The sequence below is a fragment of the Mesoplodon densirostris genome, chromosome 6 (assembly GCF_025265405.1).
Source record: "Mesoplodon densirostris isolate mMesDen1 chromosome 6, mMesDen1 primary haplotype, whole genome shotgun sequence".
NCBI lineage: Eukaryota > Metazoa > Chordata > Mammalia > Artiodactyla > Ziphiidae > Mesoplodon > Mesoplodon densirostris.
The window spans coordinates 121,906,100-122,033,596 of record NC_082666.1 but is presented as its reverse complement, the minus strand read 5'-3'; the positions used below and the strand labels follow the sequence as shown (position 1 = coordinate 122,033,596).

At 42.4% G+C, this 127,497-nt stretch overlaps 1 pseudogene; it reads right to left on the bottom strand.

Annotated features, from left to right (window-relative positions):
* Positions 1-22,047: 22,047 nt before the first annotated feature.
* LOC132491706 (mediator of RNA polymerase II transcription subunit 25-like) lies at positions 22,048-79,777 on the bottom strand (annotated as a pseudogene).
* Between the last annotated feature and the right edge of the window lie 47,720 nt (positions 79,778-127,497).

Genomic DNA, 127,497 nt, shown 5'->3' with positions numbered 1-127,497 from the left:
AAAAAAAAGCGCCTGGCTTTCTCCTGATTACCAGGTTTGTTTTGCCAAATCTGGCTGACTTAATTGCTTCTCTCAAAGAAGCTATGGATTCTGTTAAAATCTTTTTTTTTTCTAGACAGAGGAGGCTCATTCTTTGATCCTACATATGAGTGAGTGTAGTTACTAGAACTATAAAAAAAGGGGGGGCATATATTTGATTCGAAACACCACTTTGCAATCTTCTAAGGGCAAACGCTTTGGGACGGGGTAAGCCAGGGATGGGGTGATGCATTGTAATTTGGGACCCATGAGCTAAACTGGACAAAGGAACAGGTCTCTACAGCCCCAGAAACCCCTTTTTCATATTCAGACTCACATCACTGTCTACTCTCTGTTCCCAAATGCTCTGGTGAGCGTCTCTGGGTCTGTCCTTGGCTCTGCTCTGTGGCTTTGGAGGTCCAGTTTCTCTGATGAATGGGGAGATGATGGTCAGGGTCTAAAGCTATTCACATCCTCACCCCCATCACTGTGAGCCTGATGCCTGGTGAGCACTTTCGTAGCAGAAAGCTTTTAGCTTTGTTTCTAGAATGCTCTTTGCTGCAAATATCTAAATGTGCTCCAAGCCCCCCTTTGGGAGAAGCTGATGACATAGCAATTTGAAGTCATTAGTTTAATGAAAACTGGGTTGATCAATAGGGAAGAAAAAATGAAAACTACTTGACTTAAAAAAAAAAACTATATTCATACATATCTTGAAAAACATATATATATATATGTTGAAAAATTATCTCCATAAAACTGTTTAAGAGACGATGAAAACTAAGAAGCAAAATGGAAAAATTAAGATGTAAGCTTAAGTAAAAATAATTCAACTGTATATACCATAATATGATTGTAACTACATAAAATTATATATTACATGGAAAATGACTGTAGAGAAAAATGGGGGGAAAAAAGAACATTTTATTCAACCTTCTTCAGAACAAAATAAACAAAAGAAAACAACTTGGTTGCTGAGATTCCCTGGACTATGTATTATAGAAAAGCAGGAAGTTAAATGCCTAAATTTGACTTTTATTTGGGACAGGAGAGAAGTTTCATTCTGCAGCCCCTTTGTAAGAGGGACACTATTCTTATATTGTTTAGGTGACTCTCATATTCAGCAGATTTTTCTTTGAGGTCAGTTAAGAAGCAAATGTTTGATCCAGAATTTTTATTTAGTACCAAACAGATTTTCCACGGTCACCAGCTGTAGTGTAACAACAGTAATTAACATGTATGACCTGTGCCTGGTACTATTCTAGTTCAACTTGTTTAATCCCCACACAACCTAATGAGGTAAATAGAACTGTTGTCATCCCCACCTTACAAATGTGAAAATTGTGGCTCACGACACATTAGGGTATTGCCTACATAGTTAGTGGCAGAACTACATTCAAACCCCAGGCAGACTGGCTCCAGGGTCCATGGTCTAAACCAAGGGTCAGTGAACTTTTATTGTAAAGGACCCATACATGTACTTTAGACTTTGCAGGCCTTACGGTTTCTATTGCGAGCACTCCACTCTGCAATTGTAGCAGAAAAGCGGCTATAGACAATACATAAAAAAATTAGTGTGGGGCTTCCCTGGTGGTGCAGTGGTTGAGAGTCCGCCTCCCGATGCAGGGGACACGGGTTCGTGCCCCAGTCCGGGAAGATCCCACATGCCACGGAGCGGCTGGGCTTGTGGGCCATGGCCGCTGAGCCTGCGCGTCCGGAGCCTGTGCTCCTCAGTGAGAGAGGCCACAACAGTGAGAGGCCCACATACCGCAAAAAAAAAAAAAAAAAAAAAAAAAAAAAAGTGTGGCTGTGTGTCAATAAAATTTGTAGACTTGGCATTTGAATTTCATGTAATTTTCATATGATATGAAATATTATGCCTCTCTTGATTTTTTCCAATTATTTAACAATGTAAGAAACATTCTTGTAGGCTGTACAAAAACAGGTGGTCGGGCCTCCCTGGTGGCGCAGTGGTTGAGAGTCCGCCTGCCGATGCAGGGGATACGGGTTCGTGCCCCGGTCTGGGAGGATCCCATATGCCGCGGAGCGGCTGGGCCCCGTGAGCCATGGCCGCTGAGCCTGCGCATCCGGAGCCTGTGCTCCACAACGGGAGAGGCCACAACAGTGAGAGGCCCGCGTACGGCAAAAAAAAAAAAAAAAAAAAAAAAAAAAAAAAAAATGGTGGTCGTCAGCTGGATTTGGCTTGAGAGCCAGAGTTTGCCAACCCCTGCTCTACACTATGACTGCCACCCTTCGAAGTCCATGGGAAGGTGGGAGGGTGGGGTGTGGTGGGGGGAGAGGTGTCGGGGAGGGGGCCTCTATGAGAAGGAGCCGGGAATGAAGGAGGCATCGATGTGGGACTTACCCACCAGAAGTCTGTTACATGAAGATTTGAGAGAAGCTTCTGGAAGAGAAGTCATTGGGAGAGAAGAACTCCAAGTAGCAACGGTTGCCTTAGAAATCAGAGGATGGGGCACTTCTGAGAACAGTTGAGTATCCGTTTTGGGGAATTGTCTACTGGCCTAGCCCCTCTGAACTCTATTCTAAATGATGGAGACTATGAATACAAAATAAAAAAAACGAAATCTCTGTAAGACAGTAGCACATAAACAACTGCTTTGGTACCCATTGAGCAAGCAGACTTCTTAAGAGGGGAGGGAGGCAGGTTCATTGCAGCATATTCACAGTAGCCAAGATGTGAAAATGACCTAAGTGTCCATCGAGGGATGAATGGATAAAGATGTGGTATATACATACAATGGAGTATTATTCATCCATGAGAAAGGAGGAAATCCTGCCATTTGCAAAAACATTGAGGACCTTGAGGGCACCATGCTAAGTAAAATAAGTCAGCCAGAAAGATAAATACTGTATGGTCTACGAACTCATAGAAACAGAGAGTAGAATGGTGGTTGCCAGGAGCTGGTGGGATGGGGGGTAAATGAGAGGTGGGTGGGGGAATGAGGAGATGTTAGTCATAGGTTACAAATTTGCAGCTAGAAAATGAGTAAGTTCTGAAGATCTCAGGTACCGGCATGATGACTGTAGTTAACAATGCTATATTATATACTTGAAAGTCGCTAAGAGAGTAGATCTTAAATGTTTTCACCTATCCTAGGTAGAAAAGCGTATGGTAATTAATTATGTGATGCGATGAAGGTGTTAGCTATAGCTGTGGTGGTAATCATTTCGCAGTATGTAAGTATTGAATCAACATGTTGTATACCTTAAGCTTATACGATGTTATGTGTTAATTATATCTCAATTAAGCTGGAGGGGGGAAAGAGTGGAGGGAGGCGTTCTCATAGCTGTCCTACTGGAAATGACAGTGCCGCATGGCTGAAGTCATGGTGCTAGAAAGACATGTGAAAACGTGTGAAAAGATTTGCAAGGCCTTGTAGATACTGGTGACACCACCTGGCAAAGGTTAGAGGAGAAAATAAAAGAAAACTGGCCAGAGTATTGTAAGGACTGAGATACATTCTGGGGTTTTCCAGAAATACTTGAAGGGGGTCTTGTCAGGGAAGTGAGAGTGTTGAAACTATAGAACCAGCACGAGATAGGTAATCTTTTTTTTCAGCTTACTGAGATATAATTCACATGTAATTGTACATATAAGGTGTAAAATGTGATGATTCGACGCACATATACATTGTGAAATGAGTCCCACAATAAGATTAACACCTCCAGCACTTCACGAGATTACCATTTGTGTGTGTGTGTGTGTGTGTGTGTGGTAAAAACATTTAAGGTTTACTCTCAGCAACTTTCAAGTATATAACACATATAACACAGTATTGTTACCTGTAGTCACTATGTTGTACATTAGATCTCCAGAACTTATTCATCTTATAACTGGAAGCTTGTGCCCTTTGACCAACTTCTCCCCATTTCCCACATCCCCCAACTCCTGGCAACCACTGTTCTACTCTCTGTTTCTGTGAGTTCATTTTTTTTTTTTTTTTACGATTCCACATATGAGTGAGATCATATAGTGTCTGTCCTTCTCTGTCTGACATATTTCACTTAGCATAATGCCCTCAAGGCCCATCCATGTAGTCAGAAACGGCAGGATTTCCTTCTTTCTCATGGCTGAATAATATTCCATTGTCTACATATACCACATTTTCTTTATCTATCCATCTGTTGATGGACACTTAGGTAATTTCCACACTTTGGCTATGGTGTATCAATCAGTATGTGGAGTGCACATATCTCTTCGCTATCCAGTTTTCATTTCCTGCAGATATACACATGGGTAGTATTTTTAACTGCTTTTATGTTCATTAGCTCATTGAGATTGGGAGAGCTATTTGCTGTCTTCTACTGGTCCTTGGCCTCAGAATTCATGTTTTGGAATGTCAAATCTTTTTATCCTCTTGGGAGAATCTGCATTTTGCATAGAGTTGTTACTGCCACAATGAACGTGACTCAAGGTTTTAGGGATTGTTCGTTTGGATGGTAAGATTTTAAATTTGGATATTTTCAAAGTTATTCTTTGAATCAAGCAAATCCGTGCTTGCAAAGCCCATGAATGATAGCTTAACAGCAAACCTTTAATGTTAACTTGTAGGCAACATCATGGAAGTAGTTTTTCTTGTAGAGCCTTCAATCACAGGGTATGGCTTCATCTCAGGATTCTTTTGCATATTTGGGCAATATTCCTGAAATCACTTCTTTCACAATAACAAGTTATCTTTAAATACTTTGCAGCAATCACCTGGCCCAGCTGGATCAGGAGGACAGCGCCCTGGGGTTCCTTACTTACACAGTTTCTTAGTCATGTTACTGTGGCATACTGTTCTTATTTAAACAAGCCCTTCCCTCCATAAAATGATGCCTCAGGGTTTGTTTCTCAGAACGACTCAGACCACATACGCAAAAAGTCTCTGAGGAGGAGAAATAAATTCACTTATGTTCTTTCTGGAGGCAAACTCCATTTAGAAATGATCTGACTGTTAAAGTCTGTCCTTATTAACTTTGGGCTTGGCCCACACTTCAAGTGCCAAGAGAGAGCCTGGCCCTGGGAATTGTGTTTTTTTTTTTTTTAATAAATTTATTTATTTTATTTATTTTATTTTTGGCTGCGTTGGGTCTTCGTTGCTGCACGCGGGCTTTCTCTAGTTGTGGTGAGCGGGGGCTACGCTTCGTTGCAGTGCGCGGGCTTCTCATTGCAGTGGCTTCTCTCGTTGCAGAGCACGGGCTCTAGGCACACGGGCTTCAGTAGTTGTGGCACGTGGGTTCAGTAGTTGTGGCTCAGTAGTTGTGGCGCATGGGTTTAGTTGCTCCACGGCATGTGGGATCTTCCGGACCAGGGATCGAACCCGTGTCCCCTGCATTGGCAGGCAGATTCTTAACCACTGCACCTCCAGGGAAGTCCGGAATTGTGTTTTGATTTCTCCTGTAATTTGCCAAAAAGACCTCACTTGACTTCCTATTTTTAAAATTGTCGTTGTAATTCATGGTCTGGGTACAAATGTTAGAATTCTTCGGAATGGTGTATTATTTGAAGATAGGAAAGTCTTGTTTACCTAGAATGTGAACAACAGGAAAAGTTAAATGGCCATATATCTTACTTAATGTTGTGTAAGCCATTTGAAGTAGAAGTATACTGATAAAATGAATAGATCTGGAGTGAATCTAGTCAAGAGTAAAAGAAAAATGTAAATACTGTACACACAGTTAGGAATACAAAAGGATACAGGACCACAGATGTAGAAAAGCACATTTATAAGAGACTATGCTGTATAGTTCTTAATTAACAAACTGTAAGAGTCACAATGAAAGACAGAATTCACTAGGAAAATGTAGGTGAACGAAATTGAGCCAAGAAGTAGAAAATCTGAGCTGACCAAACAGCATAGAAGGCATGGAAAATATGGTCCAAATATTACATCTAAAAAAATGTGCCAGCTCCAGATATAAAGGCATATACTTCTGTATATTAAAAGAAAAGATCAGTTGAATGTAATATTAACTATTCCATAGAAAAAGATGTAATGCTTCCTAATTTCTTTTATGAAAAGACACAACCCTGGAAGAAAAACTCGTTAAAATGTAAAAGAAAAAATATAAATGCAAACTTATATTTGTACAAAAACAGCTATAAATAGAGATGCAAAATAAAATATTAGTGAATCTTATTATGCGCTCAATGAAAAGAACAATGCAGAATGACTTAAGTTTTATTCTAAAAGTGGAAGCATGGTTCAGTAGTGGGAAATTTAGCAACAGAATTTATGTCATCAAAAGGTCTCATGGTGGGGAGGGATAAATTGTGAGATTGGAATTGACATATACACAGTACTGTATATTGAATAGATAACTAATAAGGACCTACTGTATAGCACAGGGAACTCTACTCAATACTCTGTAATGGCCTATATGGGAAAAGAACCTATTTATTTATTTATTTTCTTCTATTTATTTATTTATTTTTTGAGGCATGCGAGCTTATGGTTGTGCTGCGTGGGCTTCTCTCTAGCTGTGGCGTGCAGGTTTTCTCTCTCTAGTTTGGCACACGGGCTCCAGGGCGTGTGGGCTCTCTCCTGGAGGCATGTGAGCTCAGTAGTTGTGGCACGTGGGCTTAGTTGCCCCACGGCATGTGGGATCTTAGTTCCCCGACCGGGAATTGAACCCGCGTCCCCTGCATTAGAAGGCAGATTCTTTACCACTGGACCACCAGGGAAGTCCCCGAAGGAATCTGAAAAAGAACAGATATATGTACATATAAAACCAATTCACTTTGCTGTACACCTGAAACTAACACAACAGTGTAAATCAACTATACTCCAATAAGAATTAAAAAAAGGTCTCAGCCGGGCGCGGTGGCGCGCGCCTGTAGTCCCAGCTACTCGGGAGGCTGAGGCAGGAGGATCGCTTGAGCCCAGGAGTTCTGGGCTGTAGTGCGCTATGCCGATCGGGTGTCCGCACTAAGTTCGGCATCAATATGGTGACCTCCCGGGAGCAGGGGACCACCAGGTTGCCTAAGGAGGGGTGAACCGGCCCAGGTCGGAAACGGAGCAGGTCAAAACTCCCGTGCTGATCAGTAGTGGGATCGCGCCTGTGAATAGCCACTGCACTCCAGCCTGGGCAACATAGCGAGACCCTGTCTCTAAAAAAAAAAAAAAAAGAAGAAAAAAAAAAAAGGTCTCAGAGAAAAACCAAATGATCATCTGGATAGATGTGCAAAAGTATTTGATACAATTAACATTCATTCTTGATCCAAACTCTTAGTCAACTAAGAATAGGATATACATCCTTAATTTGATAAAGAATATATATTGGAAACCAGCAGCTTGCAACACACTGAAGCACAAATTGTCACGTAGTCCCATTCACCAGAAATAAGAAATGAAGTCGTCTAACACTAGATCAGTTATTCAGGACTGCTCTGTCCAACGCAGGGAAATGTGAGACAGAAACTGAGGACGCCAAATTGTCCTTATCTGCTAGTAGCGTAACTGGCTAACAGAATCAACAATGAATATTTTCAAATAAACCTGAATTTTATCATAACTCTTCTCTCTTGTTTTGATGTCCATGGGAGGGGACCTCATGGGCAAAAAAAAAAAAAAAAAAAAATGAGGGCCATTTCATGAAATTTACTACTTGACTATATAACACACGTGACATTTCAGTTTCTACAAAGTTTAGTTTTCTCCTTAAACTTATCTGTCTTTAAACACCGAAGAGAGTTTAGGTTTAAAGTGATTTCACTTGTTACAGAGAAGCTTAAATAGGTCAACCCGATTGCTGTTATTTTGTCACTAGTGTATGCTCTTGGAGGGAATGAGCCTTTCAGTGGGCTGCAGGACGTCACTGTGAATTCCTCCCCCAAAGCTGGTGTCACTGTTCCCCTAAAAGGCATTAGCAGGACCCTCAGAGCTCACCTCCCAGCCCGGTGTGAGATGACAGCTCCGCCCTTGTGGTCCATCTTTCTTAATACCACCATTTGTGCTCTGACCACAGAATTATGGTTGCAAAGGAGACTCCGGGGTGTGGTTGCACGAATCTGTTTTGCACAGAGCCTGTGTTTGCCTTCAGTTGGCTCTGAGAGAGCATCTTGCTGTGAGGGACTGAGTTAGCTCTTAGAGGGTCTCTAAACTCTGTAATGCAAGGGAGCCCGGGGCCATGTCACAGTTCAAGCCTGATGCAACCAAATAAAGTCAGACCTGTGGCTTCCTAGCTGGGCTAGAGAATGACCTGCCGTTAGTTGCAATGGCATCAGCATAGGAAATTACATACACCAAGATATTGTGACAGCAATGCAAACTGAATTGGAAAATATAATGATCATTGCTGCTGAATGACCCATGAGCGTATCCATCAAGCAATTTAAAAATGATTTCAGAATCGTTGGTACGTTTCCTTTTGCCACGCTCAAAGTCTTTTCTTCAAACATTTTTTTTTTTTTTTTTTTTTTTACTGTACGCGGGCCTCTCACTGCTGTGGCCTCTCCCGTTGCGGAGCACAGGCTCCGGACACACAGGCCCCGCGGCCATGGCTCGCGGGCCCAGCCGCTCCGCGGCATGTGGGATCCTCTGGGATCGGGGCACGAACCCGTGTCCCCTGCATCGGCAGGCGGACTCTCAACCACTGCGCCACCAGGGAGGCCCAACATTTCTTCTAATAAATGCATATCCTATGGTATTCTGGAAAAGGGGGCTTGAACTTTTCTTAGGATTAAAGGAGACCACAGATGTAAAATATTCTTATTTCAATGCCCATAGGAAACAATAGTCAAACTTAGAGAGCGAATTAGAAAGAGGGCAAAACTTCAAAATAAATTTTTAAAATTTCATGAAATCAGCCCATGGCAATTTGTGTCTGCATTAAAAATACTAGGGCTTCCCTGGTGGCACAGTGCTTAAGAATCCGCTTGCCAGTGCAGGGGACATAGGTTTCAGCCCTGGTCTGGGAAGACCCCACATGCTGCAGAGCAACTAAGCCTGTGCGCCACGACTACTGAGCCCGTGCACGTAGAGCCTGTGCTCCGCAACAAGAGAAGCCACCGCAGTAAGAGAAGCCTGTGCACTGCCGTGAAGACCCAACGCAGCCAAAAAAAAAATGCACAAAACAAAACCCAAAAAAAACTAAACAGAGAAATAATTTACTTTGCTATGCTACTGAATAGCCTACAAACCATAGAGGGATAACAAAAATTAAAAGATCAAGGGGGAAATGCTCCTATTTCTGGAAAAGAAAGCTGAAAATGAATGCTTAAAAAAAAAAAAAAACCAGGGGGACATGTAGTCCCAGATAAATATGGTACTAGTGCCACCTGCTGTTTTAAGTATAAATTGCAGCTACCCAATAGCTTATCTGTTCTGAATATTTAGAATTTTTTAAAAACCTCCTCTCTCATGGCAGGAACAGGGGTTTTATGTTGCTTTCAATATTACCAGTTACCCAAATCTTACTAAGCTCTAAGAATAACTGTGATAAGAGATTTACATAGACCCTCTCATTTACTTGCTGTAGTTAACTCTACCAGGTAAGTAGTATTTTTATCCCCATTTATATAGGTGAACAAAATAGAGCTTGAGAGTCAGTAAGTAACTTATCCAAGGTCAGGTACCTGGTGAGTGGCAGAGCCAAAGTTAGAACTTAGACTATCTGATCAGAAGCTAACCTTAAGGTCGTTATTCTGCCTTTTTATCCTACGTTGCTTTGTATCGGGAGCTCCCTTTTGGGAGATCTTTCAGAATATGTTTCCATCACTTCAGCCTTGGTTTACCAACTTCAAAAGGGTTCATAGAGAGAAATGAATTATTATAAAACATGATAAGAGCCAAGAAGAGGGTCTTTTCCACTTTCATAAAAAATGCTATCAAGTTTCAGACCTCTTTATGCCTTTGTGCAAATTTGCTGTCTGACACTAATAACTTGTACATTTTCAGAGTACCACAGTTTAGCTATAGGAAGATGGGTCAGATTTTCCCTGAAAGGAGCCCCTTAGACTGAGGATTCCACCACCATTGTACTTCTATCAGGAGGACAAGCAGGGCTTTTGGTCCTTATTCTGTATATAGGGCTTATTATTATCAAACCTTCTTTGGTTATTGTATGCAGATGCTAAGAACACTTAGCACTATCTCCTAACAAATCCCAGAGTTTGTGGCTAAATATAATGTATTTTGTGTCCAAGTTTTAAAAACATAAAGCAGAGAGGGATGAAGCAAATGGAAAAGTATAGCAGTAGGTGGAGTCCAGTAAGCAGAGGGGAAAAGTGGAGGGAGACACCAGCAAGGAAGCAAATTCAGGGAGAGGAAAGAAGCAAAATCAGAAGACTGTACCCAGGAGCCAGTAACTGGAAGAGTGGAAGCTGGAGATCCAGTCCTAGCACATACCCACAAGCAGCACAGACAGCTGGAGTGATGCAGAGTCCAGGCTGATTAAAGGCAAGCGCTGGGGACTCCGTGACAGTGTGTGTTGTTTCTTAGGAGAACATCTCTGAAGCCAGATACTATTACGGTTCTCCTTAAAAAAAAAAAAAAAAAAAAAAAAAAAAAAAAACTCCCCTATAATTCTCAATATATAAACTTTTCAAAACAGAGAAAATAGTAAAACATCTATTTCTAATATTTATTACATTTTTTCTTTTCCGTTAGAGTTTATGACAAGATACTGAATATAGTGCCCTGTGCTGTACAGTAGGACCTTGTTGTTTATCTAATTTATCCCTTCCCCTCTCCTTTCCCATTAGGTAATCATAAGTTTGTTTTCTATGTCTGTGAGTCTGTTTCTGTTTTGTAAGTAACTTCATTAGTATTTATTGCATTTTAACTCACACATTTAAAATCACATTATCTAAAAATATATTAACTAGAAATATTGCTTTTATCCATTTCCACTTTACCTGAAACAATATTCAAACTCTAAATCAGTGTCTCTGGTACTACTAGAGCCACTTTGGAATACAATTTGTCACAAAATTCAGCTGTAAAGAATTGAATAAAGATTTATCCACTGTCTTTGTGTGAGAAGGACTGAGCTAGCTATGTACTGTGAGTAACCAAGGATCTGCCTCAACCCACCTCCTCTCCTCTGAAGATTTGGCACTGGCAGCCTTTAATTCAATCCACCCATAGAGAGTGGAAAACCTCAGTAGCTCAGTTCCAATCTGATCAAGCGTGGTGTACCCAAAAGCTATGGCTTAGTTACCTAGTTACAGTTTAGATTGGCATCTCAAAGCTGTGTAACTGATTCCTGGGCCAGCATCTTACTTTTCACCTGGAGAATTTTGCTTCTTACGTGTGTGTGTGTGTGTGTGTGTGTGTGTGTGTAAAAACACATAAAATGTACAGACCCACAGATATAGAGGACAAACTAGTGGTTACCAGCAGGGAGAGGAAAGCAGGGGGAGGGGCAAGATGGGGGTAAGCGATTAAGACCTACAAACTACTCTGTATGAAAGAAATAAGCTACAAGGATGTATTGTGCAGCACAGAGAATACAGCCAATATTTTATAATAACTTTAAATGGAGTATAATCTAAAAAATTTTGAATCACTATGTTGTACAACTGAAACTATTATAACATTGAACATCAACTGTATCTCAGTTAAAAAAACACACACACATGAAATTTACCATCTTAATCATTTAAAAAGTCCAGTTCAGTCTCATGAAGTTTATTTAGGCTGTTGTGCAACAGATCTCTTGAACTTTCTCTTCTTGCAAAACTGAAACTGTATACCCATTAAAACAAATTACTCCTCCCTCCTCCCTCCAGCCCTTGGTAACCACCTTTCTACTTTCTGTTTCTGTGGTTTTGACTACTTTACATATGTCCTAAGAGTGGAATCACACAGTGTTTGTCTTTCTGTGTCCCAGCAGTCTAGGGAGTGTTGATGGAAACCGAGGCAGAAGGATGGTCAGAAGCTAAATGTCTCAGGAAACAGAGCACGTGGGAGAATTCTACGCTTCCATGCTTCACTGCCTGTAAATCTCACTCAGAAAAAATACTGTTACCTTTCATCATGCCCTCTTTGGTTTACAGAAAGGCAATCTTGTAACAAAGGGCTAGGTCTTTTCTTCAATGATCCAACTATGTTACGTAGCTCAGATCTCCAGTGTCCTTGTATATATATCTCTCAGAGATTTTTGTGAGTCATCACCATCTACTTCCAGCCTGGAGACATATGTGCTTTGTCAAATTCCACGAAAGGAGGCATGCTGGAGGGGAAGAAAGAGCATAGATTCTGAGGTCTAGACCTTAAGGACACTAATTTTAGTCCATTGCTTTTAAACTTGGGTAAATCATTTAAATTCTTTAAATTTCAGCTCTCTTGTCAAATGAGGATGGTAATACAAACTACAATTTTTTGGTGAGGATTTAATGAGCGCGATTGTAACAATGTCAAAAAGTGTTATATAAACATTGACTACGTTTGTTTTAATATCAGTATAATAGCATTTCTTGCCAATTTCTGTTTCAACCTGTTGTCTATTGGCTGCTTATTTTCTCTTTCTAACTCCGAGGAGAGCAAGTTTCTTTATCAGATCCACTTCAGAGTTCTGGAAAGTAAATTCTCTTTTCTCCATAATGGAAAAAAATGCCTGCGTCCTTCTTGGGGTTTACGGTTACTTTGAATACAGAAATAGTTACTCAAGATTTATCAGCGGGGCTTCCCTGGTGGCGCAGTGGTTGAGAGTCCGCCTGCCGATGCAGGGGACACGGGTTCGTGCCCCGGTCTGGGAAGATCCCACATGCCGCGGAGCGGCTGGGCCCGTGAGCCATGGCTGCTGAGCCTGCACGTCCGGAGTCTGTGCTCTGCAACGGGAGAGGCCACAACAGTGAGAGGCCCGCGTACCGCAAAAAAAAAAAAAAAAAAAGATTTATCAACGAGTGAAAACGTCTGTGGGTGTGGCAGAGATTGCTACTTTCCCCTGGGTATTCATTCTCCTAATCCTTTAATAATAGAACTTCCAATTTTTAGCTGGACACGTAGCAGCCTAGAATAAAGATGAATATTTCTCAGCCTCCATTGTGGCTAGCTATGGTTAGGTGTTGAGTTCTGGCTAATTGAAATTGTATCAACCTACACATTTTTTTGTTTGTTTGTTTTGTTTTTTTATGGTACGCGGGCCTCTCACTGCTGTGGCCTCTCCCGTTGCGGAGCACAGGCTCCAGACGCGCAGGCTCAGCGGCCATGGCTCACGGGCCCAGCCGCTCCGCGGCATGTGGGATCCTCCCGGACCGGGGCACGAACCCGTGTCCCCTGCATCGAGCAGGCAGACTCTCAACCACTGCGCCACCAGGGAAGCCCCTATCAACCTACACATTTTTTAAGCAAACAAGTTAATACAGGCAATTAACCTTTCTCAAAGCAACTGGGGGAGGGGATTGCAGGAGACAGCCATTTGAACTGCCGAGTTCCAAAACACTTTGTCATTGCTTCCGTCCATCTGGTAGCATGAAGGAGAAGCCAAGCAATGATCCTGGGGTCCTGATGATTATGGAGATATCAAATCGGACCCTTTGAGGCATGGTTTATGGACAAGTGAAGTAAAGTTCTTTCTTGTTTACGTCACTGTTGCTTTGGATTTTCTGTCACTCAGAGTGGAACCAGCTCCCAACTGATTCAGGCTGATCGTGATCATAATTATTACTCACTTAGTATTTTTGCACATAGTACTACTTTAAAAAATCCACATCGGGGCCTCCCTGGTGGCGCAAGTGGTTGAGAGTCCGCCTGCCGATGCAGGGGATACGGGTTCGTGCCCCGGTCTGGGAGGATCCCATATGCCGCGGAGCGGCTGGGCCCGTGAGCCATGGCCGCTGGGCCTGCGCGTCCGGAGCCTGTGCTCCGCAACGGGGGAGGCCACAACAGTGAGAGGCCCGCATACCGCAAAAAAAAAAAAAAAAAAAAAAAAAAAAAAAAAAAAAAAAAAAAAAAAAAAATCCACATCGGGCTTCCCTGGTGGCGCAGTGGTTGAGAGTCCGCCTGCCGATGCAGGGGACACGGGTTCGTGCCCCGGTCCGGGAAGATCCCACATGCCGCGGAGCGGCTGGGCCCGTGAGCCATAGCCGCTGAGCCTGCGCATCCGGAGCCTGTGCTCCGCAACGGGAGAGGCCACAGCAGTGAGAGGCCCGCGTACTGCAAAAAAAAAAAAAAAATCCACACCACACATGGTGATCTGTGCCTAGCACATCCTAAAGCATAGAAAGGGTTCATATGTTAATGTGGTAGAGACAGCTGGCTCAACTAAGAAGCAGAAATCACTTGAATATTGAAACAGAGCTGCCAATCCCAGGTACTGGTTACACAGGGAACGGAAGAGCCCAACAGAGGAAGGACAATGAGCTAAACTAGAGATTATCAACAGCTGCTACCGCTGCTGGGTTAAAGGGACTGAGGAAGGTAGTGGTACAGACTGTATTATTGTTTCCGTTTTTATTCACTGCTCTCCCAGGAAGAGGGTCATCCATCCACCCTGCCTCGTTGATATGTGATTTGCTTTGGCTAATAAACGTGAGCAGAAGTGACATAGACTGCTTCCAGGATGAATCACATGATACACGAGTAAGACGACAGGCGCGCACAAGGTTTCTAACAGGTAGGCAGCTTGGTAAAGGAGGTGGTAAAGGAGGAAGCACTGGGCTTGGAGTCAGGACATCTGCTTTCAGTTCCTGGCTCTGCTACTTACTGTCTAATAGGCCTTGGGCCAGTCACTGAGCTTTACTCAATGTCAATTTCTTCACTGGAGGAATGGGCTCAATCATGGATTTATAATGATCTCTCAGCATCCTTTCATCTTGCTGTCATATACCCTGGATCAACCATACATTAACAATTCCTTAAAGGAGAACTTCTCGTCCCTAGATCGAGTACTTTTCTTTCCTGTACGTGTCACTTCGACTAAACGTTATTCTTGTCCCGGTACTTACTTACCAAGTGGGATTTTGTTTACTCCTAAGAATGAATATTTCTTCCATGAACTAAAGCAGTGCAAAGTCTACTCATTCCAGTTTTTAATAGAACAATTCCATTAGCTGGAAACAAGAGTGTCGGTTTCAGGAGTGACTAAGCAGGTGCAGGAAAAGCATCAACACTTAAGGGCCTTGGAGAAATGTAGATCCTTTCAAGTGGTGTTAAGTGTTTTGATGGAGAAATTTTCAAAATGCAGCTGTAATGCACACTTTAAGTCCCTGGCCCCCACTCCAACCACATTTCAAAGTTGCCAGTTGGGCTTGTCACCTGCCCTGTCACCACCTTCTTTTCCTGTTCTTCAGGGGGAGAAAGATCTTATTTCACTTGAGTTCTGCCAACAGGATTTCCTGAACTAGGATGACCAAGGCCATCTCTGGGAGTTTTAAATCTTACACACCATTGTGACAAAAGCTGGGGTTGGTGGGACTTCCCTGATGCTCCAGTGTTTAGGACTCTGCAATTTCCCTGCCAAGGGCCTGGGTTCAATCCCTGGTCGGGGAACTAAGATCCCATAAGCCATGCGGCAAGGCCACCAAAAAAAAAAAAAAAAATGTGCAAAAAAAATGGGGGTTGGGAGTGAGAAGTGCCTTTCTGAATGAGCAGCCGTAAGACCAAGAATTGTGGTGCTTTCCAAATCACCGTATCAGTGTAAGTTAGAGATGTGCTTCGAAGTCATCCTGTTAGGTACTTCTTCTAAAGGGTGAAGTCCTGGCATTGGGTGTGGGGGGAAGACCACCCAGAGGAATGGTAGAGTGGAGTGGAACCCTAGTAAAAGAAGGGAGGCCTCCTACCTGCCTGGTTGAAACAGCCTATGCCCCATCTCTCCTAGGCACTGTCCTGTGATCTCGTACCAAACCTTCTGACCGGTGGCCACACTGACTTCCAAACAAATGGCCATGAGCAGGGCAGGTGGGGGCATCCCTCCATCACCCTCTAACAAGGCCTAGCTTTGTCCTTATGCATGGCCCTAGGCTTGTTCTCCGTGCTAGCCTTCTGGTTCAGCTGCAGATGGGTAGGATGGCAGAAAGCTTCTTCCAGGTTGAGTGTTTCGGGGCACAACAGTGTCTGATAATCCAGTACTTGGGCTTCCATGAAAATGGATCTTCCACAGTTTTCCTGGCCTAGCTAAACTTCCCAAACTAATACATACAAAATGAGAACATGGCCTTCCCTACCTTGCCCAAAGGGAAAAAGGGTGGGGTTTGATTCCATTTCTCACATTTTCTCCACTGACAGCCTTATATGTGACTGTTTCCATTTCTTTTAATTTTTAAAAGTAGTACAGTAAGGGGCTTCCCTGGTGGCGCAGTGGTTGAGAGTCCGCCTGCCGATGCAGGGGACACGGGTTCATGCCCCAGTCCAGGAAGATCCCACATGCCGCGGAGCAGCTGGCCCATAAGCCATGGCCACTGAGCCTGTGCGTCCGGAGCCTGTGCTCCGCAACGGGAGAGGCCACAGCAGTGAGAGGCCCGCGTACCAGAAAAAAAAAAAAAAAAAAAAAAAAAGTAGTACAGTAAGTCCCCTACATACAAACGAGTTCCATTCTGAGAGCACGTTTGTAAGTCCAGTTTGTTTGTAAGTCCAACAAAGTTAGCCTAGGTACCCAACTAACACAATCAGCTATATAGTACCATACTGTAATTGGTTTATAATACTCTTCACACAAATAATACATAGAAAAGCACACAGAAAAAATAAAGAAAACATATTTAATCTTACAGTGCAGTACCTTGGAAAGTACAGTAGTACAGAACAACAGCTGGCATCCAGGGGCTGGCATGGAGGGAACAGGAGAGAAGAGTTACTGACTGGAGGAAGGAGAGGAGGTGGGAGATGGTAGAGCTGAAGGATGGTCAGCAACAGGAGATGGAGGGCAGGCTGCAATGTCACTCACGCTTGACGTGGATGGAACAGCCTCTGGCTCCTTGCTGGATTCAATTCTACCTACCCTCTTGAAAGAACGATCTAGTGATGTCTGGGTAGTAGCTCTTTTCTTCTCATCATAGATGACACGGTAGCACTGGAGTGCATTCTGCACGGCTGCTGCGACCTCTGCGGACCGTTCTGTTTGTGGTACACATTCTAAGTCCTGTGCCTTAAAAACCAGCAGCGCCTCCTCAAATAAAGAAAATCCCCTTGCTGTTTCCTGTGTTGGGAATCTCTTCAGTTCCTCGGTTACTTCTTCTTCCTCTTGTCTCTCTTTGTCCTTTCTCTGGGCCTCCAATTCCATCAGGTCTTCATTAGTAAGCTCCTCATGTTACACAGCAAGGAGTTCAGTGAAGTCGTCCTCTTGCAGATCTAGCTTGAAATAAAGATACTGTACTACTGTACTCTATACAGTACAGTACAGAAAAGTACACAAAGGCACAACCAGTCGTAGAGGATGCACACACGTGACAATGTACGCCACACACGTAAACTAACTCACGTGACTGGACATGTGAATGCAAGTTCGCAACTTGAAGGTTCGTGTGTAGGGGACTTACTGTACAAGTAATACACGCATCGTGTATTCATTTCCTGTCGATGCCACAACAAATTACCACAAATTTTAGTGGCTTAAGACAACACATCTCTGTTATCTTCCAGTTCTGCAGGTCAGAAGTTCAAAATGAGTCTTAAGGGTTAAATCAAGGTATTGGGAAAACTGTGTTCCTTCTGGAGCTGTAGGGGAGAATCCTTTTCGCTGCATTTCCCAGATGCTAGAAGCCACCTGCATTCCTTGGCTCCTGGCCCCTTCCTCCATCTTCAAAGTGTATCACTTCAACCTGTGCTTCCATCGTCGTATCTCCTCTCTGCCTCTTAACCTCTGCCTCCCTCTTATAAGGACCCTTGTGATTACATTGTGCTTTTCCTGATTAAGGAGGATAATCGCCCCATCTCAACAGCCTTAACTTAATCATATCTGCAAAGTCACTTTTGCCATTAAGGTCACCACTCAACAGGTTCCAAGGATTAGGAAATGAACATTTTGAGGATCATTGTTCTACATAAGACACATAATAAAAAAAAATAGTAAAAATAAAAAGTAAAATAACCCCCCAGATCATTTTAACTGTTCCTATTATTATTTCATCTGCTTGTTTGCTACTGAACTCTAAATAACATGCTTATATATTTCTGTTTTTTGATTTATCAACTTTAAAAAGGTCTATTGACTCCCTGAATTTAACACTCTCACCTCCCTTCTCTTGCCTCTCAACACTCCCTCACCCCTCCAATTTAGTTATATATTAATTGACTTTGACTTTTATTTATTTTTAAAATTTATTTATTTTTGGTTGCATTGGGTCTTCGTTGTTGCACGGCGTGTGGGCTTCTCACTGCGGTGGCTTCTCTTGTTGCGGAGCAATGGCTCTAGGTGCTTGGCCTTAAGTAGCTGTGGCACACAGGCTTACTTGCTCCGCGGCATGTGGGATCTTCCCGGACCAGGGCTCGAACCCGTGTCCCCTGCATTGGCAGGCGGATTCTTAACCACTGCGCCACCAGGGAAGCCCCTGACTTTGACTTTTAACACTGTTTACTTATTGCCCGTATAGAAGATGCAAAAGTGGCTGTACCTATGTTTTCCTCCATTTTCCCTCCTACTCCTTTATGCTGGGTTTGTCAGTGATATCATTAGTTTTCGTTGTCAAGGATTATTTTTCTGAAATTATAATTAAGTCTTCCTTATGCTTTGTCTGTAGATTAATTCTAACATTGAACATTAATAGCAATTCCAATATAATGATTATGAAGGTATTAATCACTGAAGAATGAAATAGGGTGATTGGACCTATAGGAAAGGAAAGGCAGTCCTACATCCTTGAACCTGGACCTCTTGAAGGAAAGGATTCCAAGCAACAAGGTTAAGGGAATCTTTTTTTCCCCAATGAATACTCAAAATTGGTGCATGTTTTAATTTGCCTCCCATCCTTGCCTACATCTGTCCTATTCCCCTCCCAGGATAAAAACTCATATTATTTTCTTATGTATTCTTCTACAGATTCTCTATCAATACTAATAACGTATTTTTATCTCCTTTTCTTACACAAAAGGCAGCATACAAATACTATTCTGCACTATTACAGGGTGAATTGTGTCCCCTCAAAAGATATGTTGAAGCCCTAACCTCCAGTACCTATGAATGGGAACTTATTTGGACATAGGGTGTTGGAAGATGTAATCAAGTTAAGATGAGGTCATTAGGGTGGACCCTAATCCAATATGACTGGTATCCTTATAGAAAGAGGGAAATTTGAACACAGACACATAGAGAGAAGGTCATGTGATAACAGAGGCAGAGACTGAAATGAAGCAGCTGCAAGCCAAGGAATGCCAAGGATGCTGGCCACCAACAGAAGTTAGAAGAGGCAAGGAAGGATCCTCCCCTTGGGGCTTTAGAAGGAGCATGGTTCTGCCATCTTGATTTTGGACTTCTAGCCTCCAAAACTTTCAGACAATAAATTTCTGTTGTTATAAGCTACCTAGATTGTGGTACTTTGGCATGGTAACCCCAGTGAACTAATACATGCACCTTGCTTTTTTTTTTCACTTGACATATCAGAGATTTTCTGAAGCAGTACATAGCAACTTTTGTGAAAAATGCCACACAATATTCCATTAGAAGTTACCATAAGTTATTTACCATACTCTACTGATGGACACTTGAGTTATTTTCAGTCTTTTGCTATTACAGACAATCTTGCAATGAATAATTTTGTACGTATGTAATTTCATAAGAGTGTAGGGAGTTCCCTGGCAGTCCAGTGGTTAGGATTTGGAGCTTTCACTCCGGGCGGGGTTTGATCCCTGGGCAGGAAACTAAGATCCCACAAGCCACGCAGCTGAAAAAAAAAAAAAAAGAATGTAGTTATATCTGTAGGGTAAATTTCCAGAAGTGGAAGTGCTGAGGCAAAGGGTGAATACATTTATAATTGTGATATTTCTGATTGGTGATCATGAGAGTTGAATCTGTTTGCATTTCCACCAGCAATTTGTGAACATACTGGTTTCCCACATTCTTGCCAAAAGAATGTGCTGTCAAACATGGATTTTTGTTAGTCATAGGTTGAACATGGCATTCAGTATAGTTTAAATTCATATTTCCTTTATTATAAGTGAGATTAAACATATTTTTATGGGTTAAGAGCCACTCATATCTCTATAAACTATCTAATTATGTCCATTTTTCTATTGGGCTATTAGCTTTTACTTACTGAATTCTATGTTCTTTTACCTTCTTTTCCTGTGGAAAAAGTTTCTATTTTTTCCCCCAAATGCCCATTTTTCTTTTGACTTTGATTTTTATATTTTTAATTGAAGAGTTTAAAATATTTATGTAGGGCTTCCCTGGTGGCACAGTGGTTGAGAGTCCGCCTACCGATGCAGGGGACATGGGTTTGTGCCCCAGTCTGGGAGGATCCCACATGCCGTGGAGCGGCTAGGCCCGTGAGCCACAGCCGCTGAGCCTGCGCGTCTGGAGCCTGTGCTCCGCAACAGGAGGCCATAACAGTGAGAGGCCCGCATACCGCAAAAAAACATGAAAAAATAAAATATTTATGTAGTCAATTTATCAATCTTTTCTTTTATGGCTTCTGTATTTTGAGTTTTCCTTAGGAAAAAAATCTTCCCTGCTCTAAAGTTTTAAATGAATTTACCCGTGTTTTCTTTTATATTTTTATTTTTTTACATGTAAATATTTGATCCATTTGGAATTTAATCTGGTGTACAGTGTGAGCTTTTTGTACAACTTTTCCCTTTCCAAATCTCTTCTTAGTTGTCTGAATACCATTTACTGATATGAGATTTACCTTTATCACATACTAAATTCCCATATATATTTTGGTTAATCTCTGGACTTTCTATTCTGTTCTGTTTATTCATTCATGTCTCAATACCAAAATATGTTAATTTTTGTGATTTCAATAATATGTTGCAATATTTAGTAGGACAATTCAATGTTCTTTTTTTTTAAATTTCAAAAATATCCTGGCTCTTGCTTTTTTTTTTTTGGCCGCACCAAGCAGCTTGCAGGATGTGGGAACTTAATTCCCCTGGCTCTTGCTTTCTTATTTACATATATACAGTTGAGAATCTGCTTCTCCCAGAGGTCTAATATACATAAGCAGATGTTTTCATTTTTACTCACTACATTCTCTTTCTTTAGGACTTAGACATTTTAATGTACTCCTTCCCTTTGATGATAAGGTTTCATCACAGACCCAAACTTACACACCTCTCTTTTTTCCTTATGATGAGTGTATCCTAAGAGACTCTTTGGACTCTGACATGACACACTTCTTCCAGGGACCCTGCATCCTCCAGTCCAAATTCTATGACTGTCTCAGTTCAGGCTTGAGATGGACCTTGATGACATATTCATTCACGCTTTCAGTATTTGTTAGCACCTTCTCAAATATCCAGGGATAATATGAATTAAATAAGAAATGAATAGCCCTATAAGAAGAAGATTATGAAACTTTTCAGAAGGAAATATTCCAGTAATTAAAACTATGTGATGCTAGTGAAGACTAATGGAATAAAATATGAGACCTAGAAAAAGACCAACTATATATGAGAACTTGGTTTATGATAAGATGACATTTCAAATCAGATGAGGAAATATAAAGTATTCAAAAACGGTAGTATTGGGATACAGGCTGAGCCATTTCAACAAAAGCCCCAGAAATAGAGTTGCTACTCCATGTGTGGTCCACACACTGTGGTCCATGATGAGGTAGGTTCTGAAACTGTGCAAGCTTTTAGAAACTTTCGTAGAAATTTGACCTTGCTGTCACCTGCAAGTGCATGATGGTCTCACTCAACAGAGTATACTGCAGTATGGATGTTGAGAACACAGGTGTGCTGAAGGTCATGTGACATCTTCGGCGTACTAGTCATGGGCAGTAGGACCGTTACAGCGTGTGATATTTTAATTTCAGTCTGAGAAAATGTCATGATTTAAAAACTTTTCAAAACATTAGTAATTATTGGTAGTTATAATACTATTTAAATAATTCATATTTTATTTCTTAACCAAGCCTGTGTGTGTGTGTGTGTGTGTGTGTGTGTGTGTGTGTTAAAAGGAACTTTCTTGGGTGTCGGGGGTTCAGATGAGGTCCATGAGGATGTCATCCTCCATGACGCTGGGCTGCAGGCCTGGCTGGGGGACCGGGCCCCAGGGAACCCTGCTGAGCAGCCTCTGACCTGACAGTGGAGCCCTGGGGGGAAGCTGCACAGGCCAGGACTGGATAGGCCCCTGGTGCGGTGGGGACAGCAGTGCAGGGGCCCCTAGTGGCTGGAGGTGGTGGAGAGAGGCCTGAGGCTGGGGGACCCCAGTCTAGGGCGGTGGCGGGTTGAAGAGGAGGCTCTGCAGTTGGGGGTCGGCCCCGGGGTTCTGGGGCCGATGGGTGGGTCCGGGAGGGGGCGGGCCAGGGCCGCTGCAGGAGGGCCTTGTGGGGCGCCTGGGCAGCACCCCTGGGCTGGGGCTGCCCCGTGGCTGCAGAGGCTCCCACGGTCCCCTGAGGCTGGGGCTGCGGCGGCCGGAGCTGCTGCTCAAGCTTCTGCTGCTGGAGTCGCTTGTGGTTGGTGATGACCTGCCGGATGCCACTCACAAAATGTCTCTGGTCTTAGGGGATAAGGCCCATGAAGACCTTTTTGAATGAATACGGGAGCATGAGCACACGCACCTTGCAGACGGCCGCGTGGGGAAGTGCACACAGCCAGCGAAGCCATTGCCCAGGATGTGGTAGAGACCTCGGAGGGAGTCCAGGTCCTTGTTGGTGAAGTGGAAATGGACCATCCCTGAGCTCCAGAACAAAGGGTGCAGGGTGCTCAGCAGCTGCTGGGGCATGAGCTGCGTGATCAGCACCGTCCTCTTTTCAGGTTCTTGCCGTGATTCAGGTAGACCTGAGAAGGCAGTGACCAACTCAGCTTGGCGTTGGCACCACAGAGGCAGGTTTGGGCTTCTCCTGCCACTCGAGGACCCCGCTCCAGGCCAGTGGTTTGTTGGAGACTGACTGCTGCCCGCTGAGGGCCAGGGCCCCGAGCTGGGCCAGAGAACAGTGCCCACCCTGAACAGTGCCCTGGGCCAGGGGCCACAGTGGAGACCAGGCTGGACTGGAAAGGGGGGAGGCGGCTTATGGGGCACCGGGGGGCCCGGGCCTGGCTGTAGGGGGGGACCCACTCCTGGAGCGGCTTGCTGAAGAGGGTTGATGGGCGCAGCCAGGGCCCAGCCCAGCCTTCTGGTCCTTGGTGGCCTCCACGGCGCTCTGGGCAGCCACCTGAGCTGCACTCAGGGGACCTGGTACTGCAGGAGGACAGAGGGCAGAGGCTGCTGGGGGGCTGCCAAGAGCGGGGCGCCCGAGGGAGGATCTAGAGGCAGGGGCACGGGCGGCTTTGGCTGGAGGGGGCCTGGGGCCGAGCCATCCCCGACGGGCAGCACAAGCCCCCGCACCAGCACCCTGTGCCTCGGGTCCTGGCTCATGTCTCTTGGTGGCTGCAGTGGCTCCAGCCTGGCGGGAGGAGCCGCCTTCTCGAACAGAAGCTGCAGGGCAGGCAGCTTCCAGGGCAACACGATGGAGAAGTAGACTCCTCACGCCCCAGCCTTCTGCACGAGGGTCTCCGTCGTGCACCCGGAGTATGTGGTGCTCTCGACAGCAGGCAGCAGGTCGGGGGGCGAGTTACAGATGAGGAGGCAGAGTCGGTGTGTCTGGCCAGTCTGCTCTGGCTTCTTCTTGAAGTCGTCGAACAGCTGCAGGGCCCTGCTGACGCCTTCAGCGACGAGGCTGCAGCTCTGGCCCCGCCCCCCCCCCATGAACTTCATGCCATCGAGCCAGATGACAAACCCATAGGTGCTGCTGGTGGGAGCGTGATATTGTACGTAGGACTCGGGAGCGCAGTCCACTGTGTTGAACACCACGAGGCTGTGCTGGGTCCCCCCACAGTCTCCCCCGAAGTCCGTCTCGGCAGCAGGACCACCATTAAAATACTTGATGGCCAGGAGCAGGTAGTGCTCGTGGAGGCCCTCGAAGTAGGGCCCCAGGTTGGCTGTGCCCTAAATCACAAACACCACGTCAGCTATGAGGCCCCAGGCCCAGCTGCCAAGCCTGTTTTAAATTCATAGTTTAACATTATTAGCCCAATGAAATACAGTTTTTTTTTGTTTTTTGGTTTTTTTTGCGGTACGCGGGCCTCTCACTGCTGTGGCCTCTCCCGCTGCGGAGCACAGGCTCCGGACGCGCAGGCTCAGCGGCCATGGCTCACGGGCCCAGCCGCTCCGCGGCATGTGGGATACTCCCGGACCGGGGCACGAACCCATGTCCCCTGCATCGGCAGGCGGACTCTCAGACACTGCGCCACCAGGGAAGCCCCAACTTCACTCTTTTTAAAAATGACTTTTGCTGTTCTAGGTCCATAGGAATTTCCATTACAAATTTTACAATTAGCTTGTCAATTTCACCCAAAGTGCCTGCAGGAATTTTGATCAGAATTGCATTGAATCTATAAATCAACATGGGGAGAATTAATAATACTGGGTTTTCCAATCCAAAAACATATTATATTGCATCATTTATTTAGGTCTTCTTTAATTTCTTAGAGCAATATTCTATTCTTTTCAGTGAAGAAGTGTTGCATGTCTTTTGTTATGTTTAATGTGCCTAGTTTTATAACATGTCTGTGTTGTTTATTATTACATTTTTTGAAATATAATTTTGTTATCAATATTATGGAGTCAAATAGTAAAACATTTGGAAATTGTCTCCGTTTTTTATTCATTTCATGTTTTCTAGAGAGTTAATTTTATAGTATATTTCAAAAGTATTCTTCCATGAGAGATTGTCCTCCACCACAGATAGAGAAGCACTTGTCTACAGATACAGAGTCTAGGTCTGGTCAGTGTCTGAAGTTCTTATCATCATCCAAGCATTCTTGGGAAGGGGGCAAGAACAGCCATGGAAGTGCATACCTAACTCTTCTGAAGAATGATCTGGAAGTGGCACGTATCAATCCTGCTCACATCTCATGGACCCCCTTTGCTGCAAGGGAGGCTGAGAAGTGTAGCTTTTGGTGGCTGACATGAGTCCAGTAATGGCTGTCATTATGGAAGAAGGGAGGCATGGATGTAAATAAAAACAAAAATAAAGAAATGGGACCTAATTAAACTTAAAAGCTTTTGCACAGCAAAGGAAACCATAAACAAAACGAAAAGACAACCTACAGAATGGGAGAAAATATTTGCAAACGAAGTGACTGACAAGGGATTAATCTCCAAAATAGATAAACAGCTCATGCAGTTCAATATCAAAAAAACAAACAACCCAATCAAAAAATGGGCAGAAGATCTAAATAGACATTTCTCCAAAGAAGACATACAGATGGTCAATAGGCACATGAAAAGATGTACAACATCCCTAATTATCAGAGAAATGAAAATCAAAACTATAATGAGGTATCACCTCAAACCAGTCAGAATGGCCATGATCAAAAAATCTACAAACAATAAATGCTGGAGAAGGTGTGGAGAAAAGGGAACCCTCTTGCACTGTTGATGGGAATGTAAATTGGTACAGCCACTATGGAAAACATCATGGAGGTTCCTTAGAAAACTAAAAATAGAGTTACCATATGATCCAGCAGTCCCACTCCTGGGCATATATCTGGAGAAAACCATAATTCAAGAAGATACATGCACCCCAATATTCATTGCAGCACTATTTACAATAGCCAGGACATGGAAACAACCTAAATGTCCATTGACAGAGGAATGGATAAAGAAGATATGGTATATATATACACACACACACACACACACACACACACACACACACACACACAATGGAATATTACTCAGCCATAAAAAGAACAAAATAATGCCATTTGCAGCAACATGGATGGACCTAGAGATTGTCATACTGAGTGAAGTACATCAGACAAAGACAAATATAATATGATATCACTTATATGTGGAATCTAAAAAAATGGTACACATGAACTTGTTTACAAAGCAGAAACAGAGTCACAGATGTAGAAAACAAACTTATGTAGAAGGGGAGGGCAGGGATAAATTGGGAGTTTGGGGTTGACATATACACACTACTGTATATAAAACAGATAACTAATAAGGACCTACTGTATAGCACAGGGAACTCTACTCAATACTTTGTAATGACCTATATGAGAACAGAATCTGAAAAAGAGCGGATATATGTCTAGGTATAACTGATTCACTTTGCTATACTCCTGAAACTAACACAACATTATATATCAACTATACTCCGATAAAAATTAAAATAAGGGCCTCCCTGGTGGCGCAGTGGTTGAGAGTCCGCCTGCCGATGCAGGGGATACGGGTTCGTGCCCCGGTCTGGGAGGATCCCATATGCCGCGGAGCGGCTGGGCCCGTGAGCCATGGCCGCTGGGCCTGCGCATCCGGAGCCTGTGCTCCGCAACGGGAGAGGCCACAACAGTGAGAGGCCCGCATACCGCAAAAAAATAAAAAATAAAAAATAAAAAATAAATAAAAATTAAAATTAAAATAAGAAGGGGGGCATGGATATGGCTATGGTTAGATCTCTGGCACTGCTGGTCCTTCTGGATCCCTAAACGTTAATGCTCTCCTCTCTTCCAATGCGGAGAACGTACTCACACCGCCTCAAGTGAGAGGCCTCATCCAGTTTAATAGCTAGGATATCAAGTTGTTATGCATCCTCCTCCATCAAGTTTAGATATAGCTTCTCATGATCTGATGACTGACTGTGGAGCGGAGTACCATGCACCAGTTACCAATCCCAGGGGAGGACTCCAACTGAAGCAAGCATAGCAAAGGTCACCACTATGCCAACCAGCAGGAATAGAAGTCCAAACGTCTTCCCATTGCATCTTGTATCAAAGCGGCCAAGGAAGACAGCACTGGATGAAAGAAAGCTTTACTTACACAGAAAGGAGACAGAGTAGGATGAGCTTCAACTGTGTGCCTTAGTGTTCCCTGGCCAGCGGCTTGTTCCTGGCAGTGACGCAGGGCAGTTGGCCTATACGTACTCTTTTGGTGCTGCAGTGGAAGGAATCTTGTCCTTTCCCTGCAGAGGACAGACATAGCTGTGGGGTTGGCCAGCTGCCATTTGACACACACGCTTTAAGCGGAGACAAAAGAGTACTCATTGAGCATAGAACAAGGAAAGATATTCCCACACGGGGCGATAAGCCCGGCACAGGCTGTGTGGGCCCTTTATCTCTTGGTAGGAAGCGTTTCAGGCCCAAGGCCCATTCTCAGGCAGCAGAGTTGGGGCCCAAAGACTGCGTGCACGAGACAGCCTTTCCCAACACGTACAAAACAAAACCCACATTGTCTGTGGTCCCTCCCAGAGACGCAGTACGAAATGGCAGACTAGGACAAGGACAGCTGCTATAAAAATCCTTATTTGGAAAAGAGAAAAGAATTGGAAACCCAGCACCCAGTGGTCCATAGCGTTTATCAGTTTCTGCAGGACAAGATGTGAAGGCTCCCTGCCCTGGCAATGGAGTAACGTTTAGGCCAGACCCTGGTTCTGGTCTCTGAGAATAGCTCTCTTGTCGCTGTTCTCTCTGAAACCTAGTTTTGTAGTGAAATTGACACCAGAGAGTCTGGCCACTTGAAGTCTGCATCACGTTTACAACCTGCTTCCTGCTGGTGCAGGGCACACTCAGCTCCTCCTCGAGGGAGGCAGCCCGATGTCTAAACAAGTCATTGCATCTGTGTCAAAACCCAGGACCTGGCGTCAATGCAGTCTTTTCCATGGTGTGCTGGGGGTGTAATCATCTAGACCAGGAGGTAGTGCTCACTATCTCTCTCCAGTCTTATTGGCTAGAACTTTTCACGTGTCCACACCTGGCTGCAAGAGAACAGGAAATGCAGACTTCAACTGGGTATATATATATATATATATATACCTGGGTATATCCATATCCTCAGCTAGAACTCAGAAGTCCTGTTTGGAAAGATGTCTTGAATAGATGAAGGATGCTTGTGAACAACTAGTCTGTCTCGGCCACACTCAGGCACGAAGTCTCCCTCCTACACCACTCACAAACGTGGAACTGAGCACGTTTCCATGACTAATACACACACACATGAACGCATGCACACTTACACAAAGCTTTTGTTGGTGGTAATAGACTGCTTGCTTTTGGAAGATGGGTGGCGTTTATGTAACAAAAATAAAATGATAATAGTAGACCTTCTGGTTCTCTAAAGACCCTCAGCCATTTCATTGCATTTCTCAACCTCCCTTCTGCTTTTCTCTTTACCTGGCTCTGTCTGCACTTCAGCATTTCTATTCATTCCTATTCCCAAGTGGTTTAGCTTTTCTTGTGCCCCCTTGCCTATTATTAATGCCCTGACAGTCTCACTTTCCACCCAAGTGATATTATTAAAGAATTCCGCTAAAGGAAGACAGGTCTCCTTTAAAAGGAATTCAAGGGATGTACTAGGACTGTAATGTAGAACATGAGAAATATAATGAACTCTGCTGTATGTTGTATAGGAAAGGTATAAAGAGAGCAAATCTTAAGAGTTCTCATCACAAGAAAAAATTTTTTTCTATTTCTTTAATTTTGCATCTATATGATATGATGTTCACTAAATTTATTGCCATAATCATTTCATGATGTATGTAAGTCAAATTGTTATACTGTATACCTTAAACTTCTACAGTGCTGTATGTCAATTATATCGCAATAAAACTGGAAGAAAAAAGATAAGTTAGGGCTTCCCTGGTGGCACAGTGGTTGAGAGTCCGCCTGCCGATGCAGGGGACACGGGTTCGTGCCCCGGTTCGGGAAGATCCCACATGCCGCAGAGCGGCTGGGCCCGTGAGCCGTGGCCGCTGAGCCTGCGCGTCCGGAACCTGTGCTCCGCAACGGGAGAGGCCACAACAGTGAGAGGCCCGTGTACCACAAAAAAAAAAAAAAAAAAAAAAAAAAAGGTAAGTTAAAACATGACAACTAAAAAAAATGAATTCAAGGGCTATTAAAATTATGATTTTCTTTCATCCTGCTCAGAGTTTGTGTATTGCACAGAAGAGACTGAAAGGGACTAGAAGGGGACTACACTATTATAATAACCTTATAAGGTAGGTCTTATTTTTAATATTTCCATTTTCTAGATAAGGAAACTAAAGCACAGAGAGGGTAAGTTACTTGTGCAAAGCTCACACAGCTAATGATAATAATAATAACAAACAGAGTGCTTACTGTAATCACGGTTCTGAGTGTTTTATATGTAACAATACCATTTAATTCCCATCTGTGTGATAGGTGATGACATGTTTCCCATTTACAGATGAATAAACTGAGGCCTGGAACAGTTCAATAAGTTGCTCAAGGTTACACAGGTAGTAAGTGGCAAGGATGGGATTTGAATCTGGGTCTAGGTCCATCCATGCCTGTAAAAATTACATTCTTTTATTTCTTTTTAAAAATTATTTTTCTTTTTTTTTTTGTTTGTTTGTTTAAGAAATATTTTTTTTTGTTTTGAAACTTTACATTTTTAAACATTAATGTTCACAGCCCCAAGCTTACATGGTAAATTTAAGGAGTTGATCCTCTCAAACAAAGGGGTCCTGGCAGAGATTACCTTTAAGAGTACCAATATCAGGGATAAGGCCTGGTGAAGGTTCTCTGACTGTGGGGTCATGATGTGTGTTAGGTCGGTGGATTTGAGTTCCACTACAGAATCTAGCTGGGTGCATCCATTCGCAGCAGGGTGGAAAGACTCCTAGGAGGTCAGGGTTTGAATTACAGCAACCTGAAAGCTAAGTGAGGTCCCTGCCTGGAAAGTAAACATCGGAATGCTTATTCAAAAAGCAATGCCTGGATTTGCTGGGCTCTCTCGAGAGATGCCATCGTTATTGAAGGCCTTATACCATCTGGATCCCTGTGCACAGCAAAGCCTAATGATGCTGACAGGTCACGAAAGTTCGCACTAATGGGCTCGTGTTTTATTTATTCAGGTGCTGATTTGACATTTCCCAGCCCCGATGAATCTATGGATTTGGAAGTAACTGGGTCCTCTCTTTCTATACCGTGATGTTATCTCCCAAAATGAAGGAAATGAGAAACAGGAAAGGCCTAGATTCCCTGCAGATAGCTCTCACAGTTTACGGTAAGAAATCAAATGGTATGAAAAGCATTAGCCAAAATTTAAAACACAAATCATTGGTGTTTAATATGATATATTGCAAAGAAATTTCTGGCACTGAAAGGCTGTCTTTAAGCAACACTTCCGCACAGCGCCAAGTAAACAATGTAATAGCATCTGGACTCCTTCTAAATCAAGTATGAAATTATGTATTTCTCCCATGACACAGATGACTCTAAAAGGCAACATTTCCTAAAATAAAAAATGAAGGGTAAATTAAGCAGTGTCTAAGGAAGGGTTTCTCGTGATTCTTTTCATTTTAGTTTTTAAAATATCTTTTAAAAAATATCTACTTAAGTAAAATATACATACAGAAGAGTGAAGAAATCGTGTATGTTTATTTTGACACATTTTTACACAAACCCAAATAACCACCACTTAGACCCATAACGAGAATGTCACCATGTCCTCAAAACTTTCATGCCCTCTTTAAACCCTCCTCTCCAAAATTAATCACTATCCTGACTTCTTTTTTAAATTTTTATTTTAAAATATAGCACAGATACATAAACCACATCAAACAAAATTGTCCACAATACAGAATTATTATAAGGCAAATTCTTGTAACTACCACCCAAGTCAAGGGATAAACCTTGACCAACCGCCCAGAACCCACCACATGCCCCATCCTTCCGGAGGGAAGACAGAGGCTTACCTGTATCCAGGTAACATAAAAATCATTTCCATGCTTTGCTTTACAGTTTTGCCACCCAATTGTGTATCCCTAAACAATAAAGTTTAGTGTTGCTGTTTCTAAAAAATGTCACTTAAGCCACTTTTAATGGAAAGATTTCGCCTCTATCATTATAACTACTTGTGCATTGTATTTGTTGAAGGAACTGGGCCTTGGTCTACGTAGAGTTTCCTATTATGAAGTAATCTGACTCAAAATTTCAAACCTGAATACGATCAAGCCTGTAGTTCACAGTGCCAGTTTATAAGAAATGCAAAGGACAGAGGGATTTGTAAAAATACTCATGGAGATGCACGCAGGAAAAATATCCAGTACAACTTCTATAAGAAAGTAATGAGAAACGCCTAATTCTTTTTGTTTTGCTTTGTTTTGTTTTTCAGAAAAACCAGTGTTAAAAATCTGGAATTGACACCCTACCATCCTTCAAAGGTAGCCAAATTCTTAAAGAATCATTATGAACTCACGTATTTAAACTGCAGTTTAGATTAGGGTGAAAATAATTATGTTAGAATTCAGAAAACAGGCTGACATATTGAAGAATATATAAAATGTTTTTCAAAGTCTTTCCTAAATTAGTGTATTTTTTTCAGAGAGATAAACTTTCTTATTTATGGATCATTAAAAATATTTTAGTCTTTTTATCCTGATGATCATCGCATCCACTTTCTTCAAGTTGCTCCTGTGTCCTTTTTTTTTTTAATTTATTTGGCTGTGTTGGGTCTTATTTAGGAAAGCTAAGGAAAGACTTTTATAGAGAAAAGGCAGAAGAAAGGCAAGGAAATTAGTTGACTGGCTATAGCTTCAGTGTTTGCCTTATTTGGAAAAGCATGGCTGGCTGTTTGTGATTTGGTTGCCCTTAGGTTTCAATTTCTTAATCTTGAGGCATATACAAACTTAGATTTTGGTTTGCTTATTCAGGCTCCTAAGGTATTAGATACCTCAGTTTAACAGTCTCCTTGTTTAACTGGTTGTTTCTGAAGTAATAGTCAAAAACTTCTCAATAAAGAAAAGCCCAGGACATAATGATTTCACTGGAGAAGTATTCTACCAAATACGTAGAGAATTAATACCAATTCTTCTCAAACTCTTCCAAAGAATTAAAGAGGGGGAACATTTCCAAACTCATTTTATGAAGCCAGTTACTATTCTGATACCAAAGCCAGACAAAGATACTACAAGAAAAGAAAACTAGAGGCTAATATCTATAATAAATATAGATGGAAAAATTCTCAACAAAACATTAGCAAACTGAATTCAACAGTGCATTAAAAAGATCACACACCATGATCAAGTAGGATTTACACCTGAAATTCAAGGATGGTTCAACACACAAAAATCAATCAATGTAACTGATTGATAAAACAGAATGAAAGACAAAAACCACACGATCATCTCAATTGCTGCAGAAAGAGAATCTGACAAAATTTAACACGATAAAAATGCTCATCAAACTACGAATGGAAGGAAACTACCTCAACATAATACAAAGCCCACAGATAACATGATACTCAACAGTGAAAGACTAAAAGCTTTCCGCTAATATCAAGAACAAGGCAAAAATTCTCACTCACCACTACCATTAAACACAGTACTGAAAGCTCTAGCAAGAGTAATTAGACAAGAACAAGTAATAGAAAGCATTCAAATTGGAAAAGAAGCAAAATTATTTCTGTTTGCAGGTGACATGATCATATGTGTAGAAAACTCTGAAAATTCCACAAAAAACCTGTTACAATTAATAAACATTTTCTACAAAGTTTCAGGATAAAAAAATCAACACACAAAGTCAGTTGCATTTCTGTAAACTAACAAGACCAACCTAAAAAGGAAATTTAAAAAACCAATGCCATTTACTATAGCATCAAAAAAGGCAAAATATTGGAATAAACTTAACAAAGGATGTAAAAGACTTGTGCACTGAAAACTAAGAAACATTGCTAAAATTTGTTAAATTTTTTTTTTTTTTTTTTGCGGTACACGGGCCTCTCACTGTTGTGGCCTCTCCTGTTGTGGAGCACAGGCTCCGGACGCACAGGCTCAGCGGCCATGGCTCATGGGCCCAGCCGCTCCGCGGCATGTGGGATCTTCCCAGACCGAGGCACAAACCCATATCCCCTGCATCGGCAGGCAGACTCTCAACCACTGCACCACCAGGGAAGCCCAAATGTGTTAAATTTTGAAAACTAAATTCAGAATAGGTACATGAAAGGAAATACTATAAATTAGAATGGAAATAAATGAAATAGAGAATAGAAAAGCAATAAAGTCAATGAAACAAAAGTTGTTTTTTAAAAAAGAACAACAAAGTTGACGATCTTTTAGCTGTCCTGAGCAAGAAAAAAAGAGAAAAGACTCAAATTACTAATTGCAGAAATAAAAGAAGTGTTGTTCCTTACAGGAATAAAAAAGAATATAAAGGAATTCTGTGAACAAAAGTATCATGACAAATTAACCTAAATGAAAGGAAAATTCCCAGAAAGACACAAACTACTGAAACTAACCCAAGAGGAAATAGAAAATCTGAATAGACCTATAACAAGTAGAGATAGATTTAGTAAAAGCCAGGTCTATGGATGTCAAATTGACACAGCACCATCTATTAGAAACACCATCTTTCCCCCACTGCTCTGAAATGCCATCTCTGTCATAAACCAAGGATCCATGTATATGTTGGTCTGTTTCTGGGTTCTCTCTTCTGTTCCATCAGTCTATATGCCTTTCTTTTACCAATACCACAGGCTTATTTTATGTGGCTTTATAATAAGTCCAACAGTATGTTATCAAATGTTGTTGTTCTTCAAGAATTCTTGGATTTTCTTAATTGTTTAGAGTTAAATTCTATTTTAGAATCAGCTTTTCAGCTTTCCCAAAAGTTGGAATTGCATTAAGCTCATGGATCAATTTTGGGGAGGATTAACATGCTTTTATATAGAGTGTTGGCAGGTTGGTTTCTTCTGAGACCTCTCTCCTTGAGTTGCAGATTGTCCTCCTTTTACTGTGTCTTCACATAGCCTTTTGTCTGTATACACACCACCCCCTCTGGTGCCTCTGTGTGTACAAATTCCTATTCTTACAAGGACACCAGTCAGATTGGATCAGGACCCACTCTATCGGCCTTATTGTAACTTAGTCACCTCTTTAAAGGCCCTGTCTCCAAATACCGTCACACCCTTAGGTACTGGGAGTTAGAGTGCCAACATATGAATTTTGAGAGAGATACAATTCACCCTGTAACCTTCTGCCCTCTGGCCCCCCAAATGTATGTCCTTCTCACATGTGAAATACATTCCCTCCTATACTGACATCCCAAAAGTCTCAACTCATTCCAGCATCAACTCTTTAGTCACAATTCTCATGCAAATATCATCTAAATCAGTGTCAGGGAGATTCAACATAAGATTCACACTGAAACAAAATTCCACCTATGAATCTGTGAAACCAGACGAGTTATCTGCTTCTGGAAAGCAATAGTGGGACAGGCATAGGATAAACATTCCCATTCCCAAAGGGAAAAATCAGCAAGGAAAAGGGAGCCACATGTCCCAAGGAAGTCCAAAACCTAGCAGAGCAAATTCTGTAAGACTTTATAAAGCTCAAAGAATAATACTCTTTGGCTTCATGCTCTGCCCTCTTGGTTCCACATTCCCAGCTCACTGGGCGTGGCAACATTGCCCCAGTGGCTTTGGGCAACAGTCCCACGCACAGGGCCACAGGCAGGGACAGCCTGGCCTGCTGAAATAGAGGAAGTGATCTGCTCTCTGGAACTGAGGCAGAGATAACCTTGCCTTAGGGAGTGTTCTTCCCTTCTCTTGTAGGATAACGCATGCTGGCAGCTGCATAGCTCTATTATCTCTCCTTTTTTTTTTTTTTTTCCTGTGAAAGAAGAGCTTGTTCACATTTTTTTTTTTTTTTTTTTTTTTTGCAGTACACGGGCCTCTCACTGCTGTGGCCTCTCCCGTTGCGGAGCACAGGCTCCGGACACGCAGGCTCAGCGGCCATGGCTCACGGGCCCAGCTGCTCCGCGGCATGTGGGATCTTCCCGGACCGGGGCATGAACCCGTGTCCCCTGCATCAGCAGGCGGACTCTCAACCATTGCGCCACCAGGGAAGCCCCTTGTTCACATATTTTTAAATGGATGCTGGTGGGCATCAAATATTTAGGGTATTTGGAGCCCACCAGATACATTTAAGAATGATGTAATGGTTTTAGTTTAAAATGTCAAAATTTACAGTAAGTCAGAAATCATAACCTCTACAAGTATTTAAATTTATGATGGAAAATTTAGATATCAACTTAGAAATGAACAAGGGGGTACATAGTTCTTTAAAATTCTTTCATGGAGTCCATTTAAAAAATTTCTGAAGACCACTAGCCTAAATGGTATATTGTGGGGATGGGGCTCAAAGGCAGAGCAGAACCTTCTAGAAATGAACTTCAATCCTCCACCCCCGTTCTCCTGAATACCTGAAATTACCCACCATCAGAATCTTAATACTTCAAATTCAGACACTGTTTCCCCAGAGTTTTTGTTGTGTAATATCTCCCAGACATTGCCAAGTATCCCTCAGAGGGCTAGATCACCCCCAGATGAAAATCACTGCAGTTGAGGTTTATCACTTTTATTGACCTTCACGAAATACCATTTTACGGCTCCATTGATTTAGATCTTTTTTTTTTTTTAATTTATTTTTGCTGTGTTGGGTCTTCGTTTCTGTGTGAGGGCTTTCTCTAGTTGTGGCAAGTGGGGGCGACTCTTCATCGCATGCGCGGGCCTCTCACTGTCGCGGCCTCTCTTGTTGCGGAGCACAGGCTCAGTAGTTGTGGCTCACGGGCCCAACCGCTCCGTGGCATGTGGGATCCTCCCAGACCAGGGCTCGAACCCATGTCCCCTGCATTAGCAGGCAGATTCTCAACCACTGCGCCACCAGGGAAGCCCGATTTAGATCTTTTTTATTGTCTTCTGCGTCTCTACTTAACGTGTGCATTCTTTCCTCTAATTTTTTGAACATATGGAAAACTATTATAATGGCTGTTCTCCTGTCCTTGTCTGCTAATTCTAACATTTGTATCAATTCTGTGTGGGTTTAGTTGATTGATTCTCCTCCTCAACATGGGTCATATTTTCCTGTTTCTTTGCCTCCTTAGTAAATTTTGATAGGAAAGCAAACATTGTGATTTTACCTCATTTCATGCTGGATATATTTGTATTCCTATAAAAATTCTTGAGCTTTGTTCTGGTACACAGTTAAGTTACAAGGACACAGCTTGATTCTTTGGTTCTTGCTTTTAAGATTTATTAGGCAGGACCAGAGCGGTGTTTAATCTGGAGCTAGTTATCTTCCACTGTGGAAGCAAGATTTTTCCAAGTGTTCTACTTAGAGCCCCATGAATTATGAGGTTTTCCTGACTGGATCTTAGGAACAAGCGCTATCTTGAGCCTCAAGTGAGCTCTGTGTACTGTTCCCTTTAATCCATTGAGGCCATTCTGTCCTCAGCCTTGGGTAGTTTTCTCACATGTTTATGTGAGTTTATGCTGATTTTTACTCTGCTGGGGTTCCCCTGTGACTGTCCCCTCCTCTCTGGTACTCTGCCCATGAACTCTAGCCACCTTGGACTCTGGCTCCTACCTTCTAACTTCTGGGAGTATTCCAAGGTCTGTCCGGGATTCCCCACCCTGTGCTGCAGCCTGGAAATTCTTCCAAGGGCATAAACTAGTCAGTTACAGTGCTCATCTTCTTTGTCTCTCGTCTCTCAGGGGTCACTGTTCTTTGTTGCCTGATGTCCAAATGTGTTCAAAACCTTGTTTTATATATTTTCCCAACAGTTGTTTCAGTCTGGAGGTAAATCTAGTCCCTTTTACTCCATCTTAGAAATGTAAGGCTATGTAAATATATTTTAAAACTGAAAAAATGTACATTCTTAGAACAATATGACTTACCAAATTCAACGAAGCGACTGGGAAACATAAGGAGATTATATAGCTACTAAATAAATTGAACATAAGTCTGTGTATAAAGTAATATCAGGATCAGGTAGTTTTATAGGCAATATTTATAAATTACTCATGGAGCAGATAATTCTAGTCTTATAAAAAATGTTCTGGAGAATAAAAACTGAAGGAATGTTCTCTTCTTTATTTTATTACACTAATACAACTTTGACACCAAAACCTGTCAAGGAGAAAAGGAGAAAAGAAAGTTTTAGGCCAATCTTGCTATGAACTCAGATGTACAAATTCTAAATCTATCAAGGTATATATTTTAAAAATTAAATCAGGGCTTCCCTGGTGGCGCAGTGGTTGGGAGTCCGCCTGCCAATGCACGGGACGCGGGTTCGTGCCCCGGTCCGGGAGGATCCCACGTGCCGCGGAGCGGCTGGGCCCGTGAGCCATGGCTGCTAAGCCTGCGCGTCCGGAGCCTGTGCTCCGCAACGGGAGAGGCCACAACAGTGAGAGGCCCACGTACCGCAAAAAAAAAAAAAAAAAAAATCAAACTACATCATTCTTCTGCTTCATATTCTTCAATAGTTTTTCATCATATTCAGAATAAAATCTAAATTCCTTACCATGGCTCACAAGGCTCCACATGCTTTGTTCCCTACCCCTCTTCTCCACACTTCCTTCTCTTTAATTATAGTGTCCTTCTTATACATCTAGTTCTTTTACGATTCAGGGATTTTACACTTACTCTTCCCCCATCCCAACCAGCTTCACTGCCTAGATCTAGGTAAGGTATGCTCCTAACACCATTTTGATTTAAGCTCAAGTATCGCTTTACAAATTTCTTTCCCGTCCACCTTATCTCAACTATCCTCCATTTCTGCTGTCCTTCAGTCCCTCTATCTTCTTTCCTTACTTTACCTTCTTCAAGGTACTTATTACTATGTGATTTGTATTTTCATGTATTTGTCTCTCTCAGTCTTACTAATACATAGACTCCAAGAGAAAAGGGACTTGTTCATCACTACATTCCTAGCATCTAGAACTATAATTGATTAATAGTAAGGTTCCAATAAAATTTAGATTGAATTAATGGATATCATACTTTCCAAATATATATTTTAAGGTTAAATATTATAACGCTATATTTTTTCCTCTACTTAAATGAATTAATATTTTGGGATATTGCAGCATAAGTTGGTTAAGTGGAAGATTTAATTGTAACTTACAGTAAACTCTCATTCCTTAGAATTAATTAGGGTAAACCATTCTCTTTAATGATTTTATGAAATTTTCAAACACATGCAAAATGCAGAGAATAATAAGCCACATACATCCATTATGTATATGAAATAATTATTGTGATTTTGTCCCATTGGCTTAATCTATTTTCCTCTTCTCTTGAAGTATTCTCCTCTAATCTGTTTCACCCACTGATGATGTTTGACTGAATCAAATATTTCACTAGGGGTTGCAAAATGATGATTTAAAAAATTATTATATTTCCTCATACATTAGCTTGGTGGGTTTTTGAAAAGAAAGATGTTTCCTTATCAACTAAAGGAATTTGGTTATCCTGAAATTAGGATAAGTGATGAATCCATGTATTTTATTTGCTGATCTTTGCAATAAGAAGTCTATGCCCTAGTTTTCCTACTTGTGTCTCAAGGGTCAGGTTTTTGTTTTTGATGTTACCCTGTTTAACTTTCTCTTTTTCTCCTTTTTATCATTAAGAACTATGAGTATTTAAAAAATAAGTTCAATGTGTTTAAATCAATTGCTTTCAGTAACTTTTTTGATGAACAAATTATCCCATTCTTAACCAAAAGGAGTCACTCATGCTGGTCTGGGGGCCCCTTGACCATGACCCTTTTGTCTTATCATTGTTCTCTTTAAAAGCTTCCTTGGTTTTTGTCATGAAAAACCTTTCTGAACTTGAGAAATGTTTGAATTATAGATTTTTCATGAAGTCTCTTCCTTCCAAGTACACATGGAAGTTTGGACTAACTGCAAACAAAATGTTGCCAAGAAGATGTCCTTCTGGATTTCTTGTAGTGACTCATTTGCACATCTGCAATAAATGTATTAATATTTTCAATTTTTTTCTTCTGTGTGTTCAGTGTTGTATTATACTTATTGAAGGCTTAATATTCTATGCACTATTCTACTTGCTGAATAAACAACAATAACCAATCAAGTCACTGCTCCTGTTGACGTGAAATTTACATTCTAGTAGGAGAGATAGGAAACAAACAATATAAATAAATGAGTATATTATGTTTTATAGTGACAAATGCTAAGAAAAAAAGCAGAGAGGAGAGACAGAAAGTCTGTGTATGTGTATGACGGATGGTGAAGGGGTGTTGAAATTTTCGATAGTGTGGCCAGGGCAGGCTTCACTGGGAAAGTGATGTTTGGGTAAAGATCTGAAGGAAGTGAAGAAGCAAACCACATGTAAACTCAGGAGACGAGCATTTAGGCACAGTAACATGTGCACAAGTTCTCCAGCAGAAACATGCCCAGTGTCTCCAAGGATTGGCAAGGCCAGTGTGGCTGGAGCATATGATGCAAAGGGAAGGAGGCTAAGGAGTCAAGAGGCAATGGTGGTGGCAGATCATGCAAAGCCTTTGTGGTGGTCATGATAGTATGTCTTGCTGACCTCCGACTATAGAGTGTAATCGATGAAGGGCCTCAGTGGCTGCATGCTGAAACCCACTGACACTTCCTAGGGCTGCTTCCTTAGATAGCCAATACCCCGTATGCTGATGACACTAAAGCATGCCCGTTTCTGGGAGAAAATGAGGACTCCTGTGATGGTGGATATTGGCTGCGGGACTTGTCAAAACCTCTTTAAACTGAACCGAGGTCTAGGATGCTTTCATTCAATCTTCCTTCCCTTTCTCCTTTCCTTAGAGTCAGACTTGCTTCCTGGTCTGATGGATCCTCAAATCCCTCTAGTTCCCTCCCCATTCTCTCTCACAGAAGTTTCCCCTAACAAAATTTTTGCAATTGTTCCAAGATTAGTTTTTATTGTGGACAAATAAACAAATCATAAAATTTAACATTTTAGTTGTTTTTAAGTATTCAATTCAGTGGCATCAAGTATATTCACATAATTATGCAATCATCACCACTATCCACCTCCAGAACTTTTATCATCTTCCCAAACTGAAATTACACACACGATAAATAATGCCCGGGCTTCCCTGGTGGCGCAGTGGTTGAGAGTCCGCCTGCCAATGCAGGGGACACGGGTTCGTGCCCTGGTCCGGGAGGATCCCACATGCCGCGGAGCGGCTGGGCCCGTGAGCCGCGGCCGCTGGGCCTGCGCGTCCGGAGCCTGTCTGTGCTCCGCAACAGGAGAGGCCGCGGCGGTGAGAGGCCCGTGTACCGCAAAAAAAAAAAAATAGTAATAATGCCCTATTCTCCGCTTCCCCCAGGCACTGGCAATCACTATTTTACTTTCTGTCTCTATGAATTTGACAACTCTAGGTACCTCACATAAGAGTAATTATAAAGTATTTGTCCTTTTGTGAGAGGCTTATTTCACTTAACATAATGTCTTCAAGGTTCATTCATGTTGTAGCATGTGTAAGAATTTCATTATTTTCTAAGGGTTGAATAATATTCCATTGTGTATACACACCACATTTTATTTACCTGTTTACCCACTGAACGGTACTTGGGTTTCTTCCACCTTTTGGCTATTATGAAAAATGCTGCTATGAACATGGATGTACAATCTGTTCAAGTTCAAGTCCCTGCTTTGAATTCTTTTCAGTGTATAGCTAGGAATGAAATTTCTGGATTACATGGTAAATCTATACTTATGTCTTGAGGAACAACCAAACTGTTTTCCATAAGGATTGTACCATTTTACACTTTTACCAGGAGCACATGTGTTCCAATTCTTGACATCCTCATCAACATCTGTTATTTTCTGTTCTATTTTTTTGATAATAGTTATCTTTATGGGTACAAATTAATATCTCATTGTGATTTTTATTTCTATTTCCCTGTGATTAGAGATGTTGAGAATGTTTTCAGGATCTTATTGGCAATCTGTATATCTTCTTTGGAGAAATTCTCATTCAACTCTTTTGCCCATTTTTTTTTTAACATCTTTATTGGAGTATAATTGCTTTACAGTGGTGTGTTAGTTTCTGCTTTATAACAAAGTGAATCAGTTATACATATATATATGTTCCCATATCTCTTCCCTCTTGCATCTCCCTCCCTCCCATCCTCCCTATCCCACCCCTCTAGGTGGTCACAAACCACCTAGCTGATCTCCCTTTGGCCCTTTATTTATTTATTTATTTATTTATTTATTTATTTTGGTACGCGGGCCTCTCACTGTTGTGGCCTCTCCCGTTGCGGAGCACAGGCTCCGGACGCGCAGGCTCAGCGGCCATGGCTCACGGGCCTAGCCGCTCCGCAGCATGTGGGATCTTCCCGGACTGGGGCATGAACCCGGGTCCCCTGCATTGGCAGGCGGACTCTCAACCATTGCACCACCAGGGAAGCCCCCAAAGGTTTTAATTTTGATGAAGTCAAATTCATTTATTTTTTCTTGTCTATGCTTTTGGTGTCATGTTTGTGAAATCATTGCCAAAACCAATATCATGAGTCTCTCCCTCTGTATTTTCTTCAAAGAGTTGTATAGTTTTAGGTTTTACATTTAGATCTTTAACCCATTCTGGGTTGTTTTTTTATAAGGTGTAAAGTAAGGGTTCAACTTCTGTTTTTGCATATATATACCATTTCCCCAACACCATTTGTTGAAAAGATGGTCCTTTCCCCATTTAATAATTTTGACACCCTTATCAGAAATTACTTGATCTCATATATGAGGGTTTGTTTCTGGACTCTTTGTTCTATTCCTTTGGTTTATAGTCTGTCTTTATGAGAGAACCACACTGTTTTGATTACTGTAGCTTTATCATAAATCCTGAAATCAGAAAATGTGAGCTCTCCAACTTTTTTTTTTTTCATGGTTGTTTTGGCTATTCAGTGTCAGTTTAAATTTCATATGAATTTTAGGATGGATTTTTCTATTTCTGCAAAAAACACCATTAAGATTTTGAGAGGGTTTACATTGAATGTAGATCACATTCGGTAGTATTGACAATACTGTTAAGTCTTCCAATCCATGAACATGGGATGTCTTTGCAATTAATGGTGTCTTCTTTAATTTTTTCAGCAACATTTTGTAGTTTCAGTACACAAGTCTTTCACCTTGTATTATTCAGGATTCTCCCTTCCCCCCTCTCTCTATAGAGATGTAGATAGATAGATAGATACAGAAACTGGCCCTCACATTTATGGAGGCTGGCAAGTCCCAAGGTCTGCAGAGTGAGTTAGCAAGCTGGAGACTCAGGAGAGACAGTGGCTTAGTTCTTGCTTAAATCCAAAAGTCTAAGAACCAGGATTGAAGATGGTATAGTCCAGTCCAAAAACTGTAAGCTTGAGACTTAGGAATAGCAGATGTTTCATTTCGAGTCTGGAGGAAGGAAAAAAAGCCAATCTCTCAGTTTGAAGGAAGCAGGAAGAATTCTTTCTTACTTGGGGGACAGTCAGCCTTTTTTTGGTCTATTAGGCACTCAACTGATTGGATGAGATCCACCCATATTAGGGAAGGCAATCTGCTTTACTCAGTCTATGGATTCAAATGTTAATCTTATCCAGAAACACCACCATAGACACACTCAGAATCATGTTTGACCAAATATCTCAGCCTCCTGTGACCTACTCAAGTTGACACATAAAATTAACTATTACAGTATATATATATATATATGTATGTGTATGTGTGTCTATACATTTCTTACAATTAATGTAAGTGTTATCTGGTATACTTTTCTAGAACACATGACTTGCTCTGACAGAAAGGGCTTGCAATGTGAAGTGGATTCACATAGCTGAATGCCTTTATTAATTGGGATAAATTTCTCACTTAATTGTTCTATATTAAATGATCAGATTAACCACAGATTACAGATTTCTAAATAACCTAAATTCCATTTCAAACATATTTGCACATAATAACTTTTCCTTAGCATAGAGTTCTGTGATCTATAATATGGCACATGGAAGGATTTAAGCAAGAAATAAACAGTGGTCAATTGGGGATCTGGGTGCATGCCCCACTGTGGGTCTTTTGGGGGTAGAAATACAGTTTAGGTTTGTGACTGCCAAGTGGGAAACTGTAGTGGACCTCTAATCTAGAGATTATTCTTCCTGTTTCATAAATGAGAAATCAAGTTGTATAAATTTTCCTAAGGCTATTCTACAAGTCAATGACAGAAGCAAGGATATGATTTAGCTGGTTGGACGAACACTCCACTGCAATTCCTATTCTTTCCAGGCTCTGATTTAACGACTTTGACCTCATGTTCAATGAAAAATCCTGGCTTAGCAAACCCTGCAGAAACCATTTCACGACGCCAATTAAAAAGTTTTTCCTGGCCGCCTTTTTGTCCTCCTTCTTTTCTTAATATAACTTCCACACCAATTGCCTTAAAGAGGTTCATTCAGGTTCTTATGTAGCTGCTCCAAGTGTTACACAGCTGTCAAAATTTCGAAGCTACAAGTTCTCAGGGAACATACTGTGGCTTGCTCTCTGCTGAGAAACAGCTAGAGCCAAGGTGCTTACATTCAGAGTTTTGTCAATGACATTTTTGTTCTGATTATGAAAGGAATATATGATCATTGTAGAAAATGATAAAAGCAACGATAAGGTAATAAAAATTACTTGTAATCTCCAAAACAGATACCACTGTTAAAATTTTCCAGTCTTTGATTCTATGCTTATTTGAAACATTCATTGGCAAAATAGGTATATACACACACACATGTGCACACACACTACAATAATGCACTGAATTCTATGGGCTCTTTTTTTTTTTTTTTTGCTGTGGACTAATTCATTTTTAAAAATAAGTTTAAAGAGATATGCAATGAGCATTTCAAATAATTGAATAATTATAACTTACCAATTTTAAAAAACATTTCTTTGTAATTTTCTTTGTAATGTAGCTAATATATTGTATAACTTTTGGATTTTGCCAGAAAACAGATTTATCTTTATTATCTACAAAAGTATAGACTTTATACAGTGATAATCATGCTTTCACTCATTCAAAAAATGTTAACTGCACATGAGGTGTGTACAAGACAAGGTGAGAATGGAACAGATTGAAATTTTTTCAGATTCAGTTAACTATTCTAACACTCAGTACCAAAGATCTTTCTTTGCTATTTTTATTGATATGTAAAGCACTTTAACTCAACGTGTTTGTTATGCAAACTTTGATCTTTCTATTGAGATATAACTGATGCATAACATTGTATTAGTTTTGGGTGTACACCATAATGGTTTGATACATGTATGTATACACTGCAAAATGATTACTGTGTTTAGTTAACATCCATTACCACACATAGGTACATTTGTGTGTGTGTGATGAGAACTTTTAAGATCTACTCTCTTAGCATCTTTCAAATATACAATATAGTTTTGTTAACTATAGTCACTATGCTGTTCATTATAATCCCCAGGACTTATTTAGCTTACAACTGGAAATTTGCACCTTTTGATCACCTTCACCCAATTGGCTCCCCTTCCCCCATCTCTAGCAACCACCAATCGTTTTCTGTAGCTGTAAGTTCAATTTTCTTTTTAAGATTCCACATATGAGTGAGATCATACATATATTTATTGTTCAACAAACTCCACACTAGAATGTAAGCTGCCTGAGACAGAGACATTTTCTATTTTATTCACTATTATTCTCTGTGTCCTTGGTCAATGATTGGCATTTAGTAGATGCCCAATAAATGTTTGTTGAATGGATAAATTAATGAATAAAACTTGTTCACAGTCCCCATACCATTCATTCTTCTTTTACAACTTCTCTTAAAAAGTTTTTAAGATACAATTTACATACAGAAAACTGTATGTATTTTAAGCGTACGTACACCTCAATAAATGTTTACATATTTGTCATCTATTAGCTTCTACATGGTAATCAGTATGTAGAATGTTCCATCAGCACACAGGTTTCCATGGGCCCCTTCCTTTTCAATATTTCCCCTCAGGTACCTTTATTTTGACTTTTATCACTGTAGATTATTTTTGCTCCTTCTTGAACTTTGCATAAATGGAATAATTTTGTAAAAAGTACTCTTTTGGATCTGCCTCTTTTCAGTCAACGTTTTATTAAAAGATTCATCCACTTATCAATGGTTCGTTCTTTTTGTTGTTGCTACATGGTATTTTGCTATATAAATACACCATAATTATCCATTCTCCTGTTGACAGACACTTGGGTTACTTCCATTGGGTAGCTATTATTAATAAAGCGGCTGTGAACTTTCTTGTGTAAGTCTCTTTGTGACCATATGTTTTCATTTCTCTTGAGTACCCAGGCATGCATCATTGGGTAGGTATATGTTTAGTTTTGGTAGCCAAATTATTTTTCCAAGCTTGAAGCAATTGATACTCCCACCAGGGGTGTATGAGAGTCCATTTCTTCCATATCCTCATTGACAGTGGGCATTCTTGGTCTTTTCAATTTGGCCATTCTAGTGGGTATTTGCTGGTATCACTATGGTTTTAATGTGTATGTACCTGATGAGTAACGATATTGAGCGTCGTTCATATGCTTACCAGCTGTTGGGTATCCTCTTTTGTGAAATGCTATTTTCGTGAAGTGATGCCTTTTGATGAATAGAAGTTTTTAACTGTAATAACGTTCAATTTATCAACTCTTTTTCTCTCGTGGTTAAAGCTTTTGGTATCCTGCTTAAGAAAGTTTTACCTACCACAAGCTCATGAAGCCATTTGTCTACATTTTCTTCTGAAAGCTTGATAGTTTTACCTCTACATGTAGAGCTAAGATCCCCTAGAAACTAATTTTTGTCTATGGCTTGAGCTAGAGGTCAAAGTTCATTTTTCCATACAAATATTCAACTGCTCTAACATTCATTGACAAGGTGATCCTCTCCCCCACTGAACAGATGCCTCTGTTGTAAATAATGTGTCTGTGTCTGCATGAGTCTGTGGACTCTATTTTTCGTTCTGTTGGTCTACTTGTCTACCTTTGTGCCATTACAGCACCACTTTTAATAGTTGCAAAGTTTTGTTTTCCCCATTGTTAGATATTTAGTTTGTTACCAAACTTTCTCTGGTAAAAACATGAATGTCCCTAGAAATAAGGTTTTATGCAAATCCATGACTTTTTCCTAGAGTAAATTATAGAATTAGAATTGTTGAACCTAAGGAATGTACAAATTTGTAAGTGCTTTCTATGTATTTTTAAAGTGCTGTCCAGAAATATGTCAAATTAAGCTCCAGCCAACATTAGACCACAGTGTACCTTAATACCAATGTCTATACATTTCTTAAATTATCTGTTAATTTATGGTTAGACTGGGAGCAAAACTTTTCTCAGGTATTTTTCTTTTGTCTTGTTTGGTTTGGTTTGTTTGTTTGTTTACTAGTGAGCCAAGGGTGGATTTAAAAAAAAATCAAAGGCCGTTTGGTTTCTACTTTTGTAAATTATGCATACCTGTATCTTTTCTATTTTTCACTGGGATGTTTACTTTTTTATGTGTTAAAAAGAACTTTGTGAACATTTACTATATTAACATTTGTCTGTCATATTTGTTGAAAATATTTTCTAGTTTTTTAAAAAATTTAAAACATTTTTGGATAATTCTTTAACTTACAGGGTAAATTTTGTTTTATATTTTTCAACTTTATTAATCTCTTTCATTATACATTTGTCCCTCAACCACTGCGCCACCAGGGAAGTCCCTGGATTATTATCTTTAATATTTGTCTTAGTCCTAATGAATAAAACTACCAGAGATACACAGTGCATATGTGGATGAAAAATGTTTCCTGCCATATCAGTAAACAAAGGATGTTGCGGCCTTTAAGCCATCAGCTGCTGCAGCCACCCCCACTTCCTACCCCTCTCCACTGTATACCCTGAGAGGATTCAGAATAAAGAAAATCAGGACACTGGCCCTAGATAGTTAAGGTGCATATCAAAGAATGATTTCAGTGAGCCCAGACTCTTGCATCTTCCCATACAAAGAAAAATTCTAAATTCATTAACTTGAGATGTCTGTTTTTTTCTTTAATAGTAACCTTTTGAAGTTCCAATTACCTGGTCTTTGTTGCAAAAACTCCTATATATCCTGGCTCCTACCTTACCTCTCTCTGAGAGGCTGTCTTCAGGGATTAAGTCCTTAACAAGTCTGAGGAATAAAGTATAACCTCAACTTTTAGGTTGTGCATTTTTTTTCAGTTGACACATGCCTTAATATTTCTCAGCACCATTAATATAAAAAATGTTTGTTTTTTCTGTTATTGTGCAAAATAATTGCATGTAATTTACAGTTCAAGATAGGGATGTTTTGCTTGCTTTGTTTTGCCTGATTTTCATTTCCACAGGCTAGCTAGGCACGGCCATCACAAAGAACAGTGGCAGCTCTCTGGAGAATGTAGACATGCAGTGCAGAATGTTAGTGGTTGAAGGGATCTTAGCATTCATCCTTTCCAATCTCTTCAACTTGGGAATGCAGAACTAAAGTCCAGAGAAGATAAGTAACCTGGCTAAGGTCATGGGTACTAGTCATGGAAATGGAACAGGAGTGTCAACTGTTTCATTCCTCATGGTGTTTCTTTCACCTGCTGACTGGTAGCTGAAAGTGAGCCTCCTAATGTTCTAGAATAGGTAACTTTAATATAAATGTGTGCAGTAGAATAAATAATGAATAGTGTCTCCTTTGCTAGAAGTAAGCTGTGATGTAAGGGAGGGCTGGGAAGAGGTGATGGCCCCAGTGAGGAGTTGAGTTTGGAGGAAACAACCGTATGTGTTCTTGGGTTCTCATTTTTGCTTCGGACAGTCACTGGGAAGAAGGGGACAATTTCCAAGAGCAAAGGAGGAGAAGCTGGCTCTATGCTAACCCTTTGAGCCAAATGGAATTCGGAGAGCAGGATGTGTTTTTGAAAATGCTTGGCAAGGTAGTTATTTAAGATCTCCTGGGATGCTAGTCAATCTAGGCTCAGAAGCCTGTTTAGATCTGTCTAGTCAACACAATGAAGATATTTAATGACTATTTGCACGAGTGACTGTCTGAAAAGTGTTACCACTCCCTGAAAGATTTGTGAGGCCTTTTGTGTTGATGCTGTAGGACCTGCATAAACTTTGACTGTCGATGCTAGGCTGAGCTTGCACACATAGACAAATCTTAAAAGGTATCTTCCTGCCTGCAAGAAAAATGAGTTTGCACGTTTCCCAGAAGCTAAAGTTTGTTTGTTTTCTAGGACTTAAAATCAAGGCTTTTTCCTCCCCCAGGGCAGCTAACTAAGGGCATTAATGGAGTTGAATTGGTTAGGTCAGTGTAGTCCGGCTAACTTCAGCAAAATATGAATTCCTAGCCTACAGAAGGACAGCACCAGGGATGTTTGGGGATCTCAATGACAGAAACCAGTCAACTCTCCCTTTTGTATGAATAGTGGAAAACCTGTAATCTCTTAGTTTTCAAATGTAAGTTACCAATTCAAGATACGCCGTGTGGCAAGAGAGGCTCTGGCCCAGCTGTGGAGACTCTGAGCCCATCTCTTGATGACATCAGGACTAGCAAAAATTGAGAAGGGATAGCCCCCCAAAGAAAAGAAGGGATGCTGAGTGAGTAAAAACAGCCCATGTCTCCTTGAAAACCAAGGGAAGAAAGTTTCTTTTCTGGACCTCTTGGAAGAGAGAACATGCTTAATATGAAATGAGAGAGGCATGGGAGAAACAGTAGTGGAGTAGGAATGAAGGGACCCAGATCCACCATTGCTGACTCCCTGTGACATCCCATGAAAGTGGGGGACCCTGTGCTTGTGCTTTGAGGTCCTGTGACTTTATCTCTTCTGTTTACCTGCTGAGCTGCCTGAGATTCAGAGGGAAAAAATGGATGTGAGAGCGTTTTGCAGATTGCAAAGCACTTGTGAAAGTAGAGAACCACACCAAGAGCACTGGACAGCAACATGCAAAGCTTGACACATGAGGAGGCTCAGAAGCCCAAGTTCACAGTGAACAGTTTTTGTGGCAGGAGGGTGAAGAAGACCACATAAAATTCCCCTAGAGATGGTTTATCAACTAGTTTGAACCTGAGGCTGAATATCTCCCCAGTGTTGGGTTCATTCCATGTTTTTGCTTCCCAGGAATCTAACTCCTTGCTCAACTCTGTGACTCTTCAGAATGGAACGCTACTGCATTGTATATCAGATATCATATTTGATCCTTGGTGGAAAGAAGAACACGATTTGTCCTAATATGATTATTGCTCCTTCGTCTCTTTGCCTTCTGAATGGTATCATGCATTCCAGATTACTACTCAGTGTTTTATTTTGCAAAAATGCTTTTCAAACATTCTTGAGTGATTTCTTTCAACAGCATTATAAGGTGTGTCACTGGGATTTTTAGAGGACCTCACAGTTGAAGAATTTAGCCACAGGGCAGCTAAGGCTATGTCTACAGACCTGGCAATAAGGAGCCATAGGAGGGAGATGAGGGCTTTATTGCAGAGCTGCTGATGTGGCCACTTTCTCTTCTCCTAAACTTCTTGTCAGATTTATGGCAATTATTGTAAAAGAGCACTCAAGAGACAAGTATTTTAAAGTAATATTTTAACTCAGTTATTGAAAATTCAGATATGCTCTGGGGGATGATTGCTTGGGGAGCCTATTATAACAAGTCAGCAAAAATATCTCGTAAATGATACAGTACAGCTAGCTTAACGTGATCCATGGAGACACAGGCTTTGGCATGAATCATATACGCTCCAGCCTCCTCCATGGGGATTCAATTACCTGTAGGGCCTTATTATAATATGACTTTACAGAGCTACTATCTTAAGATATAGTAGAATACTTTATCACAAAGGACTGCATAGTCATCATTCAGAAGCGGTGTCAGAATCATTTGCAGTGGCAGGACCAACAGACAGCAGGAGAGGCCAGAAGTGGAGAATGAGAAATGCTCTGAGCAAACAGGAAAGCAAGTCAAAGCCAGATTCCAGAGATTAGAGGGGAGCAATAGGTCAGGAACTAGGGAGTCGGCAGATGAGAACAGAGGGCATGAACTTTGGGAAACCCCAGTAGGCAGTCGGGCAGGGGGATAACCATGAAACTAGGGGAGTGAGGCAAAGCAAGTCAGAGAGGAAAGGCCCAGCGTTGTCATCACTTAATAGGGTCTAGTTCCATTCCAACTTGTTTTAGTCTGCTCTGGTTTCTATAATGAAACACCATAGATCAGGTGGTTTAAATGACAGACATTTACTTCTCACCATTCTGGAGGCTGAGAAGTCCAAGATCAAGGTGCCAGCAGATTTGGTGTCTGTTGAGGACTCTCTTCCTGGCTTATAAACAGCCACCTTCTTGCTGTGTCCTTAAATGGCACAAAGAGAAAGAAAGATCCACCTACCAGGACACTAATCCAATCATGATGGCCCCACCCTCATGATCTAATCACCTCTCAAAGGTCCCACCTCCAAATAGCATCACGTTGGAGTTGGGGCTTCAACAGATGAATTTGGGGGGCACACAAATGTTCAGTCCATAACACTCTATTATAGCTGTATTAGATGCCTGTAATCAATGTCTGCCATTCTTTTTTTTTTTAATTTTATTTATTTATTTATTTATTTTTGCTGTGTTTGTTGGGTCTTCGTTTCTGTGCGAGGGCTTTCTCTAGTTGTGGCAAGCGGGGACCACTCTTCATCGCGGCGCACGGGCCTCTCATTATCGCAGCCTCCCTTGTTGCGGAGCACAGGCTCCAGATGCGCAGGCTCAGTAGTTGTGGCTCATGGGCTTAGTTGCTCCGCGGCATGTGGGATCTTCCTAGACCAGGGCCTGAACCCATGTCCCTGCATTGGCAGGCAGATTCTCAACCACTGTGCCACCAGGGAAGCCCCTGCCATTCTTTTTAAAAAAATTTTTATTGGGGTATAACTGATTTACAATGTTGTGTTAGTTTCAGGTGTATAGCAAAGTGAATCTGTTATACAAATACATATATCCACTCTTTTTTAGATTCTTTTCCCATATAGGCCATTACAGAGTACTGAGTAGAGCTCCCTGTGCTCTACAGTAGGTCCTTATTAGTTATCTATTGTATATATAGTAGTGTGTATGTGTCAATCCCTATCTTCCAATTTATCCCTCCCCCTTCCCCCGGCCATTCTTTTTGGTTGCTCATCACTTGAGTCCCATGCCGATGTCTCCAGTGTGATGAGTTCTCTGCTGTATGAGTCTTTGTGGAAGTTAGAGCCCACCTACCATTATGGGAACTAAAATTGCCAGGTACTTGTGTTCCCAGTCTCCCTTGCTGTGAGGCCATGATCACATGATGTAGGCTTTGCCAACCTCACACGCTGCCCTTGGGTTTGAACCAGAAGCTGTGGACACCCAGAAGCAGGGACTGTAGAGAGTTGGTGGTGAGGGCAGCTGCAGCACAAGCCTGTCCCCACCATAGGGGTGGCTGGAGGCATTGCTGAATGCAGCAAGATGAAGATTCCACGGCACTAACACATACCCTAACCCTAACCCGTAGCCGTATCCTAAACTGTAACCTAACCCTTACCCTAACCCTAACCCGTACCCTAATCTCTATACTGGTGTACTAACAGAATTATGACTGCTGGATAATAATTCTATGTAATGCAATTAAACACACAATTATGTTTTTTTCTTTTAAATTTCCATTGTTACTTTTTTAAACTACAATTATAATTCAAGTACATTGTAACAAGTGAAATTTTAAAAGATTAAAGGAAAAGATTAAAAAAAAAAATTCCACTGCAGCAGTGGTGGCAGCGTAATCTGCAGTATCCACTGCTTGGGGGAGCTGCTAACTTGGAGCTGGGAAAGAGTCCTGCTGTGGGACTTTGGGATTCCTGGCCTGGCTCTCCAGATCTCTTAGTGATCCCATGAACTTCTTAATATCCTTTTCATAAATTACTCTTTCTGCCTAACTCAGCCAGGGGTGATTTCTTTTGCTTGCCACCAATCATCCTACTTAAGGCATAGTTATGTTCTAGATAGCAAACAGACAAAAAGCAAACAAAGAAATCTGAAAACCCAGTTCCAGGAATGTCAGTATATAACAATAGCTCTTGCTTGTTGAAAATATATTTTTTCCTGCTTCTTTAAGCTATAAGGCAACACTCTCTACAACACTGTCATGTTTCAGACCTTCCTTTCCCTCCCAGTGTAAACTCTGTGGAGGGTAAACCACCATGAAGCCCCATAAAGCTGGATGCACAGAGTTGGTGAGTCTTCCCCAAGGCCCTGGGCTGCACTGGCTTGAGAGAGGAGTCGTGCCTTGCCCTGTACCCAACAATGGGGGTGGCGATCCTCTTAGTCTCTTCTAAGGTCCCTGATGGGGCTTAGCGTTGCTTCCTTTCTCCCTAGACTTACAAGAATTCTTGCAACGACCTGGACTCTGCCTGGGCTTCTCATAATTTCTGCGTCCTGACCCTCTCCCCACCTCTCCAGGCCCTGGCTGCTCAGCTCTCCCCTTGGTGCTGGCTCGGGTTCCCAGTCCCTCCTCAAGGTATTCCTGCTTCTGATCCTGTTCCTCTCCCCTCATTAGTGTCCCAGGACACTTCTCCTCCCAAATGTTCTCAGGGATGCTGCCGCCCTGTAGTGTACCCCTACCCCACCGCTGGGCTTTCGGACAAGCACCATGGAGACCTTGACTCTGAGACACAGCCTTGTCCTGGCCAGAACCTCTCTATGTTCTCCCTGCTGTGACAAATGCCTACCCTGGGAACAGAACACAGAACAAGGTCAAACCCAAGAGCAGAGACTGACAACTGTGATTTTCCTCAGATTACCTAGAATGAGCACGAATGACAACTTTTGTTTCAGGCATTAGAAAAAAGGGATGAAGAAAGTGGAGACAAAGGCAGAGAGAGAGAGGGAGAGAGAAGAAATATCAAATCAAAATCTCATATATATGATGCTAAATGTCAAATGCCAACATCAAATACCCAATCCGTTATTGGCATCCAGAAATCCTTGTGAGGTACTTGCTGATTTTTAATTGTTATTATACAAAATAAATGGAAAGGAAAATCATGACTAAAGGGAAGTGAAAACAGAACTCTGCCGTAGTTATTTATGTTTATTATCAAGGTGGTCATCCTCAGGTTACCCACTGGGATCCACCCACTGCCTGCAATGCAATTCTTTTTATATTTACCTTTGCCTCTAAACCCTTAATCTAATCAGTGGTCAATTTCGGCAGGAAACACACATCTTTGCTGGATAAGGAGAGGCCCATCTACTAAGCTGGCAACTACACAAGTCTCATATCCTGTATGATTTTAATCTGTTGACAGTAGGAGTCTCTGCCTATGTTTAGCTTAGATGAAATCAGTCTAATGAGGTAAGGCTCAAGTAGTTTTAATTAGTTTGTATGAAAATGTAGGCTTTTCATGCTGTGTTGTGTGGACTCATCTCTGAGAGAAACAGCAATATCTTTTTTTCCTCCCTGTTTCCTGATTACACAGCTCTCAATAAAAAATTATCTCTTACCTACTTCATCAGTTCAGTAAGAGAAGGTTGGGTGGCTTTACCAGCAGGTGTTGTAAAACTCTAAAATTAGGATCGCTGAAATTCGATATACTAGCAAATTAGGCCCTGTGGTGTTAGAAAGTTCTGAATGTTCCCTGCAAACTGTTCCCAAAATGTCTTTGTTTTCTGGAATCCACTGAAACTCATTTGTTCCTGACACACTAGATATGAAAGAGACCCCTGGGCTTCTACTTGATGGAACACATCAGGTTGTGAATAAATTACTTCTCAAAACTTGGCTAAGGTTTGTACTCTAGAAGCAATCTGTAATCGTTTTAAAGTTTCTTGGCCTTTATGAGACACTGCAGAGAATTGGCTTTGAGAACTAGCCAAGCAAATCAAAAAAGTATGCCTTTCTTAACCAAGGAGATTCAGATTCAGGGAGTGTTTTAAGTCTGCTGTCAAAAAACTGCTGAAAAGTCTGCATGACCTTCACAAAGCCTCAGGGACAAAAGAAAAAAAAAAACTGCTTGGGGAGTTTTTGCTTTTCTGTTTTAATTGGTTCCACATCAAGTTCATGTCCAGTTTATGTACCTGATGCTTGCTGTTATGCTCAATTTTCGATAATTCTTCTGGCTTAGAATTCCACTTCCATTCCGTCTGTTGGGACCAGAGGTGGTGTGCTAGTCAGGCTTCCTAGTTGCAAAAAGAGATCACCTCTGGGTAGTCTAAACAGAAATGGAATTTACTGAGAGAGTATCAGAGTGCTCACACAAAGGACACTGGTGGATATTTAAACCTCACTCCTCTCACTCCTGGTAGATTTTTTTCTCTTTATCTTTTTTCCAAGTAATGAGCTTAAAGTTAGTTGCTCATCATTTTTCCTGCTCAACACCTGTGTGTGTCTTCTGATCCTTTCTCAGATGCTGAGTTTTGTTCTGATCTTCATCCACTAACTTGTACATCACTTTTAGTAGATCCCTTTGCCTGACAGTTTGGCCTCACTATTCTTTTTTTTTTTTTTTTTTTTTTTTACGGTACACGGGCCTCTCACTGCTGTGGCCTCTCCCGTTGCAGAGCACAGGCTCCGGACGCGCAGGCTCAGCGGCCATGGCTCATGGGCCCAGCCGCTCCGCGGCATGTGGGATCTTCCCAGACTGGGGCACGAACCTGTGTCCCCTGCATCGGCAGGCGGACTCTCAACCACTGTGCCACCAGGGAAGTCCACTATTCTTTATTTTAATCTCTGTCTTGAACCCCGTGGAGATGACTTCAGTGTTCAGAAGGAAGGGTGTTAACAGACTAATTATCCGTGTCCTCCCCACTCCCATCCCAGATTCATATGTTGAAACCCTAACCTGCCACATGACTATATTTGGAGATAGAGCCTGTGAGGATGTGATAAAGGTCAACTGAGGTAATGGGGTGGGGCCCTAAACTGATAGAGCTGGTGCCCTTATAAGAAGAGAAAGAGACACCAGGGTCCACTCTCTCCACCTTCACTTAGAGGAAGGGCCATGTGAGGACAAAGTGGCCCTCTGCAAGCCAGGAAGAGAGTTCTCACCAGAAACCTTGATCTTGGACTTTCCAGCCTCCAGAACTGTGAGGAAATGAATTTCTGTTGTTTAAGCCACATGGTCAATTGTATTTTGTTATGATAGCCTGAACAGATTAATACAAAGGGATAGAACATATGCCATCACCAACCAATACTTACTTTCAGGAAGCATTTTCCCTCTGCTGGCCTGTTGGTTTCATTTTGGTTACTTGATTTGTTGAGACATTTTTCTCCTGCAATCTCTGATTACATTCTAGTATTCATGTAATAACAACAAAAGTCTTTCTGAGTTTGTGAGCCTTTATTCATCATGAATCTTCTGGAGTGTAACTGAATGTGACACTATCATTGGGAAACCCATCCTGAAAAAGCATCTCATTTAAATGAAGATTGTAATTAACTAAGGAAAGCAAAATACTGGGGAAGATTGTTGAAGTTTTTTCCACCCTTAAAGGCACAGCTAAAGTACGTGGTCTATAAAATGCTGTGTCCAATTTTTAACAAAATATCAGAATCTAAACCTTCACTTTTCTGAACATTGACTTTTTCTTTCAGGCTGGGAACATTGGGAGTCAATACTTGAATTATACCCAATATGCAAAATACCTTGGAACTTCTATTTTGGAAATATTTGATAAAGAAACCCATTTTTAGGAGCATTCTCAATAGATACATAACGTTTGACTTTTAAGAAAGCTGTTAAAAATGGGAAGCATCCAAAACTCACTTGGAATCAAATCTGGTAACACACTGAGCTATGTAAATACCCTTTGGTCTCAAAAAACAAGCATTGAGAAGAAAGTGACTAAACTGATTTTTGAAATTGAGGTAACATTGGTTTATAATATTACGTAAGTTTCATGTGTACCACATTATCTTTTGGCTTTGTATACACCGTCAAAAGTCTACTTTTCATCTGTCATCATACAATTGACTCCCCTTAACCATTTCACCCTCCTCCTGCCCCCTTTCCCTCGTTACCACTACTCTGTTGTTTGTTTATGTTTTATATTCCTCATACAAATGAAATCATATGGTATTTATCTTTCTCCATCTGATTTATTTCACTTAGCATAATACGGTCAAGATCCATCCATGTTGTTGCAAATGGCAAGATTTGATTCCTTTTTATGGTTGAGTAATAAAAAAAATCTATATTGCATTTTCTTTATCCATTCAGCAGCCATCAGTGGGCACTTAGGTCATTTCCATATCTTGGCTATTGTAAATAATACTCTGATGAACATAGGGGTACCTATATCTTTTCAAATTACTGTTTTAGTTTTCTTCAGATAAGTACTCAGAAGTGGAGTAGCTGGATCATATGCTTGTTCTATTCTTAATTTTGTCAGGAATCTCCATGCTGTTTTCCATAGTAGCTGCACCAGTTTACCTTCCCTCCAACAGTGTATGAAGGTTCTCTTTTTTCCACATCCCCTCCAGCACTTGTTATTTCTTGCCTTTTTGATAACCATTCTAACAGATGTGAGGTGATATCTCACTGTGGTTTTTTATTTGCATTTCTCTAATAATTAGTGATGTTGAACATCTTTTCATGTGTCTGCTGGCCATCTGCATGTCTTCTTCGGAAAAATGTCTATTCAGATCCTCTGCCCATTTTTTAATCAGTTTGCTGTTGTTGTTGAGTTGTATGAATTCTTCATATATTTTTGTATATCAACCCTTTATTGGATATGTGATTTACAAATATCTTCTCCCATTCAGTAGGTTGTCCTTTCTTTTTGTCGATAGTTTCCTTTGCTGGGCAAGAAGCTTTTTAGTTTGATATAGTCCCACTTGTTTATTTTTGCTTTTGTTTCTTTTGCCTGAGAAGACATATCTCATAAGATATTGCTAAGACCGATGTCAAAGTGCCTATTAAACTGATCTTCTTATGAGTCTCTTAAAGTGGCTCCAAAAAGATTCAGAACGGTCCCCTAAACACTTGCAAATGGAGGCATCACTGGAATATGTGTATTCTCCTCCATGGTGACTATTTTGAAGGACAACATGCATTTGCTTTGTCATTTTACTGTCACTCCTTCTGATCTGTCTCCCAACCATTTTGGCGTTTGCTTCCTTTTATATACATATTTCCCTGAGTTAGTAACAGCAGACAAAAAGGCTTTTAAAATATATACCTGTCAGGATGGCTGTTAATACTGGTTTCCAAAAAAAGATGCCATGATTTATATAAGGCTTTTATGCTGAGCAAAATTTATGAACTTTTCTCTCTACCCTGACTTCTCAGTGTCTAGGAACTAACTGTAAATCCTTGAACTAATGTATTTAGACACATTACACTGCTGTAGAAGTGAAGTACAAAGAGCAGCTGGGTGGATCCAAGCCCAGAGACATCTCATTTCTCATCAAATCCAAAGAATCCTGGAACCATAAGATCTGCAATTTAAAGAGTGAAGTCACTTTCTTTCCATGGAATTGAGGCATTAAAATAAGAACAGTTTTGAGAGGCACCATTTGGTGAATCAATGCAAAAGGAACTGGACTTAGGGCTCTTGCACTCAAGCTTTTTTTTTTTTTTCCAATTTGGGCAAATATTTACGGTCTGTTTTTCATTTTTTAGTCACAGAAATGAGTTATTTTGAAAGAATCAATGTGGATTTATTATGGGTTTTTACGTGCTCGAGATCTTTGCATCAGAATGATCTTTGAAACAAAGGATTGTTATAGAAAGGTTTGCACATTTGTAAAACAAATGGTAGGACCCGAAATAGCATTATGTCTGATATGCTAATATAGTAACAGAAATGACATATTTTCCCCGAATATATTCGGTGTTACAAAAATGGCATATTTGATTTCACAGCCTGAAATAATTTTACATTATCATCACTAATAGGGGCATAAGAAAATCTGAGTCCAAACAAAGATTTATATATAAATTGGTTTTCACTTTAGGTTAAAAAAAAATCATAATACCAGAACTGAAAACTAAGGCTGGGAGACCTAATTGTAAATATTACAATGTGGGTTGGACATTTTCCTTTGGAGCTCTTCCTTCCCCATATTTACAATAATTACAATTCCAAACTGTCACCTTGAGTTGAGCCTTGAGGGATGTGATGATTCCACTGGGCAATCTTGGGGCAGGAGGTGTTTCTGTTGGTTGTTCACTTATGGTTTCTTGGCCCCAAGCCCACACTGTGATGCTCCACTCTTTGATGGCAAGACTGGGACTGAGCAAACTAGAAGCCTTAGACTCCATTATGTTCTGGCATCCTGTTCCGTGATGACATGTCGCCATGTGGAGCTCAAGGGGGAGGTGGGAAAGTGGGAGGAGGAGAGATTTCCTTCCTGTTTCTAGCTCCTGTTAGCATCCCTCCAGCATCACAAGCTAGCCCCCCTGCTTCTTTCAGTACTTCCAGAACCTGCTGTGTCATGCCCAGCCTTCTGAGGTCTTTGTAGCAGTGGTGCAGTGCCCCACTTAGAAATCTAAGCACCAGCCAATCTAACCAGAAATCTAAGCAACATTTTGGTATCACTCCTCTTCACTTTTGTCCCCTCAACTCTAGGAGTCATAGCTGCTTCCTGCAATTATTAATATCTGAGTTGCCTCAATCTTTCAGCACCTGTGTACCCAACTCCTTGTATTAAGTTCCCTCTATTTGAAAAGCCTAGTATGGTTTCTGATTTTCTGATTGTACTCCCCCTAATATTGTATTATTATATCCAAGCATAGGTTTTCTTAAAATTAGCACAGTTAGGGCTTCCCTGGTGGCGCAGTGGCTGAGAATCTGCCTGCTAATGCAGGGGACATGGGTTCGAGCCCTGGTCTGGGAGGATCCTACATGCCGCGGAGCAACTAGGCCCGTGAGCCACAGCTACTGAGCATGCGCGTTTGGAGCCTGTGCTCCGCAACAAGAGAGGCCATGATAGTGAGAGGCCTGTGCACCGTGATGAAGAGTGGCCCCCGCTTGCCACAACTAGAGAAAGCCCTTGCACAGAAACGAAGACCCAACACAGCCATAAATAAATAAATTAATTTAAAAAATTAGCACAGTTATGACTTCAGTACACATTTACAAACAATAAAGGAGAGAGAATTTTCCTGCACTAATTGATAAGTTAGGAGAATAGGATAAGCGCAGCAAAGTACACAGAGTTTCTACCAGTCACTGGAAATTAGGCTTCTAGAACACTCTCACTCTACTAGCAGTGTAGCCTAGATTTGAAAACTTTCTTAGAACCTTATTCAAATGAATCCACCAACTTTCAAGGGCCACTGGTTTAAGTGGTCAAGCAAGAATATTACAGTGGTATAAACATCACATCATATGTTGACAGTTCTTCTAAGAATTGTGTGCTCATTATTGAAGATAGAGCCAAGTAGAGTCATCACATCTATGTTCCAAGTTGTCGGTTGGAGAAAGGAGGGAAGAAGGATCATGGCAGCTCCCTTTAGAGACACATCCTAGAATCTGGGCACATCATTTCCTCTTACATCTCATTTGCCAGAATTTAGCCAAGTGATCATACTCAACTGCGAGGGAAGCTCTATGTAGTTTTTAATCCGGTAGTCAGGTATCTGGCTAAAAGTCTGGGATTCTCTGAGTAGAAGTATAAGAGAAGGGGTAATGGGATCACAGTGAGCAGTCTGGGACAGACCATGTTATAGAGGAGGAAATCCTTTTATTCAACAAGCATTTATCAAGCGCTAGATACCTTTCTAGGTGCTGGGATACTACAGTGAATCAACCCACATCTCTGCTCCCAACAGTTTACATTCTAATGGTGGGGGTGGGAGGCAGATCACAGATCGATAACAATAAACAAATAAGTACATACTATAATGTCTGTTCAGTGACTTTGATCAGAGACCTGGGGGAAGAGCATTCCAGGCAGGACATGCAAAGGTCCTGGGGTGGAGCAAGGTCAGAGTGCTAGAGGAGCAGCCAAGAGGCCAGTGTGGTTGCAGCCAAGCAAGGGGTAGCAGATGAGACTGGAGAAACAGTCACCATTGAAGAGATCAAGGGTTACATAGGATATGAGAACAATTAGATGTTAGGCTCCATCGATTCCTTTAATTAGAGTTAAAACCATCATCCATGAGTTCATTCAACAAACTTTTTAAAAAGAGCTTTCCCATGTGCCAGCCACTGTGCTAGTACTTTTTTTAAAAAATATTTTTGATGTGGACCATTTCTAAAAAGTCTTTATTGACTTTATTACAATATTGCTTCTGTGGGCTTCCCTGGTGGCACAGTGGTTGAGAGTCCGCCTGCCGATGCAGGGGACACGGGTTCATGCCCCGGTCCGGGAGGATCCCACATGCCGCGGAGCGGCTGGGCCCGTGAGCCATTGGCTGCTGAGCCTGCGCATCCAGAGCTTGTTCTCCGCAATGGGAGAGGCCACAACAGTGAGAGGCCCGCATACCGCCAAAAAAAAAAAAATTGCTCTTTTTAAAAAAAATTAATTAATTTATTTATTTGTTTATATTTTTGGCTGCATTGGGTCTTCATTGCTGCGCCCAGGCTTTCCCTAGCTGCGTTGAGCAGGGGCTACTCTTCCTGGCTGTCTGCAGGCTTTTCATTGTGGTGGCTTCTCTTTGTTGCGGAGCATGGGATCTAGGCACGTGGGCTTCAGTAGTTGTGGCACATGGACTTCGTTGCTCTGTGGCATACGAGATCTTCCCAGACCAGGGATCAAACCTGTGTCCCCTGCATTGGCAGGCAGATTCTTAACCACTGCACCACCAGAGAAGTCCTGCTTCTGTTTTCTGTTTTGGTTTTTTTGGCCATGAGGCATGTGGGATCCTAGCTCCCCAACCAGGGATCAAACCTTCAACCCAGCACTGGAAGGCAAAGTCCCAACCACTGGACCACCAGGGAAGTCTCTGTGCTAGTACTTTGGATACAGGCATAGTCGAGGCTACGAAGGAGCTCATTATAGTCTAAGAGGGGAGATAGAAATGCAGACAAACAATTGCAATCTAAAGTGGTAATACAATGATGCGTGGAGTGCTACGGAACAACCCACACTGCGTTGAAGAGGGCTACGGAGGAGACTTCTTGGAAGAGGAGAAGGAGTACATGTCCTGAATTAAAGGATGAATAGGAGGGTCCATCCAGGAGGAAAGGGGAGATGACATTCCAGGCAAAGGAGTGATCCTCACAGGCAAGAAGCAGTATGATGAGTGTGTGAGTGTGTGAGTGTGTGTGTGTGTGTGTGTGTGTGTGTATGCGTGATCTAGTTTAGTGTTGCTGCAGGATGAGGTGAAAGGGGTAGGTAGGGACCAGAAAAATGGAAGTCTCTGTCCCCAGACAGGTCCAAACTTTATCTTGTAGATAACAGGGAGTTGTAGAAGGGATTGAAGCTGGGAAGTGTCATGATAATCATTGTATTTAATCAGATCACTTTGTGGTAATGTGGAGGATACAGGGAGGTCAGAGCGGGTGGCAGGGACACATGTGAGGCATAGTGAGAGCTGGCAGGCTGCGAGGAGGGAAGGGCCAGAGAGCCAAGTGCTGGGGTCTAAGGTGGATGAGTGGAGCTTTGTTGCTGACCCTATGTAAAGCGGTGGGTTTAGAGCTGCAGGGGCACAGATGCTTCAGACCTGTGCGCGCCTACAAGGAATTACACTTGAACCAAAGATTCAGGTGCAAACACAAGTTCAAGGTGGGTGCCAGGAAGTGCCATAGATGCTAGAGATAACACGATACTGAGATGGAAAGGACAAGCATCAGGCTTCCTGGAGGTCATGTCATCTGAGGAGGCTCTTGAAGAATGGAGGGGGACCCGAGGTTAATCTAAGGAAAATTGGGGTTCTTTGGAATGCTAGTGTGTCAAAATGCTCTAAGACAAAAGGGCTTCACGGTCAAATGATTTGGGTTAGTACTATGTATCGTATCTTTCTTTAGAGGTTTACAAGGCTTCTTCACATATTACAGGCTCTGAGAATTCCTCAGGAAAGAAGCCTGTTTTTCACTTGTTTCCTCAGTCTGTATATTTACAAACGCACCCTCATGCTCCCAGTATGCTTTGCCTCCCCTTCCCCAACCTGTTATTTCCTGCAGAACCATGTTCCAGAGGCTAGAGTTTGAGGAACCACTGGTGTGACAGAAAAGGAAACTGAAGCCAGAGGAATTAGGGCTGTGAAGTAGAGAGAGTGGGACCAGGGCCACGGAGCCTATGTTTTTAGTCCAGTGTTCTTCCCGGGCATCATTCCCTCCAACCAAACAGCGTTTTTAGTGCGAATCTAGGTACTGAGCACAGAGCAAGGCATTCTGGAGGATGCTGGCCACAGATGGTTTCTGTCAACTTAAGGCGAAAAGCAAACAACAAACCAAAACCCCACTATGGGGCATGGGTTACACAAACATGCCGGGAATGAAGGGTCAGTTCCAATCTTGGGCAGGGAACATTAGCAGGGGCTTGGGACAAATACAGAGTCCCCAGGATGGGCCAACCCTCTGAGATAAAACCCAGGCAGGGACATGGAAACCAGGGTTCATTTCCAGAGCCTGAGTGGAGGGGAAGGATCTAGTCTGGGTGATCAGGATGGCCCTTGGACTCAGAGTTTCACAGTCAGAATGATCTGGCTCTGATTCTTAAGTCAAAGGCAAGCAGTCTGAAAACTAGAAAGAGAAGGGTGGAAATCATGTCCACTCTCTGGGATGCGGGGCTGGCAAAGATGGAGCAAAGTAGGGACCAGTTAACATGTGACAGCACGTATAGGATTCCCTCTTAGATGCCAGTGTCCTGGTGCGTGTGCGTGTGTGTGAGTATGTGTACATGTGCACGCTTGCTCAGGTGTGTATGTGTGTGGGTGTGGGCATGTGGGGAGAAATGGGGGATGGGGAAATCACAGGTACGGCCCTCAAATAACAGGCAGAACAGAGCAGGTGCTTGTCCTCACAGAGATGATGGAGGCAGCGGGTGGAAGATGGTTATCAAATGATACTCTGTAAATCCTGGCATTAGAGCCCTCAGACATACATCAGAATCACACTGCCACTCACACAGATACAACAGTAGTTGTGATACAATTATAAACATTCATAATTAGAACAAAGTAATAAGGTCGGGTCTGATCTAGTTTGTTGGCAATATCTCCCTTACCTTAATAACTGTAATAACAAATTAGATGAGATATCCCTGCTGTTTTAATAAAGTGGTGTCACTCCTTACAAGGATCACTTAATCCCCGCTTCTAGTTTCTCTCCTTCATATCATCCTAAATTAGCTGCTGTCAGAGCTCTGATCATAGTACTTGCCTACTCAAGACGATTACTTGCCTACTCAAGACACCCTCCTCCCTCCTAATGAATAAAATCCACCCTTCAAGGGCTGTGGCATTCAAGGGCTCCAGCCCACCTTTCCGAATCCTGCTGGGAGTCACCCTCATAATCCTATGCTCTGAGATGATGTTCAAAATGTGTAACAGCCAGTAAAGCTTGGGTGCCAATCAGCCCAAACCCGTGGGACCACAGCACCGAAGCAGGGTCGTGCAGCAACCCTGCTGTGTCAGGGGCAACTCTGGTCACTGGGGGGTGGGTGGTCCAGGGGACCCAGGGGGCAGCTGGGATGGCAAGGTGAACATTCGGGGGCCGGGACTGGTGGCCCTTTACAGCTAGTTCAGAAGTATTTCATTGCTTTAGCAATTTACATATCCTTCCAGCTGAATATCAGCCCAGCCTCTTGAAGCTCCAGCTCCCCTTTTTGTTCTCTGCTTCTTGCACGCCACGTAATCTCTATTTTCTTGCCTTTGTGCATAAATTTAGAGGATCTATCCAGGAGATCTAATGTATGACTAACTGGAATTTCAGAAAGAGAAATAGAATATGTGGGGAAGAAATTATCAAAAAACATTACCAGAACAGGGGCTTCCCTGGTGGCGCAGTGGTTGAGAATCTACCTGCTAATGCAGGGGAAACAGGTTCGAGTCCTGGTCTGGGAGGATCCCACATGCCACGGAGCAACTAGGCCCGTGAACCACAACTACTGAGCCTGCGCGTCTGGAGCCTGTGCTCCGCAACAAGAGAGGCCGTTATAATAAGAGGCCCGCGCACCGCGATGAAGAGTGGCCCCCGCTTGCCACAACTAGAGAAAGCCCTTGCACAGAAATGAAGACCCAACAGAGCAAAAATAAATAAATTAATTAATGAACTCTTACCCCCAACATCTCAAAAAAAAATTACCAGAAGGATTCATCTGTCCATCCATCCATCCATCCATCCACCCACCCACCCATCTATTTATCCACTTGTTGAGTGCCATACATTCTCTTAAGTACAGAGGATACAGGTGTAAACAACATAGATGAAAAATCTCTGCCCTTGGGCTTCCTTGGTGGCGCAGTGTTTGAGAGTCCGCCTGCCGATGCAGGGAACACGGGTTCGTGCCCCGGTCCAGGAAGATCCCACATGCCGCGGAGTGGCTGGGTCCGTGAGCCGTGGCTGTTGAGCCTGCCCGTCCGTAGGCTGTGCTCTGCAATGGGAGAGGCCACAGCAGTGAAGGCCCACGTACCGCAAAAAAAAAAAAAAAAAAAACTCTGCCCTTATGGAATTTACATTCTAGTGTGAGAGATAGTTAATAAAATTAAATAAATAGATAAAATAGAGAGTGTATTAGTGATAAATGCTAGAGGAAAATATCTAGCATGTAAGGAAGAAAGGAAGGGTCAGGAGAGGTTGCAGTTTTGGACAGAACAGCCAGTGAATGTCTCACCGAGAAGATGACAGTTGAGTAAGTCCTGAAGGAAATAATGGAGAAGCCATGTGGACCTCTGGGATCGGATATCAAATGCAAATGACTGAAGGTAGGAATGTACCCACATTGACTTGGCACTACAACCAGCAACTCCAGAGGAATAAGCCCGAGAGAAATAATAGGAAATAAGTCAGGGGTGGGGTGGGGCTGGGGCTTAATTTGTCATTTTAGAGATTTTGATTCAAGTGACTTCTTATCAGTTCATAAAGATTCATTGATTTCCCCCCCACCGTTTTATGGCTGTAGATTATCCCACTGTATGATGGTTTATTCAGCTCATCTCCGGGATGGGCATTTGAATGCTTTCCGATATTTTGCCATTATAAATAATGCAGAGTGAATAGTACAAATGTTGTTTATAATTTGTGGACGTATACTTTCAGGGTAAGCTGCTGGATATTGGATTGCTGAGTCAAAGCATAAGTGCGTATGTAGTTTTATTATATCTTCTTAATTCCCTTCCATACCATTGTGCGTACCAAGGGCATATCTTTGTGTACTCCTACCAGCAATGTATGAGAATGTCTCTTTTCCCATATTCTCACCAAGTGTGTTGTCAAGCTTTTGAAATTTTGTCAGTCTAATGGGTGTGAAATTGTAGCTTGGTGTAGTTTTAATTTTTGTTTCTCTTAGTGTGAGAGAAGTTGAGTCTGTATTCATATGCTTAAGTATCATTTGTCTTTTTCTGTGAAATGTTTGTTCTTGTCTTTTATGCATCTTTCTCTACAGTTTTCCCTCCTTTTTTTTTGAGAGGTCTTTATATATTAAGAAGCTTAAGTTTCAAATATTTTATCAGCTTGTCATGCATTTTTCCCTTTGTTTATGGGATTTTCCCACGTAAAAAAATTGGGTTTAGTATTATATGGTCAAATTTATCAATCTTTTCCTAATTGCTACTAGATTTTGAGTCATTCTACATCCAGGTTATAAAGGCACTCATCCATATTTCTCATAGTTCCTGTACTTACAAAAAAAAAAGCCATTTAGGTCTCTGACTTATTCAGAGTTTATTCTGGTTCAATGAATGAAGTATGGTCCAATTTTATCTTTTTAAAAATGGTTATACTCTTGTCCTAACATCACTTAGTAAAAAGTACATGTTTTCTCCAGTGATTTGAGATGTCCTCATCATAATACAATAAACTTTCACATGTATTTGGGAGTACCACTAGATTTTCTATTCTGTTCCACTGGATTGTCTGTCCGTTTATGTGCCAGGACCACATCGTCTTAATTTATAGAGACTTTCTACTACATTTTACTGTCTGCCTTGTCAGCAAGCTCCCCTCACTCCTCTTCTTTTTCAAACTGTTCATGTTTCTCTTGCTTATCTTTTTTTTTTTTTTTGCGGTACGCAGGCCTCTCACTGCTGTGGCCTCTCCCGTTGCGGAGCACAGGCTCCGGACGCGCAGGCTCAGCGGCCATGGCTCACGGGCCCAGCTGCTCCGCGGCATGTGGGATCCTCCCAGACCGGGGCATGAACCAGTGTCCCCTGCATCGGCAGGCAGACTCTCAACCACTGCGCCACCAGGGAAGCCCGCTTATCTTTTTGTATGTACTTTCGAATCAACTTCTCTAGCTCTAGGAAAGAGAAATATTTTTACAGGGATCACTTTAATTTTACCTGTTAACTGGTGGCAAATTGGCATCTTTTTGATATTGTCATCCTAACCAGGAACAAGGAATGTCTTTTCATTTGTTCAAGTCTACTTTTGGGTCTTTTAGGCATGTTTTGAAAGTTTTCCTCCTATAGCTTTTGCAAATTTTTTGTTCAGTTTATTTCTAAGAATTTAGTTTTTATTTTGTTACTAAAAATTATGTTTTCTTTTCCATTGCAACTTCTAATTGGTTATAGATTGTAGGTATGAGAGTTACTGATTTTCTAAGGTTTATTTAATATCATACTACCTTATTGAATTCTCTTATTGTCTATACGAGTCTTGTCATTGATTTTCTTGACTTTCCCAGGTGGACCTCGTATTACTTGCACCCTCTCTTTTTCCCGCACTCTCCATCTTGATTTTACCTTGATATGGGCTTTGCAGCTGTCTCTATTGGTTTGGGGTACCTAACTCCCCACATGAGGATTTTTTTTTTTTTTGCGGTACGCGGGCCTCTCACTGCTGTGGCCTCTCCCGTTGCGGAGCACAGGCTCCGGATGCGCAGGCTCAGCGGCCATGGCTCACGGGCCCAGACGCTCCGCAGCATGTGGGATCTTCCTGGACCGGGGCACGTACCCGTGTCCCCTGCATCGGCAGGTGGACTCTCAACCACTGCGCCACCAGGGAAGCCCTCACATGAAGATTTTTAATATTCTTTGTCTCTTAGTTTTGCTGTAGGCATTGATAATGGGTGGCTTTATCACACTTTTTGTGCATTCCCATCTTTTTTAGAGAATGTGTAAAAAGATTTAGAATTAATTGGCTCCCATTTTCCTACAGGAACTTAGAAGTCCTGACTTTTCTTTTTTTTTGGCTTGTTCTCAGTTCCCCAACCAGGGATTGAACCTGGGGCACAGCAGTGAAAGCGCCGAATCCTAACCACTAGACCACCGGGGAATTCCCTAGAAGTCCTGATTTTTTTTCTTTTTTTAAAAAATGTGAGCAACTTCAAAAATTCAGAAAACTAGAGAGAATGATATCATGAACAATATGCCTAATACAAAGCTTTGTCAAATCTTAATTTCTTTTTGCTGTATTTGCTTCAGGTTGTTTTTCTTTTAACAGAAAGAGAACATTACAGATACACTTGAAACTGCCTGTGTAGCTCTCACCAACGAGTCTCCCCCAGTCCCGGGAGTGACAACCATCCTGACTTGGGTAGTTACAATGACCACATATGTTTTTATGCTTTAACAAAATATTTAATGTTCCTTAAACAATGCATTATTTCCTTGAATGTTTATAAACGCTTTATAAATAGCATTTTACTGTACATATCCTCCTGCAACTTGCTTTTCCTGTGGTTTATTCATTTTGGTTTCTAAATAATATTCTGTTGTTTATCTACAGCTCAATTTATTTATTAATTCTTCCATTAGCGGACATTTGGTTATTTTCAGGGTTCTTGTTTTTCTAGTAGGAACTGCTTCAGTAGGATCCTCATACATGTCTCCTTGCTGCCTGAATGAGTGATTCTAGAAAATATACATTTCAGGGTGGAAAGGCCAGGTCATGCTGCTGAATAGCTTCTCAACATGATTGTTCCTCGTTTCACTGCCAAAGCCAATGTTAGGGAGTCTCCGCACAAGTCCACAGCCACCAACACTTGGCTCTTCAGATTGGCACATTTTTGGTACTCTGAACGGTCTTTGAAATGTTCTTTTTCCTGAGGCTTCATGAGGACAACACAGGATTATTTTAAAATACTGACTCCATGCTCTGTATGCAATATCATTCACAAACAGATTTATATGTAATAAACTCTAAAGGATATAGCAATTCAAAATCTTCCCTTACTAAAGAAATGTTCATAAGCCTTAATTAACTTGTAAATGATAACAATAATGATTTATTAATAAGTAACGGATATCATATTACATTTATATTAGCATATACTATTAATATATTGTGCTATACTAACAATAATAATAACTTATTGGGAATTGCATAAAAACTTTGCATAAGCAATCTTACTTAGGAGCCCCATGAAGCAGGAATAAGTAAATTTATATATTAGGTGGGGAAACAGGCTCAGAGAGTTTTCAAGGACTCTCCTAAATGACAGATCCACTAGGTGGTAGAGGCAAGATTTGAAATCAGTCTTGGGGGTCATGCAGTCTGATCCTCCCTGTGGGTGTCATGCTGCCCCTGTCTTGTGTCTCCCAGGCAGAAGTTAAACCTCTTGTTCTGTGGTCCTCACGACTGAGCTAATGTGCTGTCACCTACATTGGTGTAAGTGCCAAGTCATTATCCATCGATTATCTTTTAAATAGGATTCAGTCCTTCTCTTTAGTATCCCTGCAAACTGTTGGCTGCCTGCTCCAGTCAATAAACAGGATGGGCCATACTGCAGTGATCTGACCCTCTCTCACCTCAGTCTCAGCACTTTCTTTTTTTTAAAAAAAATTTTTATTGGAGTATACTTGATTTACAGTGTTGTGTTAGTGTCATGCATACAGCAAAGTGAATCAATTATACATATACACATATCCACTCTTTTTAGATTCTTTTAGTACTTTCTTTTCTGGTTGTATTTAATCTCTTTGCAGATTCAATGCTCTCCTCCAAAATGTTTAACCAAACTCTGCAAAAAAAAAATAAATAAATAAACAAACAAATAAAAACAAGTTAAAGGGAAGTACTAATCTGAAAAGACCAAAGCCAAATTAAAGGCAAAACAAAACCCAAAAAGAGTCATGTACCACAATGTTCACTGCAGCTCTATTTACAATAGCCAGGACATGGAAGCAACCTATGTGTCCATCAACAGATGAATGGATAAAGAAGATGTGGCACATATATACAATGGAATATTACTCAGCCATAAAAAGAAACAAAATTGAGTTATTTGTAGTGAGGTGGATGGACCTAGAGTCTGTCATACAGAGTGAAGTAAGTCAGAAAGAGAAAAAGAAATACTGTATGTTAACACATATATATGGAACCTAAAAAAAAAAAAGGTCATGAAGAATCTAGGGGCAGGATGGGAATAAAGACGCAGAACTACTAGAGAATGGACTTGAGGACATGGGGAGGGGGAAGGGTAAGCTGGGACGAAGTGAGAGAGTGGCATGGACATATATACACTACCAAATGTAAAACGGATAGCTAGTGGGAAGTAGCTGCATAGCACAGGGAGACCAGCTCGGTTGGTGCTTTGTGCCCACCTAGAGGGGTGGGATAGGGAGGGTGGGAGGGAGATGCAAGAGGGAGGAGATATGTGGATACATGTATACATATAGCTGATTCACTTTGTTATACAGCAGAAACTAACACACCATTGTAAAGCAATTATACTCCAATAAAGATGTTTAAAAAAAAACCAAACAAGACAAAACCCAAAGAACAACCTTAAATGGACATCATTGCTGACAGAGTTCTCAGGTCATGCCTCTCCTTGGGGGTTTCTCCTGATCAGCTCTATCCTTAGCCCTTGGCTTGGCACCAGGTACTGTGGCCAGTCCACCCTCCCCAGTGGGGTTGTCTTGACCATGCCCACCTCATCAGGGTTGTTTTTTTCTATGGCCTAAAGAGAGAGAAAAAACTTCTATCCATTTCAGGGCCTCCTCCCACCCAGCCTGATAAAAATCTGCAGAAATGCAATTCTGCACACATGAAAACACAGCAATAGGGCTCCATGTATTCTCAAACTTTCCATTTCTGAGCAGGCAGTGGGCTTTACTTCTTAACCAAAAGGTCCTCCAAATTGAGTTCCCAAATCCTCCTCGAACAAAAGAGCAGAAAACTTCTCCCGGTTTTATTTATTTAGTTAGTTTCCTTTTTTTTTGGCCACGCGGCATGTGAGATCTTAGTTCCCTGACCAGGGATCGAACCCATGTCCACTGCATTGGAATCACAGAGAGAGCCTTAACCATTGGACCGCCAGGGAATTTCCTCTCCCAGTTTTAGATTTGCAGGTTTCAGAAAAATTGAGATTCGTTGATATTCTTTGAGGCTCTTCGTTGTGGTGCTTGGACTTCTCTCTAGTTGTGGCACGCGGGCTTAGTTGCCTTACAGTACGTGGGATCTTAGTTCCCCGACCAGGGATTGAACCCACGTCCTCTGCATTGGAAGGTGGATTCTTTACCACTGGGCCACCAGGGAAGTCCCTAAAATCCATAGGCTTTTAAGACAAAATTTCTGCTTTCAAACATATGTAACCTATTTGAGGAGCAATGACTTACTCACAAAATACAGCAGGTTTGAAGATGTTTTTCCCCCTATGTGCTGGTACTTCACATTTGTACCTATTTCCAATTGGCTCTTGCTTCTCAAAAAATAAGTTTTAAATAATAACAGCCCACTTTGCTAAGGCATTAGATAGAGACAATAATTTCACATAGTGATACAGAGGCTGACCCATGTGACCCCCATTTTCAAAGGTCAGATCACATGGGCCCTGGCCCATCCCTAGTTTTTTGTTTGTTTTTTTTTTGCAGTACGCGGGCCTCTCACTGCCATGGCCTCTCCCGTTGCGGAGCACAGGCTCCAGACGCGCAGGCTCAGCGGCCATGGCTCATGGGCCCAGCCGCTCCACAGCATGTGGAATCTTTCCGGACTGGGGCACGAACCCGTGTCCCCTGCATCGGCAGGCAGACTCTCAACCACTGCACCACCAGGGACGCCCCATCCCTAGTTTTTGAGATCTGCTGGTAACTGTTCCCATTAAATGGCTCCATCACTATAAAATGGTTAATTTGAGTGAATATTTCCCTTTTGTATAGAACAATTTTGGAGGTAACCTAGGTCAGGTGGATGACTCAAGTTCCAATACCATTAGTGTTTTTTTTTTTTTGAGAGATCCCATTCATGCTCATGGCTTCAATATTTATCTATAGTAACGTCAAGTCTTATTTCCAGCTCAAATCTCCCCCCTGAGCTCCAGATTGTTTTCAGTTCAGATTCCAAACAAGAATGGTATATAACACTTATATGTGAAACCTAAAAGAAAACTCAAACTCATAGATACAGAGATCAGATTGGTGGTTGTCAGAGGTGGAGGATGGTAGGTGGGTAAAATGGATGGAGGGGATCAAGAGGTAAAAAACTTCCAGTTCTAAGATAAGTAAGTCCTGGGGATGTAATGCACAGCAATGGTGATGATACTTAACAATAGTGTATTGCATTTTTGAAAGATGCTAAAAGAGTAGATCTTAAGTGCTCATCACAATAAAAAAGATTTGTAACTGTGGACGGTGATGTATGTTAACTAAACTTATTGCGGTGATCATTTTGTAATATATACATAGAGAAAATCATTATGTTGTACACCTAGAACTAATATGATGTTGTAAGTCAATTATATCTCAATTTTTAAAATAAAAAACATTTAATTTAATATCTCAGAAAAGTCATCTCCCATGTAAAACTTTGTTTCCATAAATAACATGAGTAAATTCATCTCTTGATACTGTTAAAAAAAATGATACTACAATCCATCCAGTTCCCTTAGCCATAAGTTTGAATGTCACCCAAGACCCTCTCCTATCCCTTAATAAGCATTGTTGATTCTTCCCATAAACCTCTCAAATACACCCCTTATCCTACAACTCTTTTTGGCACTGCCCAAGTTCAGGTACTCATCATGTCTTGCTTGAACTGTTACAATAACTTTGCTTTTAATCTCTCTGCCTATAATCTTCACCTTGTCTGATTTATCCTCCAATCCAGATTACACTTTCTAACACTTAAATCTTAAATTCCTTCTCTACATTTTAATAGCTTCTATCTCTTACAAGCAGCGATTCTCAAGTTTAGTAAGGGTATATCTTCTTGTAAGTTAAAAAAAATAATTCCCATGTATTAATTTCCTAATGCTGCCAATTACCACAGTTACAACTACAAACTACCACAAACTTGATGGCTTAAAACAACACTAATGTATTATCTTATGGTTCTGTAGGACAGAAGTCTGAAATTGGGTTTCTCTGGGCTAAAATCAAGGTGTCAGCAGAGCTGCCTTCCTTCCGGAGAGTCTAGGGAAGAATCCATTTCCTTGCCTTTTCCAGCTTCCAGAGCTGCCGCATTCCTTGGCTTTTGGCCCCAGAATCTGTTTTCAAAGCCAGCAATGGCCGTATTCCTCATGCTGCTCACTCTGGCCCACTGCTGTCATCACATTTCCTTCTCTAACTCTGACCCTCTTGCTTCTCTCTTTCATTTGTAAGCATCTTGTGATTACATTGGACTCACCAGATAATTCAAGATAATCTCTCCATCTCAAGATCTTTAATGTAATCACGTCTGCAAAGTTCCTTTGGCCACGTGTATTTGTTTGCTAGGGCTGCCATAACAAAAATGGCACAAACTAGATGGCTTAAAACCACGCCACCTCGAGTGCTTGCTTATTTTAAAGACTAAACAAGGGCTTCCCTGGTGGCACGGTGGTTAAGAATCCGCCTGCCAATGCAGGGCACATGGGTTCAATCCCTGGTCTGGGAAGATCCCACATGCTGCAGAGCCACAACTACCGAGCCTGTGCTCTAGAGCTCTCAAGCCACAACTACGGAAGCCCACGTGCCACAACTACGGAAGCCCACGCGCTTATTAGAGCCTGTGCTCTGCAACAAGAGAAGCCACCACAATGAGAAGCCCGTGCACCACAACGAAGAGTAGCCCCCGCTCACTGCAACTACAGACAGCCTGCACACAGCAATGAAGCAGCCAAAAAAATAAAGAAGACTACACAAGATAATTCATGACTTACTAGTGCCAAACACACAGTATATACTCAATAAATGACAGCAGATTTAAATATTTAAATGAAAATTTAAAACTAGAGTAATATGCTCTGATTCCCTACTTTATATTTGATTTAAGCTGTTCTTTGGGAGTGCTTTAGTACAAGCATTGGGTTGGCATAGAAGAGAAAGAGGAGAAATCTGAACCTTAAAAAAAAAAAAAAAACCTTAAAGAGAAAGTATAGGTTTTCTTTCATCAGTTTTGGCCTAAGAAAGTGAAAAGCAGACTGAGACCTTCAAGATGGCGGAAGAGTAAGATGCGGAGATCACCTTCCTCCCCACAGATACATCAGAAATATATCTACACGTGGAACAACTCCTACAGAACACCTCCTGAACGCTGTCAGAAGACCTCAGACCTCCCAAAAGGCAAGTAACTCCCCACGTACCTGGGTAGGGCAAAAGCAAAAAGATAAACAGAGACAAAAAAATAGGGACGGTACCTGCACCAGTAGGAGGGAGCCGCGAAGGAGGAAAGGTTTCCACACACTAGAAGCCCCTTCGCGGGCGGAGACTGCGGGTGGCGGAGGGGGGAAAGCTTCGGAGTCGCGGAGGAGAGCACAGCAACAGGGGTGCGGAGGGCAAAGCGGAGAGATTCCCGCACAGAGGCTCGGTGCCGACCGGCACTCACCAGTCTGAGAGGCTTGTCTGCTCACCCGCCGGGGCGGGCAGGGCTGGGAGCTGAGGCTTCGGCTTCGGCTTCGGCTTCGGTCAGAGCGCAGGGAGAGGACTGGGGCTGGCGGCGTGAACACAGCCTGAAGGGGTTAGTGCACCACGGCTGGCCGGGAGGGAGTCCGGGAAAAAGTCTGGAGCTGCCGAAGAGGCAGGAGGCCATTGTTTCCTGGTGCGTGAGGAGAAGGGATTAAGAGCGCTGCTTAAAGGAGCTTCAGAGACGGGCGCGAGCGAGCCGCGGCTGTCAGCGCGGACCCCAGAGACCGGCATGAGACGTTAAGGCTGCTGCTGCCACCACCAAGAAGCCTGTGTGGGAGCACAGGTCACTCTCCACACTGCCCCTTCCGGGGAGCCTGTGCAGCCCGCCACTGGCAGGGTCCCGGGATCCAGGGATAGCTTCCCCGGGAGAACACACGGCGCGCTTCACGCTGGTGCAACGTCACGCCGCCTCTGACGCCGCAGGCTCGCCCCGCCTCCGTACCTCTCCCTCCCCCCGGCCTGCGTGAGCCAGAGGCCCAGAATCAGCGGCTCTTTTAACCCCGTCCTGTCTGAGCGAAGAACAGGTGCCCTCAGGTGACCTACATGCAGAGGCGGGGCTAAATCCAAAACTGAAACACAGGAGCAGTGCGAACAAAGAAGACAAAGGGAAATCTCTCCATGCAGCCTCAGGAGAAACAGATTAAATCTCCACAATCAACTTGATGTACCCTGCATCTGTGGAATCCCTGAATAGACAACGAATCATCCCAAAATTGAGGTGGTGGACTTTGGGAACAACTGTAGACTTGGGGTTTGCTGTATGCAACTGACTGGTGTCTGGTTTTATGTTTATCTTAGCTTAGTATTTAGAGTTTATTATCATCGGTAGATTTGTTTATAGATCTGGTTGCTCTCTTCCTCCTTTTTTTTATATATACATTTTTTTTTCCTTTTTCTCTTTTTGTGGGTGTGTATGTGTATGCTTCTTTGTGTGATTTTGTCTGTATAGCTTTGCTTTTACCCTTTGTCCTAGGATTCTGTCTGTCCATTTTGTTTGTTTGTTTATTAGTATTGTTTTTAGCACTTGTTATCATTGGTGGATTTGTTTTTTGGTCTGGTTACACTCTTCTTTCTTTCTTTTCTCTTTTTTTAAATTACTTTACAATTTTTTAATGTTTGATTTTTTAATTTTTAATTTTAATAACTTTATTACTTTTTATTTTTTTTGTTCTTTCTTTCTGTTTTCTCCCTTTTCTTCTGAGCCGTGTGGCTGACAGGGTCTTTGTGCTCTGGCTGGGTGTCAGTCCTGTGCCTCTGAGGTGGGAGAGCCAAGGTCAGGACATTGGTCCACCAGAGACCTCCTGGCTCCACGTAATATCAAACAGCAAAAGCTCTCCCAGAGATCTCCATCTCAATGCTAAGACCCACCTCCACTCAACAACCAGCAATTGCCAGACTCATCAAGAAAAAAAGGGAGAAAACTCAAATCGATAGAATTAGAAATAAAAAAGGGGAAGTAACAACTGACACTGCAGAAATACAAAGGATCATGAGAGATTACTACAAGCAACTATATACCAATAAAATGGACAACCTGGAAGAAATGGACAAATTCTTAGAAAAACGCAGCCTTCCAAGACTGAACCAGGAAGAAATAGAAAATATAAACAGACCAATCACGAGCACTGAAATTGAGACTGTGATTTAAAATCTTCCAACAAACAAAAGCCCAGGACCAGATGGCTTCACAGGCAAATTCTATCGAACATTTAGAGAAGAGCTAACACCTATCCTTCTCAAACTCTTCCACAATATAACAGAGGGAGGAACACTCCCAAACTCATGCTACAAGGCCACCATCACCCTGATACCAAAACCAGACAAAGATGTCACAAAGAAAGAATACTACAGGCCAATATCACTGATGAACATAGATGCAAAAATCCTCACAAAATTCTAGTGAGCAGAATCCAACGGCACACTAAAAGGATCATACAGGGCTTCCCTGGTGGCACAGTGGTTGAGAGTTCGCCTGCCGATGCAGGGGACACGAGTTCGTGCCCTGGTCCGGGAGGATCCCACATGCCTCGGAGCGGCTGGGCCCATGAGCCATCGCTGCTGAGCCTGTGCATCCGGAGCCTGTGCTCCGCAACGGAAAAGGCCGCAACAGTGAGAGGCCCGCATACCGCAAATAAATAAATAAATAAATAAAATAAAAGGATCATACACCATGATCAAGTGGGGTTTATCCCAGGAATGCAAGGATTCTTCAATATATGCAAATCATTCAATGTGATAAACCATATTAACAAATTGAAGGAGAAAAACCATATGATCATCTCAATAGATGCAGAAAAAGCTTTCGACAAAATTCAACACCTATTTATGATAAAAACCCTCCAGAAAGTAGGCACAGAGGGAACTTACCTCAACAAAATAAAGGCCATATATGACAAACCCACAGCCAACATCGTTCTCAATGGTGAAAAACTGAAAGCATTTCCACTAAGATCAGGAACAAGACAAGGTGGTTCACTCTCACCACTATCATTCAACATAGTTTTGGAAGTTTTAGTCACAGCAATCAGAGAAGAAAAATAAAATGAATCCAAATAGGAAAAGAAGAAGTAAAGCTGTCACTGTTTGCAGTTGACATGATACTATACATAGAGAATCCTAAAGATGCTACCAGAAAACTACTAGAGCTAATCAATGAATTTGGTAAAGTAGCAGGTTACAAAATTAATGCACAGAAATCTCTTGCATTCCTATACACTAATGATGACAAATCTGAAAGAGAAATTAAGGAAACACTCCCATTTACCATTGCAACAAAAAGAATAAAATACCTAGGAATAAACCTACCTAAGGAGACAAAAGACCTGTATGCAGAAAACTATAAGACACTGATGAAAGAAATTAAAGATGATACAAACAGATGGAGAGGTATACCATGTTCTTGGATTGGAATAATCAGCAATGTGAAAATGACTATAATACCCAAAGCAATCTACAGATTCAATGCAATCCCTATCAAACGACCAATGGGCATTTTTCACAGAGCTAGAAAAAAAATTTTTCACAATTTGTGTGGAAACACAAAAGACCCCAAATAGCCAAAGCAATCTTGAGAAAGAAAAATGGAGCTGGAGGAATCAGGCTCCCTGACTTCAGACTATACTACAAAGCTACAGTAATCAAGACAGTATGGTACAGGCACAAAAACAGAAATATAGATAAATGGAACAGGATAGAAAGCCCAGAGATAAACCCACACATATATGGTTACCTTATCTTTGAAAAAGGAGTCAAGAATATACAATGGAGAAAAGACAGCCTCTTCAATAAGTGGTGCTGGGAAAACTGGACAGCTACATGGAAAAGAATGAAATTAGAACACTCCCTAACACCATACACAAAAATAAACTCAAAATGGATTAAGGACCTAAATGAAAGGCCAGACACTATAAAACTCTTAGAGGAAAACATAGGCAGAACACTCCATGACATAAATCACAGCAAGATCCTTTTGACCCACCTCCTAGAGAAATGGAAATAAAAACAAAATGAAACAAATGGGACCTAATGAAACTTAAAAGCTTTTGCACAGTAAAGGAAAACAGAAACAAGATGAAAGGACAACCCTCAGAATGGGAGAAAATACTTGCAAGTAAAGCAACGGATTAATCTCCAAAATTTACCTGCAGCTCATGCAGCTCAGGATCAAAAAAACAAACAACCCAATCCAAAAATGGGCAGAAGACCTAAATACACATTTCTCCAAAGGAGACATACAGATTGCCAACAAACACATGAAAGGATGCTCAACATCACTAATCGTTAGAGAAATGCAAATCAAAACTACAATGAGGTATCACCTCACACGGGTCAGAATGGCCATCATCAAAAAATCTACAAACAGGGGGCTTCCCTGGTGGCGCAGTGGTTGAGAGTCTGCCTGCCAATGCAGGGGACACAGGTTTGTGCCCTGGTCTGGGAGGATCCCACATGCCACGGAGCAGCTGGACCTGTGAGCCATGGCCGCTGGGCCTGCGCATCCGGAGCCTGTGCTCCGCAGTGGGAGAGGCCACAACAGTGAGAAGCCCACGTACCGCAAAAAAATAAAAAATAAATAAAAATAAAAAATCTACAAACAATAAATGCTGGAGAGGGTGTGGTGAAAATGGAACCCTCTTGCACTGTTGGTGGGAATAGAAATTAATACAGCCACTATGGAGAACAGTATGGAGGTTCCTCAAAAAATTAAAAATAGAACTACCATACGACCCAGCAATCCCACTCCTGGGCATATACCCTGAGAAAACCATAATTCAAAAAGAGTCATGTACCACAATGTTCATTGCAGCTCTATGTACAATAGCCAGGACATGGAAGCAACCTAAGTGTCCATCAACAGATGAATTGATAAAGAAGATGTGGCACGTATATACAATGGAATGTTACTCAGCCATTAAAAGAAATGAAATTGAGTTATTTCTCGTGAGGTGGATGGACCTAGAGACTGTCATACAGAGTGAATAAGTCAGAAAGAGAAAAACAAATACCGTATGCTAACACATATATATAGAATCTAAAAAAAAAAAAAAAAGGTTCTGAAAAACCCAGGGGCAGAACAGGAGTAAAGACGCAGACGTAGAGAATGGACTTGAGGACACAGGGAGGGGGAAGGGTAACCTGGGATGAAGTGAGAGAGTGGCATGAACATATATACACTACCAAATGTAAAATAGATAGCTAGTGGGAAGCAGCCGCATAGCACAGGGAGATCAGCTCGGTGCTCTGTGACCACCTAGAGGGGTGGGATAGGGAGGATGGGAGGGAGATGCAAGAGTGAGGAGATATGGTAATATATGTATATGTATAGCTGATTCACTTTGTTATAAAGCAGAAACTAACTTACTAGTATAAATGTAAAGCAATTATACTCCAATAAAGATGTTAAAGAAAAAAAAGTGAAAAGCAACATAAAGAATATGAAAAAATAAGCATCACTTTTGGTGTGATGGAACAGTTCTGTATCTTGTTTGTGGTGGTGGCTTCATGGGTATGTGATATCTATCAAAATTCATCAAGTTATGTACTTTAACTGGGTCCCATTTATTGTTTGTGAATTATTCCTCAACAAAAGGTGTTAATATCTACATATTTGTATCAAGGATTTAAATTATTTCGATGCTTAAAGACAATTATTTTCAGCCTATTAAAAATTGATAAAAATAATTCTGTGCAAAAACAAAAAATGGAATGCTACCGTGTCCATTAGGACTCTTCCCGTTGCAAGTGACTGAAATCCCAAGTCAAGCTGACTTGAGACAAAGGGATTGTATTGATTCAGGTAAATGAACCATGATTTCAGGCATAGCTGATTACAGGTTCAGCTGACATAACCAGGATCTGGTTTCTCTCTGTTCTCTCTTTAGTCTTAACTGGATGTGGACCAAGTCACCAAAAGTCAATACCATTACACAATGCATTGGGGAGCCAGGAAGCACACAGTTGAACTTTCTTTATGGTGTTAGCTGGAACACAAAATCAAACAAGTAAACTGAAACTAAACCACTAAAACAAGGAAGTAAATGTAGGAAAATGTTTATCTCATGTTATGGGCTGAATTGTGTCCCCTCAAAATTCATATGTTGAATTTCTCACTGCCTGTACCTCAGAATGTGACTATTTGGAAACAAGGCCTTTAATGAGGTAACTAAGGTAAAAGGAGGTTATATGAGAGAGTCCCAGTCCAATACGACTGGTGTGTTTATAAGAAGAGGAGATTAGGACACAGACACACACAGAGGGAAGACCATGTGAGGATACAGGGAGAAGACAGCTGTCTACAAGCCAAGGAGAGAGGTTTCAGGAAAAACCAGCCCTGCAGAATCTAGATCTCAGACTTCTAGTCTCTAGAATCATGGGAAAATAAATTTCTATCGTTTAACCAACCCAGTCGGTGGTTCTTTACTATGGCAGCCCTAAGCAAACTAATACCTTTAGCAAACTGGCCATTTGGCCAATGTGCTGTCAGTGCTCACCTCATTCCTAGATGGGGTCTCCCTTCTGGCATCAAGATGGCTGCCAAAGACCCTGGGTACATCCTTCCCAGTTCACAGCCCAATTCCAGCTAGTCCTGACAGTCACTCTAACTAGAGGGCATAGATCACATGTGTCATGAAGTAATATTTTGCATTTATATTAAAATTACTTTTTTTAGTATTCTTTCAATGCACACTTCTTTACTAAGCTTTTTTTATTTTATTTTTCATTTATTTGGCTGCATCGGGTCTTAATTGCAGCACATGGGATCTTCATTGTGGCTAGTGGGCTCTTCATTATGGCACGCAGGCTTCTCTTTAGTTGTGGTGTGTGGGCTCAGTAGTTGCGGCGCTCAGGCTTAGTTGCCCCATGGCATGAGGGATCTTAGTTCCCTGACCAGGGATCGAACCCAAGTCCCCTGAGTTGGAAGGTGGATTCTTAACCACTGAACCACCAGGGAAGTCCCCTATATTCAAATTACTTTGGTTTGGTTTTTGGTTTGTGCTTTCTTGTTGGTGACCTCCCCACCTATTTTATAAGGAAGAATTGACAGTCCACTTTTTTTTTTTTTTTTTTTTTTTTTTTTTGCGGTATGCGGGCCTCTCACTGTTGTGGCCTCCCCCGTCGCGGAGCACAGGCTCCGGACGCGCAGGCTCCGGACGCGCAGGCTCAGCGGCCATGGCTCACGGGCCCAGCCGCTCCGCGGCATATGGGATCCTCCCAGACCGGGGCACGAACCCGCATCCCCTGCATCGGCAGGCGGACTCTCAACCACTTGCGCCACCAGGGAGGCCCGACAGTCCACTTTTTGACTTTCAAAAGAGGCTCTTGGAATCCATGGACCATCGTTGTAAAAAGTGAAGCTTTTGCTTTGCATGAGCCAGACATCATAGAAGGAAAGAATAAGGCTCTTTCCCTCTAAAGGCAAAGCTTGAAAGGAGTGGGGCATAACATTTATTTGCTAAACTAGACTGAATATAGAACTTCATAAAAAGCCATCCCTCCATGCTTGTGGGAGACATTGAAGGTTTCCCTGGCTGGGAGGAAGGAAGACAGAAGAAGCAAGAAGAGGGGGGAGATTGGAGCTTCCTGAGCTGTGAGCACCACTTGGAGAGGTGTGGAGTCAATGTCAAGGACAACCGAACTCTGACAGGTGAACACCCTCAGTCCACAGCACCAGGAGGCTCAGGAGCGCTGTCTCAGAGACCACGGCCAGTCCAGGGGAGACCAACATGGTACCTGTTAGGGGCAGCATTATCAGTGCTGTCCTTCTTGTTCCAGGCAGAGAGGCCACAGGGACTACCAATTGTCTAACAAAAGTGGCACCTCTTAGAGCTTCGGATTTTGGCCAGCTCGTGCAAACTTTACTTTAAGGACAATGTCCATTTCGGGATCATTTTAATCCGCCCCCACCACCAAATAGAGGTGATGCCTTGGACACTCAGGGAAGGCAGAGATGTTAGGCAGAAATGTTAGTGACAGGAAGGTCCCAGAGCACATACTTTTCTGAGGCTGAATAAAACTAGCTGGAGATTTCTACCCCAACATCCTCACACGGCAAATCCCTTTATAGGGATGCACCACTGGCCCAGGAACTACTGCAATGTCCTCATTCACTTGGGACTGGCCTTGTGCCCCACCAACCCTTTCCTCAGAATGGGGAGCAGATCTTCTAAGTGCAGGGACCAAGGATGGCGGAATCCCCAATGCCAATGAGAGGCTGGTGATGGAATGAGGTAAATGACTACTTTAGCAGAAATGTAAGTTTAAGTGGCCAAAGCCACTGTGGTCCACTATACCCTGTAACCTCTTGTTCCTATACTTTAGATTTTCCCAGAAAAAGGAAACATTTTTCCCCCTCTCAGGTTCACACACACTGCCCAGGAGCTCTTGACTTTCCCTAAATCTTTGGTAAACAATTGCAGTCAGTGCACAGTAACTGCAAACCACAAATAAGATGCATTCCGATAGTTGGATAACAAGGTCAGAAAGGGTCAGTTTTATAAGGATTAACAGGAATTCGTACAAAGAAATGGAGTTAGCTATTTGTGTAAATATTTCCAGTGTGTCAACCCCATTAAATGATATTTTGCAAATATGACTAGGGAATTTAGTATGTCTCCCACAGATCTTCAAACTACCAAGGATGCCTGCCCCAAGTCTTGTCAAGAAGAAACAGATAGGGCTTCCCTGGTGGCGCAGTGGTTGAGAGTCCGCCTGCTGATGCAGGGGACACGGGTTCGTGCCCCGGTGCGGGAGGATCCCGCGTGCCGCGGAGTGGCTGGGCCCGTGAGCCATGGCCGCTGGGCCTGTGCTCGGCAACGGGAGAGGCCACAACAGTGAGAGGCCCGCATACCGCAAAAAAAAAAAAAAAAAAAGAAGAAGAAACAGATAAGATACATCATGGGTAGTGACTGGGAAAAGATATGAGGCCAGCTTGTGGGGTGCTGGTAATGTTCTGGTTTTGGATCTGGGTGTTAGTTATCAGATGTGTTCCATTTATGAAAAGTCTTTGAGCTGTACATTATGATTGTGTCGTTTTCAGTATCTCAAAATAAATTTTAGAAAGAACTAGAGAGAGATAACCTTGTAAATTAAGCTACCATCCAATGTCTAAATATTTTGAAGACGTTCCTCAAAGTTAGAAACCTTTGGTCATTGGTAGGGAATATGGACACATAATGATTTCATAGTAGGAAAGTTTTAGGGTTTATCCAGGTCTTTGTATGGGAAAAACAGACTGACAGATTGAGTGGTCTGATTATTGAGTAGTCTCTGCTCCTACAAGCAAGGACGATTTTCCTGGATTCCTCACAACGAAGGGCCTCAACGAATATCCTGAGTGCCGCAACTAAGAGTCGTGGCAGCCAAAAAAAAAAAGAAAAAAAGCCTATGGATTTTCAAGCTGTTCTCCTACAGACTGTTTTGTGACATGGGCTCAGATGTTTCATTCACATATTACTGGGGAAATTTCCCAATTCTTGGAAGAATTTAACCAATCAATAGAGTTTTTGCAAGTTTCTCTCTTATATTTTTACTAAAACTTTTGTACCTGCTACCTTTGTGGGATAAAATGAGTGAAAAAATAACACACACACATCCACACACACACAAAGCAAGAGACTCAGAAACACCTAATTAGTCTTTGTCTGAGGGCTTGTTTTGTTTTGGAAATAAGAGCTTATAGTTGTGATTTTTTTTTTCTTTCTTTTCTTTTTTTTTTTGTGGTACGCGGGCCTCTCACTGTTGCGGCCTCTCCCGTTGCGGAGCACAGGCTCCGGACGCGCAGGCCCAGCGGCCATGGCTCATGGGCCCAGCCACTCTGTGGCATGCGGGATCTTCCTGGACCGGGGCACGAACCCATGTCCCCTGCATCGGCAGGCGGACTCTCAACCACTGCGCCACCAGGGAAGCACTATAGTTGTGATTTTTAATTATTATAATTAACAGTCATGTTTCCTGCTAATAAAGTTGCTCCCAGTTTAGAGGACGAAATTAAATCTATCCTTCAATGTATATTTTGCAGCACACTAATTCCGTGGGATTTTTGTCTCACAGTCAAATAAGTCTGGAGAACACTGGATTAAACAAAGTTAAACTGTTTTCTCAGAGTCTGTAAAATGAGAATGCATCCACATATCTCCAGGAAAGAATGGAGTTACAACATTTCTCAAAATTATTTGACCTCCACTTTTTCTCCACTCTGTCCTGTGGAACTGATGTTGCATGGGAGACATCTTTTGAAACACTGATATTGAGCATCTCATGTTCACATTTGGGTCATGATTCCCAGGTGCTTTACTTCCTCAAACAAGTTGGAGAATCACTGTTCTGTGTCACCCAGAAAAAGCCGAGAGATTACTAAACAATTGATGTAATATGGCAAAGACTGCTGATTTCCCCCCAGTATCCATTCTCACCCTCTCCCTTTGATAATAGAACTTGTGAATTTTAACTGTGAACCGAGCTGCCCAGAATACAGTCTGCCTTTCAAGCCCTCTTTGTGCTAGGTGAGAATGTTGACTGCATTCTGGAGGAACTAATATGAGAAATTGCTGTCATGCCCTCAAGAGAAAGGGGCATATTTTCAACGTCCTCCTCTCCTGTTTCCACTGGCTGGAGTACAGTTGTGATGGCAGGAGTCAGAGCAGCCATATTGGGATAGGAGATGAACACCTCAAGTTGAAGACAGCAGAAAAATATAATAGAAACAGCCTGGAACTCTTATGATTATGGAGACACTGTATCTGCCCTGCCTAGTGTTTTACATGAAAGAGAAACTTTAATCTGGTTCAGGCCATTTTTTATTGTGGGAGTCTTTGTTATAGCAACTAAATTTATATCCTAACTACCACTGAGTAAATGGATCAGGAGGGAAAAGGAACATGCAGAGAGTGTGACAAGCCTGGGTGCTGAACACACTTGGAACAGTTCTAGTTTGCTGGTTAAGGAGCTGTATGGGGTGCTTTTCTTTTCTGATTATGCACGCTTCTGTCTTATTGCCAAAAACTTCCCCAGAAACAGTATGCATATTAGCTGTGACTTTTCTTTCTCCTGAGGCTGTTGTTAAGTTTATTGAAAGAATTCACTTACATTCACTTAAATTTCTTTTACAGCTCCTTTCTTCATAGTTCAAGGTGGATAATTTGACATACTGCTTTTTGGGGTTTTTTTGGGCAGCAAATGAATTCTTTTCTCAGACATATTTTCAAAAGAAATAAAGAACAGTTAAGAAGTGTGAAAAACCCGAATTATCATTCCCATTTTCATATCACCTGTGGCAGAAGTTCAATTAAGCAAGCATCTATCGAAAAGCTATTATATACCCAGCTTTATGCTAGAAGCTGTGGAAGACAAAGGCCCCACGATCAGACTACAGACTGGTGTTCCTGCCCTGCCTTCATGGGGCTTTTTTTTTTTTTTTTTTTACACAGATGTGCTATATATGGCTACCCTTTCCATGTACAATGTTTCCAACATGGGACTTAATCAGTCAACAAGTACTGGCCACCTATTGTGTACCTAGTGTTGTGTAGGTATTATGGATGTTATGAGATACAGAAAACATGATCCTTTAAGCCTAATGAAAAGATCACATGTAACAATTAGCAAACAATATAATACAGTATATAATTAATTCGTCCTAATATGATGGCTGTGGGCATCCACATGGTCAGTGTCAGCCCAATGTATGACAGATTTCTAATAATCTCCCTGGCTAAAATTTCTGTAGTTCTCTGTCAAAGAATTAATTTCCTTATAGAGGAAAGAGTCAGGAAGAGTTAGGTGTGAGAGAAGATTGTGATGTGGGATGGAAAGTGTTTCCCCTACTCTTTACCCTCCACAGCTCCCATTTTGTTACAACCCATTTGTCATTTTCATTGTTTCCCGAGTTTGTAAAAGGACTTAATGGTGTCAGAACTTGTTCGGATTGGATCGTCAGAAAAGAGAAGGCAACCGGCTTTGATGGAGATAGATAAGCCCTTTTAATAAACAACTTGCTTGTGCCTGCTGGTGGTGTCTTTGTGATTTACTGAGATGTCTGCTCCAGTGCAAGACCCACATTTTCTAGATGAGGGAAGCTCATTTAATATTGACTGCATCACCTGGAGGCAGAAATAATCACAGATTCCTGCTTCATAGTCATTTATATCTCCCAGTCATCTCTAGTCACCAGGCATCCTGCAGATTTAAGGCAATTTTCCCTGGATTCTCATTTTTCACAAGATCGCTACAGATGTGTGGAGTTCCAGGATTCCAGGAAAGAAATGATGCAGCAGAATTTTAGATACAGAATTGCGATTTTTTTGAGGTTAAAGTTGACTCTTTTGTATCTCAAGAATGTGCACTGTGACTTTTCTCTCTTGGCTGCTGTTAAAGAAAAAATTATTTTGATTCTTGTGAAAACAGTAAGGCAGACTTTATTTAGGACTGTCGCCATTGGTGTAGGGACTACCGCAACGGGGTTTTGCAGTCAGGGAGAGAGATTGGGCTCAACTCCAAATATAACAAGGAAAAGTGGGGCCTTAGAGATGGGAACTGTAGGTGGGAGTAAGGGAAGGGACCGGTGGATGGAAAATTGCTAAGGGGTAGAGTAACTCTTTGCTAAACTGACCTAACAAGATTCTTACTGAAGGCAGGCCAGATGGTAGAGGGTGAGGAAGCTGATCAGATTCTGGCTGAACCGAGTTAGGAGGATTCTGGCTAAAACTGGGCTTCTGAGGACAATGCTCAAGGATGGGGACAGTCTGGAGTTTGATCAAGCAGTAGAATGCTGGGGACCAAGTAAGAACAAATAAGCGTAGCATGACTGGAGTCAGAGGCTTTATGAAAGGAAATGTGGAAAGAAAAGGCCTCTGAACATCCACTTTATGTCAGGCACAGACTTCTCTCCCATTTACTTCACTTAATCCTCACACGAAGTAGATCGAGTGATTTTTTTAGATACATTTATTTATTTATGGCTACTGGGTTTTCATTGCTGCTAGGTGGCTTTCTCTAGTTGCGGCGAGCAGGGGCTACTCTTCGTTGCGGTGCGCGGGCTTCTCATTGCAGTGGCTTCTCTTGTGGAGCATGGGCTCTAGGTGCATGGGCTTCAGTAGTTGTGGCACGTGGGCTCAGTAGTTGTGGCGCATGGGCTTAGTTGCTCCACGGCATGTGAGATCTTCCTGGACCAGGGCTCGAACCTGTGTCCCCTGCATTGGCAAGTGGATTCTTAACCACTGCACCACCAGGGAAGCCCCAGATCGAGTGATTTTATGGTGTCAACCGAAGAGTGATGCAGAAAGTGACAAGTAAGAAAATACCTTATTTGGGGTCTTAAGAATTGCAATTTGGGAGGCAAGGAAAGAGCGTTCCGGGGGAGAGAAAGAATCAGGGGCTTTTAAAGACAAAAAGCCACGAGGCTGTTAAAAGTTTCTTGCAAGAACTGTGGTTGACTCTGAGGTGAGTGAGGAAATATTTGTCCTTAAGGAATCATGAGTTGTTTTAGGGTAGGGGTCCAATAAGTAGATAGGCTCTCACGGGTTATTTTAGGGTAAGGGTCCGAGTTTCTGGCAGATGTTCTGGATGCCTTCATTAGGACAATAAGCGGTCCAAAAGTCAGATTCCACCCAGGCTAAGTGCATAAGTCACCTTCCTCGATGGCCTCTTAGCTCCATTTTAGAGAGCTCTCTTAGCAATACTGATTCCATTTTGAGTTTCCTTCCACAGTGGAAAAGGAAATTGAGATTTAGGGAGATTAAGTATCTTGCCCAGCTGACAGAGGTGGGGTTCAAACCCTTGTCTGTCTGTATCCTGGACAATGAGCAAATCAGAGATGGCCTATTTGGGCTGAAAAAACGTGGGGGGGGGCACTTTTCTTACTGTCCTGTATTATTTAAGATCTCTTGAGACCTTCTCAAACAATAGGTTTGAGAGCTGTACAGAGAGAACTCATATAATGACTGAAATAGAATTTTTCTGGCAATCTGAAGGGATGGTGGATCACATCAGATTATTTTGGATTTAGTGGGGGAAAGGTGACATTTATTGCACACTGATGTTGTAGATTACAATTCAAACTGTAGTCATCATGAGTAATCACACAATGTCGGCGCCATCGTCAGGGAATAGCTGATCTTCCCCTTGTCAACTCTAGATGTCACTCTAAGATCGTGAGTTAGATGCACCCAAATCACTGCAGAGGCCCTGGCTTCTCTGCATTCTTTTTAGCTGACTCATGCTGCAATTCTGTTTCAATCACAGCTATTTGAGGCAGGAACTGATGCAAAGGAAAATACCTGTTAACACAGCCGTTCCAGATACCCCTAAGAGTAAGATCAGGAAGTTGAGAGTTTTCATGGAGACTCACATATCTGAGCTATTGCCCTGACTCCCACTAGGGAAGGTCAGCAGAGCACAAAACAGTTAGGGCTTTATGACCTGCAACCAGCTTTAACAGGGCAGGGCTTTTGTCCTGCAGACAAAAATTCTCTAAGAAAAAAATTCCTCTGAGAAAAAAACATTCCTGTAATGGTCACCGATGGTGTGATATATTTGCTTAACTTCATGGTAGGTTCGTTCTGTGTTTTATCCTGGTGGGAATGCAGATACATGATAATGATGGAGATGAATAAAGATTCCTGAGATTCCTGGTTTCAGGGAATCAGTTCTTTGCCTCCGGTTCTATTTTCAGGCACTTGCCTCGGCAAAGGTTGCTTCCTGCCACAGTAGCCAAAAGCAGGCAGTTGGAGAGAGCATGAAAGGCCAAGTATAGGAGGGAAAGGGGACTGCTCAGCTTCCTCCTTCCCTCTATTCTTTACAGCCTGTAAGTAGTCTCAATATGGCAGGCAAAGGGTGCCTCTTCCTTATTCGCTGTGCACTATGGTCGTTTCAACTCCTCTCTTCTTTTTTTTTTTTTTTTTTTTTGCACTGAATGTTTGGTTTGAGAAGAACTGCAGCAGGCTGCAAAAAATTTTGTTCTTTTGATTCACAAATGGGATGTTTTGAAGTTAGCATTGTGAATGTGTTCAAACAGTTTGCAAATTAGGACCTCGATGATGGAATAGCTGAAAACAGTCTGGTAGCACCATTCTGCCTGGGATTTAGCTTAGAGTATAGAGCACACTGGTGGCTATAGGACCAGACTGGATAACACTGGGGTGGACCTAGGGGGATGGGGAGCTGTGAAGGAAGGCAAGGAATTTCTGTGAATTCTGGGGCAATTCAAACCCCTACAGCTTCAAAGATCACTAACAACTTCCTACGAACTAGATTTGCTGGAAAGTCTTACTTCTGAGACTTGAAATCATCTATACCACACAACTCCTTTACGTGAATGTAACTATGTTATTCATCAGTCTTCACCACCATAACTTTCCTTGTCTCCTGTCTTCCCTAATGGAACCTCTATTCTAGAAACTCTTGCCCCATAAGATGAAAGTTGCAAATAACTTCACTGTAGGAATTTCGTGAAAAACCCATTTAAACGAACAGCAGACTGTTGGATTTTTCAATAGATAGCATCAAATCAGCATTCATTCTACAGGTCTCTTCAAAACCCTCACCTTTCAGTGTCCACCAATCCTAAACTATTGTATCATGATTCCTACCTAGTCCTAACACGACCCAGCATGGAAAGACCCACCTTAAATCAAATGCCAAATATCTTAGAGATTCTAACATGGCTCCACCCCCACTGAAATTAAGCAGTGTTCTTGCTCACAAATGAACTCAGCTTTGACTCATCAACAGAGTGTTTTGGTGGTGTTTTCTTGATGCCAGTAATGACCTTGATCTCTCAAATGCATCTGCTTACTGATCATTTCTTTTTTTTTTTTTTCTTTTTTCTTTTTTTTGCAGTACGCGGGCCTCTCACTGTTGTGGCCTCTCCCGTTGCGGAGCCCAGGCTCCGGACGCACAGGCTCAGCGGCCATGGCTCACAGGCCCAGCCGCTCCGCGGCATGTGGGATCTTCCCGGACCGGGGCAGGAACCCGCGTCCTCTGCATCGGCAGGCAGACTCCCAACCACTGCGCCACCAGGGAAGCCCGAAAAGTATGTATTTTAATTTACATTTTTTTTACCTATGAGTTTGTAACTTATGAAAGAGAAACACAGCTTTAATAAACCCCAAAACTGTGCTAAGTGCTATACTATACACTTGGGGGAGACCCGTGGAGAGACTCAGAAAGGGGTGTTTTAGGAAAAATAAAAATAGTGGTCGTTGACCTAAACTGACTTATAATCTTACCGGGGAGACAATTTATTTCTGAACTAATTAGACCACAGTAATATTCTAAACCAAAGAATCTTAGAACTGACTTTCAATATAATTGGCTTCCTATTCTTTTATGGAATTGAGAGATTATGAGATGGGGTTCACAGGCTTCACCAGACTGTCCCTCACCCCTGCCCAAGGAAAAGAGAGAGAAAAAAAATAAAGGTTAGTATTGGGTCATGACTTAAGTGTTCATTCTAATATGGGTTCAGATGGGTTGGTGTTTTGGGAAATGCTCTCCCTCCCTTCCTTTCGAATCTAGAATCTAAAGATATTGAAGTCAGTTTCCCTGCGTCTACTAAGCTGAGACCGAAACATAGCAGAGCTTCCTTCCAGAAATAGCAACATTTAGAGGACAACACTGCTCCCTCTTTCTCCCCCCGAACCTGAATGCAGTTGATTCAATCTTAGCCCCTTTCGGCTTTGAGTGCAAAGCTGCCGTGAAGGATGTACTGCCATTGCAGCAGCAGCTTGAGCTGTACCCTCCCAGGCTGAGCGACATGAAACATTTGCTAAGCGGTAGCAGCTGAGACTGGAGACCACTCTCTACTCCCTGCAGGGAAGAAACAGGAAAAGAAAGAATGGGAAAATGATTCTGGCAACAGCCAAGGATTCCTGAGTTTGAAGGCCGGCCTGCCACTTCTGCCCCTGTGTCCTCCTCCATGCTGAGGAAAAAAAAAAGAAAGCTCTAGCTGTCTCTAATCACTGCAGAATTGGTAGCAGACTTCCTCCTGTCAGCAGGAGAATGCATTTTCTTTTCCATCACAACGTTCAGATAACCTGGTTTGTGCCCTACAATAGTGCCATCTTGTCCAGTGACAAACAGATTTCAATTGTCATTGACCTGAGCTGCATGTTAAAATGAAATTCAAGGGACTGTAGGCAGAAGCCCCTCCTATCTTCCCAGAGAGAGGCTGCGGTGAATGCTGGGTGTTCTGCGTTTGTGTCTCCCTTCCCGGGTAGTTTTGCATCTTTAGCTGAGGATTGTGCTCCTATCCATGGGCAGAGGTGTCTATTTTGGCCAGGATAAAGTAAGTGGTGTTTGGGACTAGGATATCTGAAGGCTGAGGGGAGAGGCAGATACGTGGGCTGCTCTGGCTGCTAGCCGTCAAACACACTTCACCCCTGAGATGTCTCACAATATTCAACAACAGCGTTCCCACGTGCCGTGACAGTCCTGAGTATCACCGTGTCTTGAGGGCTGGTGAAGTCCAAGTCCCCTGCTAACTCACATCTAAAGGGTTCAACATCCCAAAGTCAGAGCTGGGGTCAAGTCTACCCACGCTCAGAGGGAGATATTAGCCAAACTGTGGTAACCATTTTCTTCCCCCAGCTTAAGTAAGTACATCTGGTCAGTGTGGGGAATTCATATTCATGTACTTTGGAGAGGTGCGTTGCCTTTTTTTGAGCTTTAATGTGCCAGCTGCTTTTAAACTTCTCTTGTTGAATGAGTACTACATGTTGAGTCTGACCATTGTACAAAAGCGAAAATCTCCTAATTATACCTTTCCCACTTGCCTCCTAATCTTTAGTTCAGATCCCAGCTCTTTCACTCATTAGCTGGTTAACTTGTTCCATCACTTAACTGCTCTGAATCTTCATTCTCTCTATGTAAAAACAAGGACAACAGTCCCTCTCTTATCAGGGTTTTGGGATGTGAAAGGAAAAGGTGTATCTGAAAACGCCCACCAGCATCCAGTATCTAGAAGGCACTCAGATGTTAGTCCTTTTCGTACCTACCAGTCTAAAGCCACATCATAAATCTATGATAATTTGGGAGAGATGGAAAAGAAAATTATTGCACCAGACCAGATTCCTGATTCAGGAGACACTATAAAACAAACAAACAAACACACAAACACCTTAGTTCCAAAGACAGTAAACTGGAGAAATTTGACTTTTGGTATCTGTTCCTTTTACTGTCACAATTTAATTATATTTAGTGTGAATAAAGTTTTACGATATGTGTTATAATAACCATTATTGCTCCTGTGAAGTTGTAGATAATCAGATGTAGGGCAGTCTAAATCGTCTCTGAGTTAAAATAGATCATGCCTTTGGTAAGCTGTTCAACTTGTGTGTCTGTGTAACATTGTACCCAGCAGGAACTCAATATCTTTGCCTCCTTTTTGGTACATTTCTCTCAAGATGTAATTGGTAGTAACCTAATACACAGCAGCTGACATGAATCCACCTTTATTTTCTTCTTATTTATTTATTTAGGCTGTGCTGGTCTTAGTTGCGGCATGTGGGATCTTTTTTTAGTTGTGGCGTGCTTACTCTTAGTTGTGGCATGCATGCAGGGTCTAGTTCCCCGACCAGGGATCGAACCCAGGCCCCCTGCATTGGGAGCAAGGAGTCTTACCCACTGGACCACCAGGGAAGTCCCCCACCTATAGTTTCTTTTCAACCCAGCTTAGAAGGAGAACAGACATTGTCTTGATTTGTTCAGTCTCTCCATTAAGATCATAAACTGAGTGATTAAACTTCTCAACATCTGATTAATGACAAAGACAAAACCCAGATCTAGTTTTTCCTGATGAGCTGAGCTGTCTATTTCTTTAATTACAATTTACAGAGGGAATCAATAACCTTTCCTCAACAGACTTGGAAAAATATGCTGAAACATACTGTGTTCTTAATACCACTTTGGTATGTGAACTCGGTGGAGGAGGACATCAATATCCTTTGAATAGTTTTGGTCCAAGAGAGAAGTCTGTTAGGTTATTTAAGAATAGCAAGCCCCTGCTTTGGGCTTTGCCATGGTGTGATTTGACCATAAGGGGGCAGGATCCTCCACCTAGTAAATCTAGGTTGAAAAGGAGGCATTGACAGCGTTTGTGTGAGTATCATACATACGTGCAAGCATACTAAGCCCTCTCATTCTTTTGCCTCTTATTCTAAGGATACTCTAGCCACTTATAGACTGAATCCCCTGAAGACAAATGCTCCAATAAAGTAAAAGTCTGTGGGACCCTCATCTTTTCCCTTTCTACCTAAGTTTTGCTTCCACCATAAAGGAGTACGTAGGGGAGGAATGTATGTGAGAGCCTCCTGCAATGGGCTGGAACTTTCAGCTCTTCTGTGATGATTGTTCCACAAGCTAACTTAGGAGCCAACTGGAACGGGGACATATTAATATCTTTGTTTCCTTTTCTGAGGGTATCTCTCAGGGTGTCATATGCAGTAAAGTCATATATAGCAGCCTACGTGGGGCTATCATAGAGACGTGCTATTTTAAATTGCTTGATGGGGGCTTCCCTGGTGGCGTAGTGGTTGAGAGTCCGCCTGCCGATGCAGGGGACGCGGGTTCGTGCCCCGGTCTGGGAGGATCCCACGTGCCGCGGAGCGGCTGGGTCCGTGCGCCATGGCCGCTGAGCCTGCGCATCGGGAGCCTGTGCTCCGCAACGGGAGAGGCCACAGCAGTGAGAAGCCCGCGTACCGCAAAAAATAAAATAAAATAAAATAAATTGCTTGATGGGGCTTGTCATCTTTGTTAGAGCTGCTGTATAACAAATTTAAAGAGGGGAGGAAAGGCACTTAATTGGTGCTGTGCTCTATATATCCTTATGTAACAGCAGCCTCTTGAAAAAGGGGAAATCTTAAATAAAGAATGTAGGAAGACTGATCAAGTGAAGATCCAGGCCAGTCCTGCAAATGCACACCAGCTGTGCTAGAACTACTGCTAACATGGCAGTGGTGTTATGAACAAGAACCTCTTTCTAGAAGCTCTGTGTGTCTTACAATCTTTTTAAAAAATCTTTTTACATAAAGTTCCTTCTTTTAATTGAAGTGTAGTTAACTTATAAAATTGTGTTAGTTTCAGATGTACAGAAAAGTGACTTGGTTCTACATATATATGTATATATCTATATTATTATTTTTTTACATCTTTATTGGAGTATAATTGCTTAACAATGGTGTGTTAGTTTCTGCTTTATAACAAAGTGAATCAGTTATACATATACATATGTTCCCATATCCCCTCGCTCTTGCGTCTCCCTCCCACCCTCCCTATCCCACCCCTCCAGGCGGTCACAAAGCACCGAGCTGATCTCCCTGTGCTATGCGGCTGCTTCCCACTATATATTATTTTTTATTCTATTCCATTATAGGTTATTATAAGATATTGAATACAGTTCCCTGTGCTATACAGTTAAATCCTCGTTCTCATAATCTTGACATAATCTTCACATTCTTTAAACAAGCAGAGTTTTTGCTATAAAAAGGTTAAATAGGGGCTTCCCTAGTGGCGCAGTGGTTGAGAGTCCGCCTGCCGATGCAGGGGACACAGGTTCGTGCCCCGGTCCGGGAAGATCCCACATGCCGTGGAGCGGCTGGGCCCGTGAGCCATGGCCGCTGAGCCTGTGCGTCTGGAGCCTGTGCTCCGCAACGGGAGAGGCCACAACAGTGAGAGGCCCGCGTACCGCAAAAAAAAAAAAAAAAAAAAAAAAAAAAAAAAGTTAAAACAAACCCTCACAAAACAGCAATGTAGGAGAAGAAAATCTTCCCAAAGTGTGAAAAAAATCAATAAGGCAACCCATTTGCATTCAGGGCTTAAGCTTGAAAATTCTGTCAAAGCACAGTGCCGTGCATATCTGAAAGCAGCTCTGATCTAAGCTGTAGAAATTACTTGTTCCCCAATTAAGACTTTGCCCATAATTAATTGTTTCAAGTCGGGAGCCTTGTCTAAGGAAACCAGAGTTTATGCCGTTCCTTATGCACACCTTAATCTGTAGACATTAGGAGCTCAGGGCATAGCCAAGGCTGAGCAGCTCACGGTGGGGGGTGGGGCGCTGCTGTTGTTGGCTGTAAGGGCTGTCACCTCTGGGCTGGGGCTCAGCCTTGGCATTGGGACAGCATCTGCCCAACACACACACCCTCCCCAAACATCCGGAGCTCACTGCAGTGGAGACTGCAGCACGAGGGCTGCACGCCCTGTTAAAGGCACAGCCCCGGATTCCCACCAGCCAGGCTCTATTGTTGGCTGCGTCTGGAAGAATGCAGCCCCGTCAGACAGGGGTTCCAGTGGGGCGCAGCCTCCAGGGCCACAGTCTATGTGGGACAGAAAGGTCACAGTTTTAGGTTCCATTTCTTCTTAGATTTCTTAGCTATGCCCTGATTGCTCTAATAAAAACCCAGTTTCATTTACAAGGGGAAAGGCTTCCTGCACTTCCCCCTGTGTATATCACGCTCATTTTAACCTTTCCAGGAACTTTGGGCTGGATATGCAGTGCCGGTGACCAGCAGGTCCCAGAGGATAAGATCCCCGCATTCTTTGATAACGTGTCTCCTGATGGAGGAGGAGCCTGGCGAGTGCATTCCATCCACCCAGGGAGCCATTTGGGCCCTGGTACTTGCAGTGCACCTGCTGCCTTAGAAACACCCGATAAACCTGTTCATGGCCAACTCCCAGGCATTTAGCTGCTCTTCTTGCAAAGGCCTTTCGATTTTAAAAGAAGAAAGACTGGAAGCAAGTTTCCATCCCTCAGTAGGGGATTAGGTAAATAAATGATGGTATATTTATACAACGTGCTATGTAACCACTGAAAAGAACGAAACAGCTCTGCATTAAATTGAGGAAGATACCACTCCTGCCTTTCCAGCCCACAAGGCCATGATAAGAGCTAATACTTATGTAGCACTGACAGTGGGGCAGGACCTGCTTTAAGGATGATATCAATTCATTACATATTAACTCATCAAATCCACACCATAACCTTGTAAAAGAGGTACTACTATTATTTCCATTTTGCAGATGAGATAAATGAAACAGAGAGGTTAAGTAACTTGCTCAAGGTCGCTCAGTTAGTGAGTGCCAAACTGGGATTCCAACTCAGGCAGCCTGGTGCCAGACTGGAGTCAGAGTCTACTTAGCTGCTATGCAATTCTGTTTCCACACAAATAACTAGACTTTGAGGTGAAAGAGAGTCTATGCCAGGAAAGAGTAAAGTACTATGAGATGTCAAGGAGGGGAGAAATTATATCTAGTGGAAAGAGATTAAAACAAAAAAACCCTAGCATTTGGGCTTCCCTGGTGGCGCAGTGGTTGAGAGTCCGCCTGCCGATGCAGGGGACACGGGTTCATGCCCCGGTCCAGGAAGATCCCACATGCCGCGGAGCGGCTGGGCCCGTGAGCCATGGCCGCTGAGCCTGCGCGTCCGGAGCCTGTGCTCCGCAACGGGAGAGGCCACAACAGTGAGAGGCCCGCGTACTGCAAAAACAAAACAAAACAAAACAAAAAAACTAGCATTTGAGGTGGTCCCTGAAGGATGGGAGGCTTTGCTCTAGGCAGGTTGGAGGGAAAATATTCCAAACAGAGAAAAAAAATGTATGCAAATTCATCCTCAATGCTCTCCTCAGATGTTACCATATAAATCTTGTTTGTTAGGAGAGTACCAATTTTTTTCTATGCCAGTTTTATCCCATCACTCATTCATTCATTCATACAATGTTTTTGAGCACTTACTATATGCCAAGCTTTTTTCTGGACAGGACGTTCCAAATACGAGCATAGCCTTTTCCTTCATTTTTCTCTGTGAACGAAGATAAATACTTAAATGCTCCCATCCAACGTAATGAGCATTCATCTAACTTCTTACCTCCTAGACTTAGTAAGGAGGACTTCAAGGCGGAGGAGAAAGGAAAAAACTTGAATTTAGGAGAAAAAAAGGAAGGCCAAAAATCATCCCCGGTTTGACTGAGTTAATTCCTGTGAGGTGTCCAGAGGGGGGAAGACAGGGTCAGATCCCCTCAGGGAACCCTCATTGTGGAAGCATTGGGAGAGGAAAGTTGTTTTTTTTTTTTTTTTTCCGGTACGCAGGCCTCTCACTGCTGTGGCCTCTCCCGCTGTGGAGCACAGGCTCCGGACGCGCAGGCTCAGCGGTCATGGCTCACGGGCCCAGCCGCTCCGCGGCATGTGGGATCTTCCCGGACCGGGGCACGAACCTGTGTCCCCTGCATCGGCAGGCGGACTCTCAACCACTGTGCCACCAGGGAAGCCCGTGATTTTGCTTTTTAAATGCAGCTATCTGGAACGAGTGTATGGCTCTGCCTTTATTCACTGGCAAGCACCAAGTCCCCCGCATGCCTCAGTTGCCTCATCAGTAAAATGGGGTTAATAATAACGCACATGCTCATAGAACTGCTTGGAGAGCCAAACGAAGTAATACCTGTGAAGTGCTTTGCATAGTGCCTGGCACGTGTGGGTCCCTCAATATATGTGATCTGACAGAAGAGAGGCAAGAGGAGGGGCTTACTAAAGGGAGAGGTGAAGGATGCTGAGTTCAATTTTCTCTTCACCTACCGCATCCTGTTGGGGGTCGGGCTCCACATAAAACCACCGTGCGCTCCAGTGCAGAGAAGCTCTGAGACTGGGCAAGTGCAGTGGGCTTCTGAACCCCTGCCCTGCTGTGGGATTTTAGCCAGACACCTCATTTCTCTGCACCCCAATTCCCTTCCATGCAAAACCAGGGATGATAATATTCCTCTCGCAGAATTATTGTGAGGGTTAAATGAAGCAACACGTCTTAGAGGTTCTAGCGCTAGGCCAGGGACCCCCCAAAAGAAATCAATGCATCGCAGTCCTCTTCCTTCCTGACCCCAGGCCAGGGGCCTAAAGGAAGCTGGAAGCAGTCCCTAGCCCAGAATCTTCTTCCCAGGAGTGGGTGTGGTTACAGCAGCAGCCCTGGGAAGTTCCAGATGTAGGCTCAGCCCTGTGGCACACAGGATGGGCAGTGGCAGTTTCAAATACTCTCTATGTAGGGAGAATGGTTTTGGGGAGGGAAGGAGGCAGCCGTGGGAACCCAGAAAATCACTTTATCACTGCAGGTTCTCGCATGGGGAGCATCAGCAGAGGACTGAGGTGGTGCTGTTTGGCCAAGAGTGAGCTGCAAGGGCAGAAACCTGGCCTGTGATTGGGTCAGGAGAGGAGGTCCCAGGCCCCTGCTGTTAGGATGGGAAGAGGTTTAGGAGAAAAAGAGAAAGAACCACCCAGAAAGGCGACCTGCATTCAGCAGGCAGAGTGACAGCTCCTACACCCGCTGAAGGGGAAGAAAAGTGGGCCTGGTGATGAAGAGAATGATGTGTCTTGCGGTGAAATCCTTTTAGGCTCAGACAGGCCCAGAACCACATTCCAGTCCAGGCTCTTACTGGCTTCACGACTTCAGAGAATCCCCTTGACTGCTCTGAGCATGGAGAAAAGGAGGTCCACACCCAGCTCTCCAGTTCAGAGGTTTTTGAGAGGATGAAGTGAAACAACCTATGCTCAAGGTTCTGTGACAGACGCTACAGTGTGTGGCACACAGTAGGCTCTCAATAATGGGGCCACTAGTAGAAATGGTTGTTGTCTGTACTGTTATGTGTTTTGTACTAATATACCTCTATTTAACATAATGATCTGCCTCTCTCAGGCTGTGAATGCTCAGAGGACAGGGGATGTATGTTGCAGGGGTACAGTTGTGAATGTTGACTAAAAAAAGAAGAAATCTAATTCACAAAAGCACAGTAAGTTATGTACATTTTAGAGGCGTATATTCACTGACAGCCAACTTTCTACCCAGACCTGAGCTAGAAGGTAGCACGGCTCTTGCCTTGAGGGTAGCTCATAACCTTGTTAGGGGTGATGAAATTTCCACATGTGGGACAAAGAATGTGCTCTACACGCCATATTGTGTTTTTACTCATACACGGAATATATATTACAGAAATATGTGTGTACAAAATATATACTACAGAAAATATGAGTGTGTTATGTATGTAGGGACTCTTGGAGGATAAGATATTAAAGAGACAAAGTCTGGATAGAACTAGTTGCAAAGGCTTATGAACTAGATGAGGGAGTGAGGAAAGCTCAGGGAGGAAAGGATTGGAACCCACAGATGAGAGTAAAGGCCGAGCAGGGTAGGGAGAGGCAGGGGTGCTGCAAATACTGGCCGGGTTGGAGGTGAGATTCTGTGTTGTCATGTTGTCATAGGTCACAGAGGACTCTGAATGTCAGAATGAGGAGTTTTATTCTTTTTTTTTTTTTTTTTTTTTTTTGCGGTACGCGGGCCTCTCACTGTTGTGGCCTCTCCCGTTGCGGAGCACAGGCTCCGGACTCGCAGGCTCAGCGGCCATGGCTCACGGGCAGAGCTGCTCCGCGGCATGTGGGATCCTCCCGGACCGGGGCACGAACCCGTATCCCCTGCATCGGCAGGCGGACTCTCAACCACTTGCGCCACCAGGGAGGCCCGGATTTTTATTCTTTATTGCTATATATCCTTCAGCCAAGAGGGTGACATAATAAAAGCGATGCTTTTAGACAATTAATCTGGCACTGTAATGCAGGCTGGATTCAAGAGGAAAAGAAACCCAATCAGTTAAGAAATTATTGCAGCAGCCTAGACAGGAGATACGTGAGTCCAAAAATATGGTATGTTCAACGTCGGTCTACTTTCTGACCACCTGCTACGTCCCCAGAACTATATTAGGTGCAGTTACACAGTGATCTTTTAAGATTTAACAACCTGCAAGGATGAGTCTTTATCCGTCTTTCACAGATGAAGAAATTCAGGCTCCAAGAGTTTATGTAACTTGTGACAGTTGTTACAGTTTACAAATAGCAGATGGGAGAGATTGGATGTTGGGTCTTCTAATTCCTGACCCAGTATTTTCCATGTTATACAGGAGTTGACTTTTCTATTAGAAGTTCTGTTGCAGGCGAGGGAGGGACTCAGAGAAAAGTATGTAATTCATTTTAAGGATCAGAAGAGGGTATCAGGAACTCAATACCCATATTGATCTGGGAGAGGCAAGCATTTCCACGGTAGAATCTAGGAAAGTAAGTGGGCTTAAAAGGTATTTTTAATCAAATACAAAGACTTGGAAGCTGCCTGAGAAGAAGACTTTTCACTTCGGAGCACCCATGAAAAGATGACCTGAAGATAAACATGTGAGAAAGAATTAGACTCTTTTTGGGGTAACCCATTGGAATTGGATGTTCAAAGAAAAAAAAGGCAAATAAGAAATAAATCTAATGTTTGAATAATAGCATCATAAGAATGGAAGTTTAAACATTTTTAAGACATGTAGAGTGCCCTCTAGAAAAATGTTTCTAATAAAAAGATTTCATGAGTGGAAATGAGATGCTCTAAGAAGCGGTGGTGAAGAAAACTGTATATTGACTAGTTTTTGCTTAGAAAAAAATTTAAGCATAAATACTTATTTACCATGTAAAGCCACCAATTGTGGACCTACGGATTTGAATTTTCTTCTATGATAGAAAATATAATTTAAATCATGTTTCTTCAGAATTTAAGTGTGCTCCCACTAATTGTTATTTCAGGCTCAACGCACTCAAAGAAGAAAGATTGATGCTGGCAGGGCAACTGAAATGTTGTCGCATCTCTTCAGAGATAAAGGATTTCGTGTCAGATGAAAGTGATGGATATGGTCAGTTGATCTGAAAGCAGAGGTATGAATTTACAGTGTGCCCTTAAGTCACTAAAAACCAGAATTACCAGAGGTTTTTTGACTCACTTCCTCTGCTTTATACCTGAAATTTTATTGGTTGAACAGATACATGCTTATCGAGTCTCTCATAAGTATGTTAGGTTTGTATGGAATGCATGAGGCTTGCACCAATCTTCCAAGATTGTCAGTTGGCTAGAAAGCCCCAACGGGCAGGTAAATCTCAGGTGACAGGGATGGGGACTCTGAGGTCTAGGTCCCACCTGCACTCCACATAGAGTTCTTCTGCATTTGCGATACTGAGGAATTGAGATTTGATTTTCATTAAGGCAGTTGGAAATTACCAAGGATGCCTACACAATATCACTTGATATGATCAACTAATATGACCGTTATATTTTTAAAAAATCAACTCTGGACCCAACACTGTACCCACCCCTCACTCCCCAGCTAAAACAGCTTGGTGTTCTAGGGTTCTGCCGTGTCTGGACTCCTCATGTGCAGTGTCTGGTCCCCAGGCTCCTCTCTGCCTGAAAGGCACTGTGCCCTCTGGCCCAGCAAGGCGGAAAGATTCAAAGACCCAGATCTGCAGCTCCTGTTTCTTCTCCAGCCCGGGTTTGCTGCATTTCCTAACCTTACTTAACTTAATATGGCTTTCCTGGGTTTCCATGGAATTTCCCTCTCATGTGAATTATGAGATAACTTGAGTAACTTGAAATCGAAGAGACTAGAGTAGAAAGAAAGCCGAGGGAGTCTTTACCCTGTGCTGTCTATTCTTTCTGAGGCATAATAGGAAGCATGTTAAGTTCATCTTCTGGAATCAAAGTGGCGGGGGAGAATGGGAGATGGGCTGCCCTGAAAGACCCCTCCCTTTGGCAGATGACACTCTGGGTATTTATCAGACACAGAGTATGTGCCAGGAGTTTACCAGGTAACATCTGGTTTGATGTGGTCCTTACAATATTCCTAGGTGATGAACTCAAAAGGGACAGGAAACATCTCAGTCTTGTCTGCATTCTGAATGCCCGCCACTCAGTGACTCTTAATAAATACTTGTTGATTGAAAGTGCATAATGAAAGTTGGAAGTTGGGTTTTTATCCCAGTAGTTACAGACAACAAAACAGAGTTTCAGGGAGGCTTAAGGAACTTGCTAATAGTGGAAGCTACTTGCCAATAGTAACTTGCTAGTGATGGCATACCTGGAATTCCACCCAGCCACCTGACCCAGGTTAGTCCACTTCCATTGCACCATGATGCATTTTCATGTTACCTTACGATGAAACTTCTGAGGTATATTTTTCCCATTGAATGAGCTTCTAAGAACTGGGCTAACCCTCAGAGCACCAGAAGAGCATTAGTTCAGAGGAAAATTTCAAGGTAAATGCAGAAATTTTAAAGTAGAACTGCAGAAACCTAGATGAAACCTCTGAGGACTGTTTTACATGGTCATTTATATTTAATCCTAACAACTACCCTCTAAAATTGGAATTGTCATTCCCATTTTACAACGGAAAAAACTGAGGCACCTTGCAGTTAAGTAACTCGCCCAAGGTTTCCAAGCAGTGGCTGAGTTGCAATTTGAGTTCTGGCCTCTCTGACTTCAAGACTTTTACCATTTCTAATGCAATGAAGTATTATAGCACTAAAACAGCATGTCTAGGCTTTGACTTTGACCGAAGGATTCAACTCAATCCAACAAATAATTACCGAGCCCCCAATGACTGTGGATTAGACGGTAGAAAATAAGAAAATGAAACTGCCTTCAGGGAGGTTCCAATATGGTGTTCGGCATGTAATAGTGTTCGATAGTGTTAGCTGGATCAAATAGCACATGATGAATGAATGGTATAGCTGACTGTTTAGAAGAATTTCTATTACAGAATCGCAGATTGAAATGTATGAGAGGAAATGCATTATAGCTCTAAGCTAATGTATCTAGGAGGGATCTTAAAGATCCTATAGTGTCCAAGGTCACACAGGCAGCTAACAGCAGAGCATAGACTAACGAAGTCTTCCAAAGAATTCAGTGCTTTGTGATTGTTTTCCCTTTACCGTCTTTCACAGAGCCGAAATCCTATTTCTGTCTTCTCTCTATATATAATCATGAAAGAGCTATTGTTATGTCCTTCCTTGGAGAGAACCTCTTTATCTTCCCAGACCATGAGGGGGATGTATACGTTAGCTGACAGGAATTGACTACCTATCCATCATGAAGAGAAGATTCTTTGGGAGAAATGAGTCATTTCTGAGGACTGAACTTTTAAGACGTAAAGCTCATTGATTTGCCCTTATGATTCTCCTGATACCTCAGAACACATGTGTATACACACACACACACACACACACACACAAGCTGCCTAACAGTGCATCTGTACTGAGGTCAGCTGTACAGAAAATCAGGGATATTGGAGATGCAGGATTATACTGCAGCAGCATCAATGAAAATGTTCAAGCAAACAGCTGACTCAATCAAGAAATCATTATAACTCTATCATCTTTTCCTTTTCTTCCTCACATATCAGTTCTCTTCCTATATTACCCTCTCATACATGGTACTCTGTCAACCTCCATCATTCCCCTTTCATCCTAATTAAGATGCTATTATTGGAGGTGTCTAGGAGTAGCATTTCAGTAACACCGTCTCCAATACTTTTTTTCTTTCCACAACCTGACAACTGAGACACTCAGCATAATAATATTCTTTTCCCTAAGTATCCGCACTAAATCTCTTCTTCAAGGAAATGACTGGTGCTTTTAAAAGTGACTTCCCCACTGTTTATCATCTGATCTATAAAACTGCTTCCTGTGATGAAAAGCCTGAGGACCAAGTACAGTCAAACCACTTATTAAAATAGGTTAGACATTCCAGATGAGACAGGTGTAATAACCCATGCTAAAGAGCCAAAGCCGTGGATGCAAAGTTATAAAAGAATCACATTTTTTTTTTTTTTTTTTTGCGGTACGCGGGCCTCTCACTGTTGTGGCCTCTCCTGTTGCGGAGCACAGGCTCCAGACGCGCAGGCTCAGCGGCCATGGCTCACGGGCCCAGCCGCTCCGCGGCATGTGGGCCAAGAATCACATGTTTACTTCAATTCTTTAGTCGTCAGCACTCTTCATAAAAGGTTTTCTCGATTATACATAAATGCCATTCAGCGTATATTTACTGATAGGCTGTTTTGTGGCTTACGCCCTTAATGATCTTATAGTCTGATTAAGAGAAGACCTATAAACAATTTCAATATCATGGGTTAGGTACTTGGATATCAGCATACTCAGCATGTTTATCCAGTTAGCCAGCAGGTGGAGGAAGGTAGGGGATTTGCAGAGCTGTGATTCCTCCATGGAAACTGTTCCCTTCCAGCAAACATACAGAGAGCACACTTCGCCTTATACATGCACGGGTGGCAGGGTTCTCCCTTCCACCCTTTAGGAAGGAGCAAGGGTTGCGCCATTCATTGCACCAGGGGGCAGAAGACTCTGGCCCTGGACCTGCTGTGTCACTTTCTCATTCATAAAATAGGAACAAAGTCTTTGTTCTGTCTACCTCCAAAAGGATAAACTGAGACACTACTCATTCAAGGTAACGACATGCCTCTAGCAGGTGAGATCTTCTAGACTTGGTCCTTCCTCTTAGCTTTGTACAAGGTCACATTTACATCATCCCATACAGATAACTTTAGTTAATTAAAGAACCTCTAAGAAAGAAGGCTCTGAAACCCCTTTTACAAAGGGTAGGGGGAACAGCATCAGCCCTGGAGTCAGAGGCCAGTTTCCATGATGTTCCCTGGGGCAAACGACTTAACTTCTCTGGGCTGGTTGTCATTTCTAAAAAATAAAGGAGGGGCTTCCCTGGTGGCGCAGTGGTTGAGAGTCAGCCTGCCGATGTGGGGGACACGGGTTCGTGCCCCGGTCCGGGAGGGTCCCGCGTGCCACGGAGCAGCTGGGCCCATGGGCCATGGCTGCTGGACCTGCGCGTCCGGAGCCTGTGCTCCGCAACGGGAGGGGCCGCGGCGGTGGGAGGCCCGCGTACGGCAAAAAAAAAATTAAAAAAATAAAGGAGCTAGAGTGGATGATCAAAACTTTTCTTTTAACCCTTGACATCTATTGATTCAAAGATGTCATAGACCCAGAAATTATAAGTCACGGGATTCCACAGAGAGGTGATAAAAGAGGAGATAAATCCAAGGCATTATGAAAAGAGAACTCCATTGTGAGCCCCAAAAATGTGAATTCTCACAGGAGTTGAAAACCTGTCTCCACACAGAAAAACTGCACACGGATGTTTGTAGCAGCTTTATTCATGATTGCCGGAACTTGGAAGCAACCAAGATGCCCTTCAGTAGGTGAATGGATTAAGAATAGTGGTACATCCAGGTAATGGAATAGTATTCAGTGCTAAAACAAAAGTTATGACAGGACATGGCAGAAAACTAATGCATATAACCAAGTGAAACAAGCCCATCTGAAAATGCTACATACTGTGTGATTTCAAATATATTACATTCTTGAAAAGACAAAACTATACAAACAGTAAAAAGATCAGTGGTTGCCAGGGGTTGGGGAAAAGAGGAAGAGCACAGAGCATTTTGGGGGGCAGTGGAAATATTCTGTATGGTGCTGAAATCCATGGTCAATACATTTGTCCAAATCCATGGAATGTAAACACCAAGAATGAACCCTAATGTAAATTATGGGCTATGGGTGATCGTGATGTATCAGTGTAGGTTCATCAGTTGTAACAAAGGTACCACTCTGGTAAGTGATGCTATACATGTATGTTATGGGAAGTCTCTGTACCTTCTCAGTTTTGCTGTGAACCCACAACTGCTCTAAAAAATAAAGTCTACTACAAAAAAACTGGTTCCAGTCCTTGATTCTGCTACTAGTCCTTGTTTCACTGGTCGACCTAAAGCCCAGCCAACTGGGATTCTAAGCTGCTGGTTCCTCATCTGTGCCCCAGCTCCATGGCCTACCCTACCTCCCTCTCTTAGGCTTGATAAGATTCTCTACTCCAATAAAGGACTATATTGCTAGGACATCCCCCCTAAGCCCTTTGTACTCAAGGCTTCTAGGCAATGCAGAGTCACCTCATTATCTGAAAAACGCTAGGAATTTCTGCCACTGGCTCCTGTGCATATGCTATCATGAGCACGCTTTTCATGGGTTTGAGTGTTTCATCTGCCCTCTAGAAGCAGGCATTCAAGGCACTACCCACAAGCAGCAACATGAATGTGAGTTCACTCATGCAAGTCATTAGGCATCACGCAAGTCCCTGTCTCCCTCACAGAATGTCCTCAGGGCCATTGATGAAGCCAAGTGACTCAACCTCAGAGGGCGTGCAATTCTGCCTGCCGACAAAGTTTCCAGGAGGAGAACGCTCTAAGTAAGCTGGGGGATGCTGTACTTCAGAATGATGGAGTTAATTGATTTTTTCAAGGCAATTAGCTTAATTCTGCCTGGAGATATTGATGGCCTGAGGATGGCACCCTATTACTTCGGATGTTTAATTGCCTTCACTGGAGACGGTCAAAAATATGGAGAAAAAATATCAGCTCCACAGAAATGAAACTCGTCTGGATCAGAGGCTTTGGGCACAGATGGTGACTTGTGTTTAAAATTTAGTTGGTTAGAGCAAGACAGGCATTGTTTCATCCCCTTAGGACTGTAATTTACCACATTCAGAACAAAAAGGCTTGATGGAGTTTTCCAGAAGGCTCCCTATCTTTATGGCCTCTAAATGCTTTCAGACCGCAGTGTGTCTTCTCTAGAGAGCCCTACGAATCCATCAGGTTCTGTCTCCTTTCCTTTTTCCTTTATTAAGAAATAATCTAATAACCAATCTCCTGTTAGGCCCACATAATGGTTAATCATATGTGGGAAGGAGACCAGTTGGCCTAGATGAACATAATTCATCTTTAAATCATACATATTCAGAAGGCTCTAAGAAGCATCTGGGTATCTTTTAAAAAATGGTTAGTGAGATGATCAAATTGATACCAGAATAACAAATTAGACCTACAACTGTTTATTTGAAAAGAGGGCCATCCTCCCTAAAAAGGATGTCTGTAAAAGATAGTAAACCCCATTAGATCTAAGAAAAAAATTCTTTGGTGGAATTAATTGTCAAGAATGGCATATTTGCTGGAGATTAGAGTCCTTTGCTAGGATTTCCAGATTCAGCTGAGTACATTTGTAAGTGGTGAATATTTTAAAGGGCTTTTCTGAGCATCATTGGAACAGAAAAATAAACCATAGACAGCCATGTCTGAATCTTCAGTTTCCCAAGAATTCAGGAGACTGTGTACTGCATTTTTTAGGCTGATTCATCCATACTAATCAAATTACCTAGATTCACTTGACTTCATGCTGTTTAGACCCAGGCTTATTAACATCAAAGGCTCTTTTATCAATTCTGCTAGGTACTGAAAATAGAAAGGAGTTTATTCATCATAAAGCTTAAGCTGGTAGGCACCCACAGCAAAAGGCCAGATGGAGGCCCAGACTACCCTCCCAGGTCTTATGAATTTGTATCCTTTTATCCATCCTCATACCCACAGGTTTGAAGCAAAAGGCAAACAGAAATGTGGCCATGAGCATTCACCCTTGTTTTCACTACTTATTATCTGCCAAGAACAAGACTTTGGGTGATACAGGCTATTAGCTAATAGCTCCTGTGATCCATCACATTCTTCAAGCCAAAGTCAATTCCTCTTAACAAATTGAAATTTCAGCATGGCCTCTGCTGCGCGTGGGACCCAGTCTGCAGGAGATCTGCTACTGAATGCTAATGGATGCGGCAAAACACTGCTGCAGGGCGGAGGTTGTAAAGTAGCAGCTGGGAGAGACTGTGGCTTTTGTTCAGAACACAATTCAAAGGAGCCCTGCCTTAGAGGTTAACTCCTCTGTAAGTAAAAGTGGTTCATCTCTGTATTAAATAGCACTTTCCCTGGGATGCCATTTACAGAGGATTCTTAAGTCTAAGAGAAATTTAAATAAAGCAGAGTCTCAGTTATCTTTTTATATACAATGCCTATATGTTTAAAGTATATCATGTATGGGTATTGAATTATAAGTCTATTTTACCTGGACAATGTGACATTTAAACAGACAAGTCGACTCTAGCGATCTAAACCTGGCAGGGACCTCAGAGATAGAGTCCACGCACTTGAACTGTAGAGAGGAGGGAACTGAGGCCAGACTGGTTAAGTGACTGATTGACAGTTACACAGCAGATTGTCCCCAATGTCTGGTCTCCCAGATCTTGGTGCAGGACTCCCTCTTCTTCACCTAGAATGAAAGTAGGCATCACCCAGTCTCTAAATTTAAGACTTAAACATGGGTGGACATAGAGATTATCATACTGATTGAACATAGAGATGATCATACTAAGTGAAGTAACTCAGACAGAGAAAGATAAATACCATATGATATCACTTATATGTGGAATCTAGAATACGACACAAAAGAATTTATAGATGAGACAGAAACAGACTCACAGACATAGAGAACAGACTGTGGTTGCCAAGGGGGAGAACAGGTAGAGGAGGGATGGAGTGGGAGTTTGGGGTTAGCAGATGCAAACTAGTATATATAAGATGGATAAACAACAGGTCCTACCATATAGCACAGGGAACTATATTCAATATCCTGTAATAAACCGTAAAGGAAAAGAATATGAAAAAGAATGTATATATATGTATAACTGATTCACTTTGCTATACAGCAGAAATTAACACAACAATGTAAATCAACTATACTTCAATTAATAAAAAAGACTTACGCCAGCAGGTAGCATGTGATACATGTGCAGACATATATAGGAATAAAAGGATTTACACCCAGTGAGGTGTTGTCTTTAGATGGAAGTGACTTTTAACCTTGTACTGTGCTATTCTGTATCCAACTTTCTGATAACGAAGGTATTGTGAGAACTCTAAAGAAAACAACAAATCACATTAAAATCGAGACTGAGGGCTTCCCTGGTGGCGCAGTGGTTGAGAGTCCGCCTGCCGATGCAGGGGACATGGGTTTGTGCCCCGGTCCGGGAAGATCCCACATGCCGCGGAGCGGCTGGGCCCTTGAGCCATGGCCGCTGAGCCTGCGCGTCCGGAGCCTGTGCTCTACAACGGGAGAGGCCACAACAGTAAGAGGCCTGCGTACCGCAAAAAAAAAAAAAAAAAAAAAAAATTGAGACTGATTCTAAGAATCCCCTAAGTGTCTGTCTGTCTCATTAGGCCAGAGGCTCCCAGAGGGCAGCTGCCATGTCTCCCTAAGCTTCTTAAATCCTCCTTTGTGATAGGAGTTTGCCTGTGAAGGAGGTTTGTTAAATAAGTCAGTGAAAGAACTCGTGAATAAATGTCATCAGACGAAAGACTGAATGTCCTCACTTGTCACGTTCACCGTTGCCCTCAAGGCCCTTCCCTTCATTATCAGAGCTCCTACCCCAGCCAGAAGGAGGCTTTGTGCTCATAATTGCCTTTATATGGCATAAAGATCAGACTCCTCAAAAAGGATGCTCTAAGTTGCATGAGAAGAGCCTCTCTCTGGAAGCTAATATCACTTGTTTTCTCATTCTTGGAAGGGATACATACCCCTGGACTCCTATTAGGCTGAGGGGGACCCTTGGTCTCACCCTACCTTTAGCTGGGGATATTCTTCAGAGCACCGTGGTCATCCCTAAGAAGACCCTACATGAATCCAGCTTCAGGATCTTAGAATAATTTTTTCTTACAGCCCCAGAATAAGGTTCTCATATACAGATAAGCCAGACCCAAGTTATCCATAATAAATATTTCATTTCTCCTGAAACCTGCTGTATATTTTTAGTCCCTCTGAGTTCTTTTACCTTCATTTGGCCTGACAACTCAGTTGGCGAATGACATACAGATGAGGGGACTAGATCCTAGAGATGGTGAGGAATTGCACACAAGGCAAATGCAGGAGGAGCTATACACCGGGAACATCTTGTTTTGAGGCCACCCAGCACATTATTTTCTTTCTATAATAGAAGAGTTAAGCTGTAAGCTATTTAGGAAGCCTATTCCTGGACTGTGGTCTGGTCATTTTAAAAGGAAATACCAGAAGGGTAGGCCAATTTGTGGTTTTAAATTAAGTACTACAGTAAAGAATATATACCTTTTTGTCTCACCTGGTCCGTGCTAATTCTTTTTATTCTCCTCCCAGCTTTACAAAGAAAATTGCTGAGTCTTTCCATTCTTCTCACTGTCTCCAGGATGAGAGAGTATAAATAATTTACATTCAGATATCAAGACAAGCAGTGGTTTTGAATTTTTTTCCATTCCTGGCCTGAATTGTTTTTGTGACACTGAATTAAACTCAAAAGACCACAGATGACTGCTGTAAGCTTTTAGTACAGGCAAAACAAGTCCATTTGCTGCAAAGTCCTAGGCTTGAAGGTTAAATAAATATTTCATAGTGCCTCTATGCCTCACACATAGTTGGATGTGTGAGCGTAGACATTTTCAAGGACCAAGACTGGAATTTAAATGGAGATTCTGGACCGGTTTTGAATAAAAAAGCCCAGGTCAGCATAAGGGACCACACATATGGTTAAACTGCTGGCTTATCTGTTATCTGTGAAAGGTACATGTCTTAGACAGTTAAGATTCAAGCGGGTTTTAGTTACTGACAGGAGGAATTCTTTTTTTTTTTTTTGGCCATACTGCACAGCACGTGGGATCTTAGTTCCCCAACTAGGGATCGAACCTGTGCCGCCTGCAGTGAGTGGAAGCTAAGCTTGGAGTCCTAACCACTGGACTGCCAGGAGGAATTTTTTTTAATGCAGTTGTCATGTGACTTTGATGTCCTCTGAGACATAGGGAGTTCTACAGATAGCTGCAAGATAGTCTGGAACATGCCTTGTGGACCCCAGGCTGCCAAATCCAGACTGAAAGCAGGAGAGGAGAAAATAAGAGAAGACTTGAGGAAGAAAAAAATGGGAAGAGGATAGAGACCTATCTTCCTCTGTTTCCCTTTCTATTTCTGCCCCTTTCCTTTATCTGTTCATCTCTCTCTCTCTCTCTCTCTCTCTCTCTCTCTCTCTCTCTCTCATATCTCTCTCTACTCCACCCTCTTGTTACTCCCTATGCTTCTCCAGTTTCATTTCCAGACTCTTTTTTATTCATTTGCTGTTTTCTATCATGAGACTATCTTGCATTTGTAACACAGACTTTTGCCTCAACTAAACTTACTGTGTAGAATGGATAAAGAACAAATTTTCTAGTGTCATTGTTTTCATGCATCTTCCATCATAAGAGATAATCATTTCGTAGGAAGGTAGAAGATGGGAAACATCAGTGCTACGAGATCCCCTTATAAGGGCCAGGTCCAAAGCTGCTAATCAAAATGTACCCTTTCCTGACAAGCCTCAGAATCTTTCTTAACACTGCACACTTAATAGCCACAACCAACTTACCATAGCTGGCACATAAGATGAAGCCAATTTGTTAACCTTAATTTAGCAATTTTGGTGAAACTGCATGGGTTGATTTCACGTGTCAGCTTTTAAACCACTCAGGGGCATCACTGGGTGTTTTAATCAAGGTAGTGGCAGCAAAGAACACAGGCAATCGATTGCACTGGATAAGCATGGACCCATATGATGATTTGCTAATTGTTCCGACTGCTTGTGCTTCTATTGAGCTTGTTTTATAGAGACAATGATACTTATTTCTTGGAGTCCTCAAACTGCTTTGTAAACAGCTAAGCAGTATTTGTTCAGTTTTCATAGTCTGGGTTATTGTCTTCACTTGTCCTCCAGAGACCAAATCCTTTGGTTCAGTCTCTTGGTACCACCACCCTAGACTATTACACATCTTCAGGGGTATCTCCTCTCAGGGGTTATAGTCTGGGTGTGTTCTATTCCCCACAAAACCCCAAATGTGGGAGGGCTCTGCACTCCCATTCTCAGCCTACTTGATGGTCAAGTCTTCTGCGACAGGTTGTGCATCTCTCTCCCTGTCTCATTCTTAACCTTTAATTCTCAGCCCCTGCCTTTCATTTCTGTTACTCCATTAAAGCAACTCTTTTGGATGCTCAGTGGTGCTTTATAAATCAAATGGTCTGTTCTTAGCTCTTCATTATCTTGGAGTCTCTGCTGAACTTGACAGTATGGATGGTTCTCCTTCCCACATCCCTCCCCCATCTCTGGCCACTCCTTGTCTCTGTGAAACTCCATCTTCCATTGGCTCTCACTACATTTCACTCTCTGGCTCTCCCACTGCTCTTCTGAGTGTCCCTCAGTCTCCTGAAGTGATTCTTTGCTCAGCTCATTCCATTCTCCTCACTTTGGTTGACATTTTTACTCCATTGATCCTAAACACATAAATTGTGTTTCACATGTATCTCTATATTCTATTCCATCCAAAGGTAACGTATAGAACACCTAGCTGCAGAAAGTTCTATGTGAAATGCTTGTAACTCCAAGTCAGTTTTCTTACCCAAACTCCAGTTCTTTATCTCCAAGAGCCTATGGGTCATTCCACTTGGATTATTCACTTGCACCCCAGTCTCAATAGACTATAATCATTGCCCTCTTCTGCCAAACAGATCCAATCTCTTTGTCTTCACTCTGTCAGTTGTATCACCATTTTGCCAGTTACTCAGATTGAGTGATCTAAAACTTCCTGTGACATAATCCTATTTTTTCTTCACCACATCTCATGTCCTTCCCCTCCATTCCCACACTACTCCTCAGGCTTCCTTACCACTTGCCCAGATTGCTGTAACTTCCTTGTGCTGCCCTGTCACATTCTTACCTCTTTTTCTCTTATCTTACCTGGACACATTTCATCATGTCACTTCACTGGAAAGGCACATTCAAGAGATCTGTGTATATCATTGCTTCATTACTTCATGTCGAAGCTTATCTGATGTTTAAGGACATCTGCCAACATTTCCAATGTTATCTCCCACTCTTCCTCAACTCATATCGCCTGATTTTTCTGGTGGTCTGGCAGTCTGGCGGTCTGGCAGCCCCACCAACTTTCCATGCTTGGTGTTATTTCCACGTTGTGTAATATCATTGTCCTCACCCAGAATGTCCTTCCCACTATTGACCCTCGAGTCAATTTTTTTTTTTTTTTGGCTGCGTTGGGTCCTCGTTGCACACGGGCTTTCTCTAGTTATGGCTAGTAGGGGCTACTCTTCGTTGTGGTGTGCGGGCTTCTCATCGTGGTGGCGTTTCTTGTCGTAGAACACGGGCTCTAGGCACGTGGGCTTCAGGAGTTGCAGCACTCGGGCTCAGTAGTTGTGGCTCGAGGGCTCTAGAGCACAGGCTCAGTAGTTGTGGTGCATGGGCTTAGTTGTTCCATGGCATGTGGGATCTTCCCGGACCAGGGATTGAACCCGTGTCCCCTGCATTGGCAGGCGGATTCTTTTTTTTTTTTTTTTTTTTTTGTGGTATGCGGGCCTCTCACTGTTGTGGCCTCCCCCGTTGCGGAGCACAGGCTCCGGACGCGCAGGCTCCGGACGCGCAGGCTCAGCGGCCATGGCTCACGGGCCCAGCCGCTCCGCGGCATATGGGATCCTCCCAGACCGGGGCACGAACCCGTATCCCCTGCATCGGCAGGCGGACTCTCAACCACTTGCGCCACCAGGGAGGCCCCTAGCAGGCGGATTCTTAACCACTGCGCCACCAGGGAAGTCCCAGATCATCTTAATAAAACACTCTTGTCCACTTTTACATAGCAAGGACCTGAACATCAATGAATACTGAGCATCCTTCTTTTTCACTGATGAACCATTTTATTCTATGAAAAATAAATGTAGGTGTGTTACTATATCATAGGTGTCATTACAGTTCCAGTCAATGAAATACCAGTAATGGGAAGGACATTCATATTCATACAATGCACTTTAAAATGCCTGATCTCTGCACTATGTAAATGCCCTGAAAGGGTTCCTAAGCCCTATGCTGTGATTTCTCAGTAACAGAGGCCAGCGGCCATAACTGTTTGGGGTATTTCGGGCAAAAGTTTCTAATCTTTATCTGTGTGGTTTTCTGTTTATATTCTCCTCCAATAACTACACTGATAATGTTGATGGTAATTCCACATAACAGACATCACACAGTACTTTACACGGTGTCTCGATAAGTACTTCATGATAATGGCAAACGATAATTTTCATACAAGCATCCTATTAATTTAATACAAAGCCGTGCTGTATTTTCACATAGAACGTCTATCCTAAATGTTAGGACTGGTTTGGGGGAAACCGAAATCAGATATAGCATATATTTTTGCTACTTGTCCATGCAATTTTTGCTACTTTTCCACAATAGAGAAAACATATAACTAGCACACTATCACCCTTTACTTTCAAAATAGAAAACAAAAATAGAGAAAAGGAAGTCGCAAAGAAAGAAGGAGGAAGAGAACCAATGATCGATCATCCATGTGTCAGATATTATTATTTATACAAATTATTTTATTTAATCGTTTCACTAATCCTGTGCTGTGAGGAAATTCCAGAAGTGTGGAAATGGAGACTCACAAAGGAAATTGGCCAAAGTGACAAAGCAGGTAAAAGGACAGAGCTTAGCTTGGCTGTGACGTCAGGTCACCTTCCACAGCACTGGTATCTACTGCATTCTGATGGCAATGCACTGAAAAGGCACGCTGCTGTGCAGACTGTTGCCCTGTCACAGTTTCTGCAATTTCCTTCTCTTCTATACTCTGGCTGTGCTCCTGAGCGGAGGGTGCTTTCAGTGTGCAGGCGTCACAGTATAAAGGAAGGAGCAATTAGAAAGTTCAAAGTCAGGCACCTCGACTCCTGCCCAGGCTCTGCTACCAGCTAGGAGTAGGATGGGGGACAAGTAAGTCACACCCTGTCTCTGAGTCTCTGTTTTCTCAACAACAAAATGAGTAAATCGGTTTGTTTTCCAAGATTTCCAACCAGCTCTAACACTCAGCGATTAGAAAATGACAGGTTTATTTTGGTCCCTAGGAGAGTAAATTATCCTAACAGTGAGTCCATTGGGATTATCAAGGAGGTGGGCCGTTCCTGCGGAGCTGATGTTTTACTTGATGGCCCGTGTACCCTGCAACCGGCCACGAACCGGGACTTGATTGCTGCCAGGACTGCGGCAGAGATGCTGCAACGAGAACAGCAGACGCAGAAACGCCTGAGTCACACTTGTCAGGGGTCAGGCATCAAAGAGGCCCAGAAGAGACAAAGCAGCCTCCAGACTCTGACAGCACAGAGACGCCAACTCCTCCTGTGCTCCTAATCCCCAAATCAACCACACCCTGTTTCTCCTATCCATGGAAAGTCAGGGAACAGTGTGTGTGCTGGAGCGGGGGACCCTACTAGCAGCTTCCGTGGGAGAGAAAGTTCAACGCTTATGGAATCACAGACTTCTGGATTGAAAGGCATTTTCTACTAACTCCCTCACGTAAAGATGGGAAGGCTGAGGGCAAGACTGCAGTCCTATAGCCGAGACTAGAAGCCAGCCTGAGGCGTTCTTTGCAAAACACCGGTGGACAGCGTTTACTCACTGGCTATTCTTTACCCAGTCCCCAGTGTAACCCACCATTGCCACCCACCCCCAACCACTAAAAACAAGTAACTTGTAGTGAGGGGGCAGGGGGTAGGAAGAGAAAAATCAGAGATAATAACCAAGACTTTGGGAATTTTTTTTTTTTTTTTTTTTTGCTTAGAAACTAAAGTTTTAAGAGTTCTCTGTGAAGCAATAGTGAATCTTTATGATCAATGAAAAGAAAAATAGGACATGAACAGCCACGCTGTACTTCCTGTATAGTCCAAGAAAAAAAAGAGATTTGGACTCTTCTCTAAATTCTCTTTTAATCAGTTTGCAAACCAAAATGGATGATGGAGCTCTGAGGCGTTTTTTCAGCCCTAAGCGCATTACAGTCCTCCCTCGTTGAGAAATAAAGAGACTATTAGTTATATCAAGAAGGCCTGCCTTTAATGTAATTGCTCTCTCAGAATATGGGCTGATTATTAATGCATAATTCTGCTTTCCTCAGAAACATGATTAGGCTTTTCATCTGGAATTTTCCCCCCAATTCTGGTAAATACATATTTGCTTTTAAGATTCTTTCAACCAGAGATCAGGAATGATTAAAGGACCCCTGTCTCCATCATAAAGCACTGATTTAAATGCACAGTCATTGCCCAAAGGAGCAATGGAAGAATTTTACGTTCTGTTTTTCTCCCTCGCTAGGTGGTTCTGAATAAAAAGACAAGGGATGTGGAATAACCCATTGGAGTCTGTTACACAATAGCTGAGTGCTTAGGAGGGATATTAAATGGAAATCAGGTGCAAGAAACAGTCATGGCTTATCAGGCAAGTGGGTCCCCTGCATTTACAGCACCAAGTGCCTTTTCATTTTCGAGTTGCCCGTGAAGAGCCTTTTAATTAGAAAAGATCTTCTCTAACAGCTTAAACAAGAGAACCAAGATGTTGACCTTTGCCTGTTCTGTGTTTCTCTTTTCCTTACTGAAGAAGTGTTTATCCACTTTTCCCCCTCAAGTCTCCAGTTCATGGTTCTGGGTGTGAGAACAGCAAAGTGGGCCTCTGAGCTGGTGACCTTGGTTTCCATCTGGGGTCCAGCATTCCCTTTTGGTCAAGTTCTTGGTGGTACCATCCCAGGCGTTGGTCCTGGGGTTTAACACGCTGGGGCGTTGCTTTAGGGTCCGTATTTTGGTGAGTCTTCCGGTAGCTGGGTAATGACTCTGATAGACCATGGATAAGACAACCTAGGATCTGCCTGCTGCAGCTGAAACACACCAAACACACACACGTACAGGTGCCATCTGCCAGGGAACCTCCTTCATCTCAGGTAAAGGAGGTGGGCATAGCCATCCATCCACCAGTACTCACTCTTTTGGGAGTTGCTTCTCCCTGTTCATGATGACTTGGTCTCTTCTGGACAAGTATGAGAATGGGGTGTGGGTAGAGAGGGTAGGAAGGAGGGGAGGAGTGGGCCCGGTGGGGTGGAGGAACAAGACAGTCTCCTCTTTGTTCTCGGCCACAGCCAAGCGAAATGCAAAGGGGGATTTGACCTCCTAAATTCTCTGTCTGCCTGCTGCAGGGGCTTCGCACCCCTTCTCTCTCTCTACTTGCTCATCACTTAGGATTTTTCTCCCACCCTCAGTTTCTGGAACGAATCTGGACCTAACCTAAAGCACAGGGTATTTAAGCAGCTCCCATGTTCAAGACTCAGCCTCTGGTGAGTCCTAACCTTGGACCCCACTCGAGGGAAATGACTTCTACCGTCAGTTCTGCCCCTCTCTTCCCATCTGGGCAGCCTGTTGAGCACCGCATGCCTTTCCTTGGATGGGTCCTGCCTTACTCTTGCTGTTCCCCTTTCCTCATTCAATAGTGAGTGTCTGGTACACTGAACACTTTTCCCTTAATTTAATACGACTGGTGTCCTTACAAAAAGGGGAAGTTTGGACAAATTTGTACCCAGACACACACACAGGGAGAATGCCATGTGAAGATGAAGGTAGAGATCAGGTGACACTTTTTCTACAGGTCAGAGAATACCAAAGATCATCAGCAAAGCACCAGAAGCGAGGGGAGAGACAGGGGACAGATTCTCCCTCACACTTCTCAGAATGAACCAGCCCTCCTGACACCTCCATTTCAGACTTTTAGCCTCCAGACCTGTCAGAAAAAAAGTTTTTGTTGGGAGAGTGGGATTGACATATACACACTACTATATAAAAAATAGATAATAAGGACCTACTGTATAGCACAGAGAACTCTACTCAATACTCTGTAATGGCCTATATGGGAAAAGAATCTAAAAAAGAGTGGATACGTATATATATGTGTAACTGATTCACTTTGCTGTACACCTGAAACTAACACGACATTGCAAATCAACTAGACTCCAATAATAATTTTTAAAAAAGAAAAAAGTTTTTGTTGTTTAACCCACTTAGTTTGTGGTCCTTTGTCATGACAGCCCTAATGGACCAATACAACGGCTGACTATGGTTATTCATACTAACTCATTTTCATGATTCATAGCTTCAGGGCTTTCCCATCTTCTATAGGACATATGCTTCTAGAATATTTCATTATAGTTTTATGAATCAAAATTCCACGAATGGGGATTTATAAGATTATAGGTGTGGAATGGCACTTAGAGACCATCTTCTGGCAGATACAGAATGTGAGGCCCTGGGAGATGAGGTGACTGACTTCAGGTCACATAGGAAGTTTCATTTGTTTGTTTTTTCATGCTACTTGCCCTTGGATGCTACCGGGCCACACTGATGTTCTCTTTTTTGGCCTATTTAGAGAAGAGTCTATCTATGGTACAGCTCTCTCTCCAGGAAGAAGCACATAGTGGCCTTTGTGTTAGGACCAATCCCTGCTCCATTCTTTACCCGTGTTTGCTAGAGCCCCCTGAGATGGACAGAAAATGCAGATCTCATTACTCTAGCACCAGCTACCATGGACCTTTGGAGATCATCATGTTTCCATACAATAAACTCCTCTACTGCCCTGGGAGAGAATTCTCTTAATTCCTATGTCCTTGGCCTTGAGATCTGATGGACTTTTCCAGCAGTATGGTACTAGGTATGCATTGCTTTACTTGTAATGTAGCAATTAGTCTCTGAGGAAGCACATAAAGCCTCTTTTTCTAAGCATAACCTGAGAATGTCTGATGAGTGTGTAAGCAGCTCTTTGCAGGAAACCGCCCTCAGCAGGAAGCCCCTTTTCTTGTCACTTTAGCAAAGCTATATCGTAACTAACTTTTAAATCAGGCAGCCCCATGCCCTACTCATCTCTGGCCCAAGCACACCTTTCATATCTTTTGATCACACAATACCTTGCCTAGTTTGTCCGTTCTTTCTGTAGATGAAAGAAGCAGAAGTGAAGAACAAGTAATTAACAGATGACCTGACATCTCCCTAGCTTCCCCTTCAGTAGTCTCCCGAACAAACTGTGTGAACAAGGTAACATCCTGAGGGAGGTCAGGAGGAGTGACAAGCGTGCACACAAGCCGGCACACAGTGGGGGATGATTAACTGAGATTACTTCTCTCCTTTCCCTTAAAACTTTCATAGCCAAGCAGAATCTTTGGAGGTGGTTTCTGGGGGACGCTGAGTCCACCATCTCCCCAGATGGCTGGCATTCTGATTAAAGGCACCTTTCCCTTTTTCAGGTTGTGAGTATGTAATTGATTTTGTAAGCAGCAAGCAGCAGGACCCAACGCATTCGGTAACAATTCTCCTCTGTTAAGAATCTCTGAACGGAACTGCTAGGGGTTTTGGTTGTCTCCAGCCTGCAGTACAAATACCCCTGTCGGGCTCTCTGTGGAATGCATCCAGGGGTCAAGAATAGCAGCTCTGTGGTCCTGGACTGCAGAAGTCAGTGCTTGGAGGTGCAAGGGGGATGGTCAAGCAAATCTGGGGTTGAGATGCTTAACTGTCCCCTCTGTTCTCAGGAAGCCCTGTGGGCTGGCTCCACACCACCTCAGTGGTTACCTTACCTAGTTAGTCACCTTATCAACAAATCACTCACACCAAAGGCAGAGGAGGCGTGTCCTCACACCTTCTCCTGCTCTTCTACATCCCCTAGGAATGGCCCCATGACTCCAAGTTTGAAGCCAGATACTTCATACCTATTAAGTAAGGTATGAATTGGGTGTGAGGTTTTACAATTTTTCAATGGGATAAGTTACACGAAAATATTGGCCTAAAATAAAAATCCATCAATTACAGTTTATTTCTGAGACTTGGGGAGAAACACATGTGCAAAAGCAAAATGTTGAAGAATGGAAGCATCTTGCTCCAAACTGTTGTCTGACTGTTGAAATGTCACCACTGTTGTTTCATCCACGTATTAAAAATACACACACCCTTCCCTGGGGGAAATCTCAATATAAGTTACTTACATCCTAGCATGACTAAGGGATCTGAGAGGAAGAAGGCTCTTTTCAGCTGAAGCCTAGGCAAGTTGGGCTGATGCTCAGTCCATGTTATGTACTCCGTACCTGTTCCTGCCTTCGTCGTTTACTTGATGGTAAGAGGCAACATCAAAGAAGGGGAGGCTGGGGACTTCCCTGGTGGCGCAGTGGTTAAAAATCTGCCTGCCAATGCAGGGGACACGGGTTCGAGCCCTGCCCCAGGAAGATCCCACATGCTGTGGAGCAACTAAGCCTGTGTGCCACAACTATTGAGCCTGTGCTCTAGACCCTGTGAGCCACAACTACTGAGCCCGTGTGCCACAACTACTGAAGCCCATGCACCTAGAGCTGGTGCTCCGCAACAAGAGAAGCCACCACAACGAGAAGCCCGCACACCGCAACAAAGAGTAGCCCCCGCTCGCCGCAACTAGAGAGAGCCCGTGTGTGGCAATGAAGATCCAACGCAGCCCAAAACAAACAAACAAACAAATAAATAAATAAAAGCGTTAAAAAAAAAAAAAAGAAGAGGAGGCTGGAGGGTTACAGATACATATTCCTGAAGCCACAACTTTACTATGGCCTGCTGCAAAATGAGAGGGGTGTGGGAAGTCTGGACCATCTTCCATCTCCCGACTGCCTTGCAAGCTTGTGGGTGAAGGGACAATGGGTACCAGAAGGAAAGTCAAAAGAATATGTTCAGTTAGTCATTAAGTATGCGTTAAACATTTCCTCTGGGGACTTACCTGGTGGTCCAGTGGTTAGGACTCCATGTTTCTACTGCAGGGAGGTGCAGGTTCCATCGCTGGTTGGGGAACTAAGATCCCGCATGCCTCGCGGCATGGCCAAAAAATTTAAAAACAACAACAACAAAAATTTCCCCTGTGCACAGAACTTTACTACACACTGTTGGTATTTTAAAAATATCCAATATATGGTTTCCTCCCTGGAGGCACCTACACTTTAGTTGGGGAGATAAGATTTCTGCAGAACCTCTCTTTCCGGAAGCCTTCATAAAGGTGGAGTGGTTCTTAGCTGCCTGAGAATACATAAATGCCTGGAAAACAGAGGAATGGTCTCCACGGAGTCACAAGGTCCTTTCCAAACACAGGAACCCTGAGATCTGCTGGATGTGAACATCGGTACCTGGAGGGTTGCCTTTCTCCTGAGACGTGGTCAACCAGTTGGGTCAGCTGACTCCAGGGTCTCTAAATGTTTTTTCCAGCTACCCAAATAAACTCCTCCATTGGTCCAGCCACAAACCTAAGAGGGCCACATACTCCTCCACCATTTTTTCTTTCTTTTGAGAGTATAATGGCTTGAAAATGAAGCCAATCTGCTCTTGGTATATTTTGGGAATTTTCTACCCTTCTCAGAGTTCAGATTCCATCCCAAAGGGAAGAGACTTAGTCTCTCTCCCCACGGATAGAAAGTGACCCAGACACAGGTAACAAAGTTGAGAGATAGGAGCAAGCTTTTGGCAAGAGTGGAGCCAATGAGCTTTCACTAGGCCGAGGAGAAAGTTGGATGAAGAAAGCAAAAGTTGTGTTACTTCACAACTTGGCTCGAGTTAGACCAAGACATTTTCCCTTGTAGGCAGGTTGGCCATTCCTTTCTCCCTTGGTGTCATTTATTCCCTAGTAAGAAACTAATTATAACAGACCCATAACTCAGCAATTAAGAATAAGGTATGTTCCTTTCCCAAGGGAGAATGAATCAAGTATCCCAGGCAGGGTCCTTTTATCATTTTGTTAGCTACATAAGAAGCAGGGAACTCCTTTCATCCAAGCTGCCGTAAATATCACGGGGTCTGCTCTGTAGCCCGGGGCAGTAAATAGCTTCCATTTTGCACCAGATACATTTTGAGTTCTCTCTCTCTCTCTCTCTCTTTCATTTAAAAACAAAAGAAAAACAGAAAGAAACTTAAAAGCTGCAGGAACAGCACACTGTGCTGCCCTTGCTCATCACCAAATTATTCCTTCTGTCCTGGCATTCAACAGTAGATGGCAATAACGAAAGCCCCGGGAGCGCAATATTCTTGGGATTGTATCAGGGTGGGAGATTAAACTCCTAAACCTTTCAGGATGTCTCTGCTCTACCCCTCAACCAAGAGGCTCTTCTTGTTCTCCACACTGTTTTAGAATGAAATATATTTTTGCAGTGGTAGAGAGAAGTTATGAGTAGCTCAAGGCTTCCTGTCTGAAGATTCTTTCTCTCAAAAAGAGGTAAAGGAGAGGGGAAAAAAAACCCTCCACTGAAAATCAAAATAGACTTGCTTGGTATGATTTTATTTAAGAAAACGTGATACCTGTGCAAAGCCCAGGTTGCCTGTTGTTGGCGTCTAAACTAGAACAAAAAAGAACTATAAAATTCCTAGTGAAGCAAAACTCTCATAGAATCGAAATGACTCTTTTTCTCTGAAGTGATGTGTCATTGTAATTGGGCGTCACGACTCATGCCAGAAAATTCTCCAGCCTCATTTTGACTACAAAAGTCAATTCTAATCAATCAGTTCCCAGCTTAAAATAACATGTCAAGTTTGGTGAAGATATTTGCAGATCAGTTTCTCTCTGCTTTGATCTAAATTTAAAGAAAAAAGCTTTCAGGTTTTAGATGATTCTTGAAATATTCTTGAAAGGTGAAAAGGAGATGCAATATCCCATAATACTCCTCGAAACAGGAGAAATTTGGAATTGGAATGGAAGATGGGTTTGCTATAGGTAGGGGGAGGAAGGGCAAGAATATTAAATAAGTTTCTTGGCAGGTCCAGGAGCTACGAGCCACTGCAGTCCTCCAGGGGGTGCCCCCAGTGGAAGGAGGAAGCAAGATGAAAACCTTTACATTTCCACACGTAGGTCAAGTATTATCCATGTAAACACACCAGGAAACTACAATAGCTGACAGTTCCCAAATCAAGAGACGTGGTTCCCTATTGGAGACCCCAGATGTGCTGATTCCAGAATGAATGAGCACAGCTGGTCCACAAAGAGGCAGCCACTATCCCATGTGCTAGAAGTGCCAAAAGAGCTTTCTGTCCTCAGCATCTCCCCCACTGCTTGCCTTGGCACCCTCCCTATAGTGTTGAAATTATCTGCATCTGAATTACTTATAGGTAATTAAAAAAAAAAAAAAGAACTCAAGGCAGCTGGTGCCTCACTGTGAGACCAATGATATAGCTGTTGATAATTCTCTAGCCCCTACAGTACTGGTTCTGACTGCTGAGGTTGCTAAAGACTGTTGAAAATCATATGCAACATATGGTTCCTCTTTCTAGAAAAATGCACAGATGCAGGGAAGTTTGTATGTAAGTTCAGATGGTTCACAAATCTCTCAAAGTCCACCTGTGAAGCCAACCCATCTCTCTGTTTTTCAGATTTGACTGCCCTCCCCTGTACTCATTCTCCACTTATGCTCAATCTCACCTCCTCCATGAAGTCTTCCACGGTTTTCCCCATCTAAACACCTCTAGCTCTCACCACCTGCACAGCTCGTTTGTGTTCTCTTAGAAGGTGTGTTTTCTTTTCATTCACAAGGGTCTTGTCTTCCTGAAGGATCATATGCTCCTTGAAAGCAGGTAGGTTGTGTTCTTCAGTTTTGTATCTCCAGAGCATTGGGTAGGAAAGAAGGATTCTGTTATGCCTCTTACCCAATACGCAATTTTTCCCTGCTATGATCAATTTCTGATAGATGCAACATTTCCCCTTAACATTAGAAAGCAGCAAATGACACGTTTTCCCCTCCTCTGGACAGAGACTGCCAAACCCAGGCGAGCATGAAGTGTGCTGGGGGACATTCAGCAGATGGAAGCTGACTCTTTACAAATAAACAATCAGTAAATGATGTGTCCATGGAAAGTTTGCATTGCTAACTTCACTACCATCCTGAGGGCTCATCTCATGATTCAAACAGCTGGTGTTAAAAATGACCAGAAGTTATGGAAACTCTTCCAGGTTAAGCCCCTGTTGACTCTTCTAACTGGGGCAATTTCAGTGTGATCTGTCTTCTCCCCTCTTCACACAGGCCCGTGTGGATTTCATTTAAATTTCTTTCCAAGTTAGAGCTGCTACCAAACATTCACAGGGTCATCTTCCTCAAGCCTTCCGAAGCATGGATTTATAGTGAGGTGATATCCTCTGTGACTTGCCTCCTCTTCCACCAATAGCAGTATACTTTTATTGCTAATATTAAAAGACAATGTATGTTGGGATAAATAGCAAAAATAATATAAATAACTTTCAGAAATATGAAAACTTTTCATTTATTTTTTCCTAGGATGATTTTGTAATTTAGTGGCTATGCACTTTGGTATCAGACCGACATGGATTTTAATACTACCAGCAGTATGAGGAAGTTACTTGACTTCTCAAAACCTCAGTTTCCTCATCTGTAAAATGGGAATAATTATGCCAACTTTATAGGTTTGTAGTAGGGATTGAGATGAAATCATGTATGCCACAATGTCTACCACATAGTAAGTACTCAGTGAATAAGTAATCCTAAATTCTTTGCTAGATGATACCTAGATGATTTCAGAAGCTATGGGGTCATGCTGAAGTTGATTAGTCTTATGTAGATCTGAAGCAGACTTGAATTGGAACCAGAGGACTCACACAATAACCTGCTAGGACCTGTTTCTGAATTTCAACTGTGGACCATGTCTGTTAAGAATAGTAATTTCTACCAGAGTGTTGATGTGTAAATTAAATTGGATTTTAGATAGAAAGCATCTAGCCTGCTGCCTAGTACATAGGAGGCACTCTATAAAAGCTAGTGCCCCCCCCCCCCCCGCAGCACTGTGACCAGCCAGACACTAAGGATAGCAACTACCTCTAAGGAGGCTTCTGTGAGAATGCAAGGAACCTTAGCTCCGTTTTTATTATTATTATTATTTTCACAGTCCAAGAAATACTTTAATTTTTGTTCATTCTTTTCCAAATTACATTAAAATGGTCCCTTTTGCACTTAAGTGATTTGTAAGAGTTTTATACTCATTTTAAAATGCTAGATTATATTCCTAGCTTTTATGTTTATTTTTCATTAATATTCTTAATTGGAGAAGAGTTGATTTACATTTCAGGTGTACAGCAAAGTGATTCAGTTATACATATGCATATATAAATTCTTTTCAGATTCTTTTCCATTATAGCTTATTACAAGATATTTAATATAGTTCTCTGTGCTATACAGGACCTTTTTGTTTATCTATTTTATATGTAGTAGTGTGTATCTGCTAATCCCAAATCCCTAATTTATCCATCCCCCTCCCCCACTTTCCCTTTTGGTAACCATAAGTTTGTTGTCTGTGTCTGTGAGTCTATTTCTGTTTTGTAAGTAAATTCATTTGTATAATTTTTTTAGATTCCACATATAAGTGATATCATATGATATCTGTCTTTCTTTGTCTGACTTACTTCACTTAGTATGATAATCTCTAGGTCCATCCATGTTGCGTCAAATGGTATTATTTCATTCTTTTTTATGGCTGAGTAATGGTCCATTGTGTGTGTGTGTGTGTGTGTGTGTGTGTGTGTGTATATATATATATATATATATACACACACCACATCTTTATCCATTCATCTGTCGATGGACTTTGAGGTTGCTTCCATGTCTTGGCTATTGTTAATAGTTAGTTTCCTTTTATATCCATCTATTTATTTACCATTTGCAGAGTCTTCATTCCTTCCTAGACACCTTCTGTCTAGTATCATTCGCTCTTGGCCCTTTTTTTAAATTGGAATATAATTGCTTTGCAGTGTTGTGTTAGTTTTAAAACACGTTTTTATTTTTAAAATAAATTTATTTATTTATTTATTTTTGGCCGCTTTGGGTTTTCGTTGCTGCATGCGGGCTTTCTCTAGTTTTGGCGAGTGGGGGGCTACTCTTCGTTGCGGGTGTGCGGGCTTCTCATTGCGGTGGCTTCTCTTGTTGTGGAGCATGGGCTCTAGGCACGTGGGCTTCAGTAGTTGTGGCACGTGGGCTCAGTAGCTGTGGCTCACGGGCTCTAGAGCGCAGGCTTAGGAGTTGTGGCGCACGGGCTTAGTTGCTCCGCAGCATGTGGGATCTTCCCGGACCAGGGCTCGAACCCATGTCCCCTGCGTTGGCAGGCGGATTCTTAACCACTGCAGCACCAGGGAAGTCCCCCCTTGGTTCTTTATAATTCTTATAATGCAGGTCTGCTGGCAACAAATTCTCTTAACTTTCATTTGTCAGACATGTCTTTATTTTACCCCCTCTCTTAAAGGAACTTTTTATTGGATATAGAATTATAAATAACTTGACGTTTTTTTCAACATTGAAAAGATGTCTTTTCATTGTCCTCTGGCCTCTGTTTCTGACAAGAAATCAGTGGTAATCCTTATCTTTTTTTTTTTTTTTTTCTGGTACGCAGGCCTCTCACTGTGGTGGCCTCTCCCGTTGTGGGGCACAGGCTCCAGATGCGCAGGCTCAGCGGCCATGGCTCACGGGCCCAGCCGCTCCACAGCATGTGGAATCTTTCCGGACTGGGGCACGAACCCGTGTCCCCTGCATCGGCAGGCGGACTCTCAACCACTGTGCCACCAGCGAAGCCCCATCCTTATCTTTGTGTGTAAGTAATGTGTCTTTCTCTCTGCCTGCTTCAAGACCTTCTCTTCATCTTTGATTTTCAGCCATTTTACTTGATATGCTTGCGTGTGGTTTTTAAAAATATTTATTCCTTTTGGCATTTGCCAAGCCTCTTGGATCTGTAATATTCTTCATCAGTTTTGAGAAGTTTTGCCATTATTTCCTCAAAATATCTTTTTCTGCTCAACATTAATCTCTTCTCTTTCTGAAGTTCCAATTACATGCATGTTAGACTGTTTGATATTGTCCCACAGGTCCTTTGAGTTTCTGTTCACTTTTCTTCAATCTTTTTTCTGTTATTTCTTCATATTGAATACTTCCAGTTAATCCATTTTCAAGTTTACTGATTCTCTTTTCTTGCCATCTCCAATAAGCGATTAAACGCATTAGTGAATTTTTCATTTCAGCTGTAGTTTTTAAGTTCTAAAATTTTGATTTCCTTCTTTTTTAAAAGTTTTTATTTCTCTGCTGGGATTTCCTATCTCTTCATTTGTTAGACCACGTTTTTTCTTTCCTTCTTTGCACGTATTTTCATTCAGTTCTTTGAACCTATTTATCATAGCTGATTGAAAACCTTTGTCTACTCAATCCAACAACTAAGCCACTTCAGACTGGTTGGTACTGACTGCTATTTTTTTGGTTCTGGATCACATTTTCCCACGTTTTAGTTTGTCTAGTAATGTTTGATTGAATACTGGATATTTTGAATAGTATGTTGTAAAGATTCTGAGTTCTGTTATCTTCCTCTGAAGAGTGTTAATTCTTGTTTTAGAAGGCAGCTCGGTTACTGGCTGATCACCTTTAACTTGAATAACCTTAGTCTGGTACTTTGTTATAGAATCTGTGGAAAGCACAAGGTATTTCCCAAGCTCCTCTACCCTGATAGGCCACAATCTTCAAATTCTGTCTCCCCTGAGATTTTGTCAGGGTTTAGTTTTAGGCTTTGTTAATGCAGGTCTGGAATAGGTCTTACTGTAGTGCATGTGTGGATCCTCGGGCCAATCCTACCTACCTGTTTTTGAAAATAAAGTTTTATTGGAACACAGTCATGCTATTCATTTACATATTGTCTAGGACTGGTTTTGTGCTACCATGGCAGAACTGAGTAGCTGCAATAGAAACTGTATGGCCTGCACAGGCAAAAATATTTACCATACAGTAAAGTCCCCTACATACGAACCTTCAAGTTGTGAACTTTCAAAGATGTGAATGTACTTTTGTATGTCCAGTCACGTAATTTAGTTCATGTGTCTGGCATACATGTCACACATATATGTGACAACCACCTCTACAAGTGGTTGTAGTTTTGTATACTTTACTGCACAGTGCCGTATAGAGTACAGTAATACAGTATCTTTATTTCTTGCCTGTTCACTCGGTGCCAGACCCTGTATGCCAGCTGTTGTACTGTACTATTGTACTTTCCAAGGTACTCTACTATAAGATTAAAAGTGTTTTCTTTATTTTTTGTGTTTATTTTTCATGTATTATTTGTGTGAAAAATATTATAAACCTATTACAGTACAGTACTATATAGCTGATTGTGTTAGTTGGGAATCTAGGTTAATTTTGTTAGACTTAATGAACAAATTGGACTTATGAAACGCTTGCTTGGAATGGAACTCATTTGTATGTAGGGGACTTACTCTATTGCCTTTTACAGAAAAAGTTTACTGAATCCTGCTTTAGAGTATAGTCTTTACTCCTATGAAAAGTCCTTTCTGGTGTCTTAGCTGGATTCCAGGGGTGTTAACAAAGTGTTACTGAGACTTTGGGTTCAAAAGTCCAAAGTCTTTGGGAACTGCTTTTCCACCAGCATTGCTAGTAACTGTTCATTTTCAACCCCATAGTAGTTGCTATCTGATGAGCCCCTGATGGTCTCTTCCTGTTCATTTACAGCCCAGTTCTCAGTCGTGGTCTCATGAGGGACCCCTCCCCCCTGACCCCTACCCCATACAGACTGTTGGGAAGCCCTCTCTGCAGAGCTCCCTCTTTGCTGATGCCCTATCATGCAGATTCCAGTTGTTTCTCTGCTACATTCTGTTCTCTGTCTCTT